At 41.6% G+C, this 144179-nt stretch overlaps 5 protein-coding genes across 9 annotated transcripts in view; 3 read left to right on the forward strand and 2 right to left on the reverse strand.

Annotated features, from left to right (window-relative positions):
• Positions 1 to 6447, forward strand: part of etfdh (electron transfer flavoprotein dehydrogenase) — a 9524-nt gene extending 3077 nt beyond the window's left edge. For both annotated transcript variants that reach the window (XM_026999360.2, XM_026999361.2), the window contains 10 exons: positions 366 to 447; positions 701 to 819; positions 1095 to 1172; positions 1565 to 1711; positions 1870 to 2010; positions 2656 to 2799; positions 3169 to 3337; positions 3442 to 3624; positions 5080 to 5301; positions 5424 to 6447. In XM_026999360.2, coding sequence (XP_026855161.2) covers positions 366 to 447; positions 701 to 819; positions 1095 to 1172; positions 1565 to 1711; positions 1870 to 2010; positions 2656 to 2799; positions 3169 to 3337; positions 3442 to 3624; positions 5080 to 5301; positions 5424 to 5587 — 1449 coding nt within the window. In that variant the 3' untranslated portion in view covers positions 5588 to 6447. The remainder of the gene's footprint in view (positions 1 to 365; positions 448 to 700; positions 820 to 1094; positions 1173 to 1564; positions 1712 to 1869; positions 2011 to 2655; positions 2800 to 3168; positions 3338 to 3441; positions 3625 to 5079; positions 5302 to 5423) is intronic.
• On the reverse strand, positions 6061 to 12366 carry ppid (peptidylprolyl isomerase D). The gene is made up of 10 exons (XM_026999362.2): positions 12204 to 12366; positions 11644 to 11784; positions 11320 to 11426; positions 10879 to 11067; positions 10570 to 10692; positions 9949 to 10055; positions 8793 to 8937; positions 8111 to 8197; positions 7124 to 7166; positions 6061 to 6588 (listed from the first exon to the last, which is right to left on the reverse strand). The coding sequence occupies exons 1-10, from the start codon at positions 12286 to 12288 to the stop codon at positions 6500 to 6502; spliced, it is 1116 nt and encodes a 371-aa protein (XP_026855163.2). The 5' UTR covers positions 12289 to 12366; the 3' UTR covers positions 6061 to 6499.
• Positions 12367 to 13738: 1372 nt separating this feature from the next.
• On the reverse strand, positions 13739 to 16282 carry LOC113570777 (uncharacterized protein C4orf45 homolog). The gene is made up of 5 exons (XM_026999403.2): positions 16109 to 16282; positions 15652 to 15881; positions 15269 to 15327; positions 14875 to 14995; positions 13739 to 14649 (listed from the first exon to the last, which is right to left on the reverse strand). Exons 1-5 carry the CDS (start codon positions 16188 to 16190, stop codon positions 14569 to 14571), a joined length of 573 nt encoding a protein of 190 aa, XP_026855204.2. The 5' UTR covers positions 16191 to 16282; the 3' UTR covers positions 13739 to 14568.
• Positions 16283 to 17846: 1564 nt separating this feature from the next.
• rapgef2 (Rap guanine nucleotide exchange factor (GEF) 2) lies at positions 17847 to 101106 on the forward strand. 4 transcript variants are annotated; one of them, XM_026999348.2, is made up of 31 exons: positions 17847 to 18456; positions 43948 to 44018; positions 45757 to 45813; positions 53668 to 53751; positions 62025 to 62100; positions 64074 to 64241; positions 67418 to 67435; positions 80178 to 80309; positions 83182 to 83359; positions 84475 to 84611; positions 85471 to 85629; positions 86097 to 86249; positions 86770 to 86934; positions 87037 to 87144; positions 87284 to 87487; positions 88121 to 88229; positions 88553 to 88829; positions 89075 to 89232; positions 89455 to 89469; positions 90159 to 90399; positions 90809 to 91195; positions 91324 to 91535; positions 91961 to 92084; positions 92566 to 92589; positions 93505 to 93728; positions 94245 to 94415; positions 94587 to 94736; positions 96329 to 96530; positions 96815 to 97269; positions 97455 to 97703; positions 98573 to 101106. In XM_026999348.2, the coding sequence occupies exons 1-31, from the start codon at positions 18388 to 18390 to the stop codon at positions 98596 to 98598; spliced, it is 4803 nt and encodes a 1600-aa protein (XP_026855149.1). In that variant the 5' UTR covers positions 17847 to 18387; the 3' UTR covers positions 98599 to 101106. The 4 variants fall into 4 exon arrangements, with proteins under 4 accessions (XP_026855149.1, XP_035387996.1, XP_026855148.1 ...); XM_035532103.1 differs by lacking the exon at positions 98573 to 101106 and having other exon boundaries at positions 97455 to 97868; XM_026999347.2 differs by lacking the exons at positions 89455 to 89469; positions 92566 to 92589 and having other exon boundaries at positions 97455 to 97799; positions 98573 to 98659.
• A 10741-nt stretch (positions 101107 to 111847) lies between these two features.
• On the forward strand, positions 111848 to 114896 carry LOC118242282 (galactose-specific lectin nattectin-like). The gene is made up of 7 exons (XM_035532247.1): positions 111848 to 111901; positions 112080 to 112130; positions 112629 to 112649; positions 112901 to 112989; positions 113131 to 113265; positions 113365 to 113476; positions 114694 to 114896. The coding sequence occupies exons 2-7, from the start codon at positions 112088 to 112090 to the stop codon at positions 114753 to 114755; spliced, it is 462 nt and encodes a 153-aa protein (XP_035388140.1). The 5' UTR covers positions 111848 to 111901; positions 112080 to 112087; the 3' UTR covers positions 114756 to 114896.
• Positions 114897 to 144179: the final 29283 nt, after the last annotated feature.

A 144179-nucleotide genomic window follows, 5' to 3' on the forward strand; every position in this document is an offset into this window, starting at 1 on the left:
GACTATTAGAATTGTATAACAATGATTTGAAGTTGAAAGCAAATTGTGAAATAATGGAAAAGTTAAATTTTACTGGAAAACTAAACTTTAAGCAAGGAACGGTGTATTTAAATGATATCTGATACCATTAACAGCTATGCATGAGCCAGTAAGTTGAGTTAACTTTTTCTGTACAGATATATACATATAGCTGGCTCCTTAATTAATTTACAGCTAAAAGAAATAACAGAATGTGTCACTCTGGCACTCTAGCTGTTGCTTGCAGATCTGTGGTTGAAACCTTGGGGAACTGTGGTCACTATCTGTATGAACTGATGAGCTCTCCTATGTACAAGTCAGTGATATTTTTTTTCACTTTCCTGCAGGCCCCACTGAACACACCTGTAATGGAGGACAGATTTGCCATTCTGACAGAAAAATACAGGATCCCTGTTCCGATGCTTCCAGGTGCAGTAATAACACATGCAGACAAACACCGCAACACCATCCAAGAATTACACAACTACACCCACTGGCTCAGATTTAGATGTGTAGTCGTGGATACGATCATCTTTTTAAGGAATCAAACTACCTTACTGTCACTTCTGAAGGGTGTGGGGTTAATCTCTGTTGTACCGGATCGCATGGCCAGGTAACCTGCACTAGCCCTGCACAGCTCTGCTGGGTTTCCTGTCTTCAACTCTTCCTATTGTGCCCTTAGGTCTCCCTATGAATAACCATGGCAACTACATCGTACGGCTGGGTCACCTCGTGCGTTGGCTTGGCGAGCAGGCTGAGGAGCTTGGGGTGGAGCTGTATCCGGGCTATGCAGCCGCGGAGGTCGGGTTTTCTGTTGACCTTTCATAAGTCCTGCCTCCGTACCCCTTGTGAACCATATTGTAATGACCACAGGCAGTCATATATTGCCAGTGGAGAGCTGATGCATTTTGCTTTCTTTTTAATTCTTGATTGAACTGCTGATGAAATGGGGCTGGGCAGATGTGTTGCTTGGCTGCCTCTTCGTTCATTCATGGTAACGCTTTGTTTTGGTAACGTTGCACAGTGATATTCGACAGGCGTAAGCTGTGTGATGGACTGCTGTTGCTCTTTTACAGGTGTTGTTTAATGAGGACGGAAGTGTGAAAGGAATAGCAACGAATGATGTCGGCATTGCAAAAGATGGCTCTCCTAAGGTTGTCATTATTTTCAAAATTTGTTTTAAACCTGTTCTTTGTTTTTGTTTGTTTTCTTCCTTTTTTGGTTGGCTTTGTGTGCAGCATCCAGAACCCTCTCAGTACAATTCTTCTTTCTCTTACCCTGAAATGCCAAAATTCTGGACCACTATACCTTTGCAATGTGTTGCAGTTCTGTTGCTAAGGAGCAATAGTGTATGTCCTGAAGCAATGTCTGAATTGACCACTTTAGTAAAATACTATAGCGGAACACAGGAGGCAGAGAGAGTTAAAGCCCCCCACCCCAAAACTATCCAGAATTTTATTTCATGGTAAGTAGAAGGAAGGGGCTGCAGTGGGAAGGTTTGGACCACATCCATACGAGGCTTCATGCTATGAGTTCCTTCCCGCAGGATGTGTTCGAGAGAGGCATGGAGCTCCATGCGAAGGTCACGCTCTTCGGTGAGGGCTGCCACGGCCATCTAGCCAAGCAGCTCTACAAGCAGTTCAACCTGCGCGAGGGCTGCGAGCCACAGACCTATGCAATCGGCCTCAAAGAGGTACCGTGCCCCCACCTCGCCAACGGGCAGCAGTTTCGAACCTAAAGCTCACACCCTCACACTTTTAATTCCACTCCTCTCAGCATATCTCCCCCATCTTCTATAATCTCAGTTGGCTTCTGGTTAAATTCTCCTCTAATCCCCTGGTCTTTCCCCAGATGTGGGTGATCGATGAGAAGAACTGGCGTCCAGGTCGGGTAGAGCACTCGGTGGGCTGGCCGCTGAAACGGAACACATACGGAGGCTCTTTCCTCTACCACCTCAACGAGGGCGAGCCACTGGTGGCTCTGGGTTTTGTGGTGAGTCTACAGCAGGCGAATTGGAGTGATTCAGGGATTTCAAGGGACTAGCAAATTCCTGTGAACCCTTGATCTCTGCACCGAATGGATTGTCTTTTTCAGGGCTGCTTTGATCTGAATGGGGAATTCTTATTATTGCCTTTCATTTGATATGTCTAAGCACATAAGGAAATGAGTTATGAAAGGCTTTGAATGTGTATGTATTTACATTTAAGCATATTATTTTGAAATATTGATGCTTGATCTTAAAAATAAAAAAGCATTTGTCATTTTGTTGAAAGGAAATATTTGTATTTACTTAACAGGTATAAAGAAGAGTATGTGCAAATTTTTTAAGCAATATAATTTCTCAAATTTAAGAGCATTAAATTGAGGATTTCCACTTGCCCTTAAACTTAAAATTCATACAAAATAAAAGACAGATTGATGACTTGTTTAAATGAATTGCTCAGGCCTTGAATAACATTCATTACATCCTTAGGACAGGGTATATTTGACATTAGAAAAGGAGATTGGATTGTAATTTGGCTTTATACATATATGTCTTTATTAAGTAATTGGACTTGTGAATCTTGTATCTTGTAACACATTACGTACACAGTAATGAATAATGAACTGGAAACTGAAACGTGTGCTGTGATGCAGGTGGGACTCGACTACACTAATCCTTACCTCAGCCCATTCAGAGAGTTCCAGCGATGGAAGCACCACCCATCTATATCCCCCATCCTGGAGGGTGGCAGCAGGATCGCATATGGAGCCAGAGCACTTAATGAGGGAGGTTTCCAGGTAACGAGTCCGCCAGGAAAGGCGATATTTGGCAGCCCCATTCACATTTCAGACAAGGGTTTCCCTGTTTCAGGGACAGGGAATATAAAATGCTTGTGCTATAAAAGCATAGACATAGCAGTATTAGCCACCAGAAATGATCTGAGGGGCCAGGAGCAGGTAACGTTCCTGCATTTACTTACTGTGCCTGCAGTTACTGGCTTTCAAATTTGATATCCCCAGTAGATTGTCCTGTTGCCTCCTGGTGGTCAGAAGCCTCGGCTGAATGCCTCATTGGCTCATCCCAGATATGTGTGTGTCTTTGGTGGGAGTTCAGGGAAGGTTCTCCGTGTTTTAGCATGCTTTACTATGTTCTTCTGCTCTCTACAGTCTGTGCCTAAGCTGACATTCCCAGGCGGTGCTCTCATTGGCTGCAGCCCAGGCTTTATGAACGTTCCCAAAATCAAAGGCACGCACACGGCCATGAAGAGTGGCATGCTGGCTGCAGAGGCCATCTTCAGTAAGCTCACAGATGAGAACCTGCAGTCCGAGACAACAGGTAAGTGAAGCACAGCCCCTCCTTCTTGCAAAGACCTATGAGCACTGAGGTCATCTACTAAGGACAAAGGGGTTGGATGGAATGTGTTTTTGCTCTCCTGTCAGGTCTGCATGTTCCAGAGTATGAACAAAACCTGAAGAAATCTTGGATCTGGAAAGAGCTACATGCTGTGAGGAACATTCGCCCATCGTTTCATAGCTACTTGGGTCTGTATGGAGGGATGCTATACACTGGAGTTTTCTACTGGATCCTGCGGGGCAAGGAGCCATGGACCCTTAAGCACTGCGGTGAGGGAAACAATCAAGCTTCAGCCTCTCTGATCTCAGCTAATTGGACAGCATTGCTAGAAGTGTTGATCACCGCTGATAATCAGTCAGATAAGCTCTTTACTACACATAGGACAAAAACAGGATTTGCACGGGAAATTGATTGTCGGGTTTATTTTACCGTTAAGTAGAGCTGGCACCTTTCGATATCGCGTATCGGAATCAGGAAAATTCCAGCAAAAACGCTGGGTTGGATATCGGTGGACGAAACTAAGGTCACGTTATAACAGCAGGGCTAGTCTGAGCACAGTTCACACACCGCTGAGTTTAACCGTAGCATTTTCTTACCATTAACAATGAAAAACTATGTTCAAGTGCAAATATCTGACCAGTGGTGATTTGTTGATTAATAAAAAAAACCAAATCAACCCAGAACCCATAGCGCTTCCAGCTTGACCGTTAAGTAAAGGACACCCTGGGTCGTGGAAAGGAGAGTGAGAAGCAGAAACCTGACAGAAACGGCGCCAGAAAGGAGAAATAATAATCAAACTAATGAAGTACTTGCCTTTAAAGTCACAAAGTTAAACACTTTGTGGTTTTACTATATTCAAACCACATGGAAAAACCCCAGAAAAACAGCCGTTTTCCATTAGCCTGCTGAGCTTTCAGGTAGATCATATATTTTGAATAAAAAGATGGAGATTACGATAACTTTAACTGTCTGTAGATTTGTTGGCTAGAAAGAATAACCATCTTGCAAACAATATCCGATAACACGGCTTTTGGTTTGAGCAGTGCTTGAGTGAAGTAAGAGTTTAAGTTGGTGGTAGTCTGTCTGCTTGCTTAGTACCAGGTGTGAATTTGGTGTGTAGCGGGTAGAACAGCAATTTACCGCTGAAATGCACAATAACAGTTATAAAGTTCTAGTTAAGTTGATATGGATTTACAGTTGCATTTATTAATAAGGAAAAATGCAAACGAACTATAGTGTGAATTTCAGGGGTGTATTGAGCAGTGTGGGCATAGGGTGAGTACAGTAAAGCTGAGAACCAAGCATATGATGACCAAGGCAGTAAATATTTCACCAAGAGAGAAACTGACTTTCAGGCAGTGGAAGAAAAATATGCTTTAGTCTTAACAGCTTTTTTGTTTTTAATAATATATATTTTGACATATTCCTGCATGACATCTGTAGCATATATAATAGCATATATAATACATCTCACACAAAACAATTCCCCCAAACAACTAACCTTCAGCCCCACAGTGGTTTTTCATTTAAAATAAATGGAAATTAAAAAAATTGGATCAGTATTGATATTGGGCAACATTCAAATGCAAGATATTGGTATTGGATTGGTACCAAAAAAGCTGTTACAAGATTTAACTTGTTACTGTTTAACTGAATAAATGGACATCCTAGTGATGGCATTTTTATTTATTTCTATTTATATTTTTGGTAAATATATTTTATAGGTTTGGACTCAGCCCAGTTGAAGCCTGCAAAGCAATGCACACCCATCGAGTACCCAAAGCCCGATGGGAAGATCAGCTTTGACCTGCTGTCGTCAGTGGCCCTGAGCGGCACCAATCACGAGCACGACCAGCCCGCTCACCTTACATTGAAGGACGACGGTGTTCCCGTCGCATGCAATCTCGCCACGTACGATGGCCCGGAGCAGCGATTCTGTCCCGCGGGTACACAAACCCACCATTCATTACACATCTGACTTAACTGTCCTTTTAAGATACAACATCTCATTGAACTTGCTTTGTGTTGCTTATTTTTTTTAGTCCAGTGTTTTTTCCCTCCTTTGCAGGTGTGTACGAGTTTATTCCTCTGGAGTCAGGTGAGGGTATGAGATTGCAGATCAACGCACAGAACTGTGTGCACTGTAAAACTTGTGACATCAAAGACCCCAGCCAGAACATCAACTGGGTTGTCCCTGAGGGTAGTGGAGGACCAGCCTACAATGGCATGTGATTAGAATGGAGACAAATCACTCACTAAGCCTCCTAAACTGTTTGTGGCAGAGAGACAGCATGCATCTGTTTGTTTCCAGAAGGAAATTAAGTATTTAACCAAGGTGCCTACAGAACGGAACAAATCCATATCTACTGATGTGGGCAATCTTAATCTCAATACCATCACTTTGGCATTGTTCATTTATAATGAATGAAACTAGAAACTTTTATATAAAAGGTTAATGTGTGACCAAGGTAGCTGTTTGAAACGGCTGAAAAGAAAAGCAGTTTTGTAGTTGACTATGTGAACATTTACAACTAGTTGGCAATGCTATTATGTTAGCTGTGAAAGGTACTAGCCTGCAAGCTAACAGCAATAGCTCATTAAACTGGGGTTTGAGATGTACATGTTATTTAGATACTGTAACTGGTACAATAAAATCTGAGTTTGGGAAAATGAATTTATTTTCTCAGAAGAAAAAAAAAGATGCATTCAGTGTGAAAGAGTTTGACTTTATTATAGTGCTGCTGTAGCATGGGCCAACTAGTGTATCTCAGAAAACTTTTCCTTTGACAGTTAAAACCAATCCAATAATAGAACAGTGTTGAATCAAATAAATATTGATGAGTCAAGCAATTCTTAAAGGGCAGCCTGCTTTCTGGTTGAAGGGGTGCTTTGAACAGCAGTCTATTCAGTCACAGTTCAGACCTCCTCCTCAAATACTTACAGCAATAACAAAACATTCAAGTATTAGATGCTGTCAATAATGAATCACATCCTTCAGTAAATTCATCTTCATCAGGTTTGAAAATCCAGCTCTAGTTTTTACTCAGTTTATTCCCAGCATTACATTACTAACAGTAGCGTTGAACAGTGAAGTACAGGTGAACGTGTACAAGCTCGTGAAAGCAGGCACACATGGACAGTCTTCTATGCAAACATTTTAGCATAGATTTTCCTCTCTTTCTCCTTCTCTTCTTTCACCTTCTGCTTGACCTTAAGCATCTCGTTCCCGATAGCTGAAGAAGGAAGGGGGAGGGAACGTCAAACAAAAGGGAAGTTATACTTTAATCTGCAAACAGTTACGAGGGGAATAGGAGTAATTCATGGTGTGCAGTCCAGTTACTTGAGAGATTTTATATATATATATAAATATAAATAAAAAGTTGAATGTGCACTGGAGCTAAAAAAAAAAAAGTGTGAAATTGTTCACAATTATGAAGAGATGGAAACCCCACAACTCCCTAAAACGTTCTGCTTGTATTTATTTAAGATTCATAATCTTAAACCTCCAAGATACTCTCCCTTAGTTCTTTCATATCAGAAAGAAAGAGGAGTCCAGGTTTATCCAATTGGCTCCTTTCTTTAAGTAAAAGCAAGCCAATTTTAAACTAGTTAAGTCCCATGTTCATTAATCTGGAAATAAACCACAGTCCTTCCAAAAATTAGGCCTAGTGTGAGACTAACACACCACCCTTCCAGGATTAGGAAGTGAAATTGTCCTTTGGATTGACACTGAATTCTACATGCCTGGTACATTAGAATAATTCTTACCTTTGTCTTCTGGTGCAATCTCTTTTGCTTTCTGGAGATCAATCTGTAATTTGAAAAGAGGAACATAAAGTGCTATACCAAATATGAAAGATATGTCCACCTGAACAGGAGTTTGTCAAATTTCCACACTTATGAAATGACTTAAATGCTGTGAGACGGAAGCATAATCACCACAAATGTTGCATTTTTCTCAAAAACATTTGTGTATGTTGGAATGAGTCCCCCTTGAAATGTGTGCTTCTAAAGTGAAATGAAGCGCAAAACCTCCACATGGTACTGAACTGCAGAATCAAAATAGTCTTGTGCAACCACAAGCATTGTGGTTCAAGTTCATTGACATTCTGAATTAAGGTGTATTTTAACAATCACCCAAAACATCTGGCATAAAGTTAATTACATATCTTGATGGAGAATATTCTGACCAAAATAGCTTTCTGTTCCTTCACCAGGCATACATTTCAACTGTTGTGCAAAAAAACTCATTACTGCTGACTTAAGTGACTTATGGTTTCTCAAAGCAATTGACACCTTTCTATGCTGTACAGTAGCCTTTAGTTGGTAATTTTTCCACTTTAGAAGCACGCCTTTCAGAAAAAAAAGAATCACTGAAATATGAAGAAAATCTGGAGGGCAAAAAAAACAAATCATATTCCTTCAGTATTGCTGTAGGTGTTTGATGGAGGTTGTGGAACTGAAAAGCAGAAGGTCACTCCTCTCTGCTAATTCAAGCAAGATTACCATTTGTGTGAGTTTACTGAACAAGCAGAGATTTCTAAGCAATTTCTTTCAACAGCCTGTCCTATTTAAAGCTAATATGACAGGTTGCTGTTGTGCCTTATCTGTATGTCCGAGGGAGGCAGAAGAACAAATCTACTGAATATAGTAAACAATTTAATGAGAAGCATGGATTTATGGGTGTTTCTGTGTGGGGATGAGAGCAACTGTGATATAATCAGTTAGGAAAGCACATGTATGTGTGTCCTGTACCATGGCCTTGTTGAACTCCTTTAGGCCTTGCCAGCCCTGGGCTCTCCTGAACAGTGCTTTAGCGTGGTTCGGATTCAGCTCCAAAGCCTGGGAGGAACACAGGAGAACGACATAAGAATCATCAGGGGTTTAATAGGTCAGATATGCTCTTAAGCCCTTCTGATTAATCTTGGGTTAGATCTGTGGACTTTGATTTTCTTTGATCAGGAATGGATCAGTGACCAATTCCTAACTGTAGAGCAGAAAGCTCCAAGTTCTTCACTTCCTAACTTGGAGAGCTGTCCTACTGTACAGTAGTCAGCATTTCTCGCTTCTCACATTTTTGCTTTAGCTTTAAAGTGAATAATCAATCCCAGGGGTGCCATGCTGCTGAGTTGGATCCAACCTGACCTCTAGGGTCATGGTCAGGGCCACCGAGTAAGGCCTTCGGGACCTAATCTTAAGCAGCCATGGCACCGAATTGTGCGGTGGTGTGGCTCCTCCACGACAGCATGGACAACAAAAGGCCAAAGCCTCACATCTGCGGTATCTGAAAGCCGCCGTGCTTAAATACTGCTTCTCTGCAGTGTTACACAACACACACTCCAATGCCAGCTGCACTCTTGCTCCTTCATAGATGCGCCCCCCCCGACCCACTAGGATAGGCGAAAGCAGGCACTGTAGGCGCTGGCTGGGTGCGTACCTCGTCACAGCTCTCTACAGCCTCCTGCCACTGCTGTAGCTTGAGCTTGCAGGCAGCCAAGTTGAGAATGCAGCTCAGGGCGACAGGCTCCAGCCGAGGCTGAGCGCTCTCATCATCCAAGATGTTGCCGCACACCTCTAAATACCTGCAGGAGAGGAGACCGGCCACTGGAGATGGATTAGGGTTCAACTGCAACTGTGTATTTAAGGGATATCCATGTTTTTTAATGCAGTTGTAATATTTTTTTTTTTTTAACAATTGTTTTCAGTTGTCTCAATGCCATGTCCGCTTTTTCAAAACATTGGACACATTCACCAAATGCAGGGGACAGGATGGATGGACCAGGCCACACTTCTGATACTGACAGGCAGACAAACGTGTGTGAATTACTGTATGTAGCGAAAATATTTATTTGCTCTTAATGTGTTTGTTAACTATATTTTTTCCTTTTCTGCACTGAGAACACAAATGGCAAAATACAGTAAACCCCCTGAAGAATACTGCAGCCTTTGTGAGTTGTTTCTTTATCATATATTATTTGTGTTTTGAAGTTCATTGTACATTGAATGACTGACACATGCTTTCTCCCACAAGACTTGTTTGTTATAAACAGCATGAGTCTTGTAGGTTGAAATGCATTTGGCACCAAAGGTTAACTAATGTGCTGAGGTGTGTGTTTCAAAAGCATACTATGATGAACCTTTTGAAGAAAAAAAGTTTGAAGAACTGAACATGGTATTGAGACGTGTGAAAACAACTGTAAAAACTTCTTTAATAAATGTTATTAATCTAGTTATAAAGGGGAAAGTTATTAAAACAATAGATTTAAGTATCTCATTTTCACAAGGGTGATGCTGTGTTTAAATATTTTACAATTTCTCTACTGACATGCAGATAAAAAAGATGAAAGCAAGTCTATGTTTACAATTTGTAACATTTACAGAATACAAGGATCACTAAATGACTAATATTTTGGTGATCAACAGATTAGCTTTCAAAATAGCACATGCTAGTATTTTTTTCATGCCAGTGACCTAAGGAAGACCATGAAAAGCTGTGCAGTGGTCCAGCAAAACTAGACTGGAACTTGTACAATATAGTGTTTTTAACTAAACTAAAAAAGGCATGATTTAGAGATCAGAAGTGAGGCATTTACCTGAGAGCTTTGGAGTACTTCTTCATGGCAACCTGCCAGTTCTGACTTTTGAAAAGGTTATTTCCAATATTTTTGATGTCCTCAGCCACAGACAAGATTTTGTCAATCTGAAAAATGAATAGAGGTTAAGGATGAAATGTCATTATGCCACATATGTAAAAACACATACTGCCAAGGAAAGTAAATGAGAAGAATTTAGTATTTCCTTTTCCAAAAGGTGCAAGAAAGGCAAGCATCTTTAAATCTGAAAACCCGTCTTCCTTACATCTTTTTTTAATGGAACATTGCTCTGAGAAGAATATTTAGATTTATCAGAATGCCAAAAGGTTTGTTTAGATGGGATGTTTTTGAACAACTTCCCCACAATTAAGACCATTACCTGTAGATCTGTACAGGATATGAGGAAAGCTTAATTTAACTCTGCAGCACCATAATTCAGCCATAATTTGGTTCTCTTTACACCAACACATCTGATTAAACTCATTAGCCTTATTTGCTACTAAATCCAATATGCTAAACTTGGAAAACCCTAAAGTGTGCATTGTCACATGACCCCCTTTACCCCCTGGTAAAGAAGAACTATATTTTGCATTTGCACAAGAGGTAGCTAGAACTGCTCACATCTTTAAAGTCAAAGTCTGATTCCTCGGGGAAGTCTGGGTGTACATCACCGGAGCCATCGTTGGGAGCCACACCCCAATCGTCACCTTCCTTATGCTCTCCACATTCAGCAATGATACATGGCTGAGAGCAATGGACAGAGAGAGAGGTTTTTTTTACAGTGTGTGTCATAGGCAGTCTTTGACACATTCAATTACACCACGGTCCTTGTTGAAAGCCGCACTCAGTTTCTCAAACAGCTCCATCTCAATATCTCTTTTAATTAATATATAGAACAACAAAGTAACAGGTCGACCAATTTTGATTCACCTTCACGGGATGATCGTCGTTGGTGTCCATGTCCTCCAAGATCTTAACTACACCCATTCCCTTCAGCACCTGTCCAAAGACCACATGCTTGTTGTCCAAGTGCGCAGTTGGCATGGTGGTAATGAAGAATTGAGAGCCATTTGTGTTGGGCCCAGCGTTGGCCATGCTGAGAAGGCCCTCTCTGTCATGCTAATGAGAAAACCAGAATGAGGAAAAGCTTTATTAAAAACAAGTACTTAATTTATTAACAGAAAAATGTTGAGTGTCTTCCATTTGCTGCCTTGCTCCCCAGACCAGGCAAAGCCAATGTATTTCCCCAATTTGAAGGAATCTGCTGCGATGTGTTTTGTTTAATTCTACTCAGAGCAATTATGTACCAGCAGTGGAAAGACTGGAGGTTTTTTAAAGTTCATTTTTAGACATTAGCAGAAAATACTTCACCTTGTAGTGAAAATTTTCATCCTCAAACTTGTCTCCATAGATGCTCTCCCCTCCGGTGCCGTCCTGATTAGAGAAGTCTCCTCCCTGGACCATAAACTTTTTAATGACTGTAACAGAACAGGAATACTAAGTCACAGAACAGAGGTGTAATCACTCAAGCGTTACCTTCATGCTTGATTAGAAAGACAAAGGGACGTTCATGCATGGCAGAACACTTTTTCAGTTGCATAAAAGGGTGCAAATGGAAACTTCCTGACTACATTACTATTCGTTTAAAAACCAACAAACAACGTGCTTACATGTGCCTAGGCCGACGGTACTTACTCCGGTGAAAAGGGCATCCCTTGAAATGTAGTGGTTTTCCAGTACTTTTACCGGTTCCCTTCTCGCCGGTGCACAGCGCACGGAAGTTTTCAGCAGTTTTAGGAACAACATCAGCGAAGAGCTCAAACACAATTCGGCCAACTACAACAAACAACGTAGCTATATGTTGATTACCGACATGGACAAACATGACATTATTTTAACTAACTTCAGCAAATAATAAAGAGGTTAGGATATACATTTCAACATGCTAGCTAATCAAGATAATTGTTCAAAACACAGGCTCACAAAAAGCCGAGGCTCTGAGTTGCACGTACTAATTCGCTTGCCATCTATAGCTAGCTAGCTAACCTTTACCATATTCTGTCTACCAAGACGTTTGTACCGTAGTTTATGGTATTAAATATCTCAGCAGTTAAACTACTTAGATAGCTCAATAGGCAGACACACTTCAGATATCACAATTGCTAGCAAGACATTTTAGCTGTCCATTGTTGAGTGCTAGCAATACAATACACCATTACAAGAAGCTATATAGCTTTATTGGAAAAAGACCTGACCTCTTTCACCAGCAACATCTACATCAAAGAAAACGCGCGGATTGTCGGCATTCCCAGGCTTGGCCACAGGGGTCGGATTTGACATTTTTGATTTTGTGTATGGAGGGCGCGTTGTCTTGTTTCTGGAAGTTCCTGCGGTCTTGAGCGACGAAGAACTGGAATGTTCTTTGCCTCGCAATAAACTTCAGGAAAAAAAATGTGTATATAGCGCCATCTACTGTGACGGAGTTTATAAAAAATATTAAGACCAATGGTTCTCAAAGCGTGTTACATTTTGAGATTTCTGTATGGGGACTCACCTCCCAGTTATTGATTTTAGGTGTTTCAGCCACTCCCATTGCTAACAGGTATATAAAATCAAGCACATAGCAATGCAATCTCTATAGACAAACACTGGCAGTAGAATGGATAGTAGTGAAGATCTAAGTGACTTTAAATGTGACGTGACAGGATGCCACCTTTGAGTCAGACTGCGACATTTCTGCCCTTCAAGATCTGTCCCACTCAAATGTAATTCCTATTATCATGACACTGAAACATCTAGGATCACAAACAGATCAGATACGACGCGATAGAGCATGTGACCCACAGCATCAGACCTCTGATGCTGAGTTATGCAGCACAGGAACTGTGCATCAGGAACTTCATGAAATGAGTTTGGCCTAGCAGCTGTGGCCAACCCTAAGATCTCTATGTGTAATTCCAAGTGTAGGCTGCAGTGGAGTAATGCATGCTGCTACTGGACTCTGGTGCAATGGAAACATGTTCCCTGGAATTATGAATCATGCTTCACTATTTGGCAGTCTGATGGATGAATCTGGGTTTAATGGATACCAGGAGAACCACACCTACAGGAATGTATAGTGCCAGTGCCAACAGTAAAGTTTAGTGGTAGAGGCATAATGGTCTGTTTTTCAGGGTTTGGTCTACGCTTAGTTCCAGTGAATGTCAATGCTATATAATTCAAACATATTTTTGACAACTATATGCTTCCAACTTTGTGGCAACAGTTTTGGGAAGGCCCTTTCCTGTTCCAGCATAAACCTTGTCCATCACACAAAGCGAGGTCCATAAAAACATGCTTTAACAAATTTGGGATGGAGGAAATCCAGTGTCCTGCACAGAGCCCTGATCTCAACCTCACTGAACACCTTTAGGATAAACGAGAACATTGACTGTGAGGCTGGCCTTCTCCTCCAACATCAGTGACTCACGACTGCTCTTTTAACTGAATGCACATGAATTCCCACGGAGTCAAAAGTCTTAGTGGAAAGGTTTTCCAGAATAATGTAGGTTGTTATAGCCACAAGGAAGGCAGGAAAACTCAATATTAATGCCCATGGTTTTGGAATGGGATGTCCACTAAGCTTATACAGGTGTGATGGTAAGATATCTACAAACCTTTGACCATATAATGTATTTTTCAACAGCTTCTAAATTCTAAAATCTTAAATATAACGACAGGTAGGAATATGCAGTAAATGTTTTTCATAAAAGTTCAAGTATATTAATTTTATTCTAAGAACTGTGTGGAATTGGAAAAGGCAATCAATTAGTTGAAATTTTTAAAAATTCTTACAACATATTTTATAGGTGACCAGACAAAGAGATTTAGTGTAACCCTCCTGGAAAAATTTTCATCAATGTTCTTGCTAAAAACTGTAACTGGAAACCAGCAGGACAGGAAGATAATGACAAATAGTGAAATGGGGTCACATTGTATCTAGCTCAACAGAGGATATTGAAAATTGCTGGAGAGGCCTCATCTGTTATTATTAGAGGTGTCTGACCACTGATATGCACTGAGGACCCATTTAGACCCTCGCCAGATGACTACTTTCCAGCTACTATCATCTGTCTGAATCTGCTGTGGCACGCCTAAGAGGACTGGACACCAGGCTTCCTCTGACACTAATCAGTCTACCCTGATAATATCTTTGACATACTCAATGAAACAACTCCAAACTCGAGAAACACACTCACCAGCCATACTATGAGAAATTCATTTACAAATTATTTAGAAACAAATTATCAGTGGGTTAACCATCCTCACAGCATATTGCAGGAGTTTTGACATGGATCAGTGTCATTGGTGGGTCACCTGTGGATATTTTGGGTGGCATAGCAATCTGCCAACACCAATCCTTTTAAACACCAACCACTGCAGTGGTCTGTTTTTTTTTGGCAGTGGTCTGGTCTGTTTTTCTTATCAGAGCAGAGGAATGCAACATTACTATATTTATTCCTCAATGTTATTACTATAACACTGATATTGAAGCCTTTTCCACTCAGCCTGATTATTTATTAATGACAAAACTGTGTAGATGTCAAACACAGTCCTGTTGTGATGGAACAGATGCTTTTGCTAAGCCTTGGTTCTTGCTATTGGTGGGAGTGTGCTGTCGATCAGGTGCATTTCCTTAGTCTTCCTCTGAGTCACATGCCTCTGCCAGAAAGAAAAGAAAGGCCTCAGATGCTGATTTGCAACTTCATATAATTGTTGCATTCAAGAATTATACAAGTTGTACAATCTGTATTATAAATGTATACATACAAAACTGCAGTAAGAAATCACTTGGCTATCTTCTCTCTTTTCCCTCACTATATTCTCTCCAGAGATCTAGCAGTTTACCCCACATTAAAAGAATGTTTATTTTAGGTTATAGCAGACCTTGCTCAGAAGGAATGCCTTGTTGTTGTCCTGACTGTATGTATCATAGTCACTCAGGTTCCATGCAAGCCTCCCACGGGCCCCAGCCTGCTGCCTGTCCAAAAAGCTTGGTGGCGCTTGCCTGTGTGTGTATGCATAAAAGGAAGAGTTAAATTATTAATCAAGAGAGATGTAAGCCTATATTTCCTGTTCAGCGACACTGATCAGACGACCTTTAGATGGATTCACAAAGCCTTCCTGAGCAAGGGGTGCTCTTTCTGGATCAGTGTGTTTAGTTCTGTCATTACTAATGGAGAACGGGATATATAGAACACCATCTGATCCACTGCTCTGGCATTTAATGTGACTAAACAAACTCCAGCCTCTTTAGGAGGTCTGACCTTCTGAGGCTTACCATGGGTATTGATATCTGTGGGTTATCCTATCCTCCAAGGCTGAGCGAAACTCAGCAAGCTGATGAAAAACAAAAAAATGCAGATATAATCATATGGGGAATTTAAAAATAAATAAAGAAAAACCCTACATTCTACTAGTTAGACACAGACGGAATGGAATATTGTGTTACATTAATGTGCACCAGTGAGGAAGAACAGACTTGAAGCAACACATTTTTTAATGAAATATCAATGAAAGAGTATTAACCATATATATTATTAAGAGTAGTATGTATGTATTAAGAGTATTAAGACAATAACTCGTGTCCAACTGCAGTTTTTGCAAATAACAATCATAGCGCGTATATTTCAAATTTAACTTACTGTCTCACCCCCGACCAACCTTTATCTGTCTGTTGCTGAGTAGATTCCCGCTGTTCAGGGCGAAGCCATACCCTACACCCCATCCCACTCCGCCAGTGTAACCATGCTTCGGCAGGGGCGGAGGCGTGTGAGGCGCAGCCCGATAGAGGTAATTTAAGTCACCGGTGGCCTGTGGAGATAAGGGGCCGATTCCGATGTTGCGGGGGAAGTCGGTCCGTCTTGCCCTATAATCCCCAATACCGTCTGGTCCTTGAGAGTAAAAAACGGAAAACGTCATTCGAGAAAGCTTATTCAAACAGTGCGTGCGTCGGAACACTGATAAGATGCCTATATCTGGAGCGTGATCGACTGTAATCAATAGAGGCTGAGAGGGTTCATGATGTTCAGCGCTACGAAATGTGCCCGACTTGATTTAAAACGTCATGTGACATTCTCCCAGCGTTTTTTGTTAAAGTAATTCCAGTTGACCAGCCTACCTGTGAAGAGGATTCTTCTTCCTGACGCTCGAGGGGTTCCTTTATTTACATAAAGTGCAGTTCCCCGGTGTAATTTCTGCATTTCTCCGCTTAAATCACCTGTTTTCAGGTGACTTTAATGGCACCGGGCATCAAAGGCTATACTACACCAAAGGGCAAACACATAAAACAGACTCTAATGGGATCACACACGGTTACCATGGTGCGTGGTTGCCACAGTATCGGTGTTTACTGCGAGGACGCCAGTTTTTTTTAAATTTATTTTTAAATGCCTGTATAAGCACTCATCTAATCTCTTGGAACATTAGAATCTCATGGAATGAATGATGTAGAAATCCAATTTTTCATATATTAAGTGGCTCCTCCTACTACTAATACTAACATCTGTCTTAATCACACACACACACACACACACACACACACACACACACACACACACACACACACACACATATATATATATAGGGGTTCCTTTATTTGTGTGATATATATGTGTGTGTGTGTGTGTGTGTGTGTGTGTGTGTGTGTGTGTGATATATGTGTGTGTGTGTGTGTGTGTGATTAAGACAGATGTTAGTATTAGTGATTAGTGATGTGTGTGTGTGTGTGTGTGTGTGTGTGTGTGTGATTAAGACAGAGATAACATCAGCAGGAATACAATAATGGTAGGAAAACAAAGATCAAAAGATAGTTATGTATACAGTGCTTTTGGGTAAAAAACTTTTTGATAAGTTTTTATGCTTTATTTTTGTATGTAATGTAATGTAATGTAAAGAGACTCACTGTGAACAAGACTACAAGATTTCTCTCTCAGCTCAAATATATAAAGCTGTGTGTCCTTGCCAGCTTTTTTGCACCAATTTGATTCCGTGTTTGTAGCAACCCATAACCCGTTAGATCATTTTGGAACTTATGTATTTCTTATAAATGTTCAGAAGGTGGCAGTGACTTCGTTTGTAAGGGCTCCAGTGAAGAGCCGACCAAGGTAGGGAACTTTGGCACACCCAGTGGCAGAGGAAGCTGCATTGTTTGTCTTGGACTGACCACAAGCAAGTAATGGCAGCCCATGAAGTCAGGATACACAGAAAAGATCCTCAGGAGATGCTGGCAAGACCAGTGGATAGGCCTGATCTAGATTATACTCCACTGACTATAATAGTCAGTGAGAGCAGATAGGGTCCCAGTTGGGCATCTGAGAACCATTGCCTGGCATCCAAGGAGGAGAAAATCTTGCTGTTACCTCTAGATGCTCTTGAGGTTATACTGTGTCCCTACTTCACCAGCTGAACCCAGATACCAAGGCCAATTTTGCTAACAGGTTAAGTCTGTATCCAGAAATTAGCCATATTGCTGACTATCCATATCTGTATGGTGGTTGACCAACAATTGCTTGAGCGTTGAAATCACATTGTTTGTAACTTCTAGAGTTGCAAACAATCGATCACTGGTAGGCTTGTAAAACAGACAAACAAACGAAAATGCAAGAACATTTACACAGTAAGGCTGGGTCACAAGAAGAGAGGTGTACGCGTCTCATTTATTCGGCTTCTTATAATAATTCACCAGGATTGAAATCTTTGTGAAGTTGGGTAAATATGATGCCGTTGCAAAACCCGTAGTTCTATATTTTGCCCAATGGATGGCGACAGAGCATAGCGTTTTCGGTTTATTGTTCTTCCGTCCATCAAGGATTGTGCTGAATGGGCTCGCCCATGAATGCTCTGGTGAGGCGGTCACCATGGTGGTGGAATACACCAGTAGAGACGGCAGACCGTTTGACACTTTTAGAAGCGAGAGAACAACTGGTCAATGCGGTCTGTGAAACCTCGGCTGATTTACTAATCGGATGAAATGGACAATCATTCACCGGGCGGAATTCGCGCATTTTGAAGTGGAAGCCTTGAACTGGAATAATGTTAACTAGGCGATATATGCTATAGCGGAATGCTGAAGAATGCGTTCTCCTACGTCTGCAAAAAAGAAGCGGACAGCGGCACTGTTAACCTATTTCAACGACTAAACTGTCTGTCAACCGACTACTGCGTGCTTCTGCACCAATAAGACTTCATTCTTTACTTCATTCTCCTGACGTCCCGTAGGATCGGCCCAGGGACACCAAGAAAACCCGGGGCTCAGGCTGTGGCCTGGGGAGATAGCCTTCACTGATCTTCTGAAACAGGAACAGTGCCGTTTTGTTTCCTCGAAAGCTGCTTTCGAGAGGGAGGAGAGGCTTCTGTTTGGAGTTCTTGCCTGGTTATTGTTTTCTGCTTCTCCAAACAATGGCGTCCTACGTGGATAACAGCTTTCGCCAGGCGGTAATGATGAATCCCGCTGAACGGACGCAACAGGTCAGACTATCCTTTTAATGATGCAGTATCAGCTGCAAGTCATAAACTGTAGTGCTTTAAAAAAAGATCTTATTTCCACCATTACCAGCATCCGCTGTCTGCGGGCAGGTTTTTTGGTCAGTGGCTAAAATGCTGGCTGGTGGTGGTTGTATTGTAACTATTCCCGTCAGTTTATCTCCAGAGATAATCTTTTGAAGTACTGATATGCGCCAGCTCACTATTGACCCATACTTGCATATTTTCTAGGCCAAGACCTAAACGCTTACAGTAACCATATAAAGGGTAGTTCACTGAAGCAGATCCAACGGCGCCTAGAGACATGACACCGCCCCCCCAAGAGAAACAAAGCAATAACTAACACCCCCCCCCCACACACACACACAAAACAAAACCCCACACAATAAAAACATTAATCATTGATCTCAACGCGCAACATATTTTCTGTCAATGAATGAAGTGAACTATCTTGCATCAAACAGCAGCAACACCCTGTGTCTTGGCATCATCTCCACCCTTCAGCACGAGCAGATGCTGGAGCCTTAATGTAGCTTTCATTCATAGTAACAATTTTGGAACGATTATTCTATTATAGGCTCAGTTGTTTCTGGTTGCATTGACTGTGATGGTCTGGTGAATCGCCGATACGGACAACAATACCCCGTCCCAGTCAATACCAATTAAGTGATGCATCAGACTGTTGTGATCCGGCATGGGCTGCTAGCGGCTGCTTTTTCAGTAATAAAAATGATACACTCGCATGCTTCTATACTTCGGGTATTGTATCAGTGGTAATTATAATGCTCTTAATGTCTTAAGGCACAAGTCTGTTCATGTCTTAATGCTTTAGAAGGTTATCAGCGATGTATTCAAAACTCGAGACATTATGACGAACGACATGTGAGAAGGCACCGCATAAAACGACCCGTTTGAAACACAGTCTCACTTTGTCCGCCATTTCCCCAATCAATTCAGTAATAAGTTCTGTTTTTGCTTAGTTTAAAAAAACAAAACAAAAAACAATTCGTTGCCGCGTTTAAAGCTCGCAGATAGATAAGCCTGACAAAGCAATTCAGGAACCGGCTCATTTAAGTAATTTCAAGCGCAGAATACTGATGACTAACCGCTCTATGTAATAATCACTGCTGAGTTTTTAATATTTTTTTTGTTTGTTTTATTTTAATACTTAGCCTTAAGCAGCAACAGACCATAGAAGTAGCCGATGGTCAGTGTGGCATTTATTAGTGAATGTAATGGCACGACTGAAAATGCAGCATAGCTGCATTTCCCACTGATGACGTGATATCCTTCGTCCTCTCCCGTGGCCTGATGGAGACTTTAAATCAGGCACACTGCTGCACTCAGGTTTGACTATGGTTCAACTACCGCACTATTTTAACTCTGTTTCTTAGAATCATATTGTCCCCTCAACAAGGAGAGACTTGAGCTTTATAATGAATGCTAATTTGATGCTACATCAACATATGGTCTCAGTGTGACATGGTCTCTTTATCAGTGTGTTGTAACATTGTTAGGGGATGTGGTATTTGAAATGCTTTAGGTAGGTTTAATACTCTGTTAAAAGACTGCCAGCTTTTTCTCAATAACATGTCTGCATGTTTCATGTTGTTTTAAAATGAGTTAGTGAATTTTGGGGCAAACGAAGTCTTTAAAGTAAATAAAATAAACTGGTGGCTCTCAGGGTATAAAATTGCAGCCTGCATGGTCCTCACACAACTGCAAAAATAGAAAAACAAGTGACATCATGACAAGTTATTGTGTGAATAAGTATTCTAAGAATAAAAGACTTATTTATCTTTAAGCTTGATACAGAGTACTGTCCATACTGCTGTCCATTCCTAGGCCTGACTTGATTATCAGGCTTTTACCATAACGCAGAAAAACTACTGTATAATATAGTACATTAGTGTCTTATTGCAGGTCTATTAATAATAATAATAATAATAATAATAATAATAATAATAATAATAATAATATTATTATTTTACATTAGTAGCATTACTTCAGACAGCTCATCAAAACATGTTTAATTACTCAGGAAAAATGTCGAGGTTGCTCGTCTATAGCCTGAAGTGGGTTAAAGTAATAGAGCTGGCAGTCATCTTATCATGTAGCATGCCAAGTTCACAGCAGCTAGCATTAAAACACTCTGTTGGTCTGCATGATCCTGACCACCTTCAAGATGTTAATCTCTCAGTAGGAGGAAAAATCTGTCATCTGGGACATGCTGGGCGCTGAAGTGAGGAACTCTTCGGGACACTGTACCAGAGGCATCCAGTTGAAAAGGTCAACACACAGGGAGGCGATACCTTAACCTTTGGCCTGGGGGAGGCTGTGGTTCAAATAGCACGCATACCATAGCAATAGCAGGGGCACGTGCATCTTGTGTTAAATATATTCCCTGGCATCAAAAGGCCAGGACTATCTGAAGCTTAAGTGAGCCACATGGTAAGCTTCTCTGCCTGGACCGATGGTTTCTTTCCTGCCATATGCAGGAAGGAAACACACATGGAAGGCCAGAGCATCTAGCTGCTACTAGAGGAAAACAGCAGTGTTTTATTTTAGAAAAGTGGTCTCCCAACCCTGTTCCATGTTTTCTGGGCCAGAGATTGTCTTTATTTTCTCCATGTGTGCCATGCATTGATCTGCAGGTGAACTTCACCTGCTGACCACTAAGGCTTGTAGGCTTGCTGATTGTCCTATTGCATGGTTCACTTCTGTCAACAAAGAAACACACACACACTTCGTATCAGATGTTATGCATGCAATTGAACATGCGCAGAATACCCTCAAGCTGTCATCACGTTCATTATCTGAATGTGCCATTTCTGGAAGCGCTGTACAGTTTGTTCCATTTCCATTTAGGAAACCAGCTTTTTGCTGCATGGAGTGATTTGCTGCTGCGTGGAGTGATTTGATCATTTCGCTTCTGCTTGGGGGTCCTTGGTGTTTGTTTGTTTGTTTTTTTGTGAGAGTTTGTGTCTGTAGTCCTTGCGCTTTCTTTTGGCCTTTCACCAAAAGTGGAGTCACATGTTCCTTTTGTGTTCAATGTGGTGTCAGTGTCCTCAAAGAAGTGGCCTCACACACATGCATACCTATCCGCACACTGATTTCTCTGTGACACTCAGTTTTATATTATATGCCCAAGAGTTCTGTTGACAGATGCTTTTAGTTTGAATTAATGTCCATAAAATGTAAGCTATGTCTTTTCTTCATTATTTTCCTTTGGTGACCTATGCATTACTTTGATTTTTCAGTATGGGCATAGTATACAGTATACATTGCTTCTTATGTACAAGTACAGTTGAACATTTGATATTTCTATCTAATGTGGATTGTAAACAGTGAGCAGAGCACATCTGTCTTAATAGCCATGGTGTGTTATAAAACCCATGGCATAATAGTAACATCTGTTAATGGGAATTATTGGTCATTTGATCATTATTTGGTCATTATTCATTTGATAAGAAGCCCTAACTCAGAATGCTAGGTGTGTAATGCAGAGACTGTTGGTGCACTAATGAAGTAGGTGGGATACAGTGGCAAGTATTTTGCACCATTTATAAATGCGATCCTTGCATTATCTTTCTCACAGTATTGTCATTCGAGTTGCTGCCTGGACACATGATTGCTGAGTCACACTGTTCTCCCTCAGGGGTTGAAACTTAATGATCTGTTGCCAGTACAGTCTATCTAATTGACCTTTTCCAGACCAAATTAAGTTGACCCCTATTTAGAGTTGGATATTAGATTGGTGGGGTTATTCTGATTGTTTTACTCTTATGCAGAAATTGTGGTTAATGAAACAGTTGAACCTGGTCTTTCACCAAGATTTGAAAAATTAACTAAAATAGCTTCAACCCGGGTATGTTAATGTCCATTCCATTACTTGTGACTGTTGGTACAGGAATCTAATAATGATGACTTATGAGCGGTTCTTTATTTTTGAAGTCACCTGTAGTACTTTGGTTTAAGTGTGTTGCATCAGTCGTTAACTTTTCTGTGGTAAGTGGTTGGATTTCATTATTTTATATTGGTTTGTGCTTGAGAGACTTTCTTGGATTCTCGTTAGTTTCAGAGGTAATATTCTTCTTTCCTCATACATACTGTTTAATATGAGAGGGGCTGGTCTATCATATTTTAATCTCTTCCTGTTGAATTTGTTAAATCTGTTTTAGGTCCTGAGCATGATATCACTGAAATGACCTGAAACATTTGGCTGTTGAATTCCTGTCCTTGTCTTGCACAAGGCCAGAGCTTGCCGACTGACTAGACTTCAGGGTCTGAGAGGGGAGCAGCTATGGAATATGAGTACAGATGTGTCCTGGGCCACTGGTGTATTTGATGCTAATGCCAGATTGTAGGAGTGATTGTCAGTCCCTTCCAGAGGTTCTTTTGATGGCACCTGCTTCCATGATGGCTTTCAGCCCGGCTCTGCTGGTGGCAGTCTGCTTTAATCTGCTGCCCTCTCCTTCTCTATAGACTGATGCATTGGTGACTCTCTTCTCTGGTGGTCTCTATCAAGGGAGGGGGAATGACACACATCATCCTCAGAAGTCATAGGAAACAGTAGCTGAGCTCTCTTGCAAGTCATTCAGGTCAGCACACATAATGCTTGCCCAACAGACTATCACTGCTTCCCCCAGCATGTTTGACTAGAGTTCTGACTAAATGCAATAAATGTGGTTTTCTTGGCTCATAGAGCAACAGAGTGACTGAAACATATCTGTCACAGTACAGGAGTCACCCTGGAAGATTTTAGCAAATGTTTCAAACTGTTTCTTTACTTGTACTGTTGTGAAAACAGGAAAGGAATTACTTGATGAGCTTTGCTCTGAATCACCTGTGTCTTGCTCAGTTCACCTATTTCAGAATCTGTGTTAAACAGAAATAGTTCTGTACCAGTTACTAACCCACAAAGCTCTGTAATTTGTAGATTGTGCAGCACACAAGTCTCCAAATTTGTGCAATAAGCTGACGTGAGTTTACCTGCAATGACTCTCACTCACCGCTTGCAACTTATTAGAGCAATATAAAAAAATTTTCAGTACAAGATCTAAGCAAAATTGCCTTCTAATAGTCATAAAAAATTCAGCACAGTTAATGCTATTGTGATTTTTGTCTTCAGTGTGCACTCCTGGCAACTTTTGTAGAGATGGACAATATAGATAGACCAGGCTATCAAATTTGGTTATTTTGCTGCTTATCGTGATCGTGGTATGTCTTGCGACATATTAAAAGATATTGGTGGACCCTTGAAATGGCATGGTTAAAGTTCAGTCTACATTACATTGACCAGAATTATTTACATTTGTTGGGTCTTACAAATACATGGTTTCATCTAAACACTCCTAGAACAATAATTTGGATTTAAACACTCATCTAAAACTTGTCAGCATGCAATAAACAAAACAGTGATTTATTACAGCCTTCTGTGATATCAGTAATGCAACATCAGAAACTGCAGTGGGAAAAAAATAAACAATATATTGAGCAAACAGCTCTGGGTTTAATAATGTGCCAACATGCCTTGCCTTTCGGTTCCGTCCCATGGTATTCTGCATTGTCTTTCGTCAGCACAGCTCAGCAAGATATTTCTGAATCATTCGGGAGAGGAGACAAAGCATTGCCATTTCTCTCACGATGCCCTTTACTGGAGAATGCCAAGGATCTGTATAATGCTCAGTGTTGTGAAGGTTTTGCATCACTTGCATTACATGCATTATGTTGTTCATAGCTGCCTGCCAGACAAAGAACCCAGACTGCATGCATTCTTCCAATATCATTACAGAAATGTCAAGGGTAGTGACATGGAAACCACCCTGAATTCATCTTCCTGAATCCCAGCATTAGTGGCATTATAAGAGATGTGCTTTGTGGTGGAAAGTAAAAAGAGGGAAAGAAAAGCAACTTGACGCCGTGTGTGTGTGTGTGTGTGTGTGTGTGTGTGTGTGTGTGTGTGTGTGTGCGCGTGCACTAATAAGCTAGTAATGCTTCTAGTGCTGGCCCTTTCCCAGAGCAAATCCAAATCATAGCAATGTTAAGAATATAGTTTTACTTATTTGTTTGTTTTTTGCAAAACCTTGCTGAGGTCAGCATTCGTAATTCTTCCTGTGCATAGATGTGTTTCAGTTTGGCAAATGGGAATCAAAGCATGAGCTGATTAATTACCTGATTATAAGGTCTAGAAACCCCACTGTTCTCTTCCCCTACTGGGCTAAGCTTGTTTACAAAGACCTCCTTTTTGTATGTAGGCCACCCTTCCCAGACAAGGCCTGATCCAATGATGCATGCAGTATGGGTGATTATTTAAAGAAACAGTTCAACAACAACAACAACAACAAAAGAAAATGACCCTGTGTAATCGACCAGCCATACTTTGTGTACAGTTTTTGCTTATTTGCTGTCTATAACATAACTAACAAGTAGGGAAGGTAAGAGAAACAACATGAGCTCAAGTAACAACGCTAACCATGGCTAACTGGGAATGAAACCTGGAGTGTGCAGTTAGCGTTCCGCTCCATTATAAATGCATGGTTGAACTTGCCGCTCCATTACCGTCTGTCTGAAGTTGTGCAAAGTGCCATTGTGGTTAGTGCCCTCGGACTGTTTTGAGCCCCACAAGCTGTAGCTTTTGGTCCTTGGCGCTTGTGGCTAGGCAGCAGTTGTGTAGACACATGAGCCTGCTATTGGACTCCACTCCATCTTGGCCAGTGGCAGGCAGCCAGTTAGAACGCAGCACTCATGAGGTCATGCTCCTTCCTGCTCTTTATGGTGGTAGATACTTATACTTTACCATATGTTTAGTATGTTCATTCCTCTTTTTTTAATGTTGACTCTCTCTCATCAGTGTCTTGGTCACGTTTTCAACATTAAAACATCTCATCTGTCTGTAAAAGGCTATAACTCATGGCTCACATTGTTGGCACATGGTGGAATCTCATTCATTTTCAGTTATTGTATTCACAATTCTATAACTTGTATTAAATTAATTTGGACTGTATTGTGTATTAGATGAGCCTTTTAAGCATTTCACAGTTTTAAGTTTCTTTGCTTATTAATCGAAAAGTGTTTGTGTTTTAAATATGGTTCGATAAGCCTCCCTTCCTTAGCTTTCAGGTTTGAGTGCTCAGCATGATTGCAGTTGTAGGATGACCAATAGAAATAGTTACTGGGGAAAGGCTCCTCTGATCTTCTGTGACTACTTGCATTTGCTGGTCTTCCAAAGCAAAACACTAAGGGTCTTGTCCCAAAAATCAAAACACACCATATACAAGATAAAACAAACACCACAGATGGGGCACTCTATGCTTTCAGATTCCATTTCCATTTGGAATATCTATCTGTTTTTGTTCATTTTTATTTTTCTCTCTCGTCTTTTCCTCAACTGCCCTGTGTAAAGCTGGGTGCCTGTCTGAGTTACACCAGGAGTCCACAGGGAGCCCCAGTGTCAGTCTGTTAGCTCTCAGACTAAACCAGAAATGTCTTCCAAGACTGGCATGCTTTCAGGACTACTGAGGATACACTTCATCTAAGCTCACTATACAGATGTACGGGTTTAGCTGAGCGACTGCCTAACTTTTTTTTTCAGTTGTTTTTGACAGGTGAGGTGACGTGTCTTACAGCGTACCTCATAGACACTTTCATTCTAAGGCTCATGTTACTGCCTCACCAAGAAGATTCCTAATGAAAACAAAACTTCAACAGTGCCCGGATCAGTTTCCATTTGAACTGTATAGTGATACAGTTCTTAATTTGGTAAGTGACCAGATTTTAATTGAATGGTCCATGTATCAGGAACACTACTTCAGACACCCCAAACTGTAAATACTATAAAGATAAAATCTGGGGAATTTGGAGATCAACACCTTAAACTCTTGTTCTCAAACCGTTCCTGAACAGTTTTTGCGGTGTGGCAGGGCGTGTTATCTTGCCGAAACCGGCCACTGTCAGGAGAGAATAATGTTGCCATGAAGGGGTGTACATGGTCTGCAGCATGGTTTAGCTAGGTGCTCCATGTCAAAGTAACATCCAGATGAGTGCCAGGACCCAGGATTTCACAGAAGAACATTTACATCAGAATATGATGTAAAAGAAAACATGATTGATGAGACCAGGTCACCTTATTCTGTTGCTCCATGGTGTTGTCCTGATGCCCAGGTGCCCATTACAGGTGCTTTCAACAGTGGATAGGGGTCAGCACGGGCACCTTGTCTGGCTTGTGGGTTTGCAGCCTCAAACACAGCAAGCTGCGATGCACTGTGTCTTCTGATACTTTTCTATCATAGCCAGCATTAACAAATTTAGTAGTTTGTGCTACAGTAGCGCATCTGTGTTTGCTTGAGCACTAAAGGGCATGTTGTTGCCTGTTAATGTGGTTTAAAGGTGAAGTCTATACACAAGATCGAAGGGTTACACAAGTCAGCAAAAAAACTGTATTGTATTATTAGATACTGATTTTTAAGATGTGACCTCTAATATTGTAAAATACACTGATGAACCTTGGATTTGACAGTTAAAGACTTGACTTGACTAAAATACATTTGTTGGATAATGTGTGTCTACCATGATTTGTTAAGCATCCACAGAGTGCTCATTTGGAATGGCTGAGATTTGTCATCATGCACACAATACCCAATAGAAAAAAAATTATTTAACAGATTTGAATATTGTAGACTTGTGTGGTATCAGCTACGCAAAAAGCAAAGTGATGTTAATAAACAATATCTTGAGTAACCCTATAAGATAATGATCATATTAAGTTGTTCTCATCCACTGCCTCATTTTACATTCATTTTAAGTGTTAAATGGCTTGTCCAAAGGCCTGCCTATGAAGGGATTACGGCTAGTTCCATTATATCTAAAATTGTTACAGATCTTATGCCTATAATTCTTACTAAACCTATAGCATATGTTGACAGTGTAGCACCAGGTTTAGAAATGGTTCATAATGCAATGTTTGTTATGTGGAAATAAAAGCAGGAAGTTGCTAATCTGTTGCCTTGAACACTTGTGACACACCAAGGCAAAGACAGAAGCAGAAAACTACAGAAAAGTCACCCGTTTGTATTTTGTTGACTTTTACCTGATTTTATTTATTTAGTTGTTTTATGGATTTTTTGGAAGCCGTTTATAGTGCACCTGCCAACTGCTTGGACCAGGAAATTGAAATAAATGGAAGGAAAACAACAAACACTTTGAAAAGTGTGTGTGTTTTAATAGGCATCAGCTGGATCTTTTGCATTGTCTATTAGATGTATGTTCTCTCTCTCTCTCTTCTTTCTCTACTCCCAAGGTCTACATTTGTTTTTACTGTTCTTGTTTTTCAAGCTTCGCTCTGTCACAATAATTGCAGTCATGTGACTTTGACTATTTTACTCCTAACACCATGACGCTGATCAACCCAGTCACCTAAAGCCTCGCTCCACTTATCTGTTTATATGAGATCACTGAGAAGCAGTGAAGTTGGCTAGGAACAGGAGAAGCAGGCCTAGTACGGAGTCTCTACATGGCAACAACTGCGTTTACTCTCCAGGTCCTTATCAGCACAGTCTGTGGCCCACTGCTATTTGTATTAATATACCTGGATAACGTTCCTAACTTTGGATATTACACAATATTGTTTATAATGAATTTTACTTTTCACAGAAACTGCTAAGTCTTTTTGACCTGCAATATATTTTGCACATTTCAATCAAAAATCATAAAGGTTCAAAGGAATCAGCTGTTAAGTTATAAAGGCATCAATGCTTCAGTGCAGCGGTTAATGGTCTCATATAAGAAGTCACTAAACAGGGACACAGAGCAACATGTGTGCTGGTTTTAAACGTGACTTAGTTTGGCTGTTCTATCATGTCGTGTTGCAATATTGTGTGTTGTCATTTTCAGCCTTGGCAGCAGGCTGCCATCTGCTCTTTGTCATGTGGGTGTTTTTAGAGTGCTTGTAAATGTGTTCATCCTTCACTGTCTGAGTTCAGAGCATTTTCGAGATTTGCATAATCAGCTGTGATGTCAAATGGACATTTCTTTACCTCCCAAGAAGTTATGGGAATAAAGGCGGTAGGCGACTGAAGCTGGGGAAAAGGTCAGCCATTCATCAGAATTGACCCCTTCCGAGGTCCACCCCCTCCCCCCCCCAACATGAGTTTGGGCCCTTGTGCAAAGAACCCCTGTTAAAGTAAACATGGCTTGATGGCTTGATGGCTTGATGAAATGATCAACATCAGTGCAATGTCTCTGTAGAATAAAGCACGCTGTTCTACTAGATGCTGGTGAAAGTCCAACATGTGGGAGGAGTGTGAAAACGACAGCCAGCTGCTTTAAATGAATATTAAGCTCATAAAATACAAACAAGCATCGCTCCCTGGTTGCAGGGCTTCAGTGATATATTATTTTAGTAATCCAGTTTTCTACTGATTGTCATTGATTTGAGGATAAGAAATATTTTTGCTTTATTAAAGCTTAATAGTAAATGTACAAAAGAGAATATAAGGCAGGTCTCTTAAAATGAACAACTAATTGGTTCCTTTTTTAGAAAAATCAGCATTTTTATTGCTTAAATTGCATACAATATCTGTTAGAACGAATCCCATTTTAGTGCATTCAAGGGCCATATTACATTCTGGGTTTTAAATAAAACATTTTCTGAAATGCAAAACAAATAAGTAAATAAAAAATTTAATTCAAATGACATAAATTTGTGTTATTTCAAATGACCTTTTATATTTTCCACATATATTTCAAGATATGTGTGGAACATCCGTTTGTGAAGGCAAACGTTGGTAAACGTTATTATGACAAAGCTGGTATAGTGATACTAAGTGATTGTTGATCACAAAAAATGTAGATGGTTATATGAATGGCAAACACAAAATTTACACACATTCAAAATATAAACCAGGTAAAATGAAGTCTTTTGCTACTTTTCCTAACCTTTCCAGTGCACTCAATGGACCTCAATATTTGTGTGAAAGCAGTTTTTGAAAACAGTAGCAAGATTTCTCAGAACACAGACCACTATTTATTACCATTTATTACTTCCCTAGTGTACACAAGGTGATTTCCCAAACAGTAATTTGTTCATTCATCATTTCATTCGTTCAAAATGCAATTGTATGTAACGTAACTTACTCCAGTCCAATTACTATAATGTCTACTGCTTAAATAAAAAAAAAAAAATGCATAATTCGACGTCTCTGCCAGAAAAACACAATGAGAAATCACTCCGGTATAATTAAACAGTCTCAAACAGTTAGAGATCTAGACAGTTATCCTTTTGTAAAACAGTGGCGGCATGACTGCATAGCCTCCTGCTTCATGCACGAGCACCCTGGTGTGTGAACCGCTGTCTGTGGTGACAGCAGTCATGGTACGGACTGTTTAGACTCTGGCTAGGCTCGAAGTGATCTTTTAACGAAACATATTAGTCGACTGTCTTCATCAGAATTTCCATCCTGAGGAATCATTTCAGCCCGCTAGTCCCTGTACATGCCCGCGCTCAGTCACGGAGGATACGTGAAATCTATGACACTACACGCTGAAACTTTTCTAAAAATCCTTCTTAGTTTTTTTCTAAGTAGGTAGCTCATGTGCAAATCTTTCTGTACACTTCCATACTTAAACGTTACAGTGGCACAAAGGTAATGTGCAATGTGAAATGTGCAGGATTTGAACATGTACACATCTCATGGATAAATACATTAGTATGTAACTGAAGAGATACATAGATCAGTGTAAACAAGTTCAGCAGATTTGCAGTGAATATCAGTGTACCCTCCCTACAACTTGCTTCAAGTTTAACAAGTGGCAAAAACAAATAAATAAAAGGAATAAAAACATCTGCTTGTTTACAATATGGGCTAATTAAGGTTATTGTTTGTCAAGCTCTGTTATTATACCCATGCCAGTGTGTCATCTGATACCAGAGTCATATCGATATCAGCATTATCATGCGCTTCTATTTCAGAAGTTTTGATATCTCATCGCTTTCACTGGGTCATCTTGATGTGTTTTTCCAATGTCTAACCCTTCAATAGCATTCTAGTAATCTGACAGTCATGAGGAAGTCTGTAACAGCCTGTGACATGAATCCCTGTGGCATTTGAATTGTGGACCTATATCCTCAGGATGTGGTCAGAAATAGCGAGTTCTGCTTTCCAGACACCTGACCTGCTGCACCCAGCTCTCATGGTGGGATCACAAGATTACCCTGTAAACAGGAAGGGTCATTTCAAAACTCTAAACTCTGAATTCACTAATCCACGAAACAATGCTTTCAACAGAAGCTAAAACAAAAACTGTTTTCCATCTCCAGTAGTGCAATAAAAAAAAAAAAAAAAAAACAGACGAAATGACTGTCTACACCAATTATGCTTTGTTTTTCTATGACATTCATCTTGTTTATGATTTATTAAAAAGGTTCATCACCTAAAATATCCAGGCTGAAGGGAAAAGGAGGGGAAAAAGAAACAAACCCCTCTGGGGAATAAACTGGTGACTTCTGCCAATTTACTTGATATATAGGATGTTATTTCATTTAAATTACTTCTTTCTTTCTCTTTATTATTTGTATTTTGATTGTTTAACTAAAATGATCTATAAATCTAATGTAAATAAGTGGTATTATCTAAACAATAGTAGATGTAGAGTTAGGACTTGAGAAGAATCATTGGAGTTTGTTGCTTAAGAGTAGTTCAAAGTTCTATAGTTCAAAAGGCTTTTATTGTCATTTCAGCTATATACAAGTACGCCGCAAAATGGAACAATGTTCTTCCAGGACCTTGGTGCCACACAAAACGAGTGCAACAGACAACACTCTACACGAGTGCAAACAACACAATACAGTGCAGTAATATCATACAATGAATACAGGACAGGACCAATCCACAATGAACAGGCAGTGCATTCTTTTGACCAGTGCAGTACTGGGAATATGTAAAGTAGGTTTGTGCATAGGAGTCGGTGACATGCTATACTGAACATAGCAGTCACCGGTAGCAGCCAGAAACAGTTCAGAATACAGTACTGATTTAGTACAGTATTCTAGCAGCAAGGAGGAAGAATGTGCAAGAGTGCAAAAGGAGTGTATATTATGTGTGTGTGAAGTTTGACTTCAGCAATTTGTCTGATACAAAAACTGTGTGTGCATGCGTGCGTGTCCATAGAAGTGTCCATTTGTTTGGAATCTGAATTAGTCAGAGTTCAGGAGTCTGATGGCGTATGGGAAGAAGCTGTTGCACAGTCTAGAGGTGAGGGACCAAATGCTGCGGTACCTTTTTCCAGATGGCAGGAGGGTGAACAGTTTATGTGAGAGCTGTTTGGGGTCTTCCACAATGCTGGTGGCTATACGGATGCAATGTGTTCTGTAGATGTCCGTGATGGAGGGAAGGGAGACCCCAATGATCTTCTCAGCTCCTTCTTGATGATCTCCACTGAGGAGCCGTTGATGGTAAGTGGGGAGTGATCTCTCCGTGCTCTCCTTAAGTCAACAACCATCTCTTTTGTTTTGTCAACATTCAGATAGAGGTTGTTGACCTTGCACCAGCTCACCAGTTCCCACACCTCCTCTGTACGGATGCGAGCGGGACGGGACAGTAGTCATTGAGACACAGTGTCGGGCACAGCACCTGGTCATTTTGTGTAGGGATGGACTTTTCCACTGCAATGTTGTTCTGTGCTTCAAACCATGCATAGAAGTCATTCAGTGCATCTGGGAGGGAGGCATCACTATGACAGGAAGGTGATGTTTTACTGTAGTTAGTAATGGCCTGAATGCCCTCCCACATGTGGCGTGTGCCACCAGTGTCTTTGAAGTGGCCATGGATGTTTGTGCAAACAAGATCCAGTGCGTTCGCTCCTCTCGTTGCAAAGTTCACATGTTGATGGAATTTAGGCAGTACTGACTTCAGATTTGCGTGGTTGAAATCTCCGGTGACAAACAGTCCGTCTGGATGAACGTTCTGCAGTTCACTATTTGCTCCATACAGCTCCTGGAGAGCCTCTCGTGTGTTCGTGCTGGCTGGACTGTACAGTGTGATTATAAACACGGAGGTGAATTCCCGCGGTAGATGAAAAGGTCTGCGTGAGCAGTACTTAACGACAAGCTCAGAGTTTTTACACCAGGTCTCAGTCGTCTAAACGCATACCTCCCGCTGCGTGTTTTGCCGGAGAGTGCATTGTCTCTATCGGCACGGATTGAGACTAACCCCTCCTGATGAATGGCAGTGTCTGGAATACTGTCGCTGAGCCACGTTTCAGTAAAGACTAAAACACAGCAGTCTCTGAACTTTCGCTGTGTAATCTGCTGGAGTCTGATACAGTCCAGTTCCAAGGAGCAGACATTTGAGAGGAATAAAGATGGTACAACTGGTCTGCTAGGATTAGCTTTTAGCCTTGCACAGACCCCAGCTCGCTTCTGCTTCCTTGCACACCACCTGTGGTATCTCCTCCTCCGTTATTTGGACTCAGGCGACGCCATGGTCTGCAGGCCTGGTTCCCATAGCAACCCGAGCTCACAGCGTCTGAAGCACGCCGTCGTCCAGTTAAGTTTGCGCATGATTTCTTAAGTGTAGCAGGCTCTGGCGGTGGTATACATGGAGGTTGGTTGTTCCCATGTATTTATGGTTTAAATTGTTGAAGAAAAATGTGTTGTAGTGTTGTAAAGACGACAAAAAGCCGTCACAAAAAAACACAATAGCACGATTTATCGTACCTGGAGTGGCCGTTGCGTGCTACCGCACCGCTATCAGTAGTCCAGCTGGACCAACATTTAGGTTATGTGATGCACCTCAGATGACCAGAGGAGGTGATCAGTGTATTTGCTTACCTGCAGAGCAGTGGATTCTGCAAGACCTCCTCAGATTTGGTTTAAAGACATTGTGTAGTGCACTTTGCGTGTGATTTGTTCTGTGCCCCATACATTCCAAATGAACCTGGCAAGTATGCACAAACTGGAGCACTGGATGGGAACTGTCCAAGACCAGTGTAAGTTTGTAATACTGCACCTACTGTTGGATGGACTCAAAGCTTATCAAGAATAATAAAAAAAAGGAGTGGAGTTATTTCATCCTTGTTAAATGGAAAGGGGTTATTTTATCCTTGTTAAATTGTTTGCTTGTTTCTCTTGCTTCCAACTTTGGTTCTTCACTTCAGTCTGTTATTCAAAGGGAGCAGCCCTTCTACCCCACAAGCCTGCAACACTCAGCCAAATCCTCCCAGCTCTTGGAAGCCGGTTGCTTTGTCTGTCCGTTCCTGGGCAACCGAGGTACATTATGCAGGCAGAAACGGGCTTCTCTCTGAGCTGCTTTCCTTAACGCATAGAAAAGAATGTTTAAAAAAGGTTTTTTGGGGAAAAAATAAGTTTACAAAGCTCAGCTTTGGAAAAGCTAGCCAGACCTGGTACTGTCTCCTCGCTGCCTCTCGAGCAGTCTCCCCAACTCCTCTGCTCCGAGCCATTGTGCTGCATCATCGCAAAAGCACCGTGCGATGCCCTTGCCTTCGGCCTGCGTCGGCATGGATAATTGCTCTTTTAATTGTCGAGGGAAGAGAAAGGACAGCATGTCCCACCATTTCTGGTGCTCTCTCTATCCCATTAGGCTGCTTTCTGTTGCATGATGAAGTCATCATGGGGATATGGCTGACAATGGAGCACTGTAATTGCATCTGAGACATGCACTGTATAAGCTTTTGGGTGCTGTTAAGGATGTGGTTGAAATCGCACAGCCTCTGTTAAAAGTTATGCTTATTTATCATGTTGAAAATGTAAAGGGCATGATTGCCCTTTCCGGACCCTTTATCTTAGATAATACTAATGTAGTGTCATGCTGAAAACAAAATTGCAAGAATTTCTTCTTTGGGGGAGGTTGACTGAGTGGGCTCTCTCTGCCAGGGCGCCAGGGCCTGAACCCAGCTGTGGTGAGCTGCACTGCGGCTTGAGTGTGGTTTCAGAATGCTGGACTGAATTTAACATTTTTGCCTCTCCCCAACAGAGTGGGAATTGCAGTTCATCAGTAACTTGTGGTTTAGAGAGAGGAGAAAGATCTCACCTTCTGTTCAAGTGGCAAAACACAGGATAAGAAATAAAATGGCAGAGATATTGTAGAAATGTGGCCACTTCCATCCTGGTTTTTCAGTTCAGTTTATACAGAAACACATTACAACATTGGCCCTTGGGATGAATTGTGAACTACAGATTAATAACCATTTTATGAGGGTTCTCAGGTTGTGATAATATAGTGCAATTTAACACCAGTGGTTTGATCTGGAACGTTCTCAAATAAACTCTCTAAATCAGTTCAAAATCTTTCCTAAAATGTATGTCAAGATCTGTCTGCTCTAACACCTTATCACAGCCTTGCTGCTGATGCCTTGGTGAAGCCTGGAGAGTGCTGTGTGCTGGAAGTTCCTGGCGTATCGATTGGTGAGAGCTGCTCGTGTGCTTTTGCTCACCTGCACTTCAGCTTCTCGGCTTGTTCCTGGCCTCACACTGCTGCCTCCTCGGCCTGCATTATTTAACGCGCGCACGTCCCTCCATGCCGTGAGAGTGGTGCTCACAGCTGTCGGGGGGGCCTTTAATGAGCTGTGACTCGTTCTCTGCCACTCGCCGCTCTGCTGTGAAGTTCAGAGGCTTCGTATGAGGGTATCCGCTCCAGAAGTTTTGTAAGATCTCATTTGCTTTCATGTTCTTAGCTTTTATATCTGAGTAGGTCAGCGCTTCTGCATTTACTTCTTGCTTGCCTGCAGAAATGTTGGATCGTGAAACACAGGTTAATATGATCTAGAGGTATTTGTACTGAGCAAGATTCTTTCCTTGTCTTGTTTTGCAAAATGTACAAATGGTGATGTCCTGTAAGTGATGCAATTATCTTCTTGGGTGGAACACAGAGCCTGAGCATTGACGCTTGCTGGTAGCAGGTGTTTCTTCGTCCACTACAGCCCTCCGTCTCCGGAGGGTGGTGCACTCGGCATCTCCCCAGAGATCCGTCATGGCTGTGACAAAGTGGAGCATCTCGTTTAATTATTTACACCCATTAACAGCATGGCTAAAGCAGCCTCTGGCAGGAATGGGGCTTCTGGAGCTAGTACTGCTAGTATTAGTGTCGCACGAAGAGCAGCACCCGGCTGTGATATGTCTCCCTGACAACAGAAGGCTGAGCTGAGTCCTTCTGACACTGCCGCTTCTCCGCTGTGCCATCACTTCCTGCCTAGGCTTTCGCTAATTGGCCATAAATGTGGCTGGTTCTTGGCGTGGCTTTCAGCTGCTTCTGCTGGGTTTTCTCTGCAGTCCCAGCAATGCTTGCAGCTCCTTCTGCCAGATGCAGGAATTGATATCTAACATCTTGCTGGATATGTATGGAGATGGAGGGTCCTAGATGAGTTTCGCTTAATTAATGTTTTTTTGTTACATGTCCCAGAAGACGCGGCTGCGTGCTGCTGCAAATTGTGCCTGGGTGAAAATTACTGCTGCATTCTGGCACTGAAGTGAAAAGCTTGTTATTGTTATTGGTCTCCTTGTTGTATCACCTCCCCTGATAGCCTAACAGGGCCAGCAGGTTCGCAATATTGTCTCCTGTATTAGGGTTGTATAACATGGCGCGTGGGTGGGTGGGTTGGGCATTTGCACAAATATGCTCATGTGGGATTTCAGATTTCAGGCATTCAAGAGTGGCAGCTGGAACCTTTTTTTTTTATTATTTATTTATTTATTTTTTCTTTCTTTCATTCATTACTTTTTTATTTAACTTTTTATTCTGAGTGATTCCATCCTGCTGGATCTCATCTATACTGTGTGCACAATTATTAGGCAAGTTTTGTTTTTGAGGATTCATTTTATTATTGAAGAAACTACAGTGCTCTCAGTCAATCCAAAATGTTAAACCTCAAACCTGAATATTTAAGAAAGTAAAAGTGGGATTTTGGCTTTCTTAGGAGAAATATCTGTGTGCATAATTATTAGGCAACTGTTAGTGTGCAAATTAGGCAACTAAATTAAAAATGGAATTTTTTCCATTTCACTTGTTTATTTTCATCTGTTAAAGTGAAAATAATAAACAAACAACTCAATTTACAAACATTTCTGACATTTAAAAAAAACAAGCAAACAGTGACCAATATAGCCCCTTCTTTTCAATAACAGTTATAAGCCTTCCATGCATGGAGTCTGTCAGTTTCTTAATCTGGTGACGATCAACTTTTTGTGCAGCAGCAATCACAGGCTCCCAGACACTGTTCAGAGAGCTGTACGGTTTTCCTTCACCGTAAATCTCCCATTTAACAAGGGCCCACAAGTTCTTACTAGGATTTAGGTCAGGTGAGGAGGGGGGCCATGTCATTATTCTTTCATCTTTTAAGGTCTTTACTGGCTGGCCACGCAGTGGAGTACTGGGATGGAGAATTGTACTGCATAAAAATCATGGTCTTCTTGAAAGATGCAGACTTTTTCCTGTACCACTGCTTGAAGAAAGTGTCTTCTAAAAGCTGGCAGTAGGTTTGGAAGTTGATTTAGAGTGCATCTTCAATCCGAAAAGGTCGGATACCAGCCCACAGCAGTACCCCACCTCCACCTCGCTGGTGTCTGAGTCAAAGTGGAGTTCGGCGCCTGTTACTGATCCTGCCACGGGCCCATCCATCTTGTCCATCAAGAATCACTCTTGTCTCATCATTCCATAAAACCTAATATTTCTTGGCCCAATCTTGACGTTTCATCTTATGTGTCTTGTTCATTGGTGTTTGGGTTTCAGCCTTCCTTGCCTTGGCCATGTCACTGAGTACTGAACGCTTTGTACTTGTGGGGACTCCAGGTAGGCTGCAGAATATAGCAGCACTAGAGGATAATGGGATCCTGGTCACTTTACATTTGATTCTTCTCAAATTGTTGGCAGTTAATTTGTCTTTTTTTCTCAACACATTTCTTGCGATCCTGTTGACTATTTGCAACAAAACGTTTGATGGGTCTGTGATCATACTGTCATTCCTAGAGCTTCCTAAGTTCAAGACTGTTTACTCAGTACACACTAAATAGAAATAACGATGCAGACTCTGGAATTAATTGAAGAGAATTGCTGGTCCCATCTTTGCATTTGTATGCAAATTCATATTCAATACTTGCATCAACCAGTTCTTGGTACCATTAGGTTCATCCTGAACTACTTCTATTTTTTTTAAAAGGCAATCCTATCCTATATCACCGGTTGCCCATATTGGTTCTTCATGTGATGTCCATATTGTTTCTTCCGGTGCATGGCTGGGCTGTCCCGTCCTTGAACCAAGGCTCTCCCTTCGATTGAGGCCCCTAGAGGCCTGTCAAAGAGGCCTGTCAAAGAGGCCTCCTGAGGATTTACGCTGCAGCCTACAGAGGGCTTTCCTACATGAAACCAGTTTATTCTGGACCATCCCTATTTTTTCTGCTTACAATATTAATTTATTACCTCAACACCCCAATATCTTAGTACTTATAAGAGTGCTACATCTTTCTGAAAGACCTTTTACTATTTTTGACTTTTCAGAGTGAGTTAAATCTCTTTTTTGGCACATTTTTGCCTGAGGAGAAAAAGCTGCCTAATAATTATGCATACGTTGATATAGGGTATTGCTCTCCTTAGGCCACCCCCTCCCTTATTACACAAATACACATCACCTGATTTGTATCACCTTAAATCCAATAAGCATTCAAGTTTATACAGCTTGGAGTTGGAAAATATGCATAAAAATGATATAGCCAAAATACTCTTGCATAATAATTGTACACACAGTGTATGTGTTGATCTTCAGCTAATCCCAATCATAACAGCACTACCACACACCTCTGAAAGACATGGTGTAGTGCAACATGTTTGTTGGAAATATGCATTGCAACTTCGAGGCAGGAGTCATCAGACCGTACAGGATGAACTCTGACACTTACAGCTTACAGTCTCTCCCAGAGACTAATTCCACACCAGACTAAAGAAGAGCGTCGACCCTTTCACTTTGTGGCTCGACCATGTCTGAAGCGATCTGAGAGTCCATATGTGACGGCTGTCAGCACAGCAGTGGTTGCTCAGGCTGTGTGCAACCGTGAAAGTGTTTTTACTGGTCTGGGTCTTGAACCGGTCACCAAGGTGATGCTAATCTCAAAAACATCTCCCTCACTCTCTCTCTGAGCAGAACAACTCTATCTCCCCATCACAGCATTGTGACTGACCTTCAACAGGGTTGTCCCCATAACAAAATATCGTATTTGCTGTAATTAGAGCACCTTTGTGTGTAGAGCTGCTTCGGTAGTAGCTTTGCTCCTGCTGTGCTCAAAGTTCCAGAATGGCAGCCCCTTCTCAGCCTCAGACTGCTCCATGTTCTTCACTGTATGAACAGCAGTAGAATTTTGCAGGAGGATAAAGATAATAATGACTGATCACTAGTCACTAATAAAGATCTCTGATACCTTTCAATTGACTTATGACAAACATATGAATGTGAATTTGTGTAAATTAAGTTGACATATCTTTGCAATGGGAGTGCTGGGTGCATGACCAGTCATAACTGGAAAACTGGGCTTTGAAAATGGAGCATTTTAGCTTTGTGTCATCAGTGGCTCTGTGTGTTCATTTGGAGCTGGACCTCCAGTGGCCATGTGCGCTCTGTTGGCTGGACCTCCAGTGACCTTGCTTTTGCATGCAAAGACTCCACCTGCTGTTGTGTGGCGAACAGTAGCTAAAAATACCCTTGAAGTCTGGTTGTCAATAGAAATTCAAGGACAGGGCAGCTGGAATACACACACACATCACACACACACTCTGTTGGAGTACAGATGTCATACACATTACAGTGATACATACTCCTTGATGCCTGAATGAGTGATGCATAGGCTGACACATGAAATATTACTGTGTGAGCAGCTGCCCGGCCTGTATAAATGAAGTCGTTTATTTTGCCTTAGTATGGCTGTTGCCCTGTTCCGCTCCAGACTTGCAAAGGCGTCTCTATCCCCCCCCCGGCTTGCTTCTCAGTGGCGTCTCCTTTCCCCCAGATGAATTTGCTGATCACTACTAAAGTCTGGACGTTGTACAGGCAACACCGCCTCCGCCACAGCCCAGCGGGACGACCCAAACATGTTTCAGCGCGACGTTAGCGTTAGCAACCTTTTCGGAGTGACGCCTTCTATTCTCAGCTGACTCCAAGCCATTTTCTGCCTAGCTGACAAATCGCCTGGGCCTAATTAAAAAGTGCTGTATTGTGTTTTGCTAGCGTTGTAGCGCTGTTTTTTTTTTTTTTTTTTTTTTTTTTTACACAGGTGTGGATCGGTTTTGCTCAGAAAAGTGCATTATTAAGTGTCTCTGCTGGAAAGGTGATGTGTATAATTTAAGTCAAACTCCCAGTTTATTCAACAGTTTCATCATTAAGCGACATGCGGAAATATTTTACAAGATATTTTGTTTACAGCTAAAAAGGTTATAAATGATATTGGTGTCCTTTGTCTGATTGCAGTGACCTATGGCTTTATGTAGTAAAACAGCTCTATCAACTGCGTGATGAGTGAGTCACATTTTTCAGACATTGTCCTATACCACAGGAACACAGACGGTTCAATACGATCTGGAATCACACTCATCTTCGCAATCCACCCCCCCCCCCCTTTACAACCACACGCAGCTGACCATTTATATGTACCTACAGCACCTGTGTATGGCCTCATGAGAGGGATATATAACAGAAAAGCCTTACGTAGCCATTATCACCATGGTGAAACAGCGTTTTTCTTTTCTTCTCCCTGATGGTGCTTGTGAGGTGAAGATGAAATGTTTATTAGTTATAGCTGTGTAGCAGCTAGCATCGCAAGCGTCCCTCTCCACCGCCAACATGATTTGTCACTCCCTCCAGCACCGATAAAGGATGTACAGTAGATGTACAGTGCTCAGAGTGCTGCGGTTAGTGCGCTGCGGTGTGCGCACTAGCATTGCAACTCTAGCAGCGCGTCTGGCAAAGGAAGGAGTGTGAGCCCAGTGCAGTTAGCTGTGCAGCGAAGATAAACGCCTCTGAATGAGGAAAGCTGTTGGCATGCGGCAGAGATATCGGGCAGAGCGAAACTGACCTCTCCATCTGGACCAAGAAGCTCACTGCTAGCATGGCTTGAGCGGACAACTACAGGCCAACAGCGAAACGCTCTGCTGAGCATTGAACCAATGTTTCAGAGAGCTCAAGCCATATCACTCGAATAAGCGGAGTTACACCCCCCCAATTCCCGGTTCAATCGCAGAAAAGGGAAATATTATTCCCCTGTGAACACATTTGTTGATTTTTAAGAACAAAGTTGCCATGACGATTATAACTTGAGCCGTTTGAAGTGACCTGTCTTTTTTTTCTCCGCTCCTTTTAATTATTTCATTAGGTTAGTGGCATTTAAAAGGTTCAATAAGTGCTCATGTAAAGGCGACAAGAGGAGGTGCAGGAGGAATATATTTGTTATGGAAATATATGCCAGGTCTGGGCCAGTGCCTCTGCTCCCGTACAGCCAAACCTGTTTAAAGCTTATGCAATCCCGCCTTTGTTCTAGAAAGTGGAGGAAGTGCTATATGCACTTTTGGGACGTGTATAAAACGCTGTTTAATTGGCAACTCAGTGCTGCTCGGTGACTTGTGTGCGGGCCAGCGCGGAGGCCCCATCTGAGGTGTGCTATTGTCTGCCCTGCTCCTGGGTTTCATCACCCCCACTCCTCCCGTGGTCTCCGAGGACCATGCCATTCAGCTCGTTACCACGGTACCCATAGCCTTCCCTGGGGGAGTCACAGAGCCAATAATGTGTGGCCACTACAGCCTTTTCTCTCTCTCCAACCAATCACTAGGCACGGAGAACCTATTGTCACAGAATACTCCAGGAAAGTCACCATGAGACCGAAGCAGATAAAGAAGCAGGAATCAAGAAATAAAAGACTTGTAGGGTAAATAGATATTTGTTAGGAAGCGTTTAGGAGTGTAATGATTAGTGGTTATTGTGGCTGAGAGAGATGCAAGAAACATATTGACCAATTGACTCAATGTTTATTTGTTTTAACAGGGTCTGGGGTTTGTCTTTTTTGGGGTATGAATAGATGTGTGTTGGAGTGCTTGCATAAAGAGCTCTGTCTGTGTGTCTGGCTATGACTACATCACCACCGCATTAGGTAATTACTTCGGTTTGGGTAATTCCAGAATCATCCGATCCCATGGCACGCTTCTGTGTTCACTGATCAACCACAAACGCCCTCCACCTGTGTCCTGTGGAACTGCTGCAGTTTAGTGCTTGGGGTTTCCTTCACCTTCACATTAAATGACTCCCTCTAAACAAGCCCAGTGCACATATGCTACTTTAAATATCACAGAAGGCTTAGCACTGAGTAGCTACTTGGCTCCTACTATTAATCGCTGTCCTCCTCATAAAGATGTGTGTGTGTGTGTGTGTGTGTGTGTGTGTGTGTGTGTCTGTCTGTCTGTGTGTGTGTGTCTGTGGTGGTGGAGTGTGAGAGAGAGAGGAAGAAAAGAGAGTGTGAGAGCCCAGTGGGGACATTGGTACTGGAGAAATGGGGTTCCATACATTCTTTCCATGTTGAATTTAAAAGCAATATTTGAGGGAGAAGGGTAAAAAAAAAAATTAAGCCACAATATTCTGGTTTCGTTTTGTTCTATCCATCGAACTGGATAGAGGTTCTGAAACACAGAACAAGTCTGCCATCTAGTGGCAGATTACATAGCTTTCTTAGACATTGCAGCCTAAGGGCTTCCTTTGTTGTATAGACTCTTATGAATGAAAGACCAACCAACTTGAATATAAGCATTTAGACCCTGTAGAAACAACAGAAGCTTCTTTTTGTTTTGTTTTTGTGATTGATCTTATGCCAATGTCATCATGCTGCTGCACCCGTGCTGTAAGAGAGAGCAGCAACCACGCCTGACCTTTTAACCTGGGTCTTCCACCAGTCCAGAGCTTGTTCCTTGGCAGGGCACAAGAACACACCCTTATCCACCGGACAGTTTCTCTCACACAGCCCTCACCTTCTGAGGGTGGCAGTCTCCATCACAATCAAGTTGTATTAGTGACCCTTTAAATGAAATAAAAATTTTAAAGATGCCTGTAGCTATTTCTCTTTCTCAGTAATCTTCATACTCTGCTGTACTGTGAAGCACAACCAGGGGGAGACAGAGCCCAAGAGGCCACACCCACATTGGATTAAATGCATGATAAATTATATCAAAAGGAGAATAAATGGACTGCTTAAACAAGGGTCACTGCTCTGGGTTATTAAGCACAGTGTGAGGATGCGGTGGCTCAGTGAAATACACTGCGTGCATGCCACTGCATCATTTGCATCGTTTACTCCAGAGTTGCAGCCATGTTAGTTTTATATCTCTAGTCCTGCTAACAAATAAATGACAGAAAGGAAGAAACACCACTGTCCTTTTTGACTGGTTTCTTTTGATAATCCTTTACAGAGGATGCCTGCCTCACTCTCTCTTTACAGAGGATGCCTGCCTCACTCTCTCTTTACAGAGGATGCCTGCCTCACTCTCTCTTTACAGAGGATGCCTGCCTCACTCTCTCTTTTTGTCTGTCCCTCTGTCTTTCCTTTCCTCTCTCTTTTGCACCCTTGCATATTAAGTATGTTAAATGTACATGACATGGCATGACTGACAGTACATATTGTTCCTGAATGCCATTTAGAATGCCCCATAACTATTATATTCTTAGCATGTTTATGGAAATGTTATGAATGTGATTGTGTTATGACACATATGTATGCGCTTACTAGTGGTTTATCCATAGTGGGTGTTCTAAAGCTGTAACGGGTCAACAGTGGCAGGCTTTGGTGTATATCAAAAAACTTCTGTTTACTGAAGGAGGTAGGCTTGGGTGTGTGTCTTTTGCGCTGTAACATAGGGTTTCTAAGTCTAAACTAAAACAGTCCTGTGTATAAGGACAGAAGCTCTTTTGTCCCACAGCTATCCCAGCATGCCTTTGTGCGCACAAAGGCGGCCCAGTGCTGGCAATGTGTACTTCTCTCTCTCTCACACACACACACACACATACATACACACACAGTGATCATCTGATTGAAGCATTACTTATATCCCCACCTGAACAGAGCCTTCAGATACCTGTTTGTGTAAATGTGTGTATGGAGTATCACCTATTTCCTGCATTTCTTTGCAAACTACTTTTTCTTTCACCAATGAGCTAAATCTTTGTAAAAAGTCAGTCTTTGGCCTGCACTGATATCTTATGCTCAACATTTGAGTGGAGCCCTCTATACATGGACCATAGAGATAGAGACGTGGAACTGAAATCTATGCCTTTAGCAGAGGCGCTACTAAAATGCTTGTTTGTTTCTGCGTCTGAGCATTAAACTAATTACATTTAATCACTCTCACTGTGTGTGTGTGTGTGTGTGTGTGTGTGTGCGTTTGTGTGTATGTTTACACATGTGTGCCCATGAAGAGACACTGATCTCTGTTGTTTCTCTGCCTGCAGGACTTGGAGATTGTGTATTCATATCTACACGGCATGGAGGCACTGTCTAATTTAAGGGAGCATCAGCTGAGGTAAGAGCAAACTCATATAATGAGATGTCTATTACTGCCTGGTTGTAGGATGAAAGAGTATGTTACCGCTTAAACAACAGTGCTTGGATGGAGGACTGGGTGCTTGGGTGTGAGCTTGTATAGTATTAGAAAGGCAGAGAGGCTGAATTGTAGAGAAAAACATTTAAATTGGTTAAAATAGTCTGAAAATCACATTTGCATTTGAACACTTAAAAGTAGTTGCTTTTCTGTTTTTGTTCTGTGATCATATTTTTGTTCTGTGAAGTGTATCTGATCCCAGCGGATAGATAAAAGAACCAGTTTGACACAAATGTCTTCTCACGTGTGGGCTGTTTACATCAAGGTCATCAGTGTCTTGTCTGTACTGTTTTTGACCTGTTATAAGAAACTATGTCATTCTACTGCAGAAACATTCAGTAATATTAATTACTTATTAATTAAGATATTCAGTAGGATTAATTATGGGTAGCACTGTTGCCTGTACATTTCTATGACATTGATCATTCCAGAGCTTACTAGTTACAAGATGTTTTATGTGACTTTTCACCACAGGCAAATACCATGTATTTTGTCTCTAAATCATGTAAATGAATTTCCATATATGCTTACTTAGGGTGGTGCAGTCCACAAATCCTCAAATCCTTCACACACATAAAGGCAGAAATATCTTGTTGAAATGTGTTCCTTCAGTTAAAGCATTAAAGCACTGGTGCTAAACCATATTTAAATCTGAAGGTTAAAACCTTATGTATAACTTCTTGTTTATATGGCACAAATAAATCAGTGTGAGTTGGTATATCTCTCCAAGAAATGCCAGTCACGTTTACCAAAACACCTTCATTCTTTGTTGTCACGCCAACTAGCACATTTTTCCAACACTTCTGACTTTGGTGTCAGACGCACAGTGTAGTGCGTCTGACACCAAAGTCAGAAGTGTTGGAAAAATGTAGTGGAGTACAAATGTAGGATTTTAATTCTAGTGTACATTTAATTCTTTAATTCTAGATAAGCATTAGGAAAAAAGGCTTTGCTCCTGCTTGTAGTTGAAATGCAGGCGTAGGTAAGCTCATTCTCAACCTGTTGCCTGGACCCCTAAATCACTTTAGTGATCACTCAGAAGGCATTTACAGCTCACTGTATGCACTCACACTGGACTATGCTGGAGGAACAATATGCAACCACATGACTTGGGTGTTCCAGAACATTCCAGACTCTCAGCTTTTACCCCCCTGCCCTGGTTTGTGGGTATCCTCAAATATGCTTGCCTCAGTGATGTGACCTCCCAGCCACTAGCACAACCTTGGGGGGGTTGGGGGGTGTTTAAAGAATGTTCTTGCCCTCGTCTATGGTCTGTCCATGATCAGATTGCTAAATATTTTATGGGGAGAGAGGACTGGAATTAGCAGGTGACTAGCATAAATGTACATAAACCTTTGCTTCACTCTTATGACAGCTGTCGGGTGGTTCATAAGAGGCTGTAAGCGAAAAAGGTGCCACCCAGTCCTGAGTGTCCACAAGATGGCTTTATTGGTCTGAAACCCATTTCTCTGATATGCTTTAAAACCTGTATTTAAATTGAGTTTTCATAATAAGAGCTGCACAGTTAGGAATACAATGGAAGCTGGCTGCCTCTCTTGGAGCCATCTGCCAAATTGTATTAGCTTTCACAGATATGCCACTGATGTTCTCTGTGTCTCTCTCCTTCTCTCTCTCCCTCTCACTCTCCTTCGTTTTGCAGGATGATGTGTGAAACAGTGCGCTATGAAAGACATGAAGCAAATGAAGTGCTCTACTAGTAAGTGTTCTTGTCTGTCCCCTACCACCAAACTACAAAATGGGGAAAAAAAAAAAAAAGTTTAGCTGTTGCATGTTAATTTTTATAAAGCCAAAGCGCTCTGCATTCATCATCTAATGTCAGCGTGACTGACTCTCTATGGCATTCTAAAGCACAGCAGCTCAGGAGAACTGCATGGAGGGGAAAAACACTGCTGGTGATCAGGCTTAAACACACTGACCTAGTTTTGGGTCACCCCTGTTTTTTGCAAGGGTGTGTGTGTGTGTGTGTGTGTGTGTGTGTGTGTGTGTGTGTGTGTGTGTGTGTGTGTGTGTGTGTGTGGGTCCTCCCCATATTCTCCCAGTGTTTTGGAAAGGTAGTTCAGACATTGCTGTTGTTCCATGCATTTATTGATGCTCTTCCTGCCTTTGGATTTGGGGACAAATGTGCACATGCATGCGCACACCCACACGCACACACATGGTCCCAAGGGCACCCCCAGCACCCACACACAGGCCCTCCTCTCTAATTTCACACTCCATTTTTCCTCTTTATCCTGGAGGAAGGTAAACTTATTTGGGTCTGTCTCTGGGTCAGTGCACCCTGGCCACGAAGGCGAGCTGCTCATTTACTCATCATCTCAGATAGCATCTAATATATGTATGTCTGAGTGTTTGTGTGTGTGTGTGTGTGTGTGTGTGTGTGTGTGTGTGTGTGGGAGAGGGAGAGATTGCTACCTCTTTTGTGGCTACTAATGTGATTATCTTAACCAGGTCAGGTCACTGTTACTATCACTGTTGGCGTCACCTTTTTTATATCCCCAGTTAAAGAAGTGCTGAACTTCCAGTGACAAATACCCTATATATGAATGATAATCTAAGGATTAACAAAAATATGGCAGTATTGTTTGTTTATTTTATACTGCATTGCTGTTCCAATCAAAACTAAATATTTGCAGGCTTGGAACTGATCAAGAAAGCTTCTTTTCTTTGAGCTGAATTATAAAGCATTAGCATGGAGACTGGCATTCACCTATATAGACAAATAACTCTTGAGAACATGAGTGAATTTTAGCTTCCCTAATTTTGTGTGTGTGTGTGTGTGTGTGTGTGTGTGTGTGTGTGTGTGTGTGTGTGTGTGTGTGTGTGTTAGTGTGTTAGTGTGTTAGTGTTACTTTGGACCCTGGATTAGCTGTCTCATTAGGAGAGTGAATAGACAATATGATGTGCAGAATGGCACCTTCCCCCTCTGCTGTAATGCTTCCTCTGATTGGCTGAAACTGTGGAATGCCTGGTGACCGTTCTTAAGGGTGCTTGTGTTGGTGGGAGTGATGTACCCTGCTGCTCAGTAGCTTTAGGTGAAGGGGTGATACAGGAACTCCAGTACCTCATTATAATCTCCACTTCAGCTTTTGATTAGTTCTCTGTGAGTGTGCATGTTTAAGCATGTTTGAGAATATCTTCTTTTATGAGAGCCCCTTCTGTGTGTGCTTTACCCATCTTTGCATAGAAGTCAAATGGGTACCCTTAGTAGAGCGCAGCCCAACTAAGCAATAGACTGAACTTCAGTCATTTGGGACAGCCGGCACTGCAGTAGCTCGCTGCTGTTGCAGACAGATAAACCTCATGGTGCTCCATTAACCAGCGTCCTGCTTTAAGGCTTCTGGTTAACACCATACCCCAGACTTCTCCCTATTATTACAGACCACTGGGTTCTATCTGGAGCAGCTGCTGCTACGGCAACGGCTAGCTAGCTGCTCCCTCAAGCTTTTTCCACACAATACACACAAAAGATATGGACATGAGACATAAATCATTTAATCATATAAAGCATGCATTATTCTGAATGAATACTTGCAAAACCCCACAGTAATTTAAAAGGATTTTTCTGTGTATGCAATAAGTTTATCAAAACTGTGTTGCATAATGGTTAGATTTCATGTTAGATAATGTTGTATTGAAAGGATATATAACAAAGTAGCTTTTTAATTGTTTAAATGTAGTTGGTATAGTGTTTAACAATGTCTCCCATCTGGGAATCAGTCCCCTTTCTGGGCAAGGGCACCACGCTATACCAATACAAATACCTTGGGCAAGAAAACTAAGACTACAGTTGCCAACCTCTGCAACATGGTTGAAATTGTAAGTCACTCTGGATAAGAGCTTCTGCCAAATGTCGAAATGTCAGTTACAGTTTCACTGACTATAATGAATGGTAATGTGATTAAAACCCTACTTTAATGTGTAACCATACTCGACCTGCGCACATACCCGTGTGTATGTGTGCGCCTGCATGCGTGTTTCTGTGTGTACCTGCGTGCATTCTTTTTTGTGTATGTGTGTGTGCGTGCGTGTGTGCGTGCGCATGTCCAGGCAGCATTTGAGTGCTGTTCAGTAGTTTTTTTGGTGATTCATCATTCTGTACACTGGTGTAATGCGCATGTGCGCACGCACGCACGGACGCACGCACACACACACACACACACACACCTCGTGCCTCTTAGCAGCTCTGTTTTCCCTTGTAGCCCCACTGGAATTCAGAGCTCGCACACTCATGTATGCACATCCCTCATAGAGCATACTAACAGGCTGAGTCTATATATTCATGTTTACATTTTTAGTGCAGTGACCCACACCAAAGTAATGCAAAATACTACTAAATAATAACTTTTTTCCATTTTGGAGTGCAGCCAAGAATCAGTAAATAGCATTGTGCTACATTGAAAATGAACGTGTTATTTTGGTGTGAAATAACATGATAGAATTATTCAGGGATGTTAGAGTGAGCATAATAAAAAATAAACAAACAATGATTTGATTCAGAATATCTAAATAAAATATTAAGCTATTATCTAACAAATAACTCTCTTGTGTTGAGTCTTATTTTATGGATGTTTCCTGCAGGCACACCCATCTGCACTCGTCCTCTCTCTGGGAGTTTGTCCCCTCATCCCTGGGTCCCCCCATGTCCTGTGCTCTTTTCCTGAGGGGATCTGGGATTGTCTCTGTGCATTTGATGAGCGTTGCAAAAATGTGTCTGTGACCTAGTTCAGTCTGAAGATTTTTTTTCTCTCTCTCTCTCTCTCCCCCTCTCTCTTACTTTCTTAGTAATGTTACGGTTGGAAATTTTCACAGTATAATAACAGTCTAAAAATATCAGTTTCACAGTATCATGGCATTAATTGACAATTTAAAAAAAGCCAATGGTGAAAATGAATTAATTTCTAATGGAAACATTTTACAAGTGTCTTTGTACTTCCTTATATGTCAGAACCAAAAGTAAAAATATAACATCTCCTAATTGACCGTATGTTATGAATCTTAGGAAAGGTTGTAGTGCAGACAGGTGGGTGTGTTCACATTTCTAGAATGACATGTGTCTAGTAATTAAACTTTTGGGTTGCATGAACTTAGCATAGCCAGTACACTACTTATGAGAAAAAAACATTTGAATAAAAAAACAACTTTTAATTGGTTTCTGAAATATGTATAAGTCAAAGTGTATTTTGGGTAGTATTTTTCAAACTGGGAGTTGCAAGAATTTGGGGGGTTGTCACAGGCAGTGGGGGAAAAATTACAGAAACCTACATCTTTCATATATATATTTAAGAACTTTATTATAAATTCACTTACAATGTTAGTATTTGTTACAGTGTCATTGCGAACGTTGAAAGGTGCATTCAGTGAGCAAGCAAACAACCAAACAAACAGCCATTTTCAGCTAACTTTACATCTAAGTCCAAAATAGACAGCTGTTTGGTCAGCAATGTTATGGTTAGCAATGCCAGGCTCATCGCTGTCTTAAATATCCATCATTGCATGATGGTTATAAACATGCTAGAAGTGGCATGCGAGGTTGCAGTGGAACGCATTTATAGGATGCATTTTTAGCCAAAGGGTTTTCCATGCAATCCTCCTTTCTGCACGGAAAGACAGAGAGATCTAGAAGGAAGGAATCATGACCATGTCCATTTTTGGAACATTAGTAGACACTAAAGAGATGGGGACCACCAGTGAAGGGATTAACATGAAGAACAAAAACCCAACAAGTAGACGATAATAGATGGAAATGTTAGTCTGTCTTTTGAAAAAGTTGAAGGTAAAGTAACTGCGCAGTCATTCACTGTGACTGTTAAACAGACACCCTCACAATCCCACACTCTCTTGCTTTCTCTCTGTGTGACCATCACTCATTCTTGTTCTCTGTTTCTTCTCTCTCTCTTTGACTGTGTCTCTGTCTCCTGCTCTCTCTGTGCGTGTCTCTGCATTCTGCTGATTAATAATTGAGTGTTTTGCTTTTGCCTGCTTCTAAGCGGGAGAGTGATTCAAAGAGGCGGTGGAAGGTGGCATGAATGCGGCAGAGCGGAGGAGAGATGAAGCGAGGGAACGAGGGGGGAAAGAGTGAGGCAGACCTTCCTGCTGTGGCAGTGTGCTGGAGTTGCCTCATTAATGCTGTTGCGGAAATGTAACAAGGGCGTCATGTGAACACGTGCGCACGTATGTGCGTGCACATGAATGTGCGTGTGAGCGCGTACATGCATTTGTATGTCAATTGGTCTTGAGGAGCCAGATTCAAGGAGGTCTCTAGTGGTCCTTGAACCAGGAGCCTTAGAATTTAAAAAGTGAGAAGTGTTTTTTGGCCAAAAATCTTTTGGCCTCAGACACATTGCTGACATGTGCCGAACTCTGGAGTGTGGTACGAACAGTAATTATGAATGACACTAACTAGAGAACAGCCTGCTTCATATATGGCTAACATTTATGGATACACATTATTGCCGTGACAAGGAACTGAAGAAAGACGTCAAGCCCCTCCTACAGCTCAGAGTGTGTAGTGAAGAATGTCATTGGCTAAAACCTCATGGGTGTGAGGTGGTGGTAATGTATGGTTCCACATACACTCCTAGCTTTCCACTGGGACTCCTCGATATGGCACTTACAATGTCACTACATTGCCACGCCCCTTGAAGAGGAGTCCAAATTAACTGCTTCAATGCGTCACGTCCTGCCACCTAATGCTGTCAATGGCTATATTGCCTGTGAATGTTAACAAAAGATTTACTCTTCTGAATAAATAAAATATATGCCCCAAGCTGTTATGGAGGTCATAACTTGAAATTCAGTGTCTCAGTCTGAACATCAACAATCAGGAGCAAGCTGTAGCGTCTGCCACCTTCAACAGACGTGTCTCAGCTTTTCAGTGATAAGAAACCCACCTTAGTCTTAGTTACATCCAAAACCAAGGAGATGGTCATGTTCACTGAAAGAAAGAAAAAGATTCAGATGACCCCCTTCCATTAAAGTCCCTCTCTTGTCATTGATTAAAGCTCTAAAAATTCATTTCTGTTTATCAGAATTACATATTTTTAAAGTTATTTCCAAGAAGAAATCTATTGCCCTAAAAGTATCTTAGCGGTAACTAGACTTTTTCTTCATTTAGTATGTGTGGATCTATGAATATGAAATTAAGCCCCACCTCTGTCCACTGCTTGCCTGCAGCTCAAGCTTACCTGCTCACCATGTACTTTGTTTGTCAAAGATTCCACGTAACGATAAACATCCAGATGTGCCATTAGGACTAAACACTTTGATAGAAAGTCTCTGGAGAAATGCATCTAATTCATAACTAATACTATACTATATTTAACTGTATACTAAGGTTACCCCTCCTGTTAGGTGCAGCATATAGGATGTGATACATTGATGTGACAATGCATGATTTTAAAAGAACAAAATACATTTTAAAAGAACAAAGAATTCCCCATAAAACCAAATCAAAACGTTATATCCATGTCGTGAACAACCCCACAGTCAACATACCCGAACCATATAAAATGCCTAATATTATGGATGAAACACAAATAAATGCATCAGTTGACCAACGTTTGCTCGTACTCGCTATACACCCGGGATAAATGGATAGAGCAGTGTTGGGCTTCAGTATATGTTTTGTGGCATCTTAAAAAAAAAGTTTCAAAACAGTGGCTTGGAAATTAACAAAACAGTGCTACTGCAAACGGGGTTTTTTCTGAAGATTTGGCTGGAACGGTGCGATTTTTAAAAATAAACTGCACACATTTCTCGCTGATATTCAGATCCTTTGGAAGGCTCACATTTTCTCCTTTTGCAACTTTGCATCCAAAGACAGAACCTGTCTCTGCCATAATTTTGAAAATAATGAAACTTGGCTTACAAAATATGATACTCTTCTGATCCCGCGTTTCACCATACCTTTTAAGATAATGATGTGGAAAGCCCCACTCCCACAGTTTGACGGTGTTTGGTGGCGTGACAGCACACAGGAAGTGCTGCATCGACAGCGTTGTGGGATGTTCATTGTTTATATTAGACCTTTCTTACATTTTGAATTTGAAATGAACTACTTAATGTTGACTATTTTATAAATATTGTACCAACCATTCATTGATAAATTAGTAAGGAGAGAAATATTTCCATAACTCTGTTACCTCAGATTAAAATATTGAATTTATGTTTACTAGATGTGAAAAAGATGTCAGCTCCCCAACTAAGAACAACTTCATTAAAAAAAAATAAATAAATAAAATAAAATATATATATATATATATATAATGCTAATCTCAAGTCTCTTGGACTGAGTTGTCCATGTTTGGGTTATCGATTTTGATATAATGCAGTGGTGCAAAAAGATTTTAAACTTGGAAGTTGCAGCTAGGTGACGACTATCATTGTTAATTTGTCAACAGCGAACAGTGACGGAGTGTGACAAGCAACCGCTGAGCAACCATTGAGAATTTTCAGACATTGTATGTTGTGTGCCCTTTAGTACTGCACATGGGCAGATCTTCATGAGGACATAAGTGGGCCCTGCTCATTAGTCATTACTGGTCATTACTCTTCGGATCCCTGCCTTCAATGCTTTCTGGAGGAGGTGGGGCAGGTGGGTGGGGCCAGTCAGTAACTGTCTAGCCAGGCTGGCACTGACCCACTGGCCTAGAGGCCTCTTTCGTCAGTCAAGCCTGGTCTCTGACACCCATAAAATAAGTATTTATGGAGCTGTGTGTCATTTATGCTGTTTCTTTTAATCGCATGCACAAAAAGCGCGCGCGCACACACACCACACACACACGTTCTTCTGTTAGTGCTGCTATATTTAACTGTGTGTGGGGGAGGAGGGTGGATGTAATTAATAGTTTCCTAGATTACTTCTGACTGTTTGCTTGGCTCCTTCCTTTGCAGTAGCCCTATAACAAAAACCTTAAAGTCTTCTCTTTTCTCTGCCTTCTATTCCTGGACAGTACCAGCAAACTAGAAATGCATAACTTTCTAGGGATCTATGATTTTCACAAAAATATCTGTGGACCCCTTGACCAGAATTGCAATGACAGCTATACTTGCATCAGTTTGAGCTTGAGGGTTTTGGTGTGTGACCACAGTAACTGTTTCCTGTGCCGAGTCAGACAACCATGATTCAAAGTTTTCTCAGATGACTTAATGGAAAGGTCCTTCACTGGTCAGCAGAATGTCAGACTAGTTACAATAAATCATTTGTTTCTGTTAAATCCCGAATGTACTTTTCTGTCACATTTCATTTTCATTTAAAGTAATTGCAAGGGACACCATGATCGTTGCATAACTCAACTGCTCTCATAAGCCAGAAAACGCGTGCGTGTGTGTGTGTGTGTGTGTGTGTGTGTGTGTGTGTGTGCACGTGTGTGCGAATACTGTTACTGTATGTAGGAGTGTTTCACAGTAAAGTAAATCATATGGGTTACTAGGAGTTTACAACTATCTCACCCTCTTTCCGGGATTGTAGGACTCCATACCCTTACTGTCTCTATGCCTCATTTATTAATACTCCCATCTCTCTCTCTTTCTCTCAATCTCCTTTTCTCAGTCCGGATGATATTGGCAGCTGCTGGTACATTTTGCTCTCTGGATCTGTGTTCATCAAAGAGTCCATGTTCCTGCCTAGATCCAGGTATGTCTTTTCTCACATCTGCCTGTGAGCCGCCGTCACTTTGAGATTCAAGATGAAGCTCTATAGCAGAGCCCAGGGCCCATGTCTGCATGTACCTTGGCATGGCATATAGTTCATCATGGAGACAAATGGAGACTTTGCCTTGTTTCTACACAAAGGCATCTTTAAGAAGTCTTTTAAAGAAGTATGTAATATCTACTGTAGCAAACTTAAATGCTATAGTGTAAGCTCCAGAAGCCAAATGCCGTCTTGATTTTTTTTGCAGTCAAATAGAGCACAGTTATTCAAATCACAGCATGCAAGGTTCAGGTACTACAGATTTTCCATCCTCCTTTTGCCCTGAGTCAGGTTTGACAATAGTGTGGTCAAATCCAAGTCTAGATTTGGATTCCAGGTCCAAAGTTTCATCAGTTACATGTGTAGCTTAATGTTGGAAGTGATTACAGCTCTGTTCTGTGCCTGATGACTGTGGGGTTTTCTCCCAGCACTGTATGTTCTCTGCTAAATTCAGTAGTTCAATAGTCTCCTTTTAAAATCACGTTACTGTAACATACCTGTGTTTGGCAAATCTTTAACAAAAAAGGGAGCCCAGAATGAGCTGTGTTATTTAGAGCCTAATTAAAGGTGATATTCAGTTTATTCTGTTGTTCAAACGGAACGTCTTATTACATGTTTCAAGTAAGTAACAGTATTGGATGTTTCTGCTGCTAGTGCTGAAGTATGTGAGACACCCAGGCTGAAGTGTGAGATTGTGAGAAGTCAAACTATTTAATTCTCCACATACAGTTATGTGCAAAATAATAGCAGTGTGTTTAAAACAACTGAGAAAAAGCTCAATCCTCGTAATAGCATTTATTTCCATATACACAAAGGCACTGGGAGCACTGCCCATTCAATTTCAAATGGAAACATATATCAATATATGTTTTCAATATAAATTTTTAAACTGAAAATGGAGAAGAAAGAATAATGGGATGTTCAAAAAAATAGTAGAGTCTTCATTCAATTTACAAACTTGAATATTTACAGTATAAACTGAAAGTTTATACTGAACTAATATTTAGTTGTATAACCTTTATTTCTGATAACTGCTTTATATCTATGTGGCATGGAGTCAACTGACAACTGACATCTGACACCTGCGAACAGATATTCCAGCCCAAGCTGATTGACTACATTCCACAGTTCTTCTGCATTCCTGGGTTTTGCATCAAAAAACAGCATTTTTGATGTCGCTCCACAAATTCTCAATTGGATTGAGGTCTGGCAATTGGGCAGGCCACTTCATAACATCAATCTTGTTAATCCGGAACCAGGATGTTGCCCGCTTGCTGCTGTGTTTGGGGTCGTTGTCCTGCTGAAACACCCATTTCAAGGGCATTTCTTCTTCAGCATAAGGCAACATAACCTCTTCCAGTATTTTTGATATATTCAAACTGGTCCATGGTGCCTGGTATGCGATAAATGGGTCCGACTCCAAAGTATGAGAAACATCCCCTAACCATTATTCTTGCACCTCCATGTTTTACAGTCTTCAAAGTGTACTGTGGCTTGAATTCAGTGCTTATGGGTCTGTGGCCTTTAGACCCAATAAGAAAAATATTGCTGTCATCTGTCCATAGAATGTTGTCACTTCTCTTTAGGCCAGTCAATGTGTTCTTTGGCAAACTGTAACCTTTTCAACATGTCTTTTTTTCAGCACTGGTACTTTACGAGGGTTTTTTGCAAATAGTTTGGCTTCATGTAGGTATCTTCTGATTGTTGCAGTACTCACAGGTAACTGAAGACCTTCTTTGATTTCCCTGCAGCTGATCATTGGATGCTTCTTTGCCATTCTTGTTATTCTATGATCTACGCAGATGGTAGTATTTCTTTTCCTGCCACGTGTTTTGGGTTTTGTTTGCCATTTTAAAGCATTTGAGATCATTTTAGCTGAGCATCCAATTATTTTCTGCACTTCTTTGTTTTCCCCTCTCCAATCAACTTCTTGATCAAAGTTCTTTCTCCTTCGGTACAATGTCTGGAACGACCCACTTTACTCACTGAGCAAGGGCTAAAACCAGCAGGTACATTTGCTGCCCTTAAATAAGGGCCATAATTGACACCTGTTTCTTCATAGAATGAATGACCTCACTAATTGAACTCTGCACTGCTATTAATTTGAACACGCTCCTTTCATTAAATGAGTCAGTAACACACAATTAGCAGCGTGCATGTCATGACTATTGATTCTGTTGGTTGCTCATTACTCGCTACACCTGGTCATTAATTTTTCCCATGTTGTATTATCTTTTCTGCCCAAATCAGTAATGAAATACATTAGTGATGTTGGACTGCTATTATTTTGCACATAACTGCACATGCCTGAATATATATTTGTGTTTGATCTGGAAGGAAGAACTTTGTTTTTACATAGTGTGACTTTGAAATTGTCATGCATAATTGTGTCTTTAGGATGCTTAGTGCAGACCACCCTGTACGTCAAGTTAAGGTACTTGACTAGTAATCGGAAGGTTGCCAGTTCAAGCCCCACCACTGTGAGGTCATAACTTTGTCATTTTGGATAAAAGCTTCAGCTAAATTCTGTAAATGTACATCAGGTTGCAACAACATAGCTTTGCATAGCTGGGCTCATTGATCTGGGAAAATCAGTTCCTGTTTTAGTGACTGTAAGATCGGCTGATGTACAAGGAAATGGATTGTTTTACACTTGACCGTGTATTAAAGGTCCGGTCTGTGATTTACAAAGTGGTATTTATAGGCTCGCTTTCATAGATACAAGAACCGGTAGTAGTGTTCTTGTGATACTCAAATGACCATCTTCAGTACAATACCTTGAAAAGTAACTATAGGTACATAGATGTACTGTAGCTAGATTCTTCTTGTGGTGAAACACTTTGCTCATAAATAATATGTTAGCCTGGGTGTCAAAGCAAAAGTGTCAGTAGGAAAACACATCTGACAGATGGATAACAAACGTCCTTTTTTAAATTTTCAGAGCAGGTATAGCAATGTGCTATTAACATCAAGGTCATGGGTTCAATACCCACGTAGCACGCATACGGTCATGCTGATAAATATGTAAGTCACTGTGGAAAAAGAGTGTCTACCAAATGTTGTAAATTTAAAGACACAGGCTCTTCTACCATGTGGCTGGGTTAGAAAATTGGTCTTAGAAGGATTTTAAAGTGAGAGAGAGAAACGTTTTGTGAATTGTGAAGAGCAAACAAGACCATGATTGTTCTAAATTAAAGCAAAAAACAAGCAAAATCCAACAAGCACCAAAGCATAAGTAGATGACCAAATTTATTCACCTTAAGAATGATGTCGCCTTGCTTATTTTTCATTGGTGCACAAGACTGTGAGCTATTTTTGTAGCTGGCTCGCTTCTTTTTTTTGGTCTTTATTTCTCCCTCCCTCTTTCTTCCTCTTTCCCAGTCTCTTTCTGAATCTTCCCACCCTTTTTCTATGTAGTGTTTGGAGTAGAAGTTGAAAGGTCATTTTATTTTAGTGGACAGAGGTTAGCCCTGCCTTCTCAGCCTTTTCCTGGTAGTGAGAGGCTGGCTGGAATTTTGACTCCGGTCAGTTTGTGGTGCATTGCCCAGTTGCAGAAGTGCACACTCTTGCACACACTTGATCTCCTATGCACAAGGCTACCAGGCACTCCCGTGACATGAATGCAGCTGACTGAGTAGCATGGGCTGAGATATTATATGGGGTGTACACAGGATGTTTGAAGCTTGTGTTTGTTCTGACTGCAAGCAGCTCTGGAGAACCCAGCAGAGAGAGAGTTAGCTGGAAGTGTTCGACCTAGAAAGATGCCTGCAAGTGGAAATGTAGTTTGTTAGGGTTTGAACTGAGACTGCACTTCTTAAAGAAGGTTTCCCTTGAAGGATCATCTTAGAAAGGTATAGTGTTATGTCATATGTCTTTGTGTGCAATAGATTTGAAAGTGTTGATGTAAATTTGCTTACTTATGTTGCTTGTAAATCTGTTTAAGGTCCATACATTAAAATCTACCGATTTATTTTGTCTATTTTAATGTCATTCTTACTGAAATTTGTTCAGACATGAATTCATATTGTCAGTGTATATACTGGTGCTAGTTGGTGTGAAATAAGTCTTTTAATGTGCAGTGCTATGCAGATTGATATGCTGTGGGTCTGGAGGGTCTGTGGTGTTGGCTAAGGTGCTGGATCTGGAAATATGTGGTGTGGGCTGTGGCTATTAGTCTGGAGAGTCTGTGCTGTGGGCTAAGGTTCCTGGGTCTGGAGTGTCTGTGCTATGGGCTAAGGTTCCTGGGTCTGGAGTGTCTGTGCTATGGGCTAAGGTCCTGGGTCTGGAGGGTCTGTGCTATGGGTTAAGGTCCTGGGTCTGGAGTGTCTGTGCTGTGGGTTAAGGTCCTGGGTCTGGAGGGTCTGTGCTATGGGTTAAGGTCCTGGGTCTGGAGGGTCTGTGCTGTGGGTTAAGGTCCTGGGTCTGGAGGGTCTGTGCTGTGGGTTAAGGTCCTGGGTCTGGAGGGTCTGTGCTGTGGGTTAAGGTCCTGGGTCTGGAGGGTCTGTGCTGTGGGCTAAGGTTCCTGGGTCTGGAGGGTCTGTGCTGTGGGTTAAGGTCCTGGGTCTGGAGGGTCTGTGCTATGGGTTAAGGTCCTGGGTCTGGAGGGTCTGTGCTATGGGTTAAGGTCATGGGTCTGGAGGGTCTGTGCTATGGGCTAAGGTTCCTGGGTCTGGAGGGTCTGTGCTGTGGGTTAAGGTCCTGGGTCTGGAGTATCTGTGCTATGGGTTAAGGTCCTGGGTCTGGAGGGTCTGTGCTGTGGGTTAAGGTCCTGGGTCTGGAGGGTCTGTGCTGTGGGTTAAGGTCCTGGGTCTGGAGGGTCTGTGCTGTGGGTTAAGGTCCTGGGTCTGGAGGGTCTGTGCTGTGGGTTAAGGTCCTGGGTCTGGAGGGTCTGTGCTGTGGGCTAAGGTTCCTGGGTCTGGAGGGTCTGTGCTGTGGGTTAAGGTCCTGGGTCTGGAGTATCTGTGCTATGGGTTAAGGTCCTGGGTCTGGAGGGGCTGTGCTATGGGCTAAGGTCCTGGGTCTGGAGGGTCTGTGCTATGGGCTAAGGTCCTGGGTCTGGAGGGTCTGTGCTGTGGGTTAAGGTCCTGGGTCTGGAGGGTCTGTGCTGTGGGTTAAGGTCCTGGGTCTGGAGTGTCTGTGCTATGGGTTAAGGTCCTGGGTCTGGAGGGTCTGTGCTGTGGGTTAAGGTCCTGGGTCTGGAGGGTCTGTGCTATGGGCTAAGGTTCCTGGGTCTGGAGGGTCTGTGCTGTGGGTTAAGGTCCTGGGTCTGGAGTATCTGTGCTATGGGTTAAGGTCCTGGGTCTGGAGGGTCTGTGCTGTGGGTTAAGGTCCTGGGTCTGGAGGGTCTGTGCTGTGGGTTAAGGTCCTGGGTCTGGAGGGTCTGTGCTGTGGGTTAAGGTCCTGGGTCTGGAGGGTCTGTGCTGTGGGCTAAGGTTCCTGGGTCTGGAGGGTCTGTGCTGTGGGTTAAGGTCCTGGGTCTGGAGTATCTGTGCTATGGGTTAAGGTCCTGGGTCTGGAGTATCTGTGCTATGGGTTAAGGTCCTGGGTCTGGAGGGGCTGTGCTATGGGCTAAGGTCCTGGGTCTGGAGGGTCTGTGCTATGGGCTAAGGTCCTGGGTCTGGAGGGTCTGTGCTGTGGGTTAAGGTCCTGGGTCTGGAGGGTCTGTGCTGTGGGTTAAGGTCCTGGGTCTGGAGTGTCTGTGCTATGGGTTAAGGTCCTGGGTCTGGAGGGTCTGTGCTGTGGGTTAAGGTCCTGGGTCTGGAGTGTCTGTGCTATGGGTTAAGGTCCTGGGTCTGGAGTGTCTGTGCTGTGGGCGAAGTTGCTGAGTCTGAATGTTCTCTGCTGTTCATGCAGCTGGTGCTTTGTTGGACTGCTGTGTGTCTTTTGGGTTCTTGCCTTATTGCTGTATTCACATGTTCCTTATACCCACAGGCACCCTTCCACTTTCCCCTCCCTTACTTTTCCACTGTCAGCATTTGCCTAATGAATCTTTAATCTTGTATTGGCTTAAATATTTTTGGGAGACTTCAATGATTTTGGTGACCTATAGGGCTGTTTGGTGGGTGGGTGTGTAGGTATGTGGGGGTGGCGGTGTGTGTGTGAGAGAGAGAGGGAGACAGACAGAGAGAGGAAGGGAGTGTGTAGGTGTGGGTGTGGGAGTGTGGATTGCTTTGGGTGGGTGTGGGTGATTGTCGTCACCAAATCCCATTCCAGACACCAGGGATGTTGTGTAACATGGACTGCAGAAGCTGGTGGGGTTGGCAGTGTGTCTCTTGGGAGGAAGGGAAAAAAAGGAACAAATCTGGTCTAAATTCCTCTGAATTCCGTGGCCAAATAATGTGCATGTGCAGCTGGAGTCATAAATTTGCTCAGCTTTCCCTCACACCTTTTTTATTCCTGCTTCTGAACTGGTACTATATTTCTTTATTGGACTTCAAATTTCTTAAAAATCCATGATTTTACACAAAGCCTGATGCTCAAAAAGTGTGATTTGAAAGTGTGATCACTTGCTAATTGTGTTTTGGGAGTGATAGTGTATAGTGTGTGTGAGTAATAGTTTTTTTTCTCCATCTGAACCTTGTAAGGGTGGCAGGTAAACCAGAGTGGGACAGGTAAATCAGTGGGCCGCAGTTACTTGTGATCTGAAATTGAAAGTGGAGGGAGGACCTCACATTGTGTGGTCACAAAGAGAAGAGCATAAATAGCAAAGGAACAAATACCAAAGGTATGCTGGGATGCTGACCTGTCAGCTTTTACCAGGTGTCTGTACACTCATACAACCAGGTGTCCATCCAATATAACCTTTTTTCACTTTTTTTTAATTTATATTAAGGACTGTTGTGCTTACAGTGTCAGCACAGTAATTGGAATTATCTCTGATTCGTCAGACTGCAGACCCTGAGCCAGTATTTTCCTCTGCGACCTTCTTAAAATATGAAAGCAAGATTCAGAAGTCATGTAATATCAAGTAATTTCTTTGTGGTTAATCTTTTTACAGCCAAAATGAGTTGTGACATCATGGTAGGGCAGTCGGTCAGATTACACTTTATATCAGCCTCAGACATATTTACCAAGCAGCTTCTAGCTAATATAGTACTATATAATAAAGTAATATATAGGCTATAACGCTACTTGATGCAAGGTCAGGTCTATGCATTACAAATGCCCCACAATAATTTACACTGAAATGGAGTATAGCATACAGTACACATAACATATTCAGTGGAATCTAGGTACATTTAAATGATATAGAAAATATAGACTCACATTTTAATTAACTTCTTTATCCATTTACCTGAAACATTCTACTGATAATGTTCCCTTGTCCCTGGTTATTCATACACTCAGTCTCTCATTTATTAAGGTTGAGTTCAGTGGTGCTAACCATGGTCTTTGGTCAGTGTAATATCAAATTGGTTGAGTTAGCACTGGTGCTGTCTTCTCTTCTAGTGAGGGGTTTGTGTGTGCACACGTGTGTGAGCTCTGGACTTTTGTGTTCTTGGTCAGCTCATTCCTGTTTAAGAAAAGTGCTTTACCAGCAGTAAACCTCTGAGCCAAACAAAACAGTGACAAAAGAGGCTACCAATAGCATTAACACAGCTTAACTGTAAAAAGTAGAATAAATGGCTCAAGAATATTACTTATTGCCTAAGTCAGCAATTAAAATTGGCTCTCTTGATTAGCCTGATGAACAGTGTTTTCTCCTGGAGATTCTTAAATATGACTGGTAACAGTGTGCCTTTTGCAATTACTTTTATAAAGGGTGGATTGTGTGTCTCTAGTGTGTGTCAGTATGTGTGTGTGTGTGCTCTTATTTACCCCTCCCAGTATTTCCACATGTGGGTTGCCTCTGTATTTCCATCCTGCTCTTTCCTGTGGAACCTCTCACATACCCGATCTCCCGGGGCACTGGGTTCCCTTCACAAGCTCTGTGATGTCAGGCAGTGGACTTGTCCAGTCTGGGGGTAGTCCTGCACCAATTGGAACCTCCCCCAGCTGAGGAACACTACAGTGAATGTGTTTCTGTTGGGTTGGGTGGGTGGAGGTGTGTGGTTTATATGTGCCTGTGTACCAACATTCATTCACAAGGTCTGGAGTCCACACTTGAAGTTTGTACAGCTTTCATTATTTGCTTTCCTTTCCAAAATCTCAGTGAATGCTTCCATGGTCCAGGTAAGGACTCTAATCTCTGTGTGTCTCTCCTTCTCCTCGCCTAGTTTTGGGAAGCGTTCCGCAGGAAGCTTGCGTCGTGGATGTGAGTGCATCGTTCTGGAGCCATCCGAAATGATTGTGGTGAGTGCTCCTGTTACCTGCGTGTGCTCACGCTATTCACTGTAGAATACGTACAATACACTTGCATGCGCAAAAACATTCTTAGCTGCACCTAAATGCCAAATTATTTTTAATATGTCTTAATTACCTTTGCAAATTTGACCTTTTGGCTGGTGTTTCACCCTTCCCTAAGCGTTCCAATCATCTATGTTGATCTCTTTGAAATCGGTTAGATTGTCACTATGGCTTCCTGTCTGTGCTGAGATCCTAGTAGAACCCAAATGAGATCCAGGATTTTATAATATGCTCTCTTCAGTTCCCATGCTGAGATGCAAAACAAGTTATTAGTTTATTATGTCCACAGTGATGATTGTTGATGATGTGTATTTATTTTAGAGGGTTGCGGAGACATATAAGAAAGATTATTTGTGTGTGTGTGTGCGCACGTGCACATATGCAAGTATGGGTAATATTCAGACTCTATGTAATTTTTAGCCCAGTCAGTTTTTTACACCTGCTGCAGCTGGAGGTAGTAGACTTCCTGGTGTGGTGTTACTGGCTGATTTGGCATTGTAATTGTGATCCGAGGCAGGATATGGACACTCAGGCTCATGCTCGTTCACAGAGCGGATATATTCCCTCTGCTCGATGTTCGCTGGCAGTTGCCATAGCAGCGGTTGGTAAGGTAGCAAGAGATTTGATGTGTAATCCCAAAAGGCGGAGGGGGTGAGAAATGTGAGGCTGCAGTGAAAGTAAAGAGGGAAAGAGTATGTGTGGGTGTTTGTGGGCGTGTGAGGGTGAGAGCCTCGAGGGAGAAAAGATGATTGAGATAGTGATGGAGAGGTCTTAACTGACTAAATCTTGTTTCCTCACCCTGGCTAGAACTTCTGTACAATCTTGTATCCCAAGTTGATGGTGCCTCTCCACCATGTCCCAACTTTAAAAAAAATGCTACATTTGGTAGCAATAAATAACCATTACATTTATTTTGACTGCAGTGAAGCTATTATTACTATGCACAAAGCCCATTCTTGCAATAGCATAAGACTGTGAAATAAAGCATTTTCTCACACTGCCTTGAAACACTCTGAACTAAGAACATGGTGATGCAACAGAACATCGTCTGTGTGCAGGGTCAGCTTCAACCAAGCACGTCTACTGCACCTGCAGTTGATGGGCGAGGGTGTGGGGTCTTCGCCAGCCCCCTGCTGGGTCTGCTTAAGACATCCTGCACTCAACACAGAATGCATCCTCCCCTCTTTTTCCCGTTTTCCCCTTCTCCGCTTGCGTGTTCTCCCTTTGACGTAGGCATCTGAGGCTCGGCTTAGCTCACATATGCGTATGCACACTCACACTCTCTTTCCCTCTCTTTCCCTTGCATGCGGTACAGACAGACTCACACACCCACTGCTATTTTTACGCAGTGCAAGAGAGAAAGGTGGGCGGGGGGTAGCCAGGGAAAAGAGAGAGAGAGAGAGAGAGAGAGAGAGTAAGAGAGAGAGAGAGTAAGAGAGAGAGAGCAAGAGAGAGAGAGAGAGAGAGAGAGAGAGAGAGAGCAAGGGAGAGAGGGAGAGAGAGCGAGCAAGGGAGAGAGAGAGAGAGAGTAAGAGAGAGAGAGAGTAAGAGAGAGAGAGAGAGAGAGAGAGCAAGGGAGAGAGGGAGAGAGAGAGAGCAAGGGAGAGAGGGAGAGAGAGCGAGCAAGGGAGAGAGAGAGAGCGAGCAAGGGAGAGAGAGAGAGAGAGCGAGCAAGGGAGAGAGAGAGAGAGAGAGCGAGCAAGGGAGAGAGAGAGCAAGGAAGAGAGAGAGCGAGAGAGAGCAAGGGAGAGAGAGAGAGAGAGAGAGAGCAAGGGAGAGAGAGAGAGAGAGAGCAAGGGAGAGAGAGAGAGAGAGGGAGCAAGGGAGAGAGGAAGGGAGAGCGAGTGAGAGAAGGAGAGAGGGAGGGAGAGAAGGAGAAGGGGAGCGAGAGAATCATTTGTCTCTCTTCATTTTGGCAGGTGGACTATATGGATGAGAATGAGGAGTATTTCCAGCGACAGGCATCACACAGACAGTCCCGCCGGAGGTTCCGCAAGATCAACCAGAAGGGCGAGCGGCAGACCATCATCGACACCGTGGACCCGTACCCTGCAAGCAAGCCACCAGTAGCCCGCGGATACCACACGGTCAGTCCTGCACCTCTACCTTGGCATTCCTGGCAGAGAGCTTTCCCCTTGCCGTGTCCCTTGGTTTGCGTTGCTTGGCCTACAATGTGGTGGTCTGTTAAACTTGTGTTGTGTAAAACTGATTTCCTTAATGAGCCCTGAATGGCGTATATCTTAACAATACCAATTGTGACAGCCTATCAGAGCTAGAGAGCTAATATTGTGTACATTTCTGTACTTTGACTTCCTGAGCATAGCAGTAAATTGCATTTAGGTTGAAATCGCATTTGAATACTTTACGATTAAGAGCCTAGCTCACACCTCTGCATACCCTTGCAGTAGCTCCATCTTCTTTAGCAGATATATGATCAAACCACATACTACAAACGTTACACTTTCTTTGTGCAGGCTGCTTCTAAAATATTGGTCTAAAGTAATTACCTAGGGGGAAAAACACAAATAGATGTATATGGTGAAGTGCTAGGTGACAGTTCCCCTGAAAGTTAACTGTGGTATCAAAAACATGCCCGAAGTTATGTACTGACATGTGAAAGGAATCTGTGCACATTTCAACATGGCATAAATCTGCAGAGCATTTTAAATAACTTCAGGATCACCATCTAATAGCGGAAATGTTGGATGGGAATGGCGGAAACATTATGGATAAACACTAGAAAAAATATGAGCAAACCTAATGGCAGGTGTACTGTAGGTAATAATGCACTGATTGTAGTTCAGGTATGACACACGCACACATGTAGGCATGTAAATGCGTGCACACACACACACTTTCTGCTCCATTTGTCTGCTTTCCCTGCTCTTGAAATGTTTTTCACTTGCTAGCTTTTCTTTGGTGCTACTGCACCTTGTCCGTTCTTTCATCTTCCCATGCTAACACAGGTTAGCCTTATACTTTATTTTTATTTCTTGCCTTTTTGATTTTTGTGTTCCCATAATCCCTCTCTCCATCTCAGGGGTTTGTTGTAGCTTGCCATATTTGTGTCACTAGCTATCTAGTTTGTCAGATGTTCTTTACTTACGTTTTAATATTTTTTATTGCTGTATACCTATTGGTTTTCCTTCCTTGGTCTTTTTGTTAGCTCTATGTTGTGCCTAATTTTGTATTCACTCCTTTCAAGGTGGCCTGGTTGTTGCTGTGCCTGTCCATTGTTCGAAGGACTGTTATGCTGGCAAAAGATTCTGTCAGTCCCGGCAGTTTCTGCTCCGAGTCACCACCATGCACCTTGTCAAACTGTGATGCTGTGTGTGTGTGTGTTGTTTTGTGTGTGGTGTTTGCCCAACCAAAATCACCATGCTCCAGCTCTGTGCAGTGAATACAGAGAGGGTATGAGGCTTATTTTCACACAGGCATATTTCACTTTCACTAATCCATTACACTCTCATCCCCTTCAAACCCAGTACGAGTTCGAGGGGCAGGCATCCTTATTGGACAGGTGGCATTTATGAAGTACTGGAGGGAGGAGGAAGATCATTTCTCATGTCTGAGAACATTTCACGTGTCTGCATCTTCCTTTGCAAACAGAGACTGAGAATTGGAGAGAGAGGGAGAATGAAAACATTAATTTCTGTCTTCTGTTCCACTGGAGCATCTCATTTAGGTTTAGATTGTGGTCGATTGGGTTGGACCGATCCTTGAAAAGAGAGCCGAGGAGCTGCTCTTTCATGCCTGTCCTTTGCCTGTAGGATATAGAGGTTTTTTTTGGCCAGTGCTCTGTGCAGTTATGGTATGCACATCTGAAATGAGAACTCCTGTAGGCACATTCCTCTGGGTTCTCCTCCCCCAAAATTCTGCTCTTCTCCATTCCTCGAATTCCTCTCATTCCCAAAGGAAAACTGGCCGTGTTCCCTTGCTTGTTTGGGAATGCTCTGCTTCCTTTTTCAATGGGCTGGTATTTAAAAACTTTCCTAAGAACTCCCCCCACCCCCCATGTATTCCCTTCCCACAAACAGACTAGACTTGGGGAGCTTTGTGGAAAGGCTTCTTCTGTGGCTAGTAGTGGGAGGTTCTGGCAGGGCCCAGGCAAGTCAACCTCTACATTTATTTGTGCCTTGGCACAGGGAGAAGAGCATCCTAATCTGGTAGAATTTGATAACGTTATAAAACATCAGACATTGTCTGGCATAGATTTGAGTAGGGAATAAAAAATAATCTTTGATCAGTGAATTTTTTAGTAGTTGAAACACACAAGCATTATTCAACCTCTCACAAAGCAAAAAACAATGCACTTTTCACACAGTCCATTGATTCTTTACTTCAGGGCTGGGCCACAGTGATTTAGAGCTCAAACGTGCATCTACGCTGCTCTTTCTGCAGATGACCATGTTTGGGTGCCTCTCCTGATCTCTGCGCTGACAGAATGGTCATTCCAAAAAGTGGGAATGTAAAATGTGTCCAGCAGCCCGAGATGCCCACCATGGGAACCTCATTTGCGGATCCCACTGTATCCCTGTATCACTGTATTTAGGCTGCAGAGCAATAGGGTCTGAAGTTTAAATTAAACTATAGAAATAGCAGTTTTAAGCTTCACCCAAATTGCCCAGGCAAAGGACGGAATGTGATTGTTGCATGTTAGTTGAGTGAGAGAGGCAGTCTTAACGCTGCATGTTTTAAAATGGCGTTGGAGAGGAACAGGCTGCATCCACAGAGCCACCTCACAGATAGTGTCCTGTTTTGGGCTGCAAATGGGCCTCATCACAGTAACTGTCTGTCTCTCTCTAAGCCAATCAGTGTTAATTGTTGAACAACTAAATGAACTCCCTAAGGCAAGCACAGTCACGGCATTTTGAGCTGGATTTCTGAGCAATTTGGGCACATAATTAGTTCAGTCTCTTCCATCCTAATGTGTCTGGGCCCATTTATAATTTGGGTTTGTGGTAGCATTACATTTTGTGCAATGCTCCTGTGTCTCTGCATTGTATTACGCTGTGTGTGTGTGTCGTGTGTCCTGTACTGCCCTCTGTTGTCCCCTACAGCCTGCCATTATAGAGATAGCTGAGCCTTTACGAAGAGTATGTCCCTCTTCTCTTCCCGTACTATGACTTGCAAAGTGCTTCTCTGCAGGACTCAGCTGTGCTAATTGTGTCTGTACTTCTTCTGACTAACTCTCCCTCCTGTTTATAACGGTCATCTTCTCTGCTTCTCTCCTCCGCTCTCACCTCATTCTGGCCCACTTCAGGAATGCGTTAAAGCTCAGGTATTGTACTTATTCACTGTTACTCTCTCTCTCTCTGTCTGTCTGTCTGTCTCCCTCCAAGAGAGCATATCCTTGCTTGGCTATGGTTTCATGATTCTTTGGTAATGGATAACATTCTTACGGAAGGCTACTTTATTCATTTATAACTGTGTCTACATATAAACTTATACAGTATTATTAAATGTTATGCTTTTTTTGTTGTTGTTGTTGTTGTTACCAACGCTAGCTCCTGTTGGTAAGCTCTGGCTGTGCTGGTTGTAAGTTTCAATCAGTGCTAACTGCTGACATAGTGTTAGTCTGCAGACACTGCTCTCAAAAATCACAGCGGATCAAGCGGAAGAAGGCATGGTTTTGTCAAAGCTAGCGGCCTATAGTCAGAGATAGCAGCGTTTTGACGGTTTGTAGCAAGGCTAATCTTAATTGTGGAGTCTGATAAAGATCCTAACCTGCTCGCTAACAGCCAGACTCTAGCCTCTGCTAAGGAGGGACATGGCATACATGTGTTTGTATATGTGCTACAGCTCTTCATGTGGACTGCTGATGATTATACTGTGTTCTTCAGTCCTCACTGAATCTAATGACTGGAAAAAATATGTATCAGGAACTACAGGGAGGCAAAGTGTGTGTGTGTGTGTGTGAGAGAGAGAGAGAGAGAGAGAGAGAGAGAGAGAGAGAGAGAGAGAGAGAGAGAGAGAGAGAGAGAGAGAGAGAGAGAGAGAGAGAGAGAGAGAGAGAGAGAGAGAGAGAGAGAGAGAGAGAGAGAGAGAGAGAGAGAGAGAGAGAGAGAGAGACTTGTCAGGTGTTCTTGTGAAGAGCAGGTTCTATTTTTAGAGTTGTCCCTTGTGATTGGTGCTGTTGCACCATTGGACTACACTGAGACACAAAAGCCGTAAAGGATTTATTCTGCGCACACAGGCATGCACACGCGCGCACACAAAAAGGCACACCTAAGAAATAATCCTTTGAACATATGACAGGGTACATTATCTGACGCATGACTAGCCTCTGCTCTACAGCCACACCTCCCTTCAGCTTTCAAATCTCCTTCGAGATGCTCACTGTGCATTCCCTGTACACACTTAGCTCTTCATTACCATGTAGTGTTTGTTTCACTCCTTTGAATTTGCAGACCATCTCGCAGGTTGTGCGGAGTTGGTCGTGATCCTGGCATGTAGTGATGGTATACTGACCACAGTTAAAATACCTGTCTGCTCTCAAATCAAAGGGGGTGTGGCTGGTTGCTGGTATCACTCTATAGCAATGACTTTAGCCAGTGCATGTGGACAGACACACAAGGGGTCAAAGAAGGGCGGATTGCATGTATGTGTGTGCGCACATGAGATACACACACCATACACAGAGAGAGAGAGAGAGAGAAAAGGAAGAGCATAATCTGTCCTGTATGAATTATTGACTCTCTGCTTCTGACTCCAGCTCTGTCTGAACCAGTCATTATCTCAGCTTCACCCTTGATCCTCTTTCACTTCAGACAAGCTTCGTTTTTCTGTCTCTACACGAGTGTGTCGGTTACTGATTGACGGTGTGATTGTTTTTAAGCAGGGTCCTGTTGTTATATACCCAGTCAGATGACGTCAAGTAGTACAACACATTTATGCAAGATAAACATTTAAATTTCGCACTGTGTTCCAGAGAATATAAGGACATTATTGTGGGAGTGTATATTTAACACAGTTTACAGCAAATGCAAAAATTCGAACATTATAGTCTATGATTTATTAACAAGCATTATATATAACTGTTTTAATTTTCAGTTCACTGCAGAAATTAAAATATAAATAATTCATGTCTGAGCCACACTTTTGATGTGCTAGATTGTGTGTGCCTGCACACATGTGCACGTGCATATATGCAGCAAATACTAATGCATTTAAATGGCCCTGACCTACTTTTGGTTAAAAGGCATCTCTCACGCATGCTGTGTTTGTCTGACCTCTTAAACTATGCTCAAAACAGGGTCGGATATCACCAAGCCATTGTTCATTTGGACTAACTTCCGTCTCTTCCTTTAAGGAGTGGCACTCCACTCCCTTGCTCTGAGAGGAAATCCTCTCTCCACGCGTTTGCGCTTTGACGGGATGTCCGCAGGGGTGGGGGAATGCCTGCGGACGCGGTGACCTCCTGCAGGTGGTCTGGGAAATCAGCCACTTTGATAAGCGTGCCGTGAGACTCCGTGCTAGCTTTATGCCCATTAGCCTTAGCTTCCTAGCCTTAAGATAGCATTATGCTGTAGAGACTTGCTGGCCTTCCAGCTTAGACCGTAGCTTCCTATGTAATAGGAAGCACACCTTCTGTTTGTGGTACACTGAAAAACATCCAGCACAGGCATGACTTCATAAACATAAATAAGCTGAGCTCTCCTGGCTAACGTGCTAGCAGGCAGTTGTATACATTGCACTGATATAGAGAGAGTTCTGACCTCCTGTTTGTTGACTATTTGGCAAGTAGATCCACTTTGGCACTGATGTGTTAAGGCACTGGGCACTTCATTGCCATGCCCACCATGTCATGTGACAAGGATGTCATCTAGTTCATCATTCTGCTTGCTAATTAATTATGCTGAGAGAGTTGTTTACAAGTTCTCAGTATGCAGATGAGTTCAGGAAGCAGACGCTTTTGGCGTCCTTATTGCGAATGGGCAGGTTAATCAGTTTGTTTTGTACCAACTTCAGTTAATTAATCCTCAGTGGAGTTTGTTTATGCCATGAGAATGGTTTCAATCTAAGGGCTTTTAATTCAGTTGCTCCCATGTGCAGTAATTCACAGCATGTTTTTTGTAATGGGAACATTTGGCCAGTCTAGAATCCATTCTCAGGCAGACTTTTAGATTAAAAAAAAAAAGAAAAAGTTATGACTAATCACAATTTAAAGGTGAAGCGGTTATTGATCTTGCAGGTAGAAGAGATGTTAGGTGTAGAACTGAGCAGAGTGATCAGGAAGAGCTTGTGCTCTTACTCTTTTTGTTTGGGGAGGTATGCTTCTCTCTCTCTCTCTCTCTCTCTCTCTCTCTTTCACCACCTCCCCCCTTCTTTTTCTCTCTCTCCCTGTCTCCCTCTCTCTACATGTCTGATGTGGTGGGTGGGGTGTGTGTGTGTGAGAGAGAGGCCAAGCCAGTCCTTCTCTCTGGGGTTGATTGACTTAATATTAGGAATGTATCTTTTTTAAACCTCGAGCCATTAACGCAAAAGCGTTTCCTTTTCTATGTTATAGAGATCTGGAGCTTTTATGTTTACTCTTCTTGTGACCCTCTCTCAGTACATTGTACATATGCGTCTGCATGCATGCATGAGTGTGTGTGCTCGTTTGTGTCTTCTTGTCATCTCAGCGATAATAATGAGCTTTGATGGCCCTTATGCTATGCTTCGGAGGCCAAATATAGTCATGTGATCCATCAAAGCCCACACAGTCATAAAATCAGTGAACAACTAACAGCCCATAGCCGCCATCACTTATTAAATTAATCTTTATGACCCCCATCAGGCAAGGAGACCTAGAAATACCAGAATGCCTTGTAAAATAAATCAGCAGTAATGTGTGGAATAGTAAAGCAAAAGCAATTGTTATTCATTTTAAGGGTTTCCATCAGTTGCTATGGCCTACAACACTAACCAGCATGACTCAACAAGCTCCCAGCTATTCAGCAGCCCAAGAGCTCATAGGTGTGCAGTCCTTTCTCTGCGCTGTTGTATCTCCTTTCAGTTTAAATCACTGGGCTCCTCCACTGCCCTGCAGACAGCCATGGTTGGGATGAGCCTAACCATAACAGCCTCAATTGTTCCTTAACAGCCTTCTGGGTAACAGCAAGCTGTCCCTAGACTCGACCCCGTTGCCACGGTGACGCAATGATTGCTTCACCCCCACCTTTTCTGACAGTGGTTGCCTGAGTGACAGCCCTCGCCAGCACCTGAGCTTATTTTGTCGAGCATTACATCATTGGGATGATGTCATCATGTAGTAGTGTGGTCCCAGCATGGTGCTGGAAGCATGCCAGAATTGCCCCCCTTAATGTCAACATGTCTGTTAACTCTTGGCACCTCTGTAGGCAAGGCGTACACACACACACACACACACACACACACACACACACACACACACACACACACACACACACACACACACACACTCCATGTTTGTGCAGGAGACATAAGCAGGGCACTTACAGTCCCATATACAGACCATGACCGTATTGTGGGATTTGGTTAAGCTGCTGTCATGCTTCTTACTAGCAACCTGGAAATAACTGCATAGCCTTTGATTATCCTAAATCAGAATATGCTTACTTTTGCTACTGTACTATATTTTGATTCTTCTTTATTCGGCTTATTGTTTAGTCCCTTTTTATGCATAGCTACAAGCAGCAAGGCGATTAGTTCTTAGAATATATTTAAGTGCTATGTCTGTCCTGTAGCAGGTTTGCCCACGGCAACTAGTCATGTGAAGTGATGGTTATTGCACATCCACTAGATGCTTCCATTAGTGAGGCATGACCAGTGTGCAGAGTCCTTCAGTAATGTTTACACTGCACATTTATTTTGGGTCTTGTCATTTGCTCATAAAAAGATTTCGGGCATCTTTGGTGGCCTTGTCACAGAGAATAAACTCTACTTTCCCTGCCGTGTAAAACCATCTTTGATCGATTACTCTCCTTTCCGCCGTGGACCCGAGATTCCACGTCCGCCGTGGCAGTCAGGCCATGGGAATTGTTCACCTGTCATGCACCAGTATTCTCTCTTCCTTTGTTATTTAAAAGCTCATTATTATTATTATATTGGATGTCATGCCAGGGCCAAGTCTACACATCAAGGCCCTTTCCTCAATCTTAAAACAAGAGCCTCTCAAGGGGATACATGTGCTTGAGAGAGAGAGAGATACTGTGTGTGTGTGTGTGTGTGTGTGTGTGTGTGTGTGTGTGTGTGTGTGTGTGTACACATGCATGCTTGGACACATATGTGCATTGTAATAAAAAGGACAAGTGAAGCACAGATCACTGGACAAATTTGAATATCTGTGTATCTTGATTGAATGCTGTTTTTGGAGAATAAATGAGGAAGCCAGTGACAGACGGGGAGAGGGCGAGAGAGTGAGCAGTCGAGCGTGTTAGAGGGGGTGGGGGTTGGGGAGGAAGGGGGTGGGGGTGGACTCACTTTCGTCATGAGAGTATTGGAGGGTCATGAGTGGGTGGGACCGCAGGCAGTAACTTGCATGCAGGGGAGGCGATTGTGTATGTATACGAGCGCTTACCTGGGTGTGTTTCGGGAGGAGGTTTGGTATCGTTGCCATAGTAACTGTTTGACATTGCCCAAAAGCGTGAGAGCTCTGTATGTGCTGCGTCTGTAGTCCCTGGTTGTCTTTCAGTGGTTCTTTCTGTCGCAGCATCTCTGTCTTGCTCTCTGGCGCTCTCTCACTTGCACACACTCTCCCTCTAGTCCGACCAGGAAATGGCTCTTCTCTGCGGTTGCCATGCCAACTGCCTGCAGCCCTGGTGGTGTGTGGTGGGAAGCGTGATAATGACATTACTCTCGCAGGGCTAACCGTACTCATCCATTCCTCTTTCTGTCTTTCTCTCTTCTCAAATTCTCTCTTTCATATTCCCTGTCTCTCTGTTCTCCTCCTTTCTCTCGTCTTCTCTGTTCCTGTCTTCACTTTGCTATTTATTCCTTCTTTCTCACCCTCTCATTTTCTCTGTCATGCATCTGTTCAGCCTCTCTCTCTTGCTCATCTTTGCGTGTGTGTGTGTGTGTGTGTGTGTGTGTGTGTGTGTGTGTGTGTGTGCATTATGGGAATGGGGGAGGCTTCTGAATAGGAACCTCCTCCTTTTTGCCCCTTACTCTCTCAGTGAGAGTAGACACTGGTGCCTGCTGTTCAACAGTCTCACACACACACACACACACACACACACACACACACACACACACACACACACACACACACACACACACACACACAGGCAAGCGCACATACACACACTCGTTCACTCGCTTGCTCACTCATCATCTTGCTTTGGTCACAAATGAAACAGGAGTGTTTTACAAAGACTAGCTGCATGGTAGATGCTGGCTCCCAGCTCACCACTTAATGTAATGGTGCGTAAAGCGTTTGTAACGTGTGTGTGTGTGTGTGTGTGTGTGTGTGTGAGTGTGTGTGAGAGAGAGAGAGAGAGAGATGAAAGCATGTGTAAGCTAGGGAAAGAGAGGAGGGGAAAAAAGACAGTTTGGGGTGGGAGCTTGTGTGTGGAAAGCACTGTCAGCCATTTTTGTTTTTTTAAATTTTTCCCCTCCTCTTTTTGCTTTTTTTCACCTCTCTGCTAAGTCATGTGCTGATTGGTTGAAGAGATTTACCTAATTACCTAGAGTGCAGTGGACTCTCCGCTGCACACCCGTGCCTGGATATTTCACCTCCTCGCGTCACTCCACCTCTCCTTTTGATTTTACCTATTTCCTTCCTTTTTTCATCCCCCCCCCCCCCCCCGAACGGCGATTCCGTCACCTAGACGGATGCTGTGTGCGTACACTGGGAGTGAGGGAGAGGGAAAGCGCTAGCCGTGAGGCAAGACCGCACCGCACTGAGAGCCTGAAGTGGGAGCGTCGCCAGAGCGCAGCTGTCCTCTACCCCCACCCCCTTCAGAACGGTCTCCTCTTCTCCCTCGTGCGGGCGGACGGGAGAGGGTGCTGGGGGAGCTGTCGCGGCGGACGGCTGTTGAGGCGAGGCAGAGCTTAGCAATCAGCAAGAGCGAGCAGGATGCTAACGTTCCACCCCTCGTCTGCGCCTCCATTATGAAGCCTTTAGGGAGCGTCGGTGACCATGGAAGCTGCAGCCAGCCCGATAAAAGCCCCGTGAGTATCGCCCCTCGGCCTGGCGCTAGCACGAGGCCACGCACAGCTGATCAGGTTATCCCCCTTTACTGACAGAGGGATGGAAGGGTGGATGCGTAGACGGAGAGGGGGATAGATGAGTGGAACAGATGAAGGGATGGATGATTGCATTAATATGATTTTTATTTCCTACCGTTGAATGAGCGGTCTGTGTGTCTGGCCCTGAGACCTGGTGGTCATGTAGGTGTAGGTGCGTGTGTTCGCGTGTTTGTGTGTGTGTGTGTGTGTGTGTGTGTGTACATGTAAATATGTTTTGTGTATGTCTACACATAAGCATGTATCATGTGGTTGGTGTATGATGGCTGTTGTGTGAAGGTCGAAATTGAACATGTGAATATGAGTATCATTTGATACTGTATTCATGAGTGGGTGTTAATGTGTGTGGTATTATTTGACACAGGAGTGTGTGTGTTACATTTCGCAAAATCCATTTTACAACACCCCTTGACTGACGATCCTGTTCATCCATCAATTGTGTAATGTGTCATTGTGTGTAATTGTGTTCTCTCTGTACCACACACAAACACATACAGTCAAATACATGGATGTGCTAGTCATTATGGGCAGCAGTCTTTTGGCTTCATAATTTTTTAATACTTGACAGTGTGGAAACTGTGTGTGTGTGTGTGTGTGTGGGGTTGTGTGTTAGTGTACAAAGCTCAGTGTTGCTGGTGATTGAACAGCTTTATTGTTGAGCTGAGCATTGGGGGTGTGTTTGGCAATGAGGCATTGTACGATTTTGTTGAGCTATTATTTCTTATCTGAATATAGCTGGTGTGTATCTAGACATGTGTGTGTGTGTGTGTGTGTGTGTGTGTACTGACTGGTTGGTGTTTCTCCACAGCTAGCATCGATAAGCAATAAGTGACTGACCGCTGGGTAGAATTAGGAGCACTTTGAGCTGTAAATGAATTGATCTGCTGTCAGCCATGATGGTGAAGGTGTTTTGTTTGGCCTTGTCTTTTCCTTGAAGTGCGCTTGTGTGTGTGTGCGTGTGTGTGTGCGTGTGTGTGCGTGCGTGTGTGTGTGCGTGCGTGTGTGTGTGTGTGTGCGCGCGCGTGTGTGTGGCTGTGCGTGCATTCATGAGTCCATGTGTGAATGTGATTGTAGTTCATTTCCGCAGATGCCACATGACATTCTCTCCTAAGTCTCTTAAGATGTCATGTATCGTGATGTCAGTTTGGCCCAGAATTCTCATATGGGTGAAGCTTTACATATTGAACAAGATGAGCATTCTGCAGGCATGTTGGATAATCCATTTTCTGGTGTGTTGTCATGGAGAAAAACCGTGTGCCAAGTTGTGGAGTTAATGCCACTGGCACTGCGAGGCTCGTCGAGGTCCTCCGTTTGTGGAGGTCCTCTGTACAGCTTTGCTCACCTCTCTGCAAACCACAGGACTCTCATCACCGATCGCCAACTTCATCTTGCCACATGCTGATCACTGTAATGGGAGATATGGGCTCCAAATGACAGTATACCTGGTGGCAAAACTGCAAGAAGTGTGCACATTTCAGGTTTAAGCGTAATTAGCTGAGTTTTCCATATCAAAGAAATGTGTGGACCAACTGCAGGTGTAGATGTGTCATTACACTGCAGTCAGCGTAGACATTATGGAAGAAGAATGAAGAAAAAAGACCTCACAAAGACATTTAGAAAGTTCTAGTCCTTAATTAGGAAGCATGATCTAAAGCAAGGAAATTTGTACATTGATTTATGAAACTCAACACCCGTTTCAAATTGCTCGGGGTTGGATAATTGCTTGAGTTAGATCATTGCTTGAATTAGATTTCTAGTATATTTTTGTCATCTTGAATATGCCAGCACTTTTACAGTTGTGCACTGGAGCACATGTTGTATGTCTGTTGTATTCTGTATTTATATTGTTCAGTAATACAGTATTCTCAGTCAGTGGGAAACAGCTCAGGTTCAAAACATCCCGTTGATTTAATTAATTATTTCTACCTGCTGGTTTGAGATAATTAGCAATTCCAGGAACAACATTCTGAGGAGGACTTTTGCTTTCGGAACTCTTGTGAACTATTGCAAATTATGGTGAACTATTATAAACTTCAGTGAACTATTGTAAACTACGGTGAACTATCCTACATCTTGTCTCAGGACAGGACTCCCATGCTGACTGTTGACATTGTCACTGAACCAAGGAGTAGCTGGTTGGTAATTTGGATTTTGTAAACATGTTTGTGTATTTTTATGTTGGATTGTGTGTTTGTGTTTATGGGATTGTGTTTATGGGATTGTGTGTGTGTGTGTGTGTGTGTGTGTGTGTGTGTGAAAAAAGAGAATATGTGCCCTGTTTAATCTGACTCCCGACTGAAGCACTTTAATCTTTTGATCCTCTTGGCTCAGGAAAGCGAGAGGCCCCTGGTGCGCTACTAAGCCTTATGGGATAGCGCTGCAGCCTCTGGTCCTCCAGTGTCAGCCTTTTTCTGTAATGACACACCTCTCACACTCACATTCGCTTACACTCACACACTCCCCACCACCACCATCACACACCAGATCTCTTACCCAGATAGTAAAGGCAGATGTTTTAGTGAGTAACAGGGCTGTTGTCCAGTAATGTAGGTCATTGGGACTACAGTGGAATTTTGGGAAACTCAGCATATGAGCCATGCATGTTTAACCATCAGCACATTATTTATTACCCATCACGAGTCTAGGTGTGGCTTAAAGGGAGACTTTGCTGAACACATTTAGGTTACCCCAATTCCTAACTCTTCAGATACTCCGTGTGTGTCCCCAATGGCTCCCTCACATATTCTGCTTCTGGTGGCCAGTGTAATATTGGACCAAACGCCCCTTGGGTTAATTGACTCAAGCCTGACCTAAATTGTGTTGCAGCAGAATTAAGTCTTTGTTATGTGTGATGTGCGCATGAACAGGCATGGAAAGGGCACCTGAAGGACAAAACGTGGACCCCTGGGTGGTTTAGGAAGGCTGGCGCAATATCGCTATTGACATGCATGCATTGACTGTTACCCACATCCCAACAGTCACTCCAATTAAAACATATCAAAAGTCAAACTGCACCCAATGAACAGCTCTCAGGTGGATATCAGACACCTCTCATGGTGGATACATTATGGTAAACTTACTCCTGAGCAGCGTCCTTAAACATGTCCTGTTTGTAGTGGTCCAGTGGTGCAGTATATCCTTAGGGGAGCACAGGCCACCTTCACATCATTCTTGTAAATAGACCTGCAGCTGCCCTACTTAACTGTAAATAATATTGATAAGAATAATTAATGCAAATAGAATGAAATGTGCAGACATGTTTGTTTATATGAAGTGTTTGGAGTATATGCAGTGAAGAATTGTTTTAAGGGACATGGGGGTTCTGATGCCATTCTGTCGATGGTGAAGGCTGTTTTAAGGGCCACCTGCTGTGCTTAAGGGCTTCTGCAGAATGAAATCTGATTGGTGCTTTCATATAGTGTAGCATTAGATAGACATTGTGTGTCCTAATGTGGCACATCAATAATAGGCCGTTGTCTGTGATTAGTAATATAGCATGATGAGAGTACAAAGTAGGTGCTGGAGCATTCTGGGAAGAGAAAGCAATTTCAGGGTGTAGGGAATGAAGCCAGTTGTTGTGAATCCTGATTTTGAGAGCTGTAATCAGTTCCTGAGAATCACCGGCCTCTTCCTCTCCCGCTGCCTGGGTGAATGTGAGACAGGAAGTCTCTGCTCTCCCTCTCTCACTTCAGTCTGATGGGGCACGCTGATGGCATATGGCAAAGAAGGCATCTTAAGAAAAGTGTGACTTTGGCATTTTCCCCATTTACTTTCTCATTTGTGGCATTGAAGGAGCCATCAGTAACGTAATTAAAACAGCGCTAACAACGCTTCTTGGTGCAAATGAAATTCCTCCAGGAAAGAGATGTGAACTCCACATGCATATCAGTACATCCACAAACAAAGAGACACCTTTTCTGAACCCCCCCACCCCCAGGCTCATCTGCAGAGCTTTGCTGCTGCCGCCGCGTGACATTGGCAGCCCAGACATGTGAGACGCGTGAGCGCGCTTACATCCTTAGCTGGAGAATCTCAGGAATGTAGTAGCCCAGATCTGGTGGTTTATAAAAACCTTGAGGCATCGAAGAACATGAGGGAGTGAGTAGTGACCAATTAATCTGCACTGATAAATGTACAGGATCAGCAATCTTCTGAGAACATTGGCCAAATATTAAAGCTTTTCTGTGTGTGTAATAAGAACCTTATATACATAGGGAAGCTTCCTTTAATCTGTAACCTGTGCAGTATACAGTGAAAAGGACTTACGGAGCAGTGGTGCTCCACAAAGGTCACACAGCAGACAGTATCCTGACGATACTTTTTTTTTTCTCTTGACTGATGGTTGCTCTTTAGGTCCAGCTCCACTGTGCTGCTTAAGGTTGTTTTTTTTTAACATCCCATTGCACGGCTAGAGTCCGGAGAATGCTTTCTCTCTGGGCTTCTCTCCGGACTTCTCAGCTGTCTCCCTGAAGAAGTGGCTGCACTTCCGGCCCATAAATGAGTGTGGAAATTAGGTCAGCTGCATTTTATATGAAGGTTATATGCAGCTGACTGAAAGCATCCAGTACCCCCCCCAAAAATAAAGTTTTTTTTTTTCACAAATACTAGTAATCAGCAATGAAGTTGGTAAATGTCACGTGTGTATGTGTGTGTGTGTGTGTGTGTGTGTGTGTGTGTGGTGAGTGTGGTGAGTGTGCGTCCATTTTCAAAGATGAAATTGGGTTTGAGGCTCTTATCTGAGCTCTGTTGTCAAAGTCCTTCATGTTGAGAAGCTGTAGCCCCCTACACACATGCATTGCTCTCTTCTGCTGCAAATGCCCACTCGCTTTTTACACTGAGCTGCAAAGAACTTGCAAGAAGGAGCGAGGCAGAAGCAGCAGTGTGCACATCTTCTAATAATCAACGCCTTCCCTTTAAATGACATACACAAGCACCAGAAGTGCAGTTATTTTAAACCACATGTAAAGATACTCTAAAATTGAGTTGGGAGGGGAAAAAAGCAGGTGCTTATTTCCATCTTTGCAGAAATTTCAGGCCATCAGTTTAAAGGAATACACCAGCATTAAACCCCAAAGTTTTATTCAGCATCCCCATTAGTGTTTTACCAAATGGTTTGTTTTAGAGTTACCGATGATGCAAAAATGAAGCACTGTGCAAGGTAAAGGAGTAAGTAATTTGTTGGTCCTGTCTAACTAACACTAACACCAATCAATTGACAAAAACATCCTAAAACCAACTGCTCTGAATGCTGAATCAAATATGTTTTGTGGTTTAATCCTGGAGTGTTCCATTAAAGCAGCATTTACTGGACATGCTCCACATGCATCTCTGTGAAGGCAAAAAACCTGCGGTGTCATCCTCCCTGATTCCTACATGCATAAGGATCCAAAATCCTTCACAGCATTTTCAGGCAGCCGTGTTGGCTGAGGAGCGCACACCGTCCTGACCTGTGAGAGTGAGATCTTTTTCTGAGGGGAGATCTTAGCATTCCCATCGTTGGATCTAACAACTACAGAGAGCGGAAGTTTTATTTATGGATTGTTTATATAAAGCATTCAGGACACATACTAACCCTGGCTGTAGTTATCAGCTAAAGGGACCAAGTTGCTCCGCTGGTCATTTTGCATGCTGTAAAGTTTTGCTTTGTGGTTAAGTGTGGCCTTAAATACATGTAATACAATGCTCAACTGAGCAATCTTTTTTCTCAATAAGAGAGAGAGAAAAGTCTTCCCAATATGAGCTTTGTTGTGTGGTTCGATATTTCATGCCACTTCTGGTAACAAAATAAACAATATGAACCCTCTCCATCTGTCCAGCTTCCAGCGGACTTCAGCCGGCTGCATCTGGCTGACGGGATCCATCCCCAGGTGACCCACGTCTCCTCCAGTCTCTCAGGATGTAGCATTACCAGCGACTCCGGGAGCAGCAGCCTGTCCGACATCTATCAGGTAACACTCACCTACGCACACCTGTTCTTTAAGCTGTCCAGTTATAGTTTTATGATGAAAACATATTGCTTTTCCTTAAAGATATTTGTATAGCTGCAGGGTAGAACTCAATGTGTGTTATGTAATCCTTGCTTTTTAAAGAGGAGCACATACAATTAATGTGTATTGATTTTTCGCTGTCAATATTTGTCATTCAGATATTTTGCCTTGACCTATATTACCTAGAATTCCCCTGATATGTTATTGAACCAATAAGCTTTATGAACTGTCACCTATGCAACTGTTTCTGTGTGTCTCCTCTAACTTATTAATTGTGTTTGTGTAAGGGTTTGCTTTGCTGTTTAATTGATTTTCCTGAGTACATTTGTAATGTGGCCACAGATTAGAGGTGGGGTGGTGAACTGTAGTATGCAGAGTGTAAGTGTATCTGAACCGTGTGTGCGTGTGTGTGCGCGCACACTTATGCATGTGTGTACTGGTCTGTCTTTAATTTTTGATGGGGGTATATATGTGTGTGTGTGTCTGTCTGTCTGTCGGGGGGTGGGCAGTGTCCACTCTGTGATCCTGGCCTGATGGCCATCTGTTAATGTCTCATTACCAGCTGTTTTGTGTCCTAGGGAAAGGAGATTATATCCCATCTCCTCACTCCTCAGCCAGCTATTAGCAGGATTCAGTCGCTTATCTTAACGGAGAATTTACATTGCAGACCACTGTCATACAAAACAGTGTCAAACAAATTCAATCCAAGCACTAAATTTAAACATCCCACAATGCAGAAATGACAAAAAAATATCCAAAAATTAGTAGTTCATGTACAGTGCTGACTCACAGGAATCCGGGATGTTAAAAAATTCACTGTTGCACTTCTGAATCCATCTGCCCTCATGTGTGTATTCATCATTGTGCTTTGCTGCATTTACTCCTTGTAACCAACTGGGTTAATTGTTGTTGCTATCCCACAGTGCTATGGGGCCCCATTGTTTGACCCCATACCTCCTTCCCGGTGAAAATGGCCCACATCCTCGCTAAAGCTGGCAACATTGCTGCCTTTATAATTTTTTTCCCCCTTTGCATTTGAATAAATAATGACGCAGGTTCTTCAGAGAGGTTTGAAAGCATTGATCCAAGAATAGCCTCACTGAAATATTAATGCCTGCCTTCACAATCATTCAAGCTGCCCAAACAGTGCAAAGGATCACACTCAGTGCACCCTGGCCTGAAAAATAGATGGGACCCTTCATCGGTGGGGGGCAGGGGTGGGTTAGTATTTACAGCGGTTGCTCTGCGTGTCATCCCTGATTAGCTCTTAATGGCTTTCAAGCAAGCAGCACATCTCTCTGCCTGCTTAACTAGCATCATTCATGATAGTTGATTTACATCTTGCCTGAAATCATCAGGGAGCAAACAGAATGAACAAACGCAACTGTGCGATATATTTGGTTTGTCTAGTTAAGCTGTAATACTGTAAATACTGACTGTGAATTTAAACTCAAAATGGTTTTCTGAGCAGACAGGTGCTTGGTATGCAGTTTTAATAATGATATAATTGATAGATGTTCATATGTTGTACCAATAAAGCTTCTATTGATATCTCTAGAACCCCAACAACAGTACTGGTGGTCAAAAGACGAAAGCAAAGAAGCTGTTTGATCCACAATAGTATAGCTTTTTTATTGCTTAAACTATGTGTACATGGTTTTGTTCATGGGGATTGTTTGAAAGTAGAGGCGAGCTTAAATTTAAAATGCTTAGCCCTGTCTTAAGCTGTGATATGAATATTTGTGCTGCTTTTCAAGTCAGCTCAACCTCTAACACAAGCATCTGCTCACATCAAGGTTAAGCGTCATGAAAACAACTTTGAAATCACTTCGAGGTTTAGCGGAGACAATGAATCTTAAGCTTCAGATTGGGCTCTTTTAGTGATATAGAGCAGTCAAGAGTGTCATGACTGAATTGCACTTTGCCACCCCCAAAGCATCTGGCCTGCCCTCCTTGACTCCGCCCCCTGGAGGAAGGGGCCACCCCTTCACATTCACCTATTCTCCTGGACCCTGGGTAATGGTGTTCACTGCTGCTCAGGCTGGTGAGTCATCCGGAGCGGGCCTGGTCAGGTGCTAGTGGCACACATGGCACACGTCACATGGCTCTTATACAGCCGCCGTCCCACACGTCCTACGCTGGGTAACAGGGTGGGTGACACAGGCTTTTGCTCAGAGCAGCCAGCATCTTTGAAGGCTGTTTGTATGCACTTCTGCTTCTCTTTGTGGGTTTTGTGGTCTCAGAACATAAGATGCAGGCTGCTTAACCCCTTGCTCTAGTTATCGCCATGGTGACAGCTAGAGACTGGTGAAAAGGTTTAACGTGGGCTCAGTTAAGAATGATATTTTGCTGTTTGTGTAACACGCTCTGCTGCTGTCATTTTCTCTCAGATTTATAACTACTGACAAATTTTCACCACATTCCCAGCCTTTTCGAATACATGTTTACTTTATTCTGCACCCCAAAAAACCCAAAATACAAACAAGGCCTGTGAACCTTGTCATTGCTTTGTTTTAATTTCCTTGTTGTTTATTTTAGTCTTTTTCATTGGTGTTTTACCCTCAGCTGCAGAGATCATTTGTGCTACATCTGGACAGCTGGGTTGATATGTTAATGTGAGGTCTTGTTCAGCGACTGCTAATTACATGTGTGGATGAGCCTACGGAGCAATTAATGTGCCTCAGCTAGCTGAAGTGATGAGGCATCTTCCTTTGATCCGTGCTTTGGGTCAGCTTGTGCGGCAGCGTATGGATATGGATGGATACACCTGGATGCTGTTGAAAGTAGCCCATGTGTTTGGCTGGAGACTGAACGGCCGTTTCTGCCTCCGCAGGCCACAGAAAGCGAACCTGGCGACATGGACCTCAGTGGCCTGCCCGAGACGGCCGTCGACTCGGAGGAGGATGATGATGAAGAAGACATCGAGCGTGCCTCTGACCCCCTCATGAGTCGAGACATCGTCCGCGACTGCCTAGAGAAGGATCCCATGGACCGCACGGATGACGACATCGGTAAGGCGTATATATACACACACACACACACACACACACACACACACAGGCAAATGATCAGCTGATAAATTGTATACAATGCAACTGGTGAGATTCCCTTTGTGGATGAGTGAAAGAAATGTTTTGCTTTAGAAGGTACAACAGGTAGGGGGTGGACCATGGAATCTTACAGCAGGGGCAGGAGGTGCTCAGCCATGCTGCACAGTGCACATTCAACTTGTATTTGCTGGATATCTCCCCCATAGTGCTGACCGCTAAACACAGGTCAGCCAGTACTCAGATAGGCTGCAGGCGGGAAAGGCCCACAGCAAGCTCACACGCATACACATACATGGGCAGCTGGGTCACTCTGCGTTCTGTCATCCCTGTCAAACACCAGTCTGAGGCAGACTTATTAAATGTAGCCAGCAGCAGGGTGTGAATTACCACATCATCTCTCCCTACGAATGATGAGTGTGAATGAACTCATCTGATCAAATTAATTTGAAGTCCCAGGTTATGTTAGCAAATAGAAAACCTCTCCTCATAGTAGGAGGAGACTAAGGTGCACCACAAAAGCTACTTAAATTATGATCGTTGGGAAGACTTGAAATAGGGATGAAAACTACTAGTGCAGCCCTATCCTCTGTTAGAGCATTAGCTGTCTTCGGAGTTCACGTTGCCTTCAGTGTAGAGGCATTTGATGTGCCTTTGCTGTTATTTCTTTCGCGGTGGAGCAAACCTCTGTTTCTCTCTCCTCTCCAACTCTGATGCTGATCACACTGTAGCCTGTAAGGGGTGATTTGAGTGAAGGAGAGCCAGACGGCCTACTTTCCTCAATTCTCTCTCTCCGCTTCCTTTCACTGGTTCTCTCTCTCTGTCTCCACATCCTTCATCTCTCTCGCTCACTGTCACTGCCTCTCCCTTCCACACCTTTCTCTCTCCCTGGCCTTGTCTGTCCTATTCTCTTATGTTTTCACACCTTCTCAGTCTTCTCAATCAAGAAATTGAAATCTTCTCCGAGCATTCTGCCGAACCTGTTCTTGGAGTGTTTTCAAAGCGTCAAAGCCCCACCGCCCTGCCATCTCTCTTCCTCTTTCTCATATGCCCTGGTTTTCTGTTGCCCTTGTCCACAGAGCAACTGCTGGAGTTCATGCATCAGCTGCCAGCCTTTGCCAACATGACCATGTCAGTCAGGAGAGAGCTGTGCGCTGTCATGGTCTTTGCCGTGGTGGAGCGTGCCGGAACCATCGTCCTCAATGACGGCGAGGAGGTTGGTCGTGTTCGCCGTTACTGTTTATGCATATTAACTTCTCTGCCCCTTATTTGACCCTGACTGTTTCAGCTCTATTTGGTCTTCTTTCTTCACTTCAGTAGTGGCTATTACACCCAGCCAGGTCAAGCTTGAATCACGGGTTACCAGCCCAAGCCTCACCAAAGCTGCGCCCTCCACCCTGGTCAAAGATTGGCTTCCTCATCTGAGCTGGCATTTAGCCCCATATCTGAGCCACAGCAAAGCAGCCCTTCAGCACCAGTCAGATTCTGCTCTGTTAAACCTGAATGCACAGCCATCTTTCTTGGCTGGAGCTCATGGCCTGCCTTGGGGAGTGGAGAGCACTTATCTCCTTATCTGACTATAGACATGTCTGAGTACAGACATTTTTCCCTCCTAATGCATCGGGAAAAATGGATCACAGAAAAGGCCCCAGCAGCCAGGCCAGTCAATGGGAAGAGCTCAGGCATGTTTTCCTTACATTGGGAATACCTCTTTCAGGAACTGCCAGGATTCTGCATATTGCAGAGCCTTTGTAAATGGGTTAGATCGCTTCCAAATTTGCTGGATGATTGATGCCCCCTTTTTCACCAAATGGTTACTAAGAACATTACATGTCCCTGCTGAGGACATTACACAGTGTAATGCATCATGCTTACGCTGTAATACATTTCTAACAATATTACTTTCCCATTTTACATGGGGATCTAGAAAGGTTTTGTCTGTCTTTTACACGGTTAGTAGTAGTAGGTAGCTCATTGCCTTGTTCGACTGCTTTGCCACCTGTGTGTCCGTGGCGATGCTGGGTCCCTGATATCTGAGCCTGCAGTGCCAAAGTGTCGCCATGCTCGCCCCACAGCTGGATTCGTGGTCGGTGATCCTGAACGGCTCAGTGGAGGTGACCTACCCGGAGGGCCGCACCGAGATCCTCTGCATGGGAAACAGCTTTGGCGTCTCGCCCACCATGGAGAAGGAGTACATGAGGGGAGTGATGAAGACCAAGGTAGATGACTGTCAGGTGAGTCCTTCACAGCAAAGGCCCCCCTCCAGGATATAAGGCATGTTGGCCCAGTGGAAGACAGGAGACGGGAGCTTTGGGGTAGAAGATGGATGGCTGAAATTCCTCTGTTTCAGTGCAGAAGGAAGCAGCCCGAGAGATTTACTGTGATCTCCCTTCCAGTTTTGTTTAGTTTGATATAATGATTTCATTTGCAGTGTTTACTGTTGAAATACTATAACCCTGACACAGAAGTGTAATGGGTGAATTAACTAAAATTTGGCAATTCTGAAAAGTTTGGCTGCCTTTCACTTCCCTGTAATTGGCACATTCAGTTGATACATTATGAATCTAATGAGGTAATTAAAATTTGCCCCGAATCCTGGCCAGACTGTCAGGGAAAGGGCTTTAAGGACAGCGACTGGATGCTAGTAGCTTCCTCCCTAGAGGCATAACGGAATTGATCAGCGCCGCTTCCCCTCTCTCAGTTTGTGTGTATAGCACAGCAGGACTACTGCTGCATCCTGAACCAGGTGGAGAAGAACATGCAGAAAGTGGAGGAGGAGGGGGAAATTGTCATGGTGAAAGAGCACCGCGAGCTTGACCGCACTGGCACCCGAAAAGGGCACATTGTCATCAAGGTGAGACCCTAAGCCCTAACCCTTAACCCTGGCATGTTTAGCTGTTTATTCCAAACAAAATACATGGGAAGTGTTATCTGCCATGATGAGGCAATCATGATTCTTCTGATAATGTCCTCTGATGGCTCTTGTAAGCTGAGGAATTGTGTTTCTGCTCCTCCAATCGACATGCCGTTTGAACTGAACTGCATGCATGTGTATTGAACGTGTCTCCTCATTGATCGTGGGATGGAAATCAGCTAAATGGAGCACAGGGGAAGCTTGAGTGTTGCCCATGGAATGTAGTGTAATGAGGGCAGACTAGTTATCTGAGCAGACAGAAAATATTGCCCAATGAGAGTAAATTGCCCCCCAAAAATTGCCAGCTAATTCCTCTCATTACTTCTAAGGTGTAGTCTTCCCTACTTTACCCTATATACCCGTTTAGTGCATATGTGTAATGTCTTTTGTAGTGTCTGCAGTGCACTGTGTGGCTTGCCAAATAGGGCACCATGTTGGAATGATTTCTGTCTCCTTGCAGGGCACAACAGAGCGCCTGACCATGCACCTGGTGGAGGAGCACTCGGTCGTGGACCCCACCTACATTGAGGACTTCCTGCTTACCTATCGCACCTTCCTGTCCAGCCCTATGGTGGTGGGCAGGAAACTGCTGGAGTGGTTCCACGACCCCAGCCTCAGGGACAAGGTACACACACACACACACACACACACACACACACACACACACCAATGGTGATGTGCATATCTCTGTCACCGTATAGTCATGCGTAAATTCATGTGTTCACAGGTTACACGGGTAGTCTTGCTGTGGGTGAACAATCACTTCAACGACTTTGAGGGTGACCCCGAAATGACGCACTTTCTTGAAGAATTTGAGAATAATCTGGAGAGAGAGGTAAGCCACTTTGGAGACTCCTGCATCCTCTTGCAGTTCCACTCGTGTGTGTTTTACCTAAGTCCTTCTGGTGTCTTTTGCGCTAACTCGCTCTCGTCTCTTAACCCCCCGCCCCGCCCACCAACCTGGAATGGAGCAGAAAATGTGCGGACACCTAAGACTGTTAAACATAGCGTGTGCTGCCAAGGCCAAGCTGCGGGTGGTGACGCTGACGAAACCCTCGAGGGAGGCGCCGCTGGCCTTCACCCTGCTCGGCGGCTCTGAGAAGGGCTTCCGCATCTTCGTGGAGAGCGTGGAGCCCGGCAGCAAGGCTGCAGAGGCAGGCCTCAGGCGTGGAGATCAGGTCCTCCTTTGCTACACTCTTCTACTGACTCCCGTCATCTCCAGCTACACTAATTTAAACTGATGGATATTAATTTATGATACCTGCGAATGTGCTCTGATGATAACTTGTGTTGGCATCATCAGATTTAGCTAGAGAAAAAGGTTTAATGATGGCAGGAATAGCTCTTGTGGGTATTATTGTAGCACTACAGAAAGTAGTAGTACCATTTAATAGTTTTGAAATTTATACACTGGCGCTGAGTATATTGGAATGTAGCCCTACTCAGTTATAGCTCCCTCACTTCATGTCAGCTGTGCCACTAGATGTGAAATTGATATTCTTCACCCTTGCCTTGTTTATCTGTTCTCGAAATATCAGTCATCAGCACATATGGCTTTATAATGAGGCCCAGTACCATTGTTTTATCCTTCTTTTATAATAATGTCATTAATCTGAACCCCAGCAGAAATGCCTCAGATTCATACATATATTGATGAATATGACTCCTTTGTGGAGCAGTTATGTTGTTTAGTTATTTTCAACCATGTCCCCCTGGAAACCTCCAGTGGCATAGTATGATCTGCATATGTAGAGAAGGTTCTCAATTTATTCCACCTTAATGTTGGTGCATTGCTCTCTGTCATTCCCAAGATCCTAGAGGTGAATGGGCAGAACTTTGAGAATGTGCAGCTGTCTAAAGCCAATGAGATCCTGCGGAACAACACACACCTGTCCATTACTGTGAAAACTAACCTTTTGGGTAAGCTACACATACATGGTCTTGGTATGAAAGAGCAGCAGTTAAAGAAATGTATTTATGGTGAGCCAGCAAACAGCAGGTCCCACGAAGCATTCTACGTGGACTTCTGAAAATGCCATAGTCAAACGTAATAGTCCGTATCGCTGAGGTATATAAAACTGATTGCTGTTCCAGGAGGAGCTGTTTATTAGGCTGTGGCTAGTGAAAAGGCTGATCCAAGATCAGCAATCTATCATCAGTCGTTAGGATTTGAAAGGGAAAAACCTGGTCTGAGATCAGCACTCAATTCTTTCAGTCTGAACCATGGTTGCCTCTCCTTTCAGTGTTTAAAGAGCTTCTGGCCCGGCCTGAGCATGACCCAGAGCATGACCAGGAGGAGGAACTTGACAGAAAAAACGGAGCTCCCCACATCCCCAAGATTGGCGACATTAAGAAAGCCAGTCGCTATTCCATCCCCGACCTGGCCGTGGACGTGGAGCAGGTCATGAGCCTGGAGAAAGTCAGCAAGAAGGCCAAGGCCAACACAGTGGGTGGCAGGAACAAACTGAAGAAGATCTTTGACAAAACTCTCACCAGTATTTTACCACCCAAGCCATACAAGTGAGTGTGGCATGGCACTCAAAATTACAAAGCATATTTTTATGTCATAAATGTTACATATTATTTGTATATATACATATTTGTTATAAATGTATGAAGTATGTCACAAGTATATTGTGTTAGATTTTTCAGTAAGGAGAGTAGCATGGTATTAATGATGTTAATGATGTTCATGGTCTTGTGGAAGTGCTGCAGGAGTGATGAGGATCCTTGGATTGTGTACCTTTTGTGGTTATGTCCTGCAGTGATGTTGGCGTAGGCCAGTCCCAGGATGACAGCATTGTGGGACTGAAGCAGTCTAAGCAGATCCCCCCTGCCCTCCCGGTCAGTGGAAACCTGTCGTCCAGCAACCCCGACCTGCTGCAGTCTCACCATCGCATCCTGGACTTCAACAACCAACCGGGTGAGTCCGTTACACTTCTCACCCTGGAAATAATAATTTTTCAATAAAACTCGGAAGGGAAGATCTTAATGGGTAACTGCTGCAGAACACGTCAGGATGCTGGCGTGCTTTAGAGCAAAAGTGTGTAACATTTTCAGGAACCCTCTCATGCCATCACTCATGCGTTCTGCACAGCAGGCTTCTCTCCATCACACTCACCTTGTCCCAAATCTCCTCTTTCAGAGCTGGTCCCCATAAGTAAGTAAAGACTCTGGTACTCTAGTGACTGTTCATGATCACTTCATAAATCATGGAGGGGTTGCTGATTTCCTTTCCTCGATTTTCCTTCATTTTTCTATCCAAGATCATTACTGCTGTACAAAAATGGTGGGGCTGAAACCCAACTGCTTTGAAAAGGAAACAAAACGTGCTAATGCTGTTAATAATGAATGTCTGTCAACAGGGAGCAGTTAGCATAATGCAGATGCGTCATCCCACATGGTTCCTGCTAGCTTTCGTTCATTGTTAGCAATGTGTTCTTAAGTGCAGGGTTGCTTTAATCTTCGCGCTGGACATGCTAATGTTGTTGCCATTAGTTACCAGGCTATTGATTTAAGTGTTTATGTTTCCTTTTAGTGGTTCATTGATCTGATTAAATCATCTGTAACTCATACGGTGGCCCATTTTGTTTTAAAAAGCAGATTCTCAAACCCCACTGAGTGTCTTTACTTGCTCTGGAATTGCTTTTTCCCCTTCTCATAGATTGTAAAAAAAGATAACGATTTTGGGATTTTAAATGATTAAATTGTTCAGTGGTTATAAAAGCACATAATGATTATTGGATGGGTTCACCTTAGCCAGGAGTAATGCTGAGTTAAAAGGGTGGTGCTTGAGTTGAGCACAAGCTCTTCCTTCAGTCTGTGACCAGGCCCTGTGCTCTGCTTCAGACATGTCGGACCAGGTGTTGCGCGTCTTCAAAGCCGACCAGCAGAGTCGCTACATCATGATTGGGAAGGACACCACGGCCAAGGAGGTAGTGGCCCAGGCTATCCGGGAGTTTGCCCTGACTGCCGCCCCCGAAGCTTATTCGCTCTGCGAGGTGTCTGTCACACCTGAGGGCGTGATCAAGCAACGCAGGCTTCCTGAGCAGCTCTCCAAACTGGCAGACAGGATACAGCTCAGTGGCAGGTAGTGTCCCAGAGACTCCGCAGTTAAACTAGGCCACCTACCAAATGCGAGATTTGAAACATATAGGAGGTGCATTTTTTACTTTTGTAATTAATGTGTATTTATTGTTTTATGTATGCATTTAAAGATATAGAAAGCATGGCTGAAAGCAATAAGTAAAGATTCATTATAATTCATTTTAAAATCCAAAGGAATACATTTATATTGTTAAACCTGTACACCCTGAAAGTTCAGAATGACCATTCTTATCACACTGATATGTACTGTATTTTGTACAAACAGGAAAAATCTATTTGGTCTTCCCTATTCTGCAGTGTTTAATCTACTAGTATTGTCTGTGATAATATGCTGTGGCCAAGCAAAATTCCTAGCAAGTGACATGAGCCCCATTCCCCCACATCCTGCTCAGGTACTACCTTAAGAGCAACATGGAGACAGAGACGCTGTGCTCGGACGAGGACGCACAAGAGCTGCTGCGCGAGAGCCAGATCGGCCTGCTGCAGCTCAGCACGGTGGAGGTCGCCGCCCAGCTCTCCATGCGTGCCTTTGAGCTCTTCTGCGCTATTGAGCCCACCGAGTACATCGATGACCTGTTCAAGCTGCGCCCGCGGCCCGCCAGCCCCTCCAGCCTCAAGCGCTTTGAGGAGGCCATCAACCGTGAGACGTTTTGGGTGGCTACCGAGGTGGTGCGTGAGCCCAACCAGCTCAAGCGCATGAAGATCATCAAGCACTTCATCAAGATCGCCCTGCATTGCCGCGAGTGCAAGAACTTCAACTCTATGTTCGCCATCATCAGGTGTGTGGGTCAAATCAGCGAAAGCCATCAGATGTATGCAGATAACATTACTGACCGAGTGGTGCCGGGCATCCTGTTTTTGGTTTTGTGCCGTATCGTTAAATGTAATGACCTCCGTATCGTTGCAGTGGTCTGAATCTGGCGCCAGTGTCCAGGTTGAGGGGCACATGGGAGAAACTGCCGAGCAAATATGAGAAACTCTTCAGTGACCTGCAGGACCTGTTTGACCCATCCAGAAATATGGCCAAGTACCGGAACGTTCTGAACAGCCAGAACCTGCAGCCGCCAATCATCCCCCTTTTTCCTGTCATCAAGAAAGACCTCACCTTTCTCCACGAGGGTGAGAGATGCTCCTCTTGGTTCACATTAGCTTGACTTCACCAGTCTTCTTACTTAGCTCATTACTGTGGATGACTTTTTCCTCTAAATGCTTTCAAAAAAGAACCACTATATCTGACATTGTTTCAGCCTGTTGTGAATTAGGGAGCCTGAGAGATTTTCAACTAGTTATAGAAAAAAAAAAAGTTTTTCTGTTTTGTTTTTTGCCTTACTGGTCTTCAGAGTTCCTTAAAGGTTGCCGTGTCAGATTTGTACTTTTTGTACTAAAATAATTATGAATAAAAAAAGTGTTCCACTCGTTGTTGTCCAAATGCATTACCAGTATAGTTACAATAATTATTCTGTCAGTTTTAAAGGCGTACATAAGAAGCCTCAGAATACCTGTTTTTTTGCCATGTGAAATGGCTGACTCTGTGCCTTCTTCAGGCAACGACTCGAAGGTGGATGGGTTGGTGAACTTTGAGAAGCTGCGGATGATTGCGAAGGAGATCAGGCATGTGGGGAGGATGGCGGCAGTGAACATGGACCCCGCGCTTATGTTCCGCACCAGGTGGGGTCCCTGCCAAATCGTATTCGGCTCTGTCCAGTTTTGTCCTCCCTCTGGACCCTAGCCTGCACACCATTAAAGAGCTTTTAGTACACTTCACAGGTGTATGTAGAGCTATGGTGTCATTCCTTCAAACAGCCACACACACAGAGGCTTTCACTGTATGCAGTTGGCTGCTGATGTTTGTGCTTATGTGTGTATGCGTGCAAACGTGTATGTATCTTGTTGTATGAGTGTTTGTATACAGTTATATCATGCTGGAATATTTGCTCTTGCCTGTCTGTTTAGCTTCTGATGCTGCTCACCTTCGTACTCTTGGTCTCTTATTTTCTTGTCATCTAAGCTTCTCTCTCTTTTCCCTTTACCTTCTTCTCTTACTCCTACCTGATTTTCTCCCTCTTTCTCTCTTTTCTCCATCTCTCTCTCCTACACCCCCCACCCCTTCTTTGCCCCACACACCACTATTCATGGCTCTCCCTTACAGGAAGAAGAAATGGAGGAGTTTGGGGTAAGTGTGGTGACCTCTTGGTGACCTCTAACCTTTAACCCCATACCTCCTTGCTCACATGCACTCCTTGCCCCACTCATCTTTAAGTTCAGCTGCCTCCTCACTGTTTTGTTCTTTTGTTCTTCGTTTTCCGTTCTCATTATTTGAGTGTGCGTACCACTCTGACAAACAGCTGGCCCATAGTGCCACTGCCGTCACTTTTGCTATTCTGGGTCATTTAGATAAACTTTCACTCATACGTTTACTTAAAAACATGATCACCAAAAAGTGCCTGCACTAATACTGAGATGGACTTTGGGTGTTGCACCAGCACGAGTGCACCAATTTTGCATGTGGCTGTCTGTTTTCTACTAGCAGAGCTCATATGTTAATGTGATGTTAATGTGAACTGTTATGGTCCATCTTAGCAAAAGTGATCTGTTTTAACACGTATAACTTCCAGTTACAATGCTTAGCAAAAAGCATGTCTTTACCAGTGAGTTTGTGAGTTTGTCTGTTTGTTTTAAGTTCATCATTTTGTATGTACTTAGATGTTCAACACTGAAAGTGAAATCCCCAGTATTGTATATGGTATCATATTCCAATTCCGTTTGCCACTTTCTGCTACTGCCCATGTGAAGTGGTCAAACTAAAGCCTGCTTAGACCGCAGAAACTGTTATGTACGGAATGTTATAAGATACCCCTTTAAATGAATGCCGTGGTTTGTTTCAAGTGGAGTTAAAGAGCCATCTTTTTCTCCTCCCCTTTCACCTGAGTGGCTGGAATGCCAAATGCATGGATTGTTCTAAACCTTCAAGGAATGCGACTGGTTGCATGTCCACCTTTGAGCGCACTGTTTGATCCTGGACTGGCAGTACCCTTGCAGCTTTCCTCATTGTGGGTGTGCGTGTGTGTGTGTGTGCGTGTGTGTGTAGATCACTGAGCCAGGGCAGTGCCAACGCGGCAGTGCTGGATGTCACCCAGACAGGTGGGCATAAGAAGAGGGTGAGGCGGAGTTCCTTCCTTAATGCCAAGAAGTTGTACGAGGATGCGCAGATGGCCCGCAAGGTGAAGCAGTACCTGGCCAACCTCACACTGGAGACCAATGAGGAGAGTCTGCAGACACTATCCATACAGTGTGAAGCATCCATAAACACACGTGAGCATCTCTGTCTCAAACACATGCGCGCGCACACACACACACACAAACACACACACACACACACACATATATATATACACACACAGGCTAGAAATAAACTGCATAGTTTATTCCTCTAGTATAAACACACGTGAGCATCTCTGTCTCAAACACACGTGCGCACACACATACACACGCACACACACACACATATATATATATATATATATATATACACACACACAGGCTAGAAATAAAATGCATAGTTTATTTCTCTAGTACTCATCCTTCATGGACGTAATAATGCACTCTGCCTAATCTCTCTATCATGTTAAAAAACCCTACCACATACTGGAGAAGGCAGATTCATATGTGAAAGTTTTTGACACTTTGATCACACTGGCGGTATTCATGCACTAGACATTTGCTCCTTGACCTACACCTGCTTACCTCCATCCTGGCCCTGCCTTGCACTCAGTTTCACTGCTAACCTATTCTAACCGAACCATTGTGTCCACTTGCCCCATCCCCCAGTACCTAAGAGTTCAGGGGACAGGAAGAGGCCGGACACGTCGCCTGTGGTGGCGCGGGCCGCCGCCCACCAGCGCCAGCAGCTGCAGAAGCCCAACCAGGCGCTGCAGGTGCCGGCCGTCGCCCTCTACCCCTCCCGCAAGAAGGTTCCTGTCAAAGACCTGCCCCCCTTTGGTAAGAGGACACGCACGCACAGCCGATTTCCTCTGACGTTGTCATTGCTGTTGGTCAGTTGCTTCAGTCTCGTGTGGTTTTTGACCCACATGCTTTTTTGGCTTTTTGACTTTTATTTGAATAGTCTTAGCTCAACGTTACCTGCAAGCCTGTCCCGTGTTACACATGCAGGCACTAGTTCTCCGCAGTCCCTGAAGAAGATCCTGTCTCTGTCGGAGGAGGCGAGTGAACGACACAGGAAGCAGGCTGACGACGCCATCTCCAGTGCCTCGTCTCAGCATTCCTCTCCGCCCACGTCTCCACGGAGCTCTCCCAAGAAAGGTGAGATGAGGACAGAAAACAGATATACAGTTGCGCACTGATTATACACACTCACACAGACATTCTATGCAAATTCTCTTCTCAAATTCGCCTCTTGCCCTGTTTGCTGTATGTGTAAACTGTGACATTATTGCCTTCTGGTGGTCACACACGTACACAAATAGTCATAGCTAGTGCCATCTGGTGTCCACACTGCATTCTGTGTGCATTCTTAATGGAAAATTCTGCCATCTTGTGGCAAAAGGACAAAAGACACTTGCACCCGCCCACCTATTTGCCAGAATGTTCCTTTTCCATTAAAGGGATAGTTTTGTTTTCATGAGGTTAACCTATCTAACAGCAAGTGAAAGCTAATGCTGCCAGCTAGCAGGGTGTGCTGATGTAATTTTCATTCACATCCATATTATTGGAGTAAACCCTTTCTTTAAATGGAATTTAATCTGAGCCTCACACAGTTGTTTGCCTTGCATGCAGCTTGGCATCTTTAAGAAACCAGAGTGTAAGGAGATTTACTTCTTGCTGTAGAAAGGCGGCAGCAGGTAGCAGCTTGGATACAAATGCCCCAGAGGAAGGAGAGGGTATAGCCTCAATCTTACACTGCATTCTCTAGGTCCTTCTATTGTCTCATTCAAAAGGGAGTAATATTTTGACTAGTAAATATTAAAGCATTATTCACAGTCATACCAGTAGAATAGTGCACTGAAGTTTAATATACAACCAGTATGGTTGTGAGTAAAACACCTATTCTGCTTGACCAAACAGCACAGGCTGTTTGTTTGTGTTCAGACAAATACATTGCACTGTACAGCGATGTATATTTGGTGGATATTGTATAATATAACACTAATATGGCAGTAATAAGACTGTAAAACCAGAATATTTTTATTTTGGTGGGCTGAGCTATGAGCTGAACTGGTGTTGTGCTGAAGCTGTAGATGACAGAGGTGCTGATATGCTAGTAGAGCTGCAGATGGCAGGCTGCCAGTGGGAGTTTGTCCTCTCAGGATTCTCTGCCGCTGAGGAAACTCGACGCCTTATTGATCGGCCTGGCTCTGAGCCGGGAGCCATTTTGGCTCCCGGGGATATGACTGCATTTTCTCAATGGTGGAGTCCAGTGAAAGTGCTGTGCCGTTTTTGCTTCAATATAGATCAGATAAAGGCAAATGTGTTGAAAGATGATCTATTACAGATAAAGCTAATAGTTTTCTGGAAACGGCTAGTCCTGCTATGGTGTGTCAACAGTGCTGAGTAGTAGCTGAAGCAACTAATGCTCCTTTTCAAAATATATAACCTGTATATCTTACTAAAATAAATATAAAGATATAAAAGTTTTCTTTTTTAGGTTTGTGGTGGGTGCATGTATATGGTAGCTACTTGTAGTTATAAGATGTAGTTTGCTTTTTACCCCTATTGTTAATATTTCTTTTATATTTCATGCAAGTTACTGTTGCAGCCTTAGTGAACATGTACCAAAAAATATTAATTTAACTGGCAGTACAGTATGACAGATGTTGTGAATCCAGATTTCAAAGATGAGCCACATTTCCCCAGTCATGACCAGTTGAGAATAGTGTGGGTCTGCGGTTCAAAAGGTTTGGGTCGTGCAGCCGACAGCCTCTCTGACTCGGGCCACAGCGAGATCTCCTCACGCTCCAGCCTAGTCAGCACCTCCTCCCTGGACATTGGACCTGACGAGCGACGGCACCGCTTCGGGGGAGGGGCCGCCGATGGTCATGGTGGGGTTCACCGACTAGAGCGTAGGGCTACGGCTGACCCGGACCAATACAGCCTGGGGTGAGTGGCCTCCTACTGGCCTCCTTTTTAACTTTCCAGCAGTTCGCTAGTTTCATTTGGTCAAAAGTTAGCTATGTAATTTTACTTGCCCAAAGTTAGCCTTTGTGATGGAACATAACCATTATCAGCTGCTAGCTTAGCTCTCATTTTACACACCTGTTTAAGAATGTCTAGTACGTCTTGGTTTTTTTTTTTACATTATGCTTATATTCCGATTGGTGCTGCTGTTGTAATGAGAAATATTTCCCTTCTCTTTATTTCTTTGGGCTCGGCATCATCCGTAGGTCATACTCGTCCATGCAGGACTGCCGCAGCATGTATGCGGGGGCGACTGTGCTCTCGTCACCCAGCTCGGAGGAGCTCACGCAGGACCAGGGCGATCGTGTCTCCTTGGACGCTGCCGACTCGGGACGCGGCAGCTGGACGTCCTGCTCAAGCGGCTCACATGATAACATCCAGACCATGCAGCAGGGGCGGAGCTGGGAGGCCCTTGCCGAGGGGGCGGGGCTGTGGGCGGGCCGAGGCAGTTGGGCATCAGCTTGCTCAGCCTCATCCTCGCCGGCGGCATGCTGGGGTGAGGACTCCGAGGGTGACACAGGCACCATAAAGCGGCGGGGCGGGAAAGACGTTAGCGCCGATGCAGATACCAGCAGCATCACTTCCACCGGCTCTGAGGAGTCCAAGCAGCACAGCAGACGGCCCTCGCCCATCACCGCTGGCAACGCCAAGGGCGTACTCAGTAAGCACATGCTGAATAATGCTGTTGTCATGTACCTTTTTCTAGATGTGACTGACTAATAAAAACATTCACTTCACAAGACCAAATTCTTGAGGGCATCTCTCTACATGGCCACAAATCGGTGTGAGTACATTGTGGGTCGGAGTGTAGTGAATGCTGACCCCCTCCACCTTTCCCCAACCCAGCACGGAAAGATGGCCGTTACCGGGACCCCCCACCCACGCCGCCAGGCTACACGGCGTTGACCATCTCGGACGTGACGGAGGGGGCGTCACACACAGGCCGTAGGCCCCCAGACTACACCACAGCCCTGCAGCGCTCGCGCCTGGTCACCCACTCGCCTGATGCACAGCAGCCACCCTCGGCGGGCAAGTCCGAGCAGCTGGAAGCACGCGGCATGGCCGACGATGAGGCCAACGAGATGGAAGAGGAGGGTGAGTGCTTGTCTCCCAAACTCAGAGCTCAGAGGAGGAGAGGCCCACACACAGCAGAGCCCCCCAGGCCATGAATCACACACACCACCCTGGCAGGTAAAACTCCCCAAACTGCAGCTCTTCCATATTCTCTCTCTCTCTCTCGCGTTCTCCCTCTCTCACACACACACACACACACACACTCTCTCTCTCTCTCTCTCTCTCTCTCTCTCTCTCTCACACACACACTCACACACACACACACACACACACACATTCATTCATTCACTCTTGGCCACAGGCTTGTGCTGCATGCTATGAATTCACAACTCATTTGTTCCAGCCCCCATCACCAGCCACCAATCACCAACACATCTCATGCAGTGCATGCGTTACCAAGGAGATGGCCTTCCTCCACTTCCATGGCAACATCCCTACCATTGCTCTATGCTCTGCCGTGTGTGTCGGCACTCTCTCATCAAATTGCAGAGACATCAGAACTGCCATCTGGGAATCGTAGTCCTGTTAATGCTTGCTTACAAACTAACAACCACGTGAGGTACTTCTGTTGTAAAGAATGACTCAGTATTAGGAACCTTTCACCACCAGCTTATAGCTGTGCATGCTAAGTTATGACATATTAAATGCTGTTAGTTCTGAATGTAACTGAATATTTATTCATTGTAGCTGAGAATATTTATTCATCGCAGCTGCATTTTGCAGACTCGAAGAATACGTCTGTCGTGTTTGACACTGGTGTGGTAAGACCAGGTTATGTTGCAAATTATGTTGCGTATGTGCTTCTGTATACATGTATGTTTGTGACTGTGTGTGAATGTGTGTATGTGTGGGGACTCACACTGACCAACAGTCCTTTTCCCTGCTTCCAGAGGATGAACAGGTTTCAGCTGTTTGAAGGGAAGGACACTCTACTGCTGGACACTTGTGGCAGCGACTGAAGTCTAATAAGAGTCTTCAGGGGCAGGCAGACTGCCAGAGCAACCAATCTTCATCTGAATGGCACTACCTGCCCCTCTCCTCATTGGTGGATTCATCTCCCTTCCCTGCCTTAAATCATCGCAAAGGGTTTTGCTGCCCTGCAAACTAAAATACTGTGAAAAAAAGGAGGAGAAAGATGGATAAAAAAAAAAGAACAGATGAAAAGCAACTTACATGGCACTTTGGAAAACCTATTTAGCTTAAAGTACAAAAAAGGACTCAAACATGAACTTGAAAATGAACACAGCGGTGCGACATTCACACTAAGACGAAACTGCCATTGACGGTCAGTGACAGACACCACCCCACCACCTCACCCAACCCCCCAAAAAGGAAAAAAAAAATAGAGCCAAAAATCCTTTTATTTCCACCTGCACTTTTTTAAAGCTCCCTTTTGTAAGATGAGAGCAAAATGCGCATGGTCTTCTCTTTGGGACAAGAATGAGAACATGTGAAGGGGAGGCATTCAAACCTTTTCAGACTCCAATAATCTCTCTGTCCCTCCTACTCCTCACAACACTCAGAACTGTGCAAGGCACTGTTGCAGTATTATTTGAGCAGGTGATTGAGAGAAGGAAATAATCTTCCTGCACTAACGGACCCCAGGAGCAAGGAAGGAAGCTAGGACACTGCCTATGGGCACGCCCCTGTCTACCCAGCACACTTCTCCACTTCTTAGGGCCCTTGTCGGGAGCGATATAGGGAGCAATACACCTGCGCCTTTTACCTATTGTCTGTTCCCAGGTTGGAGTAGAGCCTACAACTTTGCTTGGATGATCTCAGAAAGCATGCTTTTTTTTTTAAAGGCAAGACTTCTGGAGTTGTCTTGTTCTTGAATCTCAGTCCTGAGGTTTTGTTTTGACCTACTCCCACTACCGTCACTTGGGAAGAAAACATGAGCAGTTCCACAGATGTTAGAAATAGTTTTGCAAGGCTATTCCTTATAGTTGCAGAGGGCTCAGTCAGCGATCTCCTTTGGAGTTTGCTTAGGTGCAGACTCCAGCTGGCACACCTTTGATGATCTCCAGTCCTTCATTGTAGTCTTTAAAGATGGGAGGTTATGAGATGTTCATCTAGCTCTTCCATGCTAAAGTCAGGCTGTGTCTTCTCCATTGATCATATGGGTGGAATACCATGCTGAAGCTCTCTCACTCAACGGACAGCAAGAGAGAGGCGTGAGAACTGTGACTGGACAGAAGACTAAATTATTCTATCAAGTGCTATACGTATTTGAACAAAAGCTTTCTCTGAGTTTAGGCTGCTCAAAATATTCCCAGGAACCCAGTATATCTCATTTAGCAGGCCACACGTGGTCATTTTGCAGGTGAAGCACTGGATCCTCCCCCATGTCACTGTACCCATTTTCATGAAATGACAAATACAACAGACATCACTGTCCTGTACTGTTGTGTGTGGGACAAGCTGTCAGTGTACAGTCAAGATGAAGGTTTGTCCAGCCAGCCAAGGCAAGGCCAGACCGGGTGCTCTTTCCTGACATGAACCATTCTCGACTGTCGTGTGTTGTGAGATGTTCATGGCTGAGGTATGCTGGCTTTTTGTGGTGCTATGTAGGCCTTATGAGGGCTTAAGTCATGCTTGTGTCGCACTCTACAAATGGAAGTGGTCTTATGCAGACTGCACAGCAGATGAATGGACCTTCCCAAGAAAAAGATGCTTCTAAGACTCCGGTGCGGAAGGATGTCACTAACTGACCTGAAGGCTGCCAAGCTAAGCAGAACTCAACTGTTGAGAACAAGTCACTTTTATTGTTCCTTTTTATCACTGAGTTAAACTGATCACATTGATCAGTATTTAGACATGACAGACTTTGAGGGAGAAAAAAGATTGCAGTGTTTTCCACTGTAGCCTGTAATATCACTTCAATGTTTCTTTCTCGTCTTGCTGTAATTTTCCTTTGTTTTTTGTAACGGTTGCAGTCGTAAAACAAAATGCCACATACAAAAAAAAAAAAAACAACAAAAAAATAAATAAACATTTGTAAACCAGTGGTTATATAAATCATTCACTTCCATTTGAATTTTTGGAACTAGACATGCTTTTTTGGCAAGCTGAGTGGAGTCCTATTTCGAAAAATAAGTTGCACAAAATGTACAAACATAAGATAAACTGTAGTAGGTAGCGCTGCTACTTTGTTTGATGTGTGATGTCAAGTGAGAAGTGTACATTTAGCTGGTGAAGATTCTCTCATTCTTGACTACTTTTACCTGTACGTCTTTTACAAAGACAATTGGTGGAGTATGTATTGGTTGTTATTTTCTGTCTTTCTTTCTTTTTGTATTTTTAATACAATAATTGTAAATATTGGTTATATTTTTGTTGAATTGTAGAAAAGTACTATGTTTATGCCTCAACATCCAGTTTATATGAAGCTGGGAATCAATAAATGCGAAAAAAGGAATCAACACACAGGTTTCAAATGCACTTATTATTTTTTCCCCCCATCAAGGTTCTTTCTTTGGAGTATTGTTACTTTAAATGACCTCTGGCACCATCTAGTGTTTGCACAAAATAAGACATGGAAGTAACTTGAACTGTATCTCACTTTTTTAACTGACAAATGTGTGTCAGAATTAATAAAAAGACATGGATACCTACTTGCTGTGCCTCCATAAGACTACCTTGACTTCGTCAATGTTGGATGATATCCGTTTCCCACAGGAGAAAGGACATTCCATTTCAAGGTGAGTCACAGTAAGTATTTAAAGGCAAAACTGGTGAATTTTGATGTAAATTTTGCGAATAACACATTCTTGTGGATTTTCTTTTTAAAGCGAACCCCAGATTCTCATTTTCCAGTATACTGAAACTTATAAAGGCCATGCTAAAGGTACAGCAGACAACAATCAGGCAACTATAAAGAAAAAACAAAACACAATGAATTCAATTATATATTTCCAGCATAAGGAGGAATTTTCTAAAACTTTTTTTTTGTAGAATAAACAGAATGATGCAAAAATGCTTTAGAATCAAAGGAATGATCTCTTGTACTATTTAAGAAGAGTTACACATTCAACTGCTAGAACTTTGGTACTGGAGTGTCATCAGATTTTTTGGTTAATGACATCCCTATCATTTACTGTGGACTTTGCACTACATATATTTTTAATCAACACAGAAAAGTATTGCTTTTAGATCATTTGAGTAGTTTAGTGACATGTAAAAAGGAAATTGAGAGGCCCCTGGCAAGCACCATAAAGATGTTCAATGCATTGTTTGATCTTGATATGATTCAATGTTATTCAGAGTTTTTAATGGACTATTTAATAATTTCTGAAGGTGCTACCTTGTACTAATACTTATCAAACACACAAGCAGTGCTTTAAACACTGCTTATCTGCACAAACACATGTCTGTTATTCTCAGTTAGGTTGTGTAATAGGAAAGATGGGGAAGGATGAGTTGACAGAGTGATTTAGCTGATTCTTGTTCCTGATCAAATATTAAGAAGAAAACAAACCAAAAGTAGCCAGAAACACTTGAAATCCTAACATGACGTAATTATAATAATAAATAACCAGGTTCGTTTTTTGAATTTGTTTTTGTTTTGTTTAATAATTTTGGGTTTTGTAGTAGCTGTTTTGTCTCCTACATTGTTTGATGCTGGAAAATAAATTATGAATCATTCAAATGTCAGTTTAGGTTTGTTTTATGCACTTCCACAGCACAGCATGAGATGCATTTTACTGGTTGACATTAACTGAGCATTACATACACCATGAATTATTGTGTAGTTGGCACATCATTCTAACAGTGTACAATAATATTCATATCTTAATTTTAAATAAGATATCATAAAGCATAGTATCTAACAATGGGTTTAGTTAAATACCACCGATCTTGCACTCAAAAATGAATTAAAGAAACAAGCACAGACAGAACAAAAACACAGAACGGAGAGTACAGGCCATAAGCTGATTATGACAGGGACACCAACCGAGGGGGATAGCAGAGTGGAAAGAGATTTAGGTTTTATTTGTGTTTTAATAGTGAATTGGGTGAAATGTGAAAGACTTGATTTCCAGATAAAGTATGGACCAGAAGTATATGTTATTGCAAAAGATTTTAAAAAGCCCTATCTGTGGAACTGATGCACATATCCACATACTGGTACCTTCAATAAGAAAAACATAATATTCATATATATTATACATTGATTTTGGGGTTATTTTCTCTGATTATGAGGATTATGCTGTAGATCACTGCCTTGTCAGAAAATTCATAAATATACTGATTTTCATCTTGATGCAGATGTAATTTAAATATTGTATTGGGTTAGAATAGAATTCATAATTCTACCCATTTCCCTGGGCTTTGGGTGTCCAGATAGCCCTGATAACACATTATTATATACTTACCATGATAATGGGTGTTTTTTTAGGTTTATATAAAAGACGATTCCCCAGGTGACTATAATGTGTGATACGTACCAAAGAAATACACTGTCCTCACTGCTGTTCTGCATAGGCCTGAATCAGTCAGATCATAAATAGAGTGGGTACATGTGCAAACTCAGGAGTGGAACTGCCATCAGCCACCTCTTGTACATGGATGACACCAATCTGTATGCCAAGACTGAAAGAGTCACTGATTGATCCACCTGACCAGGAACTACAACAATGACACTGGAATGTGACCATAACAGGGAATTTAACTCCCACAAGTCCATATAACTGACCTAGAGAATATCTAGGGGATTCACCAAGCATCCAAGTACATCAACATCCAAGTACCTCCATCTGCTAAAGCAGATTGGTGCAGGTGTTGGTGGCTCAGTGGTTGGGGTACTTAATTTGGGATTGGGAGGTTGCTGGTTCAAGCCCTGCTGCTGCTGGGTTGCTGCTGTTGGGCCCCTGAGCAAGGTCCTTAACCCTCAGTTGTTCCTGTCTAGGTTTGGGCTGCCTGGAAGCATCTTGTTGATGGTGTGGCAGTCAGCAGTGGTATTCTGTAACTCTGTTCTACTGTGTATGATGATGATGAAGCAGATTCTCAAGAGACAGGTGAATGGGAATAATAAGATTAAAGCCATAAACACACATGCCCTGCCAGTCATGTCATACTCAGCAAACACGTTGATCTGGCCAACAGAAGAACTGGTGTTACTAAGGCTTTTTTATAATCAGGGTTTGTCCCCAATGGTTTTGTCCCCAATGGTTAGAGCCTAACAGCAAAAGGTTTTTCCTCCCTAAAGGCCAGAAGCCAGAATTGAATGTAACTTTATAGGTTAGGTGGATTACAGTTGTTTGTATGGTAATGAAGCACAACACTGGCTTTAAAAGAAAAAAAAAAGTTTGAATTTGTTGGAAAACATTTTTCAGTAATGTTACAGCATAATAAGGATATCGGTTCCAATGTTCACATATGCTAACTGTAAAAGGTTTTCTTTAGCCAAGTTACCTATCTATAAATTTGCTGATTTGCTTGTCCTTCAGAAATCTAAAATGTGAAAAAACTCAATAACCTCTTCTTTATCTGGCTTTCAGAAGAAACATTTGAAATAACATAGTCACTGATATCACTATGTAACTATGTAACTGCAAATAATAAATAAAACATTTTAATTAAAATTACAACAAATAAATTAAATTGTAAAATGTAAAAAAGTCCTAAATTCTAAGTTATATGAAAGAATAAGTAAAGCTAGTTGTTGGTGGGTTTCTGCAATTTCTCCACAGAATCATTACATTCCTTTCCATAGTCTTCTGGCAGTCAGACTTACATTCTGAGGCAGGACCTAGAAGGGCTCAAGAATGTCAATGCACTTACTGCTGTTCATGTTTCCAGCCCTGTAGGGGCCACTCAAATAAGGGACTTTAGTGCAGTAGATTCAAGAAAATTTTTTCAAGACTTGTTAACTCAAATTAAGACCAGCACACCTTGGTCTCTCCCTTTGGAAATGGGTCCCCTACATGAGTACAATGGAGAGGGTTCCTTAGAGGGGTTCATGTTACAAAGCCAGCTCCATTTTCAGTAGGATGTCTCGATCCTACTGAATTTCTGAATGTTTGTTCTGTCAGGCCACGAGCTGTCTTAATACAAGTGGGTGAGAGCCCCAGGCCCCTAGAGTGCCCAGCTTCTGGATCCAGTGCCTCATGTTGGCAGCCTCTCTGAGGTTTTTTTGTCTGTGCATCATGTTACAGATACCACACTCAGGTTAGCTGTCTCCATGTCCTGCTGCATGCATGTGTTTTCCCCAGCAGTAGTTGCACCTCTGGACCTACCGCATGTCCCTGTCTGGATGACATGGTCTTGCCAGTCTCTTTCTCCGGTGTAGAGGATACAGTCCTGTCATTCACTGTCTCCAGAGTAGAAGACGTGGCCCTGCCAATCTCTGTCTCCGGAGTGGAGGATGTGGTCCTGCCAGTCCCTATTTTCAGAGATGAGGACACAAACATGCCACTTCCTGTACCCAGCATGAAGGAAATCACCTAGCCTGTTCCAGTTCCTGTTCCCGGTGTGGAAGATGCCATGCTGCCACTTCCTTTCCCTGGCATGAGAGATGCCAACCAGCCTGTTCCTGGCATAACAGATGCCGTTCTACCTATTCCTGTTTCCAGTCTGTTTCTGTGGCCGTGCCCCTGGACCTACTGGGCCTGCCACTGAATGCTGAAGCCACATCCCTGGACCCCCTAGACCTGCTGCTGAATGCCACACTGGTGCCCCCGGACCTGCTGCTGGCCATAGCCACATCTCCGGACCTCCCAGACCTGTTGTTGGCCATAGCAGCACCTCCAGACCTCCCAGACCTGTCGCTGGCCAAGACCCATTGCCCCTTAATGTACCCATGCCTCCGGACCCCAGCGTATTCCCCTTCCTTTATCTTTGGTCATGCCTATTAGTCATGCTATTGTATCTTAGGTTTATGCTTCATCATTGTGCTATCATTAGTTGTTTCTTTGTGTCTAGTTTCCTTAGTGTCCTGATTGTAATCATCCCATCCCTTTAGCCTGTTAGTGTGTTGCATGTTTTATTAGTCTGTTCTATCCTGGATGTTTTGTATTTCTGCTTGTTTGTTATTGAATTTGCTATTCATTTGTTTTATTCAGGTTGTCTGTTCCCTAATTATTCATATTTCTTTTCGTATGTCTAGTTCTGTTTGTTCACATATCTGAGACAATGTTACTTCAAGTGTGTGTTCGCCCTCAACCTCCCCAACATTACAGCCTCTTTTAAATGGTTAAAACAGACTTAAATTTCATGTTACCTTATTTTATTTATTTATTTTGTTTTGTTTGTTCTGCTTAATATCTTATTTTTAGTGTTAGTCAGAATTCTTCCATCACATCTTGTCAAACCACCTCGCCTTGCTGTGTTGACTGAGACTGAAGTTTCATTGTATGTCCATTTATGAATCATTCCAGAATCATCAGCAAAAGCAAGGATGGGATGCATGACCACTGATACCCAAAACCTCTGCTTAATATCTTATTTTTAGTTCATGTTAGTCAGAATTCACTCATCATAGCTTATATCAAACAAACTCGCCTTGCTGTGTTGATAGAGACAAGTTTCATTGTATGGCTTGTGATGAATCAGTCCAAAATCATCATCAAAAGCATGGACGGGATTCATGACCACTGATACCCAAAACTCCTACTTCTGCAAGGCCTACCAAAAAGGGCCTAGGACTCTCTAATTGAGCCAGGTATGAAAATCCAATCCCACAGATCAAAAGCCCCGTTGTTTCATTGTCATCGGCCTATCAATTGTGCAGGGTCAAGCCAGCAATGCACCGGAAAACTCTTTCTCAAGACCTTCCAAACATTTGACATGGTGGAGCCCAAAGACTTGTAAGGACAGATATTTCCCTTTTTACGTTACCAGTTGGTACCAGTAGTAAAACTTACAGTTAACTTTTTCATCCCATCTGCAATGTCGCCTCCTCAATCTTATTCTTAGGTCTCCTCCAGGCTCCTCCAGGCTGTTTCACAACAGTTTCTCCTTCTGCTCCAGGTCTTCCTGTTATATCATGCCCCATTAAATTCATTAAATTCCTTTTGTTGGTCATTGTTTGGTTTGATAAGTAAACTGTCCAGTTGAACATTTCAGAGGTTACTTAAACACTCTTTTCTTTTCTTTCTGTTCTTTTCTTTCTCTTATTAGGTAGCTGCTTTGGTCCACCACAAATCTAGTTTGTGTTGATTCGATTGGTTACATTGTTGTTACATATGTTATACTATAGTGACTTTAGAAGACTCAATACCACTGGTCATAGTAGAATCTTAATCAATTACTTTTATGCATATTCTCCTATCTCTGCTTATTCAATAAATGTACTCTTAGCTATAGCTTGTGAGTCAAAAGTGATATTCTGATTTTTGGTTGACGAGAAATAATCAGGGTGTTGAACTTTCATGAGTTGAAACTGAATTAATAATCATTAACAAAAAATTTAAATGTATTCATTTTCCCTGTTATGATGTCCCAGTTAATCGTATCAATCATGATTAACATTTCATTAGTGTTAAAATCGGTACAACAGTATTTTCCCCAAATTTTATTTGTGCTGTGCAGAAAATGGTTGCTGCTTCTCAATGGTGTGAGTGATTGTAAAAGCTGACATCTGTCTGTAAAATGACCTTGAATTTGAGAAAGTGATATATATATGTAACTAATAATAATAATAATAATAATAATAATAATAATAATAAAATGGCAGTTGGAAGGCCATTGACAAATGTAATGATGATGACCACATATACTAGTTGTGTAAGTATTTGGTTATCTCTATACACTATTTTGGACCAAGCCTTATTAAAAGCAGAAGTACTTCATGCACTACCTATCTGGATGTAATCATAAATAGTGCAATATAATGATGAGTTGGTCTGTTGTTTTCACTAATGCAATAGGAAAGAAGTTGAAGTATGAGTCAATGGATGTGTTTCTTGTTGTCATTAACATTATGCAGCAGGAATGAAGCTGAAGCATCACCTTAGAGATAGTTTGTAGTCTCCATTCACTGGAATCTGGACTGTGGGTTTGATAAAAAGAGTTGATAAAAGCAAGGTTATTAACCTCATGGTATTAAATCTAATAATTCCTGGCCTGAATGTCTTAATTTTTTTTCTTTTTCTGTTTGTTTTTGCTTTGTTAATGAAAAGAGCTTCTTTTATATTGTTGTCTCTCTGCCTCTTTCATTTAGTTTTATGCTGAAATATACATCAAATAAAATGTACTTTTCCCTCTGTATCATCTATCTTCCGCACTTATTCTGTTGAAAATAATTGATTTTTCGTATGTGAAGAACTACATACATATCTTTTCAACTACAGTAATTTACAATCTTAGAGTTATATTTATGCAACATAAGATTAATTTTACCTTTGACCTTAGTAAACAAGTAAAAATTACACTAAACAACCAATAAGTAACAAGAAATTTATGAACACCAATTCACAGCTCATTACATAAACCATGTACCCTCGGTAATGTCATGCTTCTTAACTGGCGTGAGGAACAGGTGCTTCGGAGTAACCAAGATGCGTGGAGTTAGCATGGAGTGACAGACACTGGTGGGGAGACTCTGCCCTGACCATACCAAGCCAAGTCACACGGCTACATAAAGAAAACAGTATAAAGCACTGTACAGTGTTACTAAAAAAATATTGAGGAGGCTATCAGAAGGGTGACAGATTTCCCACAGATTCCTGCTGCTCGTAACTGAACTATTGCTCTCATGAGAGATGTAAGGCAGTATACAGCGGGTGAAATAAGTATTGAACACGTCACCAATTTTCAAAGTAAATAAATTTTTAAAGGTACTATTGCTGTGTTGATAGAGACAAGTTTCATTGTATGGCTGGTGATGAATCAGTCCAAAATCATCATCAAAAGCATGGACGGGATTCAGGACCACTAATACCCAAAACTCCTACTTCTGAAAGGCCTACCCAAGAGGGCTTAGGACTCTCTAATTGAGCCATCAATGAAAATCCAATCCCACAGATCAAAAGCCCCATTGTTTCATTGTCATTGGCCTATCAATTGTGCAGAGTCAAGCCAGCAATGCAACGGAAAACTCTTTCTCAAGACCTTCCAAACATTTGACATGGTGGAGCCCAAAGACTTGTATGGACAGCACTTATCTTCAGCACTTATTCTGTTGAAAATAATGTATTTTTTGTATGTGAAGAACTACATACATATCTTTTCAACTACAGAAATTTACAATCTTAGAGTTATATTTATGCAACATAAGATTAATTTTACCTTTGACCTTAGTAAACAAGTAAAAATTACACTAAACAACCAATAAATAACAAGAAATTTCTGAACACCAATTCACAGCTCATTACATAAACCATGTACCCTCGGTAATGTCATGCTTCTTAACTGGCGTGAGGAACAGGTGCTTCGGAGTAACCAAGATGCGTGGAGTTAGCATGGAGTGACACAGACACTGGTGGGGAGACTCTGCCCTGACCATACCAAGCCAGGTCACACGGCTACATAAAGAAAACAGTATAAAGCACTGTACAGTGTTACTAAAAAAATATTGAGGAGGCTATCAGAAGGGTGACAGATTTCCCACAGATTCCTGCTGCTCGTAACTGAACTATTGCTCTCATGAGAGATGTGAGGTAGTATACAGCGGGTGAAATAAGTATTGAACACGTCACCAATTTTCAAAGTAAATACATTTTTAAAGGTGCTATTGACTTGAAATTCTCACCAGATGTCAGTAACAACCCATCCAATCCAAACATGCAAAGAAATCAAACCATAGATGTCCATAAATTAAGTTATTTGTAATAATGAGAAATAACACAGGCAAAAAGTATTGAACATGCTTACTGAAATGTATTTAATGCTTCATACAAAAGCCTTTGTTGGTGCAGCTTCAATACACCTCCTGTATGAAGAAACTAGTCACATGCATTGCTCAGGTGTGACTTTGGCCCATTCTTCCACACAAACACACTTAAAATCCTGAAGGTTCCGTGGGCTCCTTGTATGAACTCTGAGGTTTAGTTCCTTCTATAGATTTTCAATTAGATTCAGGTCAGGTGATTGGCTGGGCCATTGTAGTAGCTTTATTTTCTTTCTCTGAAACCAATTGAGAGTTTCCTTGGCTGTGTGTTTGGGATCATTGTCTTGCTGAAATGTCCACCCTTGTTTCATCTTCATCATCCTGGTAGATGGCAACAGATTTTTATCAAGAATGTCTCGGTACATTTGTCCATTCATCCCTCCTTCAATTATATGATGCGTGCAAGTGCCGTATGCTGAAAAACAGCCCCACACCATGATGTTCCCACCTCCAAACTTCACTGTTGGTATGGTGTTTTTGGGGTGATATGCAGTGCCTCCAAACATGGTGTGTATTATGGCATCCAAAGTGTTCAATTTTGGTCTCATCTGACCAGACTATATTCTCCCAGTATTTCACAGGGTTGTCTAAATGTTGTTGAGCAAATTTTAAAAGTGCTTCAGCATGCTTTTTCTTCAGCAATGAAGTCTTGCGTGGTGAGCATACATACAGGCCATGGAGGTTGAGTGCATTACTTATTGTTTTCTTTGAAACAATTGAACCTGCTAATTCCAGGTCTTTCTGTAGCTCTCCACAGGTGGAGCTACAACTATTCTGATAATTCTTTTCACTCCTCTGTCTGAAATCTTGCAGGGAGCACCTGGCAGGATTGCTTTCTAACTACTGATAGATTTCAGCTGGTGTCATGACTTTTCATGGCTTTTTGCACCTCGCTTTCATCGTATGTTCAATATTTTTTCCCCTGTGTCATTTCTTAATATTATACATAATATATGAACATCTATGGTTTGATTTCTTTGCATGTGTGGATTGGATAGGTTGTTACCAACATCTGGTGAGAATTTCATGTGAATAGCACCTTTAGAAATATATTTACTTAGAAATTTGGCGATATGTTCAACACTTATTTCACTCGCTGTAGCGCTTTACATCAGAGGCCATCTTAGGCCACAAGAATCTGAGCCTCAATCAAGCTAATGTCTTGGTGACACTCAAAAGTCCAGCAGTGGGGTGGCTGTGGTAATACCTGAGGAATGAGCCCCTGATGGCAGTAGGCACATATAGCTTGAGCTGTTTCATATTTCATGGCAATAACTTGTCAAACCATCTTTCACGTTCTTTGGGGTTCTGAATTCCATTACAGTTCTCACTTTGGACGGGTCTGGCCAAATGTCCTCAGGTGTGACACGGAAGCCCAGAAAAAGGAGCTCACTGAGGTAAAACTGACATTTGCTCAGTTTGAGAGACAAGCCAGCAGACTGGAGCCACGTATGGACTTCGCTCAGGTCTTTCCCATGCTCTTTTTCAACGTTTGTGAATCGATGAGTGTCATCAAGATAAACTGAACAAATTTTGTAAATGAGGCTATTGAGGACTATGTTTATGAACCTCTGAAAAGTTGCTGGGGCATTGCTTACACCAAAAGAAAGCACAGTGTGAAATGAAAGTGGTTTTGGGCCTTCAATTCTTGTCTACTGCCACCTGCCAGTAGCTGCATGCTAGGTCAATGGTAGAGAGAAATTCTTCCCAAGCCAGGAAGTCTAGCGATTCATCAACCCTTAATGGCATAGCATAACTGTGTCTGTTATAGTATGCATGCATGTGTGTAACAACTTTAATCCCATGTTAAAATCGAAACCAAATTCCACATTTTAGTGAAGTTTAGGTGCTTAAGTCTGTTGTTTGATGAGTTTTAGAAAATATTTCCAAATAACTTTTAAAGATGGAGATGACATTTATCATAGTTTTGTACATTTGGGACTTGGTGACCCAAAGGAGACTACATCTGCAAAACATCTTGAGTACTGAAGCATCCTTCATCCTTCTCTGAATGCATGCACTATATTTTTTTCCTTAGTGTGTGTTGTCTGACCTTTTTTGAGGTTGACAGAGTAGAGTTTGTAATATGCCATGTTTATTATTTTGGGGAAAATAGCTTAAATATGATATTTAAGCGTTACTTATTATTGCAATGTGTTTTTCCTTTGAACAGGTTTGCATCACCTTTTTAGCTTGAACATAAGTTCATGCATGCAATCACTCTCTTTACCAATGCTAATGACAATTCAGGAGGGGCCTAAAAAGCAAATCTAGCATCACATCCTGTTTTTATAGGGTATAAAAACAACCAGGCATGAACGTTTGTACAGCTAACCAACCACACAGATCTCTCCAGCTAAGACAGTTGAGAAAACACAGCTGCGAACAGGTAGCATCATAATTTCAACTTAAAACTTAATGAAACGTGATCGTATGCAAATGAAAAATATGTATTCACAATTGGATGAAAGAGGAAGACAATGAAGACAAGAAAAAAGCAGGACTTTTATCTTGAGAATAATATATTTCTTGAATTTGTTTTTTTCTATCATTTCTTTTGCCCACAGTAATAGTGATGTGGAAGGTCTGCCTGCTCCTCTGCCTTTTGCTTGATACAGGTATGATAAATACAAAATTGTATACATTTTTATTTGATGTAGCAGGTTTATCTAATTGCTCTGCATGTAAGATCATAGTTTGTCCTTCAACAGGAATCACAGACAGCTGTCTCAAGACCAACACTAACCTAACCTAACATCATTATAAATAAAAATTAAAAAGCTAACTTTGCTATAGTTGCATTTCTTACATTTATTGCAATAGTATTAACATCTAAATTAGCTAGTCAATAATCTATACAGGAACTTTTGTTTGATAGCAATTTTCCCACACTGCGTATTGCCAGATTAATACATTTGTATTTCATAGACTGCTGTTTGGAGGCCAGATCTGTACATTTTCCATGCACACTGCCACTATAGTTTTGTACATAGAGTGGTTTGCTAATGCAACTTTGCTTAATGCTGCTTGTATTGTACTTTGCATCTATAAGTCCCATTGGCTTAAAGTGTCTGCCAAATGAATAAATGAAAATCTAAATTTTTATATATTTGCAGGAGGAGCATGGTACTGCCATGGTAAAATTTCTACAGTTTTTAAAAAAGATTTTATACATCTATTTTTATTTTATTTTTTCTTTTATTTGAAAAATCCTACCTGAGTAGTTAGCTCTTGAGATTTAATAAGTTTCTGTATAAAGCACATTAAAAAGTGCTATACAATTAAACTTGCCATTATTATTATTGTTGTTGTGTAAGCAGTAGGAGTAGTAGTGTTATTTGGTAATACCAATTTTTTTAAAAGTATAATAAAAAACTTTGATTTACAGTGCATCGTTATTGTCCCCACCATTGGACTCTATATGGACATCGGTGTTACCGTTTTTTTACTTCCAGACTTACATGGTATGAAGCTGAGGTATATTGACAGTGATTGTGAATGATTTTAAATAATTCAAACTCACTTGCAGTTTTTTTCCACCAAACATTTTAACAAGCAATTGATCTCACAATTGTTTCTATATTCTTTCTGCATGTCTGTCTGTCCTCCTCACTCTAGTGTGAATGTGTGAACAATGGTGGCAGCCTGGCTTCAGTACACTCTGTTGCAGAATACAAGTTTTTACAAATTCTTGTCAAAAGAGTGGCTGGCTTTCTAGATTTAGCCTGGCTAGGTGGCTATGATGCTGTGTCTGTAAGCATTCTCTGGTTACTGATAAATTATCTTTATTATACCCAAATGATCACTTATTAATTTAATTTCACAATCAAACCTCAGAATTTGTCTGTGCAGGAAGGACATTGGCTCTGGAGTGATGGATCCAAAGTTAACTTCAACTATTGGGCCTCTAATCAGCCTGATAACTATATGGGAATGGAAGACTGCCTTGAAATGAATGCCGGAGGTATTTTGTTAGATTCATTATGGTTTATGACACCAGTTTTAGTTTTTTTTCCCCCCATATTTTTTTTTAATGACATTCCTTAAACCCCATACAGGTTTAAATACTTTACACTGATTTTAGAACATGTATTGTGTTTGATAATGTGAGGTCTGTATTTCCTGACAAACCTTAATCTAATGAAATCCAGAAAAATTGTATTTAAGGCATTTCATGTTTTAGTGTATTTTTGATGTCAGGATGTTCTTATGCTGTTATAAAATATACTAGTTAGTAGTGGCACTATAGATTATTCTGGTTGGAATTGATAATCTGGAATACATATGCACGCAACACCAGATAGGACCGACTATAGTACAAACCTTCAAGTTTATTTCATTGACTAATTATTTAATTAGTTTGGTTATTTTCAGGCAGTATTGTCAGTTTGGGAAATGCTAAAAATGAAATGCTAAAAAGAGGGGTTGATAATGGAAATGGCCTATAAAGGAAAGCTGGTAATTAACTAAAAAAAAGAGCGATTTCAGCCCACCATTATACCTAACTGGAATTAGATTGCAATTTATATTTTTATTTCAATACTTTTTTTCATAAAACCAACCTCACTGTTAAAACTGTTATAATGATAAATGATTCAGGTCATTGATACTGACAGTTAGTGGATACGCACCAAGAATGGAAGAATCCAGTATGCAGGCCAGTGGTAGGGCAGTGGTAGCTCAGTGGTTAAGGTGCGTAACTTGTAATCAAGCCCCACCACAGCCATGTTGCCACTGTTGCTCCCCTGAGCAAAACCCATAACCCTCAAATGGTCAAGTTGTATTCAATCAGAATTGTAAGTCACTTTGGATAACAGTGCCAGCTAAATGTAAGCATGCCACTATAATTAAATCAAGTCACCCAAACTTACAGCTAATTTTAAAAGTTAATTTTACATTAATCTAACTATTTTAGTTACATCAGTTCTTATATCACACATTTAGCATTTTCTAAAGATGTAACAGGAGTAATAGATGTGTTAGTAGACATTTGCATGGCTGTGAAGTTAGCGGTTAGGTTAGGGAAAACACAACTCAAGACAATGCTTGCACTTCCTGGCTTATTCCATTTCCCTGGACTGCACTAGAATTAGGTATCTCAGGAATTGCAGACTGATCTAAAGCATTATTAATGAGGATGAAGTGATTTAATACTGCTGTTTACATGTATTTCTTACACAGTTGAGCTAAAATTGAATGATGATGTTTGTTCCTCAAGAAGAACATTTGTGTGTGTCAAGTGAAGAAGCAAAGGGAAATTTCTTGCATAGAAGACACCAATCTGCCAGGTTTCTTAAATAAAACACTCTGAACTATAATAATGCAGAGAAAAAAATGCAACTGTGTTCTGTGCTACATGAAAGACAATAAAATTGAGCAAGCTACTTACTGCCTTAGGTTTTTCACCAAAGCCAGCTGCAGTTTTTTAGAAATCATTAATGTGTGTCATGATAGAAGACCCAGTGTGAGGCACCAGGGCTGTTTTTAATAACAAGCGGCAGTACAGAGGGGCAGATCCTTACAGCAGACATGAAAGTCAGGTACAGTTCCAAACACCAGAAAGCAGATGTGCAAAAATGGCGTGCAGAGAGTCGTCACAAAGGGCAACAAGAGAATCAAAAAGAGAATCAAAAATACCAGAGAAGCAAAATGCTAGAGTGACATTCGGCATGCTTAGCCTAGGCAGAAACAATACTTCACAAAGAGGAAGTGGGAAAACAGGGATTAAATATGGAAGCTAATGGACCACAACAGGTGTGGGACTTTAGCGTTTTGGAGATGATGAAGGAGATGGCTGTGGTTGTTTGTTTGATGGGGTTTATTCACATGTTATAGACATGACATGTTAGGATATGACTAATGTTTCAATTTACATGGCTAGCTATACTTTATAATAGTAGGGTCCACTAGCTTTACTCCTACTCGGAAGTAGAACTTGGAACAAATAGAGTAGCTGAGATAGTGTAAATATCAGGACTCAAAAATGATGGCTTTAAAGAAATGTGTACACAGCATATGACAGCAAGATGAACTAAAAATGAATGGCATTGTTCACAAGAACTAAAAATTTTCAAGCAAATCTTTGAGCTTTATATCTTGTTGATTGTTGTTGATTTGGACAAAAGTGTGAGGATATTGTAGCACAAGGAGCTGAAATGTCTAGAAATAGAAGTTTGAATATATCAGGCATCAGAGATCGCAAAAATTCAGCTCAGTTCCTTCAGTGTTGACACAGAGTCCTCAGTAGTAGATGCAGTAGTCCTCAGTAGTAGATGCATGCAGTGTTGACACATAGTCCTTAGTAGTAGATGCATGATAGAGCTGTGAAGAATAATCTCGCAAATTCAAATACAAAACAGACAAAAAAAATAAACAATACAGACATATAAAACGTGAATGATGTGGAAGCAAGAATGCACTAAAGAGATGGCCATCTTATGGCAACGAGTATCGCGAATGTGGAGGGGAAATATTTTCATGCAAAGAGGTTATGTGTCTTCAACAAATAAACAAAAAATGTTCAAGATGAGAAACATGGAAGCAACACCAAGAGTGAGGAGCATGAACTGTTTTTTGTCAAGGTACTGAAAGAGAAAGCGCAGTAAGGATGAGTAGAGAACTCATCTGGATCCACACACTGGTGTCTTTGATGTTACCAGTGAATATTTTGTCAATGAAAGATTTTGACAAACACTACAAAAAGCCAAATGTTCACCAAGCAAGGATCAATCTGACAATGTAGACCAATGAGCCTATTCCTATGAATGGGGTATACAGTGAATTATACTCAGTACAGTGTTTATGCTAGTTGAGGGTGACAGACAGCAAATGTTAAGTCTAGAAACCTGAAAGAATTTATTAAGATAGCCATACAATAGACAACACTAGTGACCCTTAATGGGACACATGGAAAACAGCATAGGGAGAGAGTTTTATTGACAAATGGTTATTTGTTTATTGATAAACCACTGTAAGTGTTATTCTGATAAATTTCAATTTTACATTATGTTCATGACAGGATTTTTATTTTTTTTTGTGCTGAGTAGCACCAGCAGCATTCCTTCTTCTCCGCAAAAGTAGAACTTCATGACAGAGTGGCTGAAGCAACTAGTGTGCAGGTGTGAGTGTGCACATTGAATCACTAGTTAATAAATATGACTATTGGTTTGCTAATAACATCACATGTTTGCAAATTCTGAACAGCAAAACTTTGTTTCACACCAAGCAGTGTGGAACACTCTAGGTCAATAATAATGACTGCAACACTCATCTGTAATGATTGGATAAATTAAACAGGTTACAAGTGTGAAGGACATAAAGCTTTTTAAATTTATGGAGTTATTTTACTGCCAAAATTCGAGAGCACACTTTTTAAATGCGAGAGTGCAGTTCTAGCGGCACTCATGGATTTCTTTTGCTCGCATGCAAAATATACAAGTGCTCACTCAGTTTCACTTTGCTCTGCTCCAAGACTCACATGCTTAGATATATCCTGCTCGTGCACAAACCTACTATTCTTTTGTTTTGTGGAGAGTGTGTGCATACTCAAGCATATACCGAGCGCTCACAAATATTTTTATGCTCTTGCTCTTGGGTTTTCGTCGCAAACAACACTAAGTTGTCAGACAAATAAAAATAAATGGCGAATTTTGACCAGTGAAATTGTTCCTGCCACTCTTCGTTCTGCTACATTCTCTTTGACTGGAAAATGCACGATGAACACATCCACAATCTGTAGCTTGCTCCACCATGGACTGACAGAGTCTACTACCCCAGGTAATGTGATTAATTACTTAAATATATATTTATTTTAAGGTTTCATACATACCCTATGGGGACATTACATATTTTATTGATTTGTAAGTGGGTAATTTAAAAAGTTAATACATCCTCTACATAGAACAGATATTTTATTTTTGCAATATGTTACAGATATTCACAATGTTAAATGTTATATGGTATATGCTCTCTGTTGAGGATGTCTTAACTTTTTTGCACAAAAAAATCAATAAAACCTGTTATTTGACAGAGAGCATTCAAATGTTTTCATACGACTATATATATCCGTCTCTTGTTCGAAGCTCATGTAAATAATATTTCTAGGACTGCCTTTCTCATCCTCAGGAACATTTCAAGAGTAGGAACATGCTCTCCTCACATGATGCAGAAAAGCTAGTCCATGCATTTATCACTTCAAGATTCGACTACTGTAATGCCTTACTGTACCATTAAGTGCCTAAACAAGCTATGCAGCAGCCAGAGTTCTAACTCGAACTAAAAAAATTGATCACATCACTCCTATCTTAGCTACTTTACGTTGGCTTCTAGTAATATTTCATGTTGATTATAAAATACTTCTAATGACCCACAAAGCACTGAATGGTCTTGCCCCACAGTACCTTAGAGAACTCCTAGTGCATTATGAGCCATCACGTCTGCTTAGATGAAAAGGTGCAGGCTCTTTACTAGTACCAAGAATAAGAAAATCTTCGCAGAGGGCAGGGCTATAAAGCTCCCACACTATAAAGATCCCAGGAAGGAATAACCTTCCTGTAAATGTTTGAGAGTCAGAAACAGTCTCAATATTTAAGGCTAGGCTGAAAACCTATCTGTACAGTCAGGCATTTTACTTCCCATCTTAGGTGAAGCTGTAGATCCGGGGGTCCATGGGCATTGAGCGTTTTGGTGAACTGGGATGTCATGATGCTGTCACTTAACTTCTCTTTTGTCACTGAAGTCTGTTGACTGAGAGCAGTGGAGTGCTGATGTTCCAGGGTGTTCTCATGGCTGTGGTTCCTTCTGTCTCTATCCTTTTACCTATGCTGCCATAGCTAGATCTGCCGGAGTCCATCTTTGCACATTATAGTTATCTAATTTATACACCCTCATACCTGGACATGCCTAATAATCTATTCTCTCTTTCTGCTGAGGCACACTTACCCCTGATGTCATGATGTTACTGAGCCTCAACCCGTCTCAGCTACCATGGCTACTCACACAACCCCCTGATGTTCCCTACTGTAGCCCTCCACACCTGTATCTCAGTTTTCACTTACTCCCACTACCGTCACTTGGGGAAGAAAAGATGAGTGGTTCCATGGATCTTAGAACTTGTTTTGTAAGGCTATTCCTTATAGTCGCGGAGGGATCAGAGTCAGCGATCTCCTCTGGAGTTTGCGTAGGTGCAGACTCCAGCTGGCGCACCTCTGATGATCTCCAGTCTTTCATTGCAGTCTTTGGAGGTTATGAGATTATTAATTTAGCTCTTCCATGCTAAAGTCAGGTTGTGTCTTCTCCATTATTCATATGGATGGAATGGTACGCTGAGGCTGTGTCACTCAACGGACAGCAAGAGAGAGGCGTGAGAACTGTGACTGGACAGAAGACTAAATTATTCTATCAAGTGCTATAAGTATTTGAACAAAAGCTTTCTCTGAGTTTAGGCTGCTCAAAATATTCCCAGGAACCCAGTATATCTCATTTAGCAGGCCACACGTGGTCATTTTGCAGGTGAAGCACTGGATCCTCCCCCATGTCACTGTACCCATTTTCATGAAATGACAAATACAACAGACATCACTGTCCTGTACTGTTGTGTGTGGGACAAGCTGTCAGTGTACAGTCAAGATGAAGGTCTGTCCAGCCAGCCAAGGCAAGGCCAGACCGGGTGCTCTATTGTGAGATGAACTGTTCTTGACTGTCCTGTATTGTGAGATGTTCGCGGCTGAGGTATGCTGGCTTTTTATGTTGCTATGTAGGCCTTATGAGGGCTTAAGTCATGCTTGTGTCGCACTCTACAAATGGAAGTGGTCTTATGCAGACTGCACAGCAGATGAAAGGACTTTCCCAAGAAAAAGATGCTTCCAAGACTCCGGTGCGGAAGGATGTCACTAATTGACCTGAAGGCTGCCAAGCTAAGCAGAACTCAACTGTTGAGAACAAGTCACTTTTATTGTTCCTTTTTATCACTGAGTTAAACTGATCACATTGATCAGTATTTAGACATGACAGACTTTGAGGGAGAAAAAAAGATTGCAGTGTTTTCCACTGTAGCCTGTAATATCACTTCAATGTTTCTTTCTCGTCTTGCTGTAATTTTCCTTTGTTTTTTTTGTTATGGTTGCAGTCGTAAAACAAAACGCCACATACAAAACAACAACGACAACAAATTTGTAAACAAGTGATTATATAAATCATTCACTTCCATTTGAATTTTTGGAACTAGTCATGCTTTTTTGGCAAGCTGAGTGGAGTCTTATTTCAAAATATAAGTTGCACAAAATGTACAAACATAAGATAAACTGTAGTAGGTAGCGCTGCTACTTTGTTTGATGTGTGATGTCAAGTGAGAAGTGCACATTTAGCTGGTGAAGATTCTCTCATTCTTGACTACTCTTACCTGTACGTCTTTTACAAAGACAACTGGTGGAGTATGTATTGGTTATTTTCTGTCTTTCTTTTTGTATTTTTAATACAATAATTGTAAATATTGGTTATATTTTTGTTGAATTGTAGAAAAGTACTATGTTTATACCTCAACAGCCAGTTTATATGAAGCTGGGAATCAATAAATGTGAAAAAATGAATCAACACACAGGATTGAAATGCACTTCTTATTTTTTCCCCCCATCAAGGTTCTTTCTTTGGAGTATTGTTACTTTAAATGACCTCTGGCACCATCTAGTGTTTGCACAAAATAAGACACAGAAGTAACTTGAACTGTGTATTTCACTTTTTTAACTGACAAATGTGTGTCAGAATTAATAAAAAGACATGGATACCTACTTGCTGTGCCTCCATAAGACTACCATGACTTCATCAATGTTGGATGATGTCCATTTCACCCAGGGGAAATGATATTCATTTTAAAGGTGAGTCACGGTAACTATTTAAAGGCGAAACTGGGGAGTGTGATGTAAATTTTGCTGAATGGCACATTTTTATTGATTTTTTAAAAGAGAAAACCAGATTCTCATTTTTCAATATATTGAAATTTGTAAAGTTTCTAAAAGTAAACTTGTAAACTTTCTAAAAGTACAGCAGACAGCAATCCATCAACTATAAAGAAACATACAATGGATTAAATTGTTTCCAGCATAAAGAGTTAATTTTCTATAACTATGATTTGGTTGAACAAACATTAGATTGATGCAAAACATGCTTCAAAATCAAAGGAGTAATCTCTTGTACTATTTAACAAGAGTTGCACAGTAAAAAGAACATAATTCTTTGATTCATTTCCATTCATTTATAATTAGTCTGAAGTATTCTATTCAGCAAATACCTGGTAGGTTTACTAAATTCCATACATATGTGACCACTCATCTGCTAAAACTTTGACACTGGAGTGTCGTCAGGTTTTCTTGGCTAATGACATCCATCTGATTAACTGTGGACTTTAAACTACATATATTTTCAATCAACACAGAACAGTATTAATTTTAGATCCTTTAAGTACTTTATGTAAAAAGGCAATTGAGAGGCCACTGGCAAGCACGACAAAGAGGTTCAATGCATTGTTTGATCTTGATAAGATTCAGTGTTATTCAGAGTTTTTTTTAAAATGATCTATTTCACCAATTCTAAAGGTGCTACCTTCTACTAATGCTTATCAGAAACAGAAGCAGTGCTCTTTATCTTCACAAACACATGTCTGTTACTCTGAGTAAGGTTGTGTAATAGGAAAAATAGGGAAGGATGAGTTGACATCCTGATATAGCTGATTTTTGTTCCTGTTCAAATATCAAGAAGAAAACAAACAAAAAGTGGCTAGAAACACCTGAAACCCTAAAAGGATGTAATTATAATAATAAATAACCAGGTTCTTTTTAAAATTTGTTTTTGTTTTGTTGAATAATTTTGGGTATTGTAGTCTCCTACAATAAAAATAGGGAAGGATGAGTTGACATCCTGATATAGCTGATTTTTGTTCCTGTTCAAATATCAAGATGAAAACAAACAAAAAGTGGCTAGAAACACCTGAAACCCTAAAAGGATGTAATTATAATAATAAATAACCAGGTTCTTTTTAAAATTTGTTTTTGTTTTGTTGAATAATTTTGGGTATTGTAGTCTCCTACAATAAGTTCTATGCTAAAAACTAAATTATGAATCAATCAAAAATCAATTTAGGTTTGTTTTATGCACTTCCACAGCACAACATGAGATGTATTTTACTGGTTGACATTCACTGCACATTACACCATGAACTCTTGTGTAGTTGGCACATCATTCATATAGTGTACAATAATATTTTTATCTTAATTTTAAATAAGCTATAATAAAGCATAGTATCTAACAATGGATTTATTTAAATACCACCAATCTTAAACTCAAAAATGAATTAAAGAAACAAGCACAGACAGAACAGAAATATAGAACAGAGAGTACAGGCCATAAGCTGATTATGACAGGGACACCAACCGAGGGGGATAGCAGAGTGGAAAGAGATTAGGTTTTATTTGTGATTTAATAGTGAATTGGGTGACATGTCAGACTGAGTTCCAGATAAAGTATGGACCAGAAGTATGATATGTTATAGAGGAGATTTTAAAAAGCCCTATCTATGGAACTGACACACATATTCACATATTGGTATGTTCAATAAGAAAAACATTAGACAATATTCAAATATATTATTTATTTATTATTATTGATTTTGGGGTCATTTTCTCTGATTATGAGGATTATGCTGTAGATCACTGCCCTGTCAGAAAATACATAAATATACTGATTTTAACCTTGATGCAGATATAATTTAAATATTGTATTTGATTAGAATAGTTCTATTTTCCCTGGGCTTTGGGCGTCCAGATAGTCCAGATAACACATTATTATATACGTACCATGATAATGGGTGTTTTTTTTAGGTATATATAAAAGACGATTCCCCAGGTGACTATAATGTGTGATACGTACCAAAGAAATACACTGTCCTCACTGCTGTTCTGCATAGGCCTGAATCAGTCAGATCATAAATAGAGTGGGTACATGTGCAAACTCAGGAGTGGAACTGCCATCACCCACCTCTTGTACATGGATGACACCAATCTGTATGCCAAGACTGAAAGAGTCACTGATTGATCCACCTGACCAGGAACTACAACAATGACACTGGAATGTAAACATGACACAGGGAACTCCCAAAAGTCCATATAACTGACCTGGAGAAAATCTGGGGGATTCATCAGTCAGATGGGAACCATAAGGGAGAAACAAGAAGGACATCAGAAGAGCTGGAAGCTGCTGATGTCAAGACCAGAAAATGCCTCACAGCGAATGGGAGCACTCCATGTGAGATCCAGTATATGAAGACTACACCAGCTGGAAGGAGGGCAGAAGGGGCCTACAAATTGTAAGATCCACTGTCCAGGACGAAACAACATGAATGCATCCTCAGACAGATGGAGCACATGGACACTGTACAACTGTCATATGACCCACATCTGTGTTTGAAGAAGCACATGCATTTTCAAAAACTGTGAATTAATATATTTGATGCTAAAATGAATGCCTCACAAGACTATATGCCCCAGCCCAAATGTCTGGAGTTGTGGCTCATAAAACGTCATAAGAGCAGAACAAGCAATTTTGAGTGAAGAGATTGAAAACGTGCTTTCAGAGATATAATGTCACAAAAGTGGACAACAGAAAAAGTACAGCTGCTAAAGCCAAAGATGGAAATAAATACTCATGTTGTTCATGCACTTCTGGTCCATAGCCTAAGAAAAAGATATGGTTATAAAATTAGATTATATTAATATAAAACGACTAAAAATTGATAGTGTTTTGATTTTTTTTTTTATCAGTACAAAGCTTTTTAGAGGTTTAAACCACCCCCTATGGAATCTATAAAAATGTGTGGGAAGAATTAAATATGTAAATATCAAAAGCTATTTTGGGTTGGCAGTCTTGAATATATTAACACTTGGTCTATTAATGCAAAACACTGCATGTGGAACTTTAAATACCACATATCCTGGATGGGAATCTAGCTTTCTTGAACATGCTAAAGGTGCAATAGAAGCCAGTTGCAATCCTTATTATATATGAATACGACTGAATTCAGCTCATCAGCAACTCACTGCAACTAAGGATACCTTGTGACCAAGACACAAGCACAGAACAACATGGCAGAGCATTGTTCTTAGAAACAGAACTGCTATGAGAAACAGAACAGCGGTCTGTGGTCTTCTCTGAACCATCAGCTCACTGACAGAAAGGCTCAAGCTGTGGTCTGCTCTGCACCATATTAAAACAAGTTTTTAAAAAATTACACATAATAAATATCAGTCTAAATTCAAAATGGGCTTTTTCTACACATCAGCAAAAACAAAAAAAAGGCACAATATGTACACATACAAAAATGTTTCACAGGTGTAAATCAGTGATGCTTTACAGGCTTGAGATATATACACACACACACACTAATGTTTCACAGGTGTAATGAGATATGCATATGCAAGATGCCATACCTTTCACTGAAAAAATAAAACCGAATCTATCTATCTATCTATCTATCTATCTATCTATCTATCTATCTATCTATCTATCTATCTATCTATCTATCTATCTATCTATCTATCTATCTATCTATCTATCTATCTATCTATCTATCTACATACTCTTTGTACAAGAAGGACAGATTTGATTTCAAGTTTGGCATTTGAACAGCTATGAAGTTAAATTTTAGGTTAGGGAAAACACCTAGTTTCTTTCAGAAGAAACTTTTGAAATAACATTGATATCACTATGTAACCAAATAAATTAATAAACAAAAATACAATTTTAATTAAAATGACAACAAATACTAAATACAATTGTAAAAGGTCAAAATGTCCTAAATTCTAAGTTGTATGAAAAACTGAATAAGTAAAGGTAGTTGTTGGTGGGTTTCTGAAATTTCTCCACAGAATCATTACATTCCTTTCCACAGTCTTCTGGCAGTCAGACTTAACTACACTCTGGTAATGTGCTCTGTCTTTCTTTTCATGGCTGCTGCATTCTGAACTAGATGAAGCTTACTGAAGTAGAAATAACTTACCTCTGTAGAGACCTCTGCAGGCCTTAGTAAAGGATCTTGGGTAGGTTTTGGTGGACCTCAGGGTACGATATATGACCTCTCCACCAGGCTCAGGATGGTACAGAAAAACAGTCTTCTTTAGAACAAGGTTAAGAGAAGTCTTCTCTTGGAATGTGGTGGTAACAGGTTTCAACTGGTGGGGGGGGTTGAATGTCAGTATGCATATGTTGACTAATGTATGGTTGGGATGTAATGGTGGCGAATGCAAACCCTAGTATGTAAAACAGTGGGGTGAATATCTCCAAACCACCTCATCCATCCTAAGATTTGATATCCTGTCTGTAAACTTTACTGTACTACCATGGAGATACAAAACTGTTTAAGAAATATGTGGTTATTTTCTTTTGTTTAACTGATTCATGGTGAACCTTACTAGAATGTCTTACAGGAATTTTTCTCCCAATCATGAAAGCAAAGGTTATTGAATATACATGAACCAACGCATGTCCTTTCCACAGCATATACCTGATAAGAGGTTCAACCCACTTGGTCAGCACAAGGTGTGGAGAGGAAAGGAGAGGATACACAGGGAAGAAGAGGATTTGTGAGTGACACCCCCCCCCCCCCCCCAATAGACCTTGAGCAAGAAAAAGTTAGGACTCAACTTTTCTTTTGCAACTAAATAAATACCCTCTTATTAAGCAGTTAAAACAGACTTGAATTTCATGTTACCTTATTTTTTTTATTTATTTATTTTTGTTTGGTTTCTTCTGCTTAATATCTTATATTTAGTTCGTGTTAGTCAGAATTCACTCATCACAGTTTATATCAAACAAACTCGCCTTGCTGTGTTGATAGAGGCAAGTTTCATTGTATGGCCGGTGATGAATCAGTCCAAAATCATCATCATTAAAAACATGGATGGGATTCAGGACCACTAATACCAAAACTCCTACTTCTGAAAGGCCTACCTAAGAGGGCCTAGGACTCTCCAATTGAGCCATCTCTGAAAATCCAATCCCACAGATCAAGAAGTCTCGTTGTTTCATCGTCATCGGCCTACATCAGGTGTGTTGGGTCAAGCCAGCAATGCAATGGAAAACGGACTGTCTCTCAAGGCCATCCAAATGCTTGACACATTTTTCCCTTACTATGTTACCAGTTGGCATCAGTAGTAAAACTTACAGTTAACTTTTTCATCCCATCTGCAATGTTGCCTCCTCAATCTTATTCTTAGGTCTCCTCCAGGCTGTTTCACAACAGTTTCTCCTTCTGCTCCAGATCTTCCTGTTATATCTTTAGTCATGCTCTCTTACCAAGAAACTTAAGGTTAATAAATTCCCTTTTGTTGGTCATTGTTTGGTTTGATAAGTAAACTGCTCAGTTGATAATTTCACACCTTACTTAAACACTTTTTCTTTTCTTTCTATTCTTTTCTTTCTCTTATCAGCTAGCCACTTTGGTCCACCACAAACCTAGTTTGTGTTAATTCCCCTGTTTTATGCTGTTATTATATTTGTTATATCATAGTGATTTTAAAAGACTCAATACCACTGGTCATAGTAGAATCTTAATTAATGACATTTATGCATATTTCAATATCAGTTTGTTCAATAAATATACTCTTATCTATATTGCTTGTAAGTCAAGAGTGATATTCAAATTTTTGGTAGATGAGAAATAATTTCGTTGTTGAACTTTCATGAGTTGAAACTGAATTAAAATTCATCAACAAAAATTTAAATGCATTAAATTTCCCTGTTAATCAGGGGAATGCCCCAGTTAATCGTATCAGTCATGATTAACATTTTATTAGTGTTAATGTCACGAAATGCTCCGCCCCCCACGAGTCACATGGTACGGCCTGCCGCGTGCAGGGGGTTTCACGTGTGTGTTTGTAACCACGCCCTCCGGGATTGCGCGCACCTGTACAGGGTTTACTGTTGTATGGTTGTTTGTCTGTTTAAACCTCTGTCGGTGTGCGCGCCATTGTTGCTACCCAAGTGTTGATGGCAATCTTTGTGAGACCGGCTGTAGCCGTAACGCTGGTTTGTGTAGCTACTGTTAATGTGTATATCTTCTTCGTTTAACGTTAATTGCATTGTTATGCTCACGGTAGACGTTATATGCGAGTGTCACTTTTGTCGTCTGTGTTTTATGTTAATAAACGTCCTGCTCCGCGCCTTGCGGCACTCGGGCCGACAGCGTTACACTTAAAACTGCTACAGCAGCAGTTCCCCCAAATCCTACACAAATAAAGCGTGTTAAAAATAGAATTATGATTAGAAAGCACAGAGAAGACAAAGGTGCAATTTCTTAAATTATGGCTTAAGCACTGCTAATTTGGAAAACCTACTGTAACGGCATGAGTGCCGCAGGGGGAAGAGCAGAATGCACAGACTCCCTCCAAGGTGATAGACATTTATAGACATACAGTGGAGACAACGGCGCTCACATATAACGTGAACATGAACACGGCTAAGGATAGCATGAACAATGACAGCCAACAATGCACCAACAAGGGTTTAAATGCGTACGAACAACAAGACTAAACTAGATGCAGGTGTGTGCGCTCACAAGTGTGCATGGTTACAACCGTACCACGTGATAAGCGGGAAGGGACGCGTTCCGTGAAGGTACCCTCCCGCCAAGGGGCGCAGCTCCCGACGTGTCCAACTCCTGGACAGTGAGCCCCAGGCTACCGTGTAGACATACACAGACAGCACGGCAATGCCTGGTGTCCACCCAACACAAGCTAGGAGCCACCAATAAGGGAGGTCTGTCAGTACATGAGGGAAGAAAGGCAGAGTCCATGCTTTTCCTAAGGCACTCCAGTATGCTCCGTGGTGGGTCCACTTGTTCTGAAGGTGCAGCCACAACATTCAGCGTCGGCATCTCCTCAGAGGGACCCATCCTGTACATATAACACATCGCACCCACATGCACCGTGGGTGCGCACAACAACTAACAGATGCGCCTGTAGACACACACAGAAGGCACATAAACACAGCCCCTGCTGAAAGCGCTTGGCCCTACTGGACACGCAAAGGGGCACATCTGCCCCATATCCAGACGTGCTGCTCCGGACTATGGGCCTCTGGTCACCACCTGCCCGTTCCACTGAAGGAGAACACAGGCTATATCCTCGCTAGCCAGGCACCTAGCCATCTCCACCAAACCACCTACATCGCAGTCCTGGCTCGGTAGCCCCAGGGCACTCCCAAAAAATTCCAGGTGACATTCCCCTCCTCCTCCGGTGTGGCCGCAAACACCGGTTGCCACTTCTCATCGATGTGTTACGTGTAAATGCAGATATCTGTAAAATGACCCTGAGGTTGACCAAGGCGCTATATAAATGTAACCAATAATAATAATAATAATAATAATAATAATAATAATAATATTTTTAAAGACAATTGAGAGACCCCTGACAAATATAATGAAGTTGGAGTAAGTATTTGGTTACTATTTTGGACCAAGCCTTATTAAAAGAAGAAGTACTTCATAATGCACTACTTATCTGGATTTAATCATAAATAGTGCAATTTATTGATACATTGGTCTGTTGTTTTTAGTAATGCAATAAGAAAGAACTTGAAGTATGAGTTAATGGATATGTTTCTTTGTGTCATTAACATTATGTAGCAGCACATAAGTATCACCTTAGAGATAGCTTGTAGTTTCCACTCTCTGGAATCTGGACTGTGGATTTGGGGAGAGTTGATAAAAGCAAGTTTAAGATTTAGAATTAAATCTATTAATTCCTGCCCTGAATGTGTTTATGATTTTTTCTATTTATTTTTGCTTTGCTAACAACAATAACTTCTTTTCTATTGTTGTCTCTTTCATTTAGTTTTATGCTGAAATATACATAAAATAAAATATATTTTTATTTTACAGCACTTATTCTGATTGTGTATTTTTGTATATAAAGAACTACATACATATCTTTTCTACTTTAATCATTTAAATTGTTAGTTATAGTTATGCAACATAAGATTCATTTCACCTTTGACCTTAGTAAACAAGTAGAAATTACACTAAATAACCAATAAGTAAAAATAAATTAGTGAACACCAATTCACTACTCATTACATAAACTATGTATCCTCAGTAATGTAATGCTTCTTAACCAGAGTGAGGAACAGGTGTTTTGGGGTAACCACAATGCATAGAGTTAGTATGGAGTGACACAGACACTGGTGGGGAGACTCTATTCTATTCTGACCATACTAAGCCAGGTCACGCTGCTACTATTCTATTTGTACATAAAGGAAACAGTATAAAGCACAATTCAACATTATTATAAAAAATATTGGAGAGGCTAGCAGAAGGGTGACAGTTTTCCCAGGGATTCCTGCCACTCTTACCTGACCTCTTTCTTGCAAGAGATGTCCTACAATATACATGACCATAAATTAATCTGTTAAAGGCACAGTATAACAGTATAACATTTCCCCCTGGGTTAGATAAAGGCTGTACCCAGCCATACACATTAAGGAACAGACTCAAACTTAGCAGACTGCCATACATGGTTAAGTTGAAAACGATGGTCAGAACCACATAGGGTATGCATAGAGAACACACTGCTGGTAACACATAATGCTGGTAGCTGGCATACATGTCAGTACAGTGCACACAGGAGGCGTGGGTGTGGTGCTGGACGGAAAGCTGGCGCAACCTGCCAATTACCAAGATATTGGGATCCATCCCTGGGCTAATGACCCTTCCCAGCGTCATTCGTTGACCTCACCACACCATTTCCTACAGCATTCGCGAGCAAAATGACCCTATTTGTGACAATAATGGCACTTCAAGTTCTTCTTATACTGGGTAATAGCCATGGCAGGACTGGTTGCTGTATTGTAACAGGAAGGACGCCCGCAGCCTGTATTGTAACAGGAAGGACGCCTCTAATTCGCACACCCTAGAAGCAAACTCAGTTGGAGACTTACTAAAGAGGTTCTCTGTGTTAAACCACAGAGTTTGTGCATGTTGGGGATTCATATTTTGCATAGAAGTTGATACGAACAGGTTCCTGTCTGACTCAGAGGTTGATCTAAGGCCCGCCTGCTCAGTTCAGACCCTAGTAAAATGGGAGACAAACACTGAGCACAGCTCATCAGGGCAATATCTGCAGTTGGTTTCCACATAAATGTCTCTCCGAGACGCCTGTAGTCTAAATAGGAATTCCCTCAGTTCCTGATAAAAGGTATCAACGTTAGTGTGCTGGGCCCAATAATAAACATTGGCTCTGTCGCTATTTGAATTTGGGAGGGTTTCATTGCTAAATTACTCTTATGAACCCCAGGAACAACCATCAGCCCCACACAGCCACACCCACTCGCACACAGCCCCGATCTGACTCACCAGAATTCTAGTGCACACCTGATTCCCATTCCCCTCATTACCTACCCCTTTATAAGATTCTCCTCCCTGCATATTAGTCACGAAGTTTTGCTCCTACGTGGCGTACCGAGTGTTTCCTCATCCTGTGTGCTTTCCTGGTTATTGACTCCTGCTTGATTTCTAGACCTCATCTCTTGCCTGACCCTCAGACACCTCCTGAGCTCTACCCCGTGTATCGATCCCAGACCGACCTGACCACGCTTACCTGTCTTACTGCACGTATTAATTTGGTTGCTAAAATAAAACCTCTGCAACTGGATCTTCTTCTATGTGTGTGCATTCATTACAATGACAGAGACTTAATCCCATTAATCAGCCCCTCCTCAGTAATCCTGTGCTTTAAACAATGCATAAGAATGGTCCTGAAATCAGGTCCTGTTAATTGAGCATATTTGGTGCATCCCTTTAAAGCATCCACAAATGCATGAACATTAGTCGGATCAGGTAAACTGTCACAAATATTTTTAATATCAGTCATGTTAGGAGGCATAACTCTACACAGTTTCTCACCTAGCATCATGAATGGAGCAGAAATATTCACGGGAGTGCTGCAGCCATGCCCCAAAGTCTCACCCTGCTGCAGAGAGGCAAAGTTAGGATAGAGGGCAGATGCAGGCTTGCCGTCTACTCCTGCTCCAGGAGCCCCCCCTCTCAGCTTCCTGATTCAGCTCAGACGTGTCTGTGGCCTATGACACGGAAACATCTGCCTGAGCAGGAGCCTGTCTTATCAGTGCATGCTTCACAAGCAGAGGAGCGGATCCTTTCACCTGTGTGACAGCAAAAATGGCTATTTCAGACCCAGGTGTCTTATTGGGTTTTACACCATGCGCCTTGTCCCACACTGGCTTGGCCTTACTCCATGCCTGCCAAGAATTCTTCATATATTGAAAATCCCAGCTAGGGTCCCCATAGCCCTCATAGACAATCATAGCACTGAGTACTATAAACTCCAGTTCAAACGAGCCTGTACACGGATAGTGTCTAAACCCAGATAATCAATATATGGATCACAATGTGAGCCCAGACCACACCGGAACATCCAATTCTTCAGGGTTTCCCCCTTTTTGAGTTTTACGTAACTAACACTGGAACCCATGGGTCACCCAGCAAAATCACAACCAGTATACAACTATACAAAGAGCACTCAAATAGGTACAGAGGAGGGAGGGTTCACCAATAAACAGTAAATTGTGTTTCAATAAGTCTCAGGAAGGATAACAAATCATTACATAGTGTACACAAAATTCAGCTCATGCCAATAGACGAGACTGCTTCCACCTTCTCAACAGGCAGGATAAGTGCGTATAGAATTCAGCTCAGCTCGTGCCAACAGATGAGACTTCTTCCGCCTTATTAGAGACAAAAACACACATAAACTGAATTTAAACTAAATTTAAGCACAGAGATACTGAGCAGGAAGAAGACACATTAAATACTGGGGTGTCACTTACCTGTGCAGTATCCGACTTCTGACACCAGGCTGTTAGAAACTAGATCAAAGTGGCCAGTCCTTCAGATTCGATCTCCTCTAAGTTACCCTCTGCCCTCCGTCCAGAGGATCGGATCAATCTGGGGAAGTCAAGAGACACTGACACTAGGGTAGTGAATCAAGAAAGTTCCATTTTATTGGGAAAGAACAGAATATATATATATATATATATATATATATATATATATATATATATATATATATATATATATATATATATATATATATCCTATACCTACTATCTAATCTACAGGATGATGGGGAAAAGCAAGGCATGTCTAAGGATCTAGGTAGGAAGGAAAGAAGTAAGGTTAGTAAAGATTAGATGTTCTCTGCATGAACGAGCCACGAGCTGTTTCCGTGCCAGCCATGAGTCACTCCTGTGTATAGAAAGAGACAGGGAGAGAGAAAGAGAGAGAAACAGAGGGGTAATGGAGACAAGAAGAGGGAGCGGATGACCTCGGGTGACCAGCTCGCGGTCAAGCCGCCATATCATGGCTGATGAGCAGAGACCTTGTGTTGGGTGCCTGAAGACAGAAAGGCTCCAGTACCTAACAAGACATACAAACATAACTAATTGTGGAGTTTCACTGATGAGCCAAACAGAATCTCTTTTTTGTAAACAAACATTTAGAACAGCCCAATATTTGTTTCTAGGTACACAGTAGTAGTATATCATCACTATCCAATGTTCCAAACACTTTAACACTTCAAACTCACAATAGTAAATATTAAATCAAATCAAATTAATCAAATTCTATCATTTTTTTTTCTTTTAACAGTAAGGAATGAGTATAGCACTGACTAAAGGTTAATAGTTTTAGTATAATAAGGGTCAGTCCTCCTAGATGTTAACCATCTGGACGTGACTGTGGGAACCCATCTGGTATTAAGGAAGCCTATGTTCACACTAGAGCATTGTTGGAAGCAAGCCAGAAAAGCATAAACACTACTAAGACCTGAAACGCCAACCAGTTTCATATCAGCTTGAAGACAATGTCACAGACATTGTGAAGACTGACCCCAGATCTGAAGCAGGTGCAAATTTCACAGCTAAGCTGAACCCGATGTACAATGGTCCATTTCGTATAATACAGAAGCTCTCAGATGTGACAAAAAGCGAGGATGCTGACGTCTTCCACATTGCCAACTTACAGAAACTTACATACTCTGCCCAAAGTAGTGCACCCAGATTCTAGGAGTACTCAGGATTGTTTTGTACCTGGCCACAGTGGTTCAGATCAGGACACTCCTGAGCACATGTTGAAATGCTTTGGAGTTAGTCCAATTTAATTTATACTCCAATCAAGATTAGCAGACCGCTTCAAAACTAGAAGAGAGAGATCTGTGGAGCACATGGAGATGTGAGTCAGACACAACTCAGTTTTACCTTAATCTTGCCAGTTTATTCACTACATGACACAGGCCTGTTCTTTAAATCTTGTAGACCCATACATGAACTGTAGTAAACATCCAAAGCGCTTAGACGCATTACTTAGAGAAATGAAAACAAAGACAAAAGAAGAGCTAGGTCAAATAGTCTTTGTCATGTACGGCCCAAAACAAAATCCCTCTTTTGTGTGGCATACATGGATGCACATTCCACGTAGACGCAATTTAAAGGCACTGTACACAATTACCGTTACAATGTGTACTGAGTTACCAGAAGATCTTTAACTTATTCCATGACCATGACCAAGATATGTCTGACCATGACTGATATACTGCTGAATTTACTTAAAATGACACCAACAATGAGACTATTACACTACATGATTCACAAGATGCATCTCAAGATGAGAACACATTGATGTTGTCTCTGATGTTGTCCGTGAACGTCAATTGGTTTAATTTAAGTGAAGACCAGAGGCTTTCACAGTATGGTACCTTTGGCTCCTCAGTTTCCTTACAAGCACCCTGCGTAATGAGATTAAGCAGAGTTTCCCTCTCCCTACCATGGAGCACCATACAGGCTGAGCCTGTACTTTCACATGGAGTGGTCCACAAGCAGATCTGATGAATATTTTAGTCCCATGAAGAGTTTGTACTCTACAAAAGCGCAAATATCTGTTTTCAGTGTGCAATTAACCTGCTAAATTACATTCGTCTAAATTGCATAGGGATGATATGCTGTTGTAAGCCTGTATTCAGACCCGAGAGTGGACAGCACATGTTCAAAGAGCTCAATAAAAAAAGGTGTGCCTCAGTTGGAGATGAGGTACATGGGGGCACTATGTTGTGCAAAAACCTCACTTAGAAACTTGGTGGATTCAACTTGAGTTATGGGCTCCCTCACAGCATTTATCTCTACCCACTTTGAAAAAGAATCCATAAAAACAATTATGTTTGCAAAATTTTGTGTGGCAACGGTCCCACAAAATCAACACTAAAATACTCCCAAGGTTCCACGGGGCAGAGAAGAAACATGAAGTCTGCAGGTTTCTCTGTCTATGCGTTGTGTGCTGGTAGAGAATGCAAGATGCCAGATACCTCTTTACATCAGAGGCCAACTTAGGCCACAAGAACCTGAGCCTCTTTCAAGCTAATGTCTTGGTGACACTCAAAAGTCCAGCCATGGTAATACCTGAGCATCGATTCTCTGATGGCAGTAGGCGCATATAGCTTGAGCTGTATCATATCACGTTCTTTGGGGTTCTGAATGCCATTAAAGTTCTCACCATGGACGGGTCTGACCGAATGTCCTCAGGTGTAACAGGGAAGACCAGGAGAGCTCACTGAGGCAAAACTGATATTTCCTCAGTTTGTAGAGACAAGCCAGCAGACTGGAGCCAGGTAAGGATTTCGTTCAGGTCTCTCCAATGCTGTTCAAACATTTGTGAAGCGATGACAATGTCATCAAGATGAACTGCACAAGTTTTGTAAGTGAGGTTATTGAGGACTGTATTCATGAGCCTCTGAAAAGTTGCTGGGGTATTGCTTAAAGCAAAAGGAAGAACCATGAACTGATATAGGCCACAGTGTGCAATGAAAGCAGTTTTGGGCATTGAATTTTTGTCTACTGCCACCTGCTAGTAGCTGCATGCTAGGTCAATAGCAGAGAGAAATTTCCCCAAGGAAGGAAGTCTAGTAATCCAGGAAGTCTAGTAATTCATCAACCCTTAAAGGCACAGCATAACTGTGTCTGTTACAGTAATTGTACGTGTGTGCATGTGCCAAAAAACCTGTTCCATCTTATAACTGAAACCTGATTCCGTGTTCCAGTGACGTTAGGTGCTTAAGTCTGTTGTTTGATGAGTTGTAGAAAAAATTATGGGTTTTTTTTCTTTACTTTTTTTTTTACTTTTAAAGACAGAGATGATATTTATCATAGTTTTGTACATTTGGGACGTGGTGACCAAAAGGTGACTACATCTGCAAAACCCCTTGAGTACTGAAGCATCCTTCATCCTTATCTTTATATGTGTCACGATCAGTCCCTCCTAGCTTCCGTGTTCCGTGTTTTACCTGTCTTTTTTAAATACCGTTCCATAGTTTCGTTTTCTCCGCCCCTCGTTTGATTTTCAATACCTGCCCCTCGGTTAGTTGATTGTATTTAACTGTGCCTTGTTCCCTTAGTTTTGGCTGTTCATTGTGGTTGTTTATTGACTCCATGCGTGCATTTTTATTTGAATCATTGTGTTTAAGTTTGTACTCCGTGCCTTTGTGTTTCTTAGCCCTGAGTTTTCCTAGCGACTTTTGTTCTAGCCTGCTTCCCGTTTGCCTTCGTGTGTTTTTGTTTGTTAATCATGTATCCCCGTACTGTCCGTGTTGGTAATATGACCCCGGACCGTTATACCGACTCTAATTCTGCATTTGCCCTGAATAAATGTCGCTCTTCTCCGCACATGCGTCCGCCTCCTTACCACTCACCGCTACAATGTTCAATAAAAATTGTTTTTTTTGTGTGTGGCTGTGCATTGTCTGACTTTTCTTTTGAGAATGACAGAATAGGGCTTGAAATGTGTCATTTCTTATTTTTGTGGAAAAAGCATAAATATGATATTTAATAGTTCTTATTGAATTGTGTTTTTCCTTTGAACAGGTTTGCATTACCTTTTTTTGAACATAAGTTCATTCTTGCAATCACTGTCCTTACCAATGTTATTGATAATTCGGGAGGGGCCTATAAACCAAATCTAGCACATCCTCGTTTTAAAGTGTATAAAAACAACCAGGCATGAACGTTTGTACAGCTAACCAACCACACAGATCTCTCCAGCTCAGACAGTTGAGAAAACACATCTGCCAACAGGTAGCATCATAATTTTGACTTAAAACTTAAACACGGTTATATACAAATAAAAATATGTATTCACAATTGGATGAAAGAGGAAGACAATGAAGACAAGAAAGAAGCAGGACTTTTATCTTGAGAATAATATATTTGCTGAATTTGTTTTTTCTATCATTTCTTTTGCCCACAGTAATGGTGATGTGGAAAGTCTGCCTGCTCCTCTGTGTGATACATTCAAAATTGTATACATTTTTATTTTTCCCTAGCAGGTTTATCTAATTACTTTGCATCATAATTTCTCCTCCAATAGGAATCACAGACATCTTTCTCAAGCTCAACACTAACCTAACATTTATCATTATAAATGGAAATGATAAAGCTCACTTTAGTATAGTTGTATTTCTTACATTTATTGCAATAGCATTAACTTCTAAATCAGATAATATAATAATCTAGATTGCCAGATTAATACATTTGTAGTTCATTCACTGCTGTCTTGAAACTGTACATTTTCTGTGCACACTGCCCCAATAGATTTGTACATAAAGTTTACTAATGCAGTTTTTGCTTAATGCTGCTTGTATTGTATCTCTAAGTGTTTGCCAATTGAATAAATGAAAATCTACATTTTAATTTATTTGCAGGAGGAGCAAAGGACAACTATAGTCAAATTTCTACAGTTTTTTTTAAAATATTTGATACCTTTTTAAAAACATTTTAATTTCTTTTATTTGCATAAACCTTTCTGAGTTGTTAGAACTTGGAATGTAATAAGATTCTGTATAAACTAATTTAACTAGTAGAAGTAGTAATGTTATTTGGTAATATACCATTTAAAAAATTATAATCAAAAGCTTTATGATTTACAGTACATCTTTCTTGTCCTGATAAGTGGACTCTATATGGACATTGGTGTTACCAGTTTTTCACTTCCAGTCTCACATGGTATGAAGCTGAGGTACATCAACATTGATTGATTGTGATTGATCTTAAATCATTTACGTTCACTTGCACTTTTTTCCCAAACATTTTAACAAGCAATTGATCTGACATTGTTTCTAATACTTCTTTTTGCATGTCTGTCTGTCCTCCTCACTCTACATTGAATGTCTGAACTATGACGGTAACCTTGCTTCAGTACACTCTATTGCAGAGTTTTTACAAATTCTTGTCAGAACAGAGGCTGGCTCTCTAGTTTCAACCTGGCTAGGTGGCCATGATGCTGTGTCAGTAAGAATTCTCTGATTACTGATAAATTATCTTTATATAACCAAATGGCCACTTATTAATTTAATTTCACCATCAAAACCTTTGAATATGTCTGTGCAGGAAGAGCATTGGCTCTAGAGTGATGGATCCAAAGTTAACTTCCACTACTGGGATGCAAATCAGCAAGATGAGTATAATGGAATGGAAATTAACTTTTATAAAGGTATTTATGTTAAATTTATTATGATTTATGACATCAGCTTTAGTTTTTTTCTTCCATAAATATTTAAATAAAGTTTCATAAAACTCATACAGGTATAAATATCTTACAATGATTTTAGAATATATATTGTATTTGATAATGTGAGGTCTGTATTTCCTGACAAACCTAAATCTAATGAAGTCCAGATGTTCTTATGTTGTCATAAAATGTACTAGTTAGTAGTGGCACTATAGTTTATTCTGGTTGGAATAGATAATCTGTAATACATATTCATGCATATTATTCAACACCTGCTAATTGCAGGACCAGATAAGACAAACCTTCAAGTTTATTTAATTGACTTATTATTTAATTATTTTTGGTTATTTCCAATTTGGTTATTTCCACTATTGGCATAGTTCTGGAAATGCTAAAAAAAATTTTTTTTAGGGGGGTGGGGGTGGGGGGGGGGGCGTGGGGGTAAAGGAAATTGCATATAACAGAAAGATGGTAATAAAAAAAAAAAAAAGATTTCAGCACACTATTTCACCTAACTGGAATCAGATTAAAACTTTTCAACTGTAATACTTTTTTCATAAAACCAACTCCACTGTTAAAACTTTTTAAACTATAAATAATTCAGGTGATTGATACTGACAGTGGTAACTTTAACTGTAAAGTGGAAGATAGTTAAATCAAGTAACCAAAACTTAATTTTAAAAGTTTAGCATTTTAAGCATTTTCTGTTTTTTTTTTTGGTTGTTTTTTTTTCTTTAAAGATGTAACATGAGTAATAGATTACTATTACTATTATTATTATTTGAGGTGTAAATAGCTATGAAGTTAGCGGTTAGGTTAGGGAAAACATACAACTTTAGACTATGCTTGGACCTCCTGGGTTATTCCATTGCCCTGGACTGCACTAGAATTTGGTTCCTCAGAAAAAGCAGACTGATCTAGTGCATTATTAATTAAGATGTAGATTTACAGTGATTTAATACTGCTTTTTACATTTATTTCTTACTACACATGAGCAAAAATGGAATGATGTTGTTTGTTCCCCAACAAGACCATTTATATGTGTCAAGTGAAGAAGCATCTGTGTACAAGGAAATTCTTGTATAGAAGACAGCAATCTGCCAGGTTTCTTAAATAAATCACTTTGAACTGTAATACTGCAGAGATTAAAAAAAAATGCAACTGTGTTCTGTGCTACATGAAAGACACAATAAAACCAAGCAAGCTACCCAGTGTCTTTGATGTTATTTTTAACTCCACATTGTCATTTGAGGGTCATATTAAAAACATAAATAAAACTGCATATTTGCATCTCATCTCAAATACATTGCTACATCACATCCTGATCTATATAATCCACTTATATATCACAGTATACAAGCACCTGCTCCAGTGTAATTTATACCGTTAATCCACAATATTTCACAGTGTACAAGATCCTGTAATTTATACAGTTTAACTCATATACAGTCCTACTGATACAGTAACCGTACCTGCTATAAGGCATCTCTTGTGCAATCAGTTGCTCAGTGAGTTTGCACACTTATATGCATCGATCAAAACTATGGTAAATTGACAGTAAATAGGAGATTTGAAGCCACTTTACCCTTCACAAAGACTACGGAGAAAAACAACATCAAAATTATGAGTAGTGCACTATGATATATCTGTTGCTTTCATTAGGATTATGCAATTGGAATTTATGCAATAGACAAAAAAAAAAAAAAAAAAAAAAAAAAAAAAAATATATATATATATATATATATAATAACTTGCAGTTTCCACTCACTGGATGATTATCAAGAAAATGAGCATATTCATCAACATTTTTATAAGCCAATAGTCTTGTTTTAATGGCCGTTGAGTCATTGCACAGCGTAATTCATGTATGTCAGCAGTACAACACTGAATTGCTTGGAAATCTCTGAAGGAAACATGGTATCTGTTTTCTGTACCTCAGAAGTGCCTCGGTTCCTAGGGCCCTGTTAAATAAGAAATTACAGCAGGGACCCAAAGGTGATGGGCTTACGTCACTGCACTCAATGCCGATAATATCATTATCATAATAAAAGGCCCAACAAATGTTTCTCCAACAAATAAACAAAAAAGGTTCAAGATGTGGAACCAGTGACACCATCAAGAGTGAAGAGGATAAGCTGTTCTTTTTCAAGGTACTGAAAGAGAAAGAGCAGTAAGGATAAGTAGAAAACTCATCTGGAGCCATACACTGGTGTTTTTGTCGATTAAAATTTTTTAACAAACTTCACAAAAAAAACTTCACCACACAAGGATCAATCTGACAATGTAGACCAATAAGCCTATTCCAGGAGTCATACTTTAAAAAGAAAAGCACTTATTACAGTGTTTATGCTAGTTGAGGGTGACAGACAGTGAATGTTAATTCTAGGAACCTGAAGGAATTAATTAGGAAATGCCATACAATAGACAGCAGTAGTGACCCTTAATGAGCAAGATGGAAAACAGCGTGGTGTTAAATTGAGACAGTTTTATTGACAAATGGTAATTTTTTTATTGATAAATCAGTTTAAGTCGTAATCTGATACATTTCAATGTTACATTATGTTCATGACATGATTTTTTGAACTGAGTAGCACCAGCTAGGGGCAGTACTCCTACTTCTGCACAAAGGTAGAACTTCATAATAAAGCAGAGTGGCTAAAGCAACTAGTGTGCAGGTGTGAGTTTGCATATTGATACTTTAGCTAATATTGGCTTTCTAATAACAACTCATGTTTGCAATTCCTGAACAGCAAAACATTTTTTTTTCCACACCTGGCAGTGTAGAACACTCTAGATCAATAATAATGACAGTATTGCTCATCATCTCTGTCATCATAAACAACAAACATTACAAGCCAGCAAATCAGAACATTCCACAAAACATGTCTAAGAAAGTGATTAACTAAAATGGGAGAACAGCCACCACTAACCACCACTAGCTCAGACTTCACCATTGAAAGTGATCTTTTACTTTTGTCAGACCAAACATCCTCCTCGTGAACACTGAACACTCGCTCTGCATTGACATTGCTGACTGGTATGAAAAAACAACTTCCAACAGCTCAGTGGTTTTCAGTTGACAGTTGAAAATAAGACCAATTTCTGTCTGGGGTAAGGTCTTTTGGAATGATGTCACTTTCAGGGTTAGTTTTTCCATTAAATGATTCATCTCAGACAACTGGAATGATTGTCCTTCACCAAGGCTGAGACAGCCAATGTGTGCAATAATCTGGTCCTTGAAGTCCAACAGACTTGTCCTTTACCATCATCTGACTTCATCATTGAGTAGCTGGTGATTACAGTGGGACTGTCACTCCCTATATCTTCCCAACAGAATAATCGAATTCCTACACCATTGTGCATGAATGCCAGGATGCATTCAGCTACAGTATGGTCCACATTTTCTGCATCAGTAGCACCACACACAAAAGTGGTATGCCATATACATAAGCACTTTTAACTAATTTATTTATTACACTTACTCACAGGACCAATAACAATTGTACTCAGAGCCAAATGTCGAGATAATCTTATTCATCTACATTTAGCTGCCCCTTAAAAATAAAATAAAATAATAAATCTGAAAATATAAAAACTCACTACTTCACTAGACATGTTTTAGTATTTCTGATGTACGCAGGTAAACCTTCTTGAATTTCAGTTTGTTTTAGATACTAAAATGCCATTTTAATAAGGCAGATGTGCACATGTGGGAGTCTAGTCTAATACAGACTAATACAAACTCTGGCCACTTCATATCTATAATTCTGTTAGATTTATTTTGCTGCCAAAATTCGAGAGCACACTTTTAAAATGCGAGAACATGATTCACACAGCATGTGTATATGGCCTTCTATAAGTTTTTCTTGATCTAAGTATTCCAGGTTGTGAAGTCATCCTTAAATTTCAAGCAGGGTATTTTATGTTTTTTTAGTTTCTCAGGCCAGATCTGGGGTCATAAAGTTTTGGGCCATGTGCCCTTGCAGAGTAAATAATCTTTCTTACAGAGTGGCTTTGAAGACCTGATAAGGGGATTGCAGTTCCATATTAGTAGAACTATGAGGGTTCTGCTGTTTGTAAAAGAGGCCTCTTAAAGTGGATGGTATGAGTTATCCTAGCGGTGAAGGTCCAGCCGGGCAGGAAGACAGAGACTGGTATTTCAAAGCATCTTGATAAGGAGACCTTCTGCAGTGGGTGTTGGTTAATTGCCTTTGCAGGAGTGTGGGCTGCAGCTCCCACTACAGTGATGAGGGGAGCTCTACCTCATCACACACTCCTCTCCCGAAGCTTGTTACTCTTCTGAGTAGCGAGAGAGGAAGTCTTCTATGTTGATGTGGGCACTCTTGTTATACTTCACCTGGTACTTGTATGACTGCATGAAAAGGTACCAATGTGTCTTTTTTGGTCAAAACAGTTAAAACTGCTGAGATATAACGCTAGTACCAGCTGACTAAACCTAAAAATGACCACATCCAGTGCTTGTCGTAGGTGCAGGACATGCCCTAATAGCTTCATCCTTGTCCACCTGGGGTGAATTATTATATTCCCCAGCACATACCCTAGGTAGGAGACTTCGTCCCTTTCAAGGCTGCACTTTGCAGGATTTGCTGTTAGTTCTGCGTCCATCAGTCTTTGAAATACGACCTCTAGGTGGTACAAATGGTCTTGCCATGATTTGCGGAACACAATGACATCATCAATCTAGGCTGCTATGAAGTTCTGCATGCCCTTCAATACCTCATCCATCAGTCTTTAAAAAGTTGCTGCATCTGTAAGTGGAGTCAGCTCTGATGGACACCTGCCAGTAGCCCTTACATGTACAATGTGGTCAGGAATTTGGCTTTACCCAGTCTCTCGATGAGCTCATTAGCTCTCGGCATCAGATATGGGTCGAACACTGAGACTGCACTGAATGATTGGAGAAATCAACACAGAAGCCTAATCCTCTGTCCTTTTTAGGAACAAGAATGACTGGATTACACCACTTGCTTTTGGGTGGTTCTGTCACTCCTTTCTCTAGTATCATTGTGACTTCCTTCTTGAGTTTGGGAAACAGCCCTGCAGGAACTCTACAGTATGTGTGCCATATTGGCTCTTTCTTCACCAGTTGTATTTTGTGGTGAATGACATCTGTGCATCGTCGCTGCTCCCAGAAGAGCTCCATTGGAATGATGCGGGTCAGTTTTTTTTTGCTGTTTGGTCATCAGATATGCAAGCATTAGTGGTGGTGAAGTTTCTCTTGGTACTGGGAAGTGTTGTTCTCCTTGCTTTTCTTAGTCCTCTGTAGCTTGAATCCTTAGTTGATCTGTTAAATCCTCTGTCGTTTCATGCCAAGGGCATAACTTGTTCATGCGAAATGCCTGCTGTTGTTTCTTTCTATTGTGCAGTAACAATTCATAAGTCATCTTATTGATCCTTTTCTGTACCTCACATGGTCCTTGCCATTTTGCTAAGAGGCTGTTGTTGAATGTCAGAAGAAGAATGAGGACTTTGTTGCAAGCTTTCAGTTCATGAGGTTTAGTCACTGTATTGTACCACTGTTTTTGGATTTTTTGCACCTCCTTCATGTACTCATGGACTCTATTTGTCAGTTCACACCACGTTTCCATCATCTTAAGTATGTATGACAGGATATTCAGTTGTTCATCTGGGTTGTCTACCTCCCAAGCCTCCTTCACGATGTCTAATGATTGTGGAACCTGCTGTGCACAGAGAAGCGTTAATAGTGAGAAGCCCATCGACGACTGGCACTTCCCTGTAGGACAAACAGGTAAGGAAGCCAAATTTCTCAGTCCGATCCTGTTTCATTGATGTTCTTTCTCAGAATTGTCTATAATGTCTATTAAAATGCTTGACAAGCCTGTTGGTCTAAGGAGGATATGATGTGGTCCGTAAGCCTTTTATTCTTAACAGTTTAAAAATATTGCTGTTTGGTAAGCTGTTTTGTAAGCTGTTTGGTAGTGAAATACTTTGTGATTTATAGTGCATTATTCTGGTGCATATTCATGGACTCAATATGGACATCAGCGTTACAGGTTTTTCAATTCCAGACTCACATGGATTGACACTATGGGACAGTGACAGTGATTCTGAAATTCTTGCATGTTTGAATGGTAAATTAAAGCACAATGGCAAATTATTTTTTCTCAAATATCTTAACATGAAATTTATCTCACATTGTTTCTTATATTTATTTGTTTATTTATCTGTCTGCATATCTTTCTGAATCTTCTGAATCTGTATGTTTGGCTTTTGACAGGAACCTTGAATGCTACAGATTTTTACAGTCTCATCAAATGACTCACTGGCTCTTACTCTGAAACCTGGCTAGGTGGCCATGGCAATGTAGCTGTAAGTGTTCTGTAAATTCTTCTAAATTACCTGTTATTTGTATTTGTATTTGTATTATATGTAATGGAATGACATGGACATGTCAGCGTCAAGGCCTTTGAATCTCTCTATACTAGAATGACATTGACTTTGTGAAGGATACACCTGTTAACTATCTGGGTAATGAAGACTATTTCCAGATGAATGGTGGAGGTAATCAAGGCATGTGATACCTGTGGCACAAGCACCCCCACCACCACTATATTATTGAAGATTGTTCAAGCAGACACATTTCTCGCATGCAAACATACTTTATGAGCTACTGCCCTCTGTGGAAATAGCATTTTAGCAACATTTGTTTCAGAGAATTAATTCACAATGCCAGAATGTTTTTATGTTGTCATAAAATATACTAGATTTTAGTGCTGCTAGATTTTCACAATGGTTTGGCTGGATTTGATCTTTTGGAAACTGTGTGTATATGTGCAATTTTACACCTGCTAAAGGCAGGAGGAGCAGACAGTACTGATCTTAGGCTCACTTATCACGTTCATTTAACTGACTTAATTAGGTTAGGAAGAAACCAAAAAACACAAAACTACAATTATACCCCACAATAATGCAGTATTCATTCAATTTATAAATATCATAGTAATAATAGATGTTTGGGATTTGCCATTTCATTTGGCATGTGAACAGCTATGAAGTAATGGATTAGGGAAAACACTGTACT

This window comes from Electrophorus electricus, chromosome 12 (genome assembly GCF_013358815.1).
Source record: "Electrophorus electricus isolate fEleEle1 chromosome 12, fEleEle1.pri, whole genome shotgun sequence".
Classification (NCBI taxonomy): domain Eukaryota; kingdom Metazoa; phylum Chordata; class Actinopteri; order Gymnotiformes; family Gymnotidae; genus Electrophorus; species Electrophorus electricus.

Excerpts from the sequence above, each read along its gene's own strand:
- rapgef2 (XM_035532103.1), top strand. The coding sequence starts at position 18,388 with ATGGCGTCCTACGTGGATAACAGCTTTCGCCAGGCGGTAATGATGAAT. Across the intron at positions 88,230-88,552 it reads TGTGAAAACTAACCTTTTGG|TGTTTAAAGAGCTTCTGGCC; the intron begins GTAAGCTACACA and ends CTCTCCTTTCAG. Across the intron at positions 90,400-90,808 it reads AGGATACAGCTCAGTGGCAG|GTACTACCTTAAGAGCAACA; the intron begins GTAGTGTCCCAG and ends CATCCTGCTCAG.
- ppid (XM_026999362.2), bottom strand. The coding sequence starts at position 12,288 with ATGTCAAATCCGACCCCTGTGGCCAAGCCTGGGAATGCCGACAATCCG. Across the intron at positions 10,693-10,878 it reads ACGACGATCATCCCGTGAAG|CCATGTATCATTGCTGAATG; the intron begins GTGAATCAAAAT and ends CATTGCTCTCAG. Across the intron at positions 10,056-10,569 it reads CAGACTTTGACTTTAAAGAT|ATTGACAAAATCTTGTCTGT; the intron begins GTGAGCAGTTCT and ends TTCATTTTTCAG.
- LOC113570777 (XM_026999403.2), bottom strand. The coding sequence starts at position 16,190 with ATGCAGAAATTACACCGGGGAACTGCACTTTATGTAAATAAAGGAACC. Across the intron at positions 14,996-15,268 it reads CACAGATATCAATACCCATG|GCAAGCGCCACCAAGCTTTT; the intron begins GTAAGCCTCAGA and ends ATACACACACAG. Across the intron at positions 14,650-14,874 it reads AGGCATTCCTTCTGAGCAAG|AGGCATGTGACTCAGAGGAA; the intron begins GTCTGCTATAAC and ends TCTTTCTGGCAG.
- LOC118242282 (XM_035532247.1), top strand. The coding sequence starts at position 112,088 with ATGTGGAAGGTCTGCCTGCTCCTCTGCCTTTTGCTTGATACAG. Across the intron at positions 112,990-113,130 it reads TTACATGGTATGAAGCTGAG|TGTGAATGTGTGAACAATGG; the intron begins GTATATTGACAG and ends TCCTCACTCTAG. Across the intron at positions 113,266-113,364 it reads GTGGCTATGATGCTGTGTCT|GAAGGACATTGGCTCTGGAG; the intron begins GTAAGCATTCTC and ends TTGTCTGTGCAG.